General features: G+C 37.5%; 1 long non-coding RNA gene across 3 annotated transcripts; it reads left to right on the top strand.

Moving 5' to 3' along the window:
* Positions 1 to 7,259: 7,259 nt before the first annotated feature.
* On the top strand, positions 7,260 to 85,055 carry LOC146560827 (uncharacterized). Of its 3 annotated transcripts, none has more exons than XR_014894800.1 (5): positions 7,260 to 7,507; positions 31,971 to 32,017; positions 64,042 to 64,086; positions 72,298 to 72,410; positions 82,855 to 85,055. It is a non-coding gene; the product is annotated as an uncharacterized LOC146560827 (long non-coding RNA). The 3 variants fall into 3 exon arrangements; XR_014894801.1 differs by lacking the exon at positions 7,260 to 7,507 and adding an exon at positions 31,547 to 31,881; XR_014894799.1 differs by lacking the exon at positions 7,260 to 7,507 and having other exon boundaries at positions 31,552 to 32,017.
* The last annotated feature ends 29,515 nt before the right edge of the window (positions 85,056 to 114,570 follow it).

The raw sequence follows: 114,570 nt of genomic DNA, 5'->3' as shown, positions 1-114,570 counted from the left end.
CATAACCCAAGTATGTTTAAGTTTCAGGGCACAAACTGATGGACCAATGGAAGTCTTCCTCAAATGGTCTTCATTTCATTGCAGTTGCTTCTCCTTCAGGATTTCTAGTTGAGGGCAATATTTATCCTTCCATCAGCTATGGCAAGTTGTCCAGGTCCTGAGGCAGCAATGCCCCGGAACATCACGTTACCATCGCCATGTTTTACTCTTGGTTTGATGAACTCCATTTTTGCCTGATCTCTTTCTTATTGTCGGATCATGAATACTGACCTTAACTGAGGCAAGTGAGGCCCGCAGTTTTTTAGATGTTTTTCTGAGTTCCTTTGGGATCCCTTGGAATAATTTTGGTAGATTTTCGACTCTTGGGAAGGTACACAATGTTCTAGTTTTTCTCTATTTGTAGATGATGGTTCACTGGAGTCCCAAAGTTTTAGAAATGGCTTTGCAACCATTTGCATCTGTTCTGGAGTTCCTTTAGCTTGTGGCATGATGTGTTGAGTTCTGAGATCGTTTAATCTGCTTCATGTTTTCAGACAGGTTCTATTTAAGCGGTTTCTTGGTTCAGCAGGTCTGGCAGTAATCAGGCATGGGCGAGGCTAGCCACACTGAACTCTGCTTTCCCCAATATGTGGTGGTGTGGATGCTTTTTTCCCCCTTAATAAATGTAATGATCTATTTTCTTGGGTTATCTTAGTGTTATATATATTTTTTTGATTATCTGAAGCACAAAAGTCTGGCAAATATGCAAAAAATAAGTAGTCAAGAAGGGGAAAATTTTTCCTTTTTTTTTTTTTTTTTTTTTTTTTTTTTACACCCCTGTAAGTGTGGAGCTGGTAAACAACAATATAAATAGTAAAACTATTTCTAAACTGATGACAACTGTTGACTTGCTCCTTATCTGCAATAACTCCTGTAAGATTAGTGTGAAAGAACTCTGTTCTTGCATGCCAACAATGCCACCCATGTAGCATTGTGTTTGACTGGTATCTAGTAACACACAGTGTAATTTGTAAGCTAACCAGGCACCCAGTGTCTGTGCTGCATGTTTAGCTGGCTGATTATATGCATGTGGTTTCCTGGAAACGCATGCTGGTTCAGTCAACACGTCTTAACAAACATTCCAGAGAAAAGTCACATGATGTTAATCAGTAAACAGAGCCCAGGAACCGGAACTGGGATGGCCTGTGGATGTCTGTCAGATGATGACGGTCTCGTGGTTTTAATAGTCCTCAAGTCTCGACTGAAGGCTGTAAATGACTGTACTTCTTTCTTGAACTTCCTTGTATCCCTACTGTTATGATGCTGCAGGGCCACATGTGCTCTTGCAGAATAGTAGGCATCCCACATTTTCTGGGTGGGTAATGTCTCATGGTTACAGAGAAACTTTGTTTTGAACATTACAGCATGTGAATTGCTGTGGGAGTGTATTCTTTTGCAGAAAATCTGTGTTTAGATCTTATCTCACAGGTTTTCCTCTGAATTTCACACATACAATGCAGTGTATGCCTGCCTTAGATATCCAGTTCAAATTAAACAGTCACAAAGAAACTAAAGTCTTCTTTAACTGGTCTTCATGTCATTGCGGTTGCTAAATAAAAAATAACAGCAGATAATACTCAAACAGAAAGCATGTTTCAGTGTGACTCACTTCACCTGCGGCCCAAGCAACATCTTGTCACCATCTCTCTGAGATGGCGAAGAGATGTGGAAGAAAAGTAACCAGTCCAGACAAAACCAAAAATTCTGAATGTCCTGTAGTATAGATCAAAGAAAAGAGTGCAGAAGGTTGATTAAGGGTATATAACTAATCACTATTCTAACTGGATATGCATGACATTACTAATACTTGCAATACTTACTCATTTACAACAATGGAAAACCCCTTAAAATAATTAAGAAAGGGAAGCAGATTTTTGTCTTGACCTCATATTGAAAACATTATTGTGCCCCACAGAAAGTCAGCGCAACAGCCAGCCCATCTCTAGTAAACTTTTGTTAAGACATCATTCTGTAACATTGCGTGGAAGCCTGGAACAGTGCCTCTGGACTGGCAAACTCAGATAGTGGTTCCTTTTTGAAGCAGAGGGCGTGTTCCAACTTCAGAGAACACAGACCCCTCTGGGGAGGTCATTGCCAAGGTCCTCGAGAGGACAATCTGTTCATTAGTTGAAACTCCAACTCAGGAGGCGCATTGAGGTTTCTGTCCTGGTTGTGGAAACCGTAACCAGGCCCTTATCCTCTCCAGTATATTCAAGGATGTGTGGGCGTTTACTCACCTATTCTATGTTTTGTGGACCTGGAGAAGGCATTCATTGGCATCCCTTAGGGTGTCCTGTTGGGGTTGCCTCAGGAGTATGGGGTATTGGGCCTGTTGTTCCGGGCCATTCAGTCCCTGTACAACAGCAATGAGAGCTTGGCTCACAATGCCAGTTTCCAGTGGCTGTTGCCCTTTGTCACTAATTCTTTTGTGGAAAGAATTACTATGCACAGTTGAGGGGCCTAAGGTGGCAGATTTGATGGTCTTGGGATCTCATCTGCTGGCAGATGACGTGGTTTTGCTGGCTAAATCAAGTCATGACCTCCAGCTTGCACTAGAGTGGTTTGCAACCTACTTTGAAGTGGCAGGAATGAAATGGCCATGGTTCTTAGCCAGAAAAAAAATGTCTTGTTCATATGTGAAGTAAAGCGGGACTGGGAGACTGACCTATTGACTGATGTGGCGTCTTCATTGTTGTGCATGTTGGGTGTGGTAAAGAGACAGCTAAGCTTGAAAGTGATCTGGTCAAGAGCTTTTTCCAAAGGGTAGCCAAATTCACACGAAGAGAGAGGGTGGGGAGATGCTTGGAATAGAGCTGCTATTCTTCCACATTGAAAGGAGCCAGTTGTGGTTGTTCACCACACATCTGACTGGGATGCCTTCTGGCATGCCTCCTGAGTGAGGTGTTTTGTGCATGTCCAATTTGGAGGAGGGCCTGGGGCAGACTAGACTTGCTGAATAGATAAAATTTCTCAGCTTGCTTGGGGAACTCTTTGGTACCAGGGAGAAGATGATCCTGGCATCTCTTCTTAGACTGGTGCCCCTATGATCCGTACCTGAATAAAGAGCTTAGGATGGAGGATCATAATGATGAATGAATGGATAATGTTAAGGTAGTAGCGTAGGATTTTTTTAAGTTGAAAAGATAAAACGCAAACAGATCAAAAGAAATATGCATTTACAATCTTGGGAAACAGGGATGCTTGACTGAGTGCAGTGTTTGTAATACCAGTTCATTGAGCCTGTGGGAAAAGATCTGCCTCCAGAAGGCAAGGGGAAAAAATTCAGTTGTGTTTGTTTCCACAATAAGCCAATTTAAGTGTGTCATGGGTGAACACGCCCTCACACTCTGGCTTTTCTCATGTTTTAACTTTACACAGAGGCGCACATAGACTTGTATTTTGTTTTAACCCTCATACAAACACAACTTGATTGTAGACCACCAAGAAGGCAAACCAAGAATAATATTGAAATGATTAAAAGGGAATTCTGACGTTATGTTTTGACAATAGTAGATATATTTATTGTAAAATCAAGGCCAAATATTTAAAACATTAAAAATGATCACTTACTGTAAAATCTTCTAAATAGGATCAAGAAGCTTAGATACTGATATGTAATTTTTAGAACAGAATACAATGATATTATACTTTGCAGCTTTTCTGGCCAGTCCATGACATGGCAGTCCAACAGCTGCTACAACCAACGATAGACTGCGAAGGAAGGATGCACGTTCTAAATTTGAAAAGTGACACCTTTGTGTAAGTTGCTTAAACCTGCATTCTTTTCTGTGAACATCCAATGGTAACTCCCCCTTTTGGAAAAGCCCAGGTCTATAGAAGTCAATGGACGCTCAGATGTCTGTTTGGGGGATTTCTATTTTCTTTTAAAACAATATTATGTGCTATTCATGGTCCTCATTAAAAGGTGGCTTACCAATAGAGACGACTGATTCCTGTCTCCAGCTAAAGTATCCTTTGGGAAGATACTTAATTCAGTTCTCCCAGATGCATCCATGTAAGTGAGAGGCATAGATAAAGGTGATGTATGAATCTGTGTGAGATTGGGTGAATGAACCTTATAGAGTGCTCAGCTGAGCTACTGGTAAATGGGCTGGTACTTATAAAGACAGGCCCTGTCTTAGAGTGGGCCTATCTATTGACAAATAACTACTGTATAAATGTGCTGTGTCATTCAATTTATTAGATTCCCACCGTTCTTGTGACATCTGGTTTAAGCCAGTTAGCTCTACATCTTTAACTGGTTGTATCCCAATCAGAAGAAACTATAGGAAATCTTCCAGATAGGCCAAAATTATATGTCCAAGAGAAAGCAAAGTATATTGTCGTAAAAACTAAGTCTATGTACATGCACTCCATGATTCAGCAGCTTGTAAAACCACATTTAGCAGCAATAACTTGAATTGTTTTCTGTATGACTTTATTAGTTTCTCATATCCCCATAAGGAACTTCTTTTTTTTTTTTAACGGCATCAGCGCAAATGGTCACCCCTCCACCACTGCACTTGACAGTTGGTGTGAGGTGTTTGTGGTGACACATTCTTTCTGCTTTTCAGACATGCCACTCTGCATTCTGGCCAGACATCTCCATTTTAGACTCGTTTGTCCCAGAAGTCTTGTGGTTGGTTCGTATGCAACTTTGCAAACCTAAGCCATGCTGCTATATTCTTCTTTTAGAGAGAACCGCTTTCCTTCTGGCTACACTTCCTTGGGGTGAATTTATTGGGACATTCACTCCTAGGAAGATTGTGGTATTGTGTAAATATACAATGCTTCTGACCAGCTAACTGATCAAACTGCTTTTACAGAGGTGGTCACAATATACTCTACAACTTTGGAAATTTAATTTGTTGCCCAGGATTAGGTGAAAAAACAACAACAGTCGTTTAAAATGGCAACTCACATATTTGGTGTGACGGGAACTGTAGCGGTGTTTCAAAAGTGGCTAAAAGTACCAAACCTTGAATACTTGTGCCCCTGGAACAATAAAGCAAGATGGTCATCTTTTCTAGCTTAATAAACTGCCGTTTTATGACAGAATGTCAACCACTGGAACAGACACAGCTCAGTTTTAATATTAACTTCTTTATGACTGTGTTTTGAGGAAGTTATGTTTAAAAGTTAAAGTCCTCTTTATCTTTGACTGAGTGCTATCAGACCCTGTCAGCTCAGAAAGAAGCAACCATCCTTCCCTTTTCCAATTCAGGGTCTCCAGCACCCACCAGTTCCATGGACTTCAGTGCCCTCGCCAGTCACCATATATGTAGAACGTCGTTGAGATAAATGCGCATCGACCTTTTGCACCCTGTTATCACATTTCTGCTGAGTTAAGCTAATTGTGTGCTAGCCCTTCCTCCAAATTTAACAGTCACATATGACAGTTTTCAAGTTGAAGAACTGAAACCTCTTTAGAAAATGTAAGGTCACAGGGAAATACATTTAGTTTTGAGTAAAGAAAAACGGACTAATTTAGGGCTGTCCTTACTTAATGGAAGTCTTTCTATTTGTTTCTCTGAATTATGAACAGAAATTAATTCATTGGAACTTCGGTTAGTTTTCTGACACACTGGGCGAACGCTTCTTTCAGGAGATCCTGACATGACAAAACTGCACTTCCCCATCCTGTAACGTCTATTTACTTCAACACTTGATGTAACTAGTAGTTACATCAGTTCCTCTGCTTAAACAGAGTTTGCACAGACATAGAAATTATGTAAGTCTAAACAGGAAATTTCTCACTCAGCATACTAAAGATGGGCAGAGTTCATCTTGGTTCATCTTGTTAAATAGAGAACTGTTTCCACAAGAGGAAGTGATCATATTCATCCCACTGAGGCTTAAGCATTTTCACTGACATAGGCTACCACTTCCAAACATGCAGAGCAGTGAAAAGGATACCCTTTACCATCTATTAATAGAACATGGGTACTTCTGAGCAAAGCACCAAAAACCAAACGAAACATGCAACAGGGAAGTCACCCCAGCTTTCGCCCAAACTTCTGCTTTTGCTTCCTGTGTGTGTTCATGAAAATGTGCTTTATTTCCCTGTCTTTTAATGCTTGATTGCTTTTAATATATCTGCATAATGCCCCACACTGTGAAGCGTGGCAGATGAATAGCGTTTATCATGGGTTTCCTTATCACATTGCAACTTTCATTTTATGTGTACTTCTTACAGGTTAGTTCTCATGGCTCATTTATAGTGAATTTTGTTCACACCATAGAATGTAAATAAAAGATGGACCTAGTCAACATAATGTTAGCCTGTTGGCCTCTGTTTTTGCTGTTGTCATCTTGACGTTTTCTAATTGGACTTTGACTAAGAAACTGTGGATCAGTAACTAGTAACATCACAATTTAGGCCTGCTATAAAGCATACTCTGCTATATCATCCTTTTTTAATCTAGTAACAACCCTAATCTAAAACATTTACACAGTTGTATTCAGTACAACTATAAGCTAGCAGCTGAGATCATGAAAGTGTTTCCTGAGGTCACAGAGGGTCCTCAGAAAGAATGCACCGGTTTCACTTGGAAGCCACGCCCATAAACTATATTTTGTATAGTTTATGATTTTTTGTTAATAAGCGAATGTGCATTTGATGAGCGTTTACAGGTACCTGCAAGCATTTTTGTGGCTCACTAAGCTAATTACAGCCTCAGAGAGTTGCTATGGGGGTTGACGCTTTGGATGAATAAAGTAAACTTTGAAATGTGTGAAATGCCTGCATAAATCTCAAAGATGGTTTGCTGTAACATTCTCTTCTTATGCACATAAGAGCTGTGAAACTGGACTTTGTACTAAATTATTTTGTTTCTACTCCTACTTATTAGGTGTTATATAAGTGCAATCATACTGCACACATCCAACATGTTTTAATGCGTTTTTATGCACTTCCTAATCTCTGGTTCCAGGGATTCTGCTTCAACGCTTGTATTCTGCATTAAGACTCATGCACTGGGTTAACTTGAACCCATTGTTCATAACGCTAAGTGGAATTTTGTACCGTGAACCACTGTTAAGAGTGTTCAGGTAAATTTAGTCTCCATGTGATTAAATCCAGCGTTGATGACCAGAGGACTCCATTCATGAGGCTTCCCCTGGCGCGACATAGAGGGCTGGGCGAAATGAAAACAGTGGGTGTGACCAAAAATACGAAAATGTATTACACTGCAAGTCTGGCAGACACTTCAGTATGAATGGTGGAGCTAGAGCGGACAAGTTTGTTTCAGCAATTAAGAAAGCTAGTGAGAGGTGAGAGAAAGATGGAAAGCGCTCAAGTGCGTTGCTGTGTGTTAGAGGATGACTTTTGCACCGTACTGCAAAAGTCTGAAAGTGAAAGAAAATGTGTCAGGTCATATTGGTGCAAAAGCGCGCCTCGCAAATGTTGGCTGAATTTAAAAAAGAAACAGAAGTGCAACGTTTGCGCCTGACCGCCAGTGATGTGGGGGTAAGTCTGTCAGTTCATATTATTTTATGAATTACACGCATATAAATCAAATAAATTCACCACTTCACAGCTGTGCTCCCTTCAAAGCCCAAACGAGGAAGCAGATTATGACTTTGATGGAACTTTGCATTCACTAAAGCTGATTTTCTTTTTGCAGATTCACTGCAGTATTTCAGTACTTTTTGCACAGACCTAGACACATTAGAGATGCTATCCGTTTTAAGAGGTTCAGGGAGTTTTGAGGGCCGTGCAACGCTCACTCATGCGTAATGGGCGGTTTGCACAAAGATAAAAGGAAGTATGCGGTGTCAGACAGAGATAGTAACCCGGCCTTCCTCTTCCTTTTTGTATTTTTTAAAAACGTTATTGAATGACTGGACCTGAAACGGTTTTCTTGACAGGGCTGCACCCTGTCCGCATTTTTTGTGTGTTCCGTATCCAAGCGCGTCACGCGAGCTGCGCCCGGTTATTATTATCGTGCGAAACCTGCAAAGAAAGAAAAAAAAAATCCATGTGACTTATGTGAACTCCGCCGATCCTTTTTATAGCTCAGTCTTATCAGTGTGTGGTTGGCGAGCGTCACCTCCTGGAAAAAAGCAAACCAGAGCGCAGTGAGCGTCTCTTCATTATGAACCAAAACTGCCGTAGCGAAGGAAGCAACTGGGAGAGGTGCGTTCAGGTGCTGTCGGAAACGAGTAAAGCTATTCGGATTTGAAAACCTGAGAACACCCACCTTACTAGGGGTGGGGAAAAAAAATCGATACTGTGTAGTATCGTGATATTTTGTTTGCTAATAATGTATCGATACAGGGACAGCAGAATTCGATATTTTGTTACAAAAAAGGTTTTTGTGCTCTGACTTCAGAGCATGTTGATCAGCTCCTTTTTCTGAGCAAGAATCCTGACGTTCCTTCACTGTCCAAATGTGTTTAACTTTTTTTGGCAGCAATAAACATGACAGTTTACTTATTTTAATTTAAGACATGTTTTATTTTAATTAAGTTTAAAACTTTTTTATCTAATGTAAAATTATATTTTGTTTTAATTTACTTTCAAATTCTTCAGTTGCTGAATGGGCTGCATAGTTTTCATAAATTGCATAGTTCAGAATAGCTATAATTGTACCAGATGGTTGCATTCAGTTAAGTTGGACTAGACTGTAATACAAACCGTTCAGTTTGTCAACAATAAAACTGACTGAAATGAGAGAATGACTGAGTGCGAGACTTTGATATTAGATAAAATGAATATTGATAAAGTTTACCTTTATGTACAGAATCTGAATATCGCAAAATATTACAAAAAAAATTGCAATAATATCATATCGTGCGTTAAGTATTGTGATAATATCGTATCGTGGGATGTATGGTGATTCCCACCTCTACACCTTACCCCTACCAGAATGAATAAATAAATACACAGAATATAAGAAGTAATTTTGCAGTTCTAAATGATTAAAAAGACAGCTCTGACATACAAGTATTTTGTGCTTCACCATCAAAATAATTATAATAATCCGACCAATGTAGGATTTTTTCTTTTAAACAAAACTACACTTTTATTATATGCAGTTATTTATTTTACTTGTATATGCTCTCCGTGACTCTGATGGATCTTGTGTTTAGGTCATCCCAAAAATAAAAATCAAGTGGGAAAACGACCCTACTTCTCCATTTATGACCTCTGTAAACATTTTCCAATTGATTTAATGGTCTTGATTGCTGGTTTCTCATTTATTTCCTAATACAGCATGATGTTAATTTTATGGTCTACCTTAAAACAATATTGACCAAAAGAGGTACACTAACACTAAATGGTGGCTCTTTCCATTTTTTTTTCTTTTTTTATTATAGAGTTATTGAGGTTGTTTGAAATCAAATAATTACTTTATGTCATTTTTCATGCGGTTTGAACACACTTATTTCCAAAAACCTCTGGCCAGGGACCTCATAATTAATAGCTGAGCAGAAGTTATTGTATAAAAAAACAAGATCAGTCTCATATTTGTGGTTATTTTGATGCTCTTTTTTGCATCTTTGCTTTCAAATTAGGTAGGGTTAATTTGTTTTTTGCTCTTAAAGGGGGCACTCCAGTGACAGCTTAAACAAATAAGCAATTTGTTGGCTGAAATTTCACCACATGTTCTGCATTGATGTGAAATTGGAACAAATATTTTCCAAGCTTTGTTTTTCCCTTCTCTCGCTTTTCTCATATTTCCACTTGATTTTCCTTCATATTCAGCTAAAGAAACAGCACTCAGCTTTCTACTAACTTTCTTTTTCAGATTTTCTTTTGGCAGTTATCCTAGCACCCCCTCGTTTCTCTGCTTTTTGGACTCATTAAGAGTAAAGATGTAGACTAACTCTGGTGTAAAGCGTGTGTGAGTTTCATAATGAGTGACATGGGGTTTCCCTGTCCCTATTTTCTTCATTCATGTGGCTGGAGTCAGAGAAGTATAGAGTTACCATCCCGGATATGAGCTGAATATTGAGTGAGTGCGTTTGAAGGAGAGAGAGGAAGGGAAGCTGCACATTTGTGAGAGTGAGCATGAAAACGTATGTGTGTATGTGTGTGAGAGGCAGACAATAGGAGGAAGCCTATTTGAATATTTTATTTATACCTATTATGATCGGTGTGTTTGTTCAGCACTCTTTGTAACAAACACAATCATGCATTTCTTCTTTGTGTTGCCTAGTGACCTGCTGTATTGTAGAAACTTCCTCTTGTCACTTGCACCATTTTGCATCCACAGTACCTAAATTGGAAGCTTAGCAGGAGGAAGTAGCAGAGCTCAAACTTGTGCACTTTATATATTCAAGTCAAAAACTGAGACAAATGTGAAAGATTATATTTAAAACATTTAACATTTAAATGTGTTCCTGTAATAGCGATAATTTAAAGTCATGTCATTATTTATCTGCTGATGTTGTAATACTGAATGCTGAGCAAGTCAAAGGGCTGTAGGGGAAGCAGGTTTCTCAAGATGTGAAGAATAGAGCTTGTGCACCTCTCTCGCCTCTGTGTGAGAAATTCTGCAACTCAGCAAGTGGTCACGTACTTTTAATTACAATTCTCACAACAGCAGCCATACAGTGGTTTTCAATGAAGTAAAGAGTCTCTACAGTATATTTTACTGTGAATCTGTTCACAATGTGACAAAGAAAAGTGTGACTTGATGCAATAAACTTTCTTTTGCCCTCTAGGAATTACTGAATCACAGAGAAGTCACATTGTTGTGTTCATAATGACAAGAAAGGCCGCTCTTGTGTATAGCTGTGTTGTGAGTAGGTAAGCATGGAAATGAAGTCAAAGCAGGAACTGACTGATTACAGGTTGCTATGTGTGTGCTCTGCCTTCATCTAGACAAATTAGGGGAAATATAAATGCAAAGTTGCTATAGAAACACAGGCAAAAGTAGAGAAAGGCAAGAGTTGAAGTTGTGAGGGTCATTTAAGTTCAACTACATTCTTAAAGGCAGGTGAGATTCAGCTGAATTTAAAATCTGTTTGTGTGTTGAAGGAAAATACAGAACCAAGAAAGAGACGGGATCCAAATGACTGATGCAAAGTGAAACCCTACTGAAAGCCACAGGCGGGCAAATCAGTCTAACCCATGTTCATGCTGAGACTTCTTTTCAACAGCATCATAATTCATTGAGGTCAAAACCAGAAGAATTCAAAGAATCCACCACACAGTAGGTTCTAAAAAAAAAGAATGTTAAAAATAAGATTGTGTAGTGAACTGCGTGTCATTCAGTCATCCATCCTGGACATGTTGCCAGTTTATTGTTCAGTCAACACACCAAGAAAGACACACATTCACATTCATAACTGCGGCCAATTTAGAACCACCAACTAACCTAGCATACATGCTTTGGAGCATGAGATGAAACTGGAGTGCCCTGAGGCACAGGGAGAACAATCAACTGCACAGAAAGGCCTCAACTGGTGGATTCATACCCAGGACGGCAAGAAGGAAAAAACAAACAAACACAGACACTAAGTCTGTATCTGGTTGTTTTTTTTGTTTTCATTTTAATCCATGAATTCATTTTTGGTCACTTTAGGGCCGCGGAAAGAAGCTTAAATAGCAACTTTGAAACTATTGCAAGAATTCAGTAGACAAATTTACATTTCTAGCAGATACAGAATAACTTAACTCATTCACTGCCATTGACGTCTATAGCCGTCAATTGCAGTGAATGAGTCAATGGGTTTAACTCATTCACTGCCAATGGCTGGCAGTGAATGAGTTAATAAGATAAGATTTATGCTTCTGTGTCCAACTCTAAGAAGAATGTATTCACACTTGGGAAAATCGAAACAGTGAGCTGCAGCACTCTGACATACTCTGTAGAGATGAGGAGAACTGAAGAATCTGGTGACAATTTTCCTTAGATTTGGTACTAGCACCTTTATGCATTGACCAGTTTACTGAGATTAGAGCATCGTAGCATACGAGCAAAACATCCACATGTACGACTCGGTTCACTTCAGGAGCTGTTACCCTCGCCTGTACTGGGTTGCGGCTAGGTTGCTTCACTTCTTTGAGCATGCAGTCAGCAGAGGACTGTAAAGGCTACTTCTGCTCTTCATGTTGCATTGAGAGATGCAAACCACAGATGGCTCATTCAAATGAAAGTAAACCATGTGTCTATTTGTGCACCGACCAAAAGCAAATGAGTAGGCAGCTTTTACATCACACACCGCAGACATACTGAAATTTCACTCGAGTCATCTTGCTGTCACATGTGTAATTTTTACTGGCTCCTAAGTGAGCCTGAATAATTGTGTCTCATTACTCGGGTTAGAAATGAAAGGACTTTAAATTTCACATAGATTAATATTACAAAAAACAAACACTTGTTAACCTGTATTTATTAGGTATTATTTATATTAGGAGGGAAAGATTAGATTCCACACAAGTCTGTATTCTGTAATTGTCCGTGTCATTCAAAAATCTTGTACTTATACTTATTATTTTAAAGCTCTCACTTCAGCTGTAGTAGTATCTTGTTCCTCTTCTTTTACCACCTTCGGTCTTGATGAAACCTTCTCACAACCGCAGTGGATCGATTCACAGATGTAAAGCGGCTTTTCTTGACACTTTAACAGTGGATTTTCCCTCAGCAGCCACTTTCATTTCCAGCTGTAGCAGTTTCAGTGAAGAGTTTTAGGGTCTCAAAATGGTCTAAAAGGCGCAGTATGACATTTTGGATTTTTTTTTTAAACTTCCTAAAAATTACAGTGGAATATACCAGCCTCATATCTGTACATATCATAATGACTAAGTGGCGTGGAACGGCTAGGTTCCTGCTGCCCAAATTTAGTTACAGTCAAGCAGTAGAGAATCTCCAGGGTGTATTTGTCAGAAATTTAAAACCACAAAAATTACAAAGATGCAGCGTTTTGATATTAACCACCAAGATTTAGAGAGGCCTGTTACTGCGACGACCATGGTAGGTGATTATCAACCATTGCACAACTGCCTGTGCGGTCACAAAATTTGTATCTGCGATGGAATTTTGTTGGATTCATTACTAAGTACGGAGTGAGGAAGTGCTGCAGGCTTGGAAAAACCACCCGTTCTGTAGGTTTTTACTCATGTTTATTCAGAAACATGAACATTTATAAAAATCACATTTCTGTAAATACAAGGAGGGACAGTGTGGAACAAAAATGTTAACGTGACGCAAGCTGAGATGTTAGGGTGGTGGCTGAGTAGCTAATGTTACTACCATATGCAGTATAAAACATGGACGTAGCTTCTGGGTCGGAAAAATAAAGCCGATACGGCAGTTTATCTGGAGGCCACTAGTTGGCGATAGCTGTAGATCTTCTTGGCCTATAGAAGTCTACAAGAAAACAACTTTCTGATTTGACCTCTGTAAAGGCGTTCCTGTTGATGGTTATGTTTATGGGCTCATTTTGTGTCATACTGAATAACAAACAAACAAACCAAAGAAGAAACAAAAGTTAAAGTCTGTTTTGTTTCGAAATACTACATTTCAATGTGAAGGATCAACTTGTGATTGACAACTCGTTAGCCAAAGAGCGTGAGTTTTTTCATAGACACAGTAGCCTCTCTGCGACACAATTAATTTTCAGCTTTATTTATATGGCACCAATTCACAACAACAGTCAACTCAAGGTGCTTTATATTGTACGGTAAAGACGTGACAATATTAGAAAGCCCAACAGTCACACATCCCCCTATGAGCAAATACTTTGGGACAGTGGGAAGGAAAAACTCCCTTTAAACAGGAACTAACTCCATTTCAGGGTAGCCACCTATCATGACTGGTGATATTTTTTTCTTTTTTCATCCAAGATGGTGAGGGTGGACATTCTCATCTTGCTAGCTTATGCTAGTTTAATCAGAATCAGGATACTTTATTGATCCCTAGGGGAAATTATTTTTGTTACAGTGCTCCAGTATAAAAACTAACAAAGACAGACAATACACTAAGTAAGAAATAGATACAATATATACATGACTTATATACATATAAGTCACTATTGATAAATAGCTGAGTAAGAAGAAGGGCGTGTGCAAAAAGGGTGTAGCTATTACAGTATACAGTGTGTTAAGCCAAATCTTTAAGGGCCTTCTCTAAATTGGAAGTCTTTTCTCTCTTCATCTGAAAAGGGCGATTACATAATTTCCATATTGAGCTGTCATTCTATTGTAATCTCTTTGAATGCAAACAGGTACTTCCATACCTGCGGCTCACTGCCTTATCAATGAATTGGAGCTGCACCAATTGCAATCTTCCATGTGTAGTTTTTGCTGTGCTTGTGAGTGTCCTTCTTTGGCATGTGAAGATTGAAGATAGGACACCTGTAGGTGTGCTAGCTGCACCTGTTAGTCCTGGAAGAACAGCAGGCCTTGGTACATATGGAGTCTACCTGTAAACCCAACCACAAAAATCCCAAATATCATTGGATTTTCACAATCAAAAGATATCAAAAGCATTAGCTCTGGTGACAAACATAGGACTGAATCCCGCCCACCACCCCCTAACTCCCTTGTTGCAGGTACCAGGTCTATCAACTTCTTCTTCTTTAATGCTGGATGTTCTTTTTGAAATAGTAGCAAGAAAGTTAATAAAGTTAAACAAAAAAAGTTATGTCTTTACTTTTCTGTACAATAAGAAAGCTATGCAAATATGTTTGAGCACTGATGAAGTAGATGAATTTAAAGATACAGAATAACAAACATTTTTTTCTTTCAAATGAAATGAAATGTGCTAAAAGCTCTCCGAGCTGTTTGGCACCAGATTTTCAAGTCTGCAGCATTAGTGATTCTTGCTATGCTGTGAAGAGGCTGGCTGAGACGATACTTGAGTCTTCTGTGTCATTGGAGTCTCTTTTTACTTTAAGCCTTTGTACCTGGTAATTGTGTGAATTTTGTTCTTCACCACAGCCTGGTAATGCAAACACATTCGCAGTCACTCACGTAAGTCACAGCCATGGGACAGCAGCACTTCCTCTTCTGTCACCATCAAGCCTCGATTTTGAAATAATGGCCTCAGGCGGCCTAAAACACTCTTATCTCTCTCATCTCAGCTTTTCAGGAACTAAAAAAGAAGCCTTGTTTGCAGCTTGATGGGAGTTGTTTTGCACATTTCTGATTAACCAATGGGCTTTGACCATGTGAGATGTTGAAAAAGAACACCTTTTTAAACAAGGAAAACCACAAATTTTGTTTCATGGAAAATTCTCATGATGCGAACGAGATATCCTGCCTTGGAGAGCTTAAAATAAAGCTTTTCTTTATCCACTGATTCACGTGTAAAAGTGTTAAGACTTTTGTGAAGGTGTTTGTGCACACTGTGAGTGAGTGGGTGCACTGTATGTGCATACCTGTTGCTCCTGTGGCCAGATTTAACCTTTTATCCTTTCTTAGCTAAAAGTGAAAGTACAGTTGCTTTGGAGACAGCCTAACATGTGAGCAGCAGTTCTGTCTTATTCTGTCCAATCTTACAAACTCAGAACCTGAAATATATTCTTTGATAGTTGCCTTACTTTACCTCTAAGCAGGGTGGGTAGGCTGTTTTCATTCCTTTCTGTTTCTCAGAAAGTTTCAGATATGGCTGCACAGAGCTTCCCCCGTGCAGAAATCACACTGTGATTTTGTCACTGAGTGACAGCTAGAATTTCAACCAGTAGTTTATGTTTTTTATGGCTTTTTTGGGGGGGATTAGTGTCAAGCATTTCAAGATATTATATTGTATTGTATTGATTACACAGAAGAAATCTCTCGCAGAGCATTCAAAGGGCCAGGGTTGTGTTAAGTTGATGTTTCTGGAAGTATGCACAGTAGTTATAAAAGAAGGACTTTGCAGGTTTTAGTGGAAGCAGGGAAAAGAAAAAAAGAGCAGAAGGAAGCAGAATGCAATGTATGCAGATTTTTAACATTTATTAATAGTTTGATATTGACACTGAAATGTTGAGTCTGATTGTTTAACTAATTTTAGGGAAGACCGAGCAATGCGTGTGAAGGGCGCATGCTTCTAGACCTGCAGTTCTGTATAATAGCTGGACCACCTGTAACTTTTAAACTTAATGTTTTCATCCTGCCTAAGAATCTGCAGTAACTTTAGCCCTAGCAACAGAATTCATTTGCATATCTTAACAGGAAACACTCCCATGTCTGATATCAGCACTTGTACTTACAAGCAAATTCTCTTCCTCAACTAAGAATTGTTCTTGTAAGAGTGGTCTCTCAAACCCATAGTAGGCAGGTATTTTTGGTTGGCCACGCTAGTTTACAGTTACAGGGTTTCCAGTAAGCTGCTGCTCTATGAAGCTGAGAAGATGGAGAATGTGTGACAGTTCTTGGGTAGTCGGCACTGAGGGTTTAACTGTCTCACACTGTGCAACTTATTGATAACTAACCGTTGCCACAAGTGCACTGTTCACTACTACTGTGGTGTTTTTAGTCAGAGCTACTGGTTTCCAGTAAAGAACTGCACCTAGTGGCTTTACAGGAGAGGAAGTGGTAGTGGCAGAGCCTGAACGTGCATTCAGAAAAGGATGAAAACAGTCTTCACTTGTCGGTTACTTATCTTTTCATGCAAAATTTTTGCAGAATGTGCATTTACATATTTGTCTTTTATTTCATTGAGCTGATGATACTGCAGATTCCTGAAATGGGAACGGAGTGAAAAAGGGTCAAAGGTCAAAGCCATAGCACTGCAATGAAGAGGACACGTACATGTGCACTTGCTGACTTACTTCTCGTGTGTCATGCTTAAAAACTGAGGTGGTATACTGTATTTATACTGTATTTGTTTGTTGGTGGTTTGTGTTGAAGTGGTTGAAGATTGTTTTTAACAGTAAACCTGATAGTTTTACGATTTAGACACTAGGAAGTGTCTACAGCACACGACGTTTTACTTTTTGAATGGAGGTGGAGCGTTGAATCAAGAGTTATACACAGAGTTATATCGCCACCTAGTGGAAAAGCACTGACATGATACCCAACATATAAATCAGCTTACTGTCTGTACACTGTAGTTCTCGGGGTTTTCAGGATGTTAATATGCGAATATTTATATAGTTTATATAGAAATATTAAGAAAGACACATTTCCAGCATTCTGTTTAATGCCGGGAAGTGGCTGATGGAAATTAAAAATGTACACACCATCAAATTGTGAACATAATAAGTTTGCTAAAACAGAAGTGATTTTATTGTTGTACACTAGGTCATTTTTCACACCAAAATTTAAAAAAAAGAAAAAAAAACATTAAAAATAATCATCATCTTTTCTGAGCCTTCAGGGTCTGTCAAACCTTCATCTTTAGGCATACAACTACACCACCACTCTGTCTCCACCTGCTGGTAGAGTTGGAGGCAAACAGCATTCTTTAATTTATGTGTTTTACTGCTGTTTACTAACTTGCAGTCTTTTAAGGAAATATGTATTCAGCACTTCTACCTCAATATTTCACTGATTTCAACTTAATACTTAGGAATTGCCGACCTGTCCAGGGTGTACCCCGCCTCTCCCCCTGTGGTAGCTGGAATAGCCTCCAGTCCCTCTGTGACAAACAGAAGAGAATGGATGGACAGGTAGTAAGAAAACACTCAGTCTAACTGACAACAACCCTGAGACATTGCAGAATTGACCGATTTTTGGATAAGATAAGATAACCTTTATTAGTCCCACGCGTAGGAAATTTGTTGGGTTAAGGCTGCCGACCTTTGCCAGCGCCATCTTACCCTTCCGACCATACATACATTACAACATCATATGGGGAAGACTGGTCAGAGAGGTATAACAATGGAAAATGCACAACATGAGGAAAGACGAGGAGAAAAAATAACTCCCCCCAGACTGAGCTCCAACAGGGAGATCAGTTTGAGAACAGAAAAAAAACACACCTCAGCACATGAATCCGCACATCTCACTACATAGAAGACATAAGCTTCGAAGGCGTTTGGAGGGGGTGGGGGGGGTGAGTCTGTGTCAGTGCACATGCATGTGTGTGTGTGTTCCGTGTTCCGCCGAGAGAAAGTGTCCCTTCACCCGGTTAGGCAAAAGTCAACAGTCTTCGGTCGACGCGGGTAACCTTGAAGGAAGAGGGATAAAGTCACAACACAGTCTTGTTATCTAATGTAGAATTGTTATTCCCGTCAGCTTTTGCCTTGAGCATCCAGCTGGCGCCAGGGAGGCCGCATGAGATGAAGATAGTAGCTGTTTTGGTTAGTGCGAACAAACTGCATCCAGTTTTACAGTTGGTCTAATGTCCGTCACTGGTCACCAGGTTCTTATCTGATGTTGCAGGTTATTTACGAGCCGTGCAGCAAGAACAGAGAAAGCCTGGTGACCTTTAAAATTTTTTACACCAGAGGGGGCACTGTGGGCTCCAACGACAGCAAGAGTATGAAACCATGACTAACAGAAATCTTGGTTTATGACACATCTAACAACACATTGCACAACACCTTATTTCTTTGCCTTTATGACACAGTTTCATGTTTACTCCAGAACCCGCTTGTAAAGGCCCACTTCATTAGTTACACCTTCCTAATGCTACGTTGGAAACCATTTACCTGAAATCTTCGTGGCATGGATTCATCAAAATGTTGGAAATATTCCTCTGAGATTTTGGTTTATATTAACATGATGAAATTACACACTTGCTGCAGATTTGTCATCTGTACATCTATAATGCAGATCTCTTGTGCCACCACATCCCAGAGGTGAGTTTAAGGTGATTTGAGTTTTGTGTCATGGTATGTTATCCTGCTGGAGTCAGCTGTCAGGAGAGGGTACACTGTGATTACTTAAGAGATGGACATGGTCAGCAATGTTACTCAAGTAGGCTGTGGTGTTTAAATGATGCCCAATTGGTACTAAGGGGGTCCAATTTTTCCAAAATTCCAAATTCTTAACCTGCAATCTAAATGCCACAGTACAAACCAAGACTCATCAGGTCAGGTAACATTTTTCCAGTCTCCTATTGTCCAATTTTGGTGAGACTATGTGAATTGTAGCATCGGTTTTCAGTTCTTAGCTAACAGGAGAATCACCTGCAGTGGTGTTCTGCTTCTGACGAGTATCTGCTTCAAGGTACTGTTGTCTTCTTTTTGACTCAAAGCAGTCAGGCCATTCTCTTCTGAACTCTGCCATCAACTGTGCATTTTCACCCAGAGAACTGCTGCACTCTGGATACTTTCAGGATGCCTCTTTCAGACTATTCACTGTAAACCCAGAGATGGTTGTGTGGGAAAATGAGTTTCTGAAACCAGCCTGTCTCGCATCAACAACTGTGTGACTTTTAAAGTCACTTAAATCACATTTCTTCCCCATTCTGATATTTCATTTGAACTTCAGCAGGTCATCTTGACCATGTCTACATGGCTAGATGCACAGCGTGGCTGCTATATGTTTGACTGATTAGAATTTTTTGTTAATGAGCAATTTAATAGGTGTACATAATGAAGTGGCTGGTGAGTGTATATATCCATGCCATATTGAAGCTGCTATTAATTTCTTTTTAATAATTCTATATTTAATATCTGCAAAGAGGCATTGTCAGTTTGTAATTACTGTTAATTGTGAATATCTCACAAACAACTACAGTTTACACACATGAAATACCAGAGACAGAAATGACTTGTAGATCCTAGTTAATGTGGGGTTAGTATCAGCAGAGGGCAGTGTTTTCCACATCATCCCAATCAACTGAGCATCTGTGTGTTGGACTTCAGGCGGGGTGGATTTGTGCCCTCCAGCACAGCAACCCTGCGTTCTTTGAAGCTCTGGTATCTCCAGAGATCACACACTGAAACCACACCCCCTGGGGGATGAAGAGACTGAGTGGTTGGCGAGTGTCAGCTGGAGGTATTGATTGGCATACTTAAAGGCAACAATAGAGGAGAGCAGTGAGAAACAGTCGTGTTCTGGTTCACAGAGTGGATCGGGTCAATTGAGGGAGCTGTGACGATGTGTTAGACTAATTCCATGTGTGTGTGGATATGTGTGGATCCTTTTTAATGAATATTGATTGGGCTGCAGTTGAAGTTTGCATTGGACAAAGAGGCAACTGCACATCTTTAGTTCTTCATTCATTTCTTAATCCACTCTGTAAAGGAAACCGACCTCTACCTAAACAAAAAAGTGACAAACTCTCCTTATATGCAGGACTATAATCTATATGTAACTTCCATTCACATGAAATCGATTCCCACAGTACTACACTTCACACAGAAATAGAATAAACAATAGTAAATAGTAAACTGGGATGCCTTGACTTGTTCTCCTAAATCTTCTGGGATGTTTTTGTCTCGACCGCTCTGAATGTACCATAAATTGTGTATAACACTTTTGAATACCCAGGCCTCAATTCTTTCAGTATCTGCAAACTACTGTAGCTTACAAACTCCCAAAACTAGACTGAAATGCTATTATTGCTGCAATTTTTTCTAACTAGCAAAGACCATTAAGCATGTGTGTGTTGTTTTTATAATTAGACTTACAACCAGACTTTCAAGAAGACACGGGAAAGTGATTTTAAGCCTGACATGGGATGAAAAGACTGTGACAGATATGTAGGAACATGTAAAACAATATCAAAGGCAACCTACTCAACTTTTTATGGTCCTGTGACAACACTCAGGACTTCTGGACTGCCTGGAATATTTGAAAAACCAAAAAGCAGTTTCAGAATAGGATGAACTGTTTCACAAAGGTTATGCATTTAGACATATTTCCATTGAAAACAGCATTATACTAGGCATAGCCTTTAGCAAAAAGGAGTCACTCGATAACCTTTTCACATTTTTTATAGATGGATAAAAATAGGGCTGTCTATAATAAACAACAAAAAAACAACACAGTTAACATTACAAATGCCACAGGCACCTTATATGATGAGGTAGTAACAGTGACAAAAAAACTGTAAAAGTAAGACTGACAGCGCATAAGAGAGAAATGTAAATTACATTAACAAATAACAAGTATGCTATAAATCCTAGAAAAGCAGCTGCATGAAGATCCCAAACACAAAAATATGTTTGGGATCTTATCCCTGGCGGGTGTGCATCACCTATCACAGTATGAAGAGCATAGAGAACAGTAGGAAGGGTTTCCTGAAGCGTTCTTTGTGGGGTTGAGTCTGAGGGAGAGGAAGTGGTGTGGAAGTGTGGAGTGGAGAGGGTGTGATGATGTTGTCCACGATGGAGAGCAGTTTGTTCATTGACCTCATGTACCTCACTGACTCAAAATGCCATCAAATTCTGAGTAATGATGCTTCCGGGCTTCTCTGGAAGTTGATGATGCCCACCCCCAGCAGACAACAGCAAAATAAATGACACTGGCAACCACAGACTGGCAGAAGATCTTATGTTTCTATGCAGCACTTGGGTGGAGCCATTATATTCTTGGGTTTTATATCTGATAGCCTCTAGTGACCACAATAACGTTTTCACATCTGATACAATTTGTCTCTTTTTTTTTTCTTCTTCTTTGGCACGTACATTAACTCGCTTCTTCACTGTGATCTTGCCAAAGCTCTTTTTGGCTCTTTTCATAGACTAAATTTGACCAAATTTCACACAGATACATCAAAATGAAAAAAAAAAAAGAGTGAATTTTTTATGTCCAAATTGTCAAAAGTCAAATGTTGAAACTGCACCGGAAGGCACTTTCAAACTGTGCGAAACTCTCATTGGAAATAACATGAACTGAAGCAGACAGCAGCTGTGGCTGTTCTTAGAAAGCAGGAATTTAAAAAATCGTGTTAAGTCTGCAGACACAAAATGCTTAATGGTCCTAAATTTTAAAATTAAGTCTAAACTAACTATAATTTTTGGCACTTACCTAAGGAGAAGAATACAGTAGGGATTTGGGGGCAAATGCTACAACAAAGTGACTAGTTGAATTACAGGTGGCAGAAGTTATAAGTACATTCATCATGGGGGTGCATGTCATGGTAACTTTGGACTAAGTGTGTCTAATCTTCTTAACAGTGTTAATTTTGACAGCAAATTTAGATCTAGTTTAAAAAAAGTTTGTTCTGTAAAAGTTTGTGTTTTTAACGGTGAAAGTTGTGCCACGCAGTTTTCAAAGTGTTTTTTTTTTTTTTTTACGTCAAATCCAAAATGTGTGCGTATGTCCCAGGCGTTGATATTTGAAACGTGAAAACGCATCACGAGATGCAGGGATACTGGGAGCAGGTTGAAGCCCTCCCACCCCATCACCATACTGTTTGTCAGGGGCAGCTGATATGTGTGCATCTAGGGTCTGATTGGATCTGACACATTAAATTGTCAGTACATTTCATCCTCGTTATTGTCCTTGTGCATTAAATTTGATTTCGTTATCATCTTGTTTTCATCAGGGCGAAAATGACGTTCAGTGACGAAAACATAACAAAAATCATTGGTCACCAAAATGAACCAATTCTGACCACACCTGTACTTTAAAACATTTCCATTTTTGACTCCATGTCACTAGTTTTCATTGTCATGTGTCTATTGCATACAGTAAAGTAGTCTAAGATCAGAGGTGGCACATTTTCTTCACATGCATGCTATTGTATCTAATTTTAACATTTCAAAACAAATTACGTTTTAATTGCCATTAATTAGAAAGATATCACTTTATATAAAGGAGCAGCTTCTGTTTACGTATAACTTTCCACACTGTGGCAGGCGGAGGAGTCTGGATTTAGTTTATGTTTTGGTTTGACTGGGCGGTGATTTGGAGACACAGCCTGTCTTAGTCTTATTTTGGAGACAAATGTGAAAGTCAGACACAGAGTGACCTGGAAACTTTGGCTTTCATTTGTTTCCAGTCAGAAAATGGAACGTAGATGACGCCTCCAGTGTTGTCTGGATGGCTTGTACTCATACCTTTGAGTGAGAACAGAAAGTGAATAGGCCTATAGCCAGATGTTGATGAAACATTATAGTGTGGTCTTTTGCTTCTTTCCTTTGACATGGGCTACCTTTAATAACCAATAATTGTCCACAATTTTAACTGAAGAGTTACACTTGGTAAGTCCCAGTTCCTAAATAACTTACCTAATTTGTAATTGTTATTTGTTTATGATTTTTTTTCTTGCTAAACTGATAAAATCTGTAAGTTTATAGTAGTACATACATTAATCAGCTGCCAAATGTTAAACGTCTGGGACATGTCAAGTATTAGATAAATGTGTTTAAATGAGTTTTTATGGGACTGAGTCACTAATGGACCTGTGATATAGACACAGACATAGCCTTGGTGGTCTCACTCAGAGCAGACACATATTCTTTGTCTCACTGCCACAGATGCTCAATCCATTGGACCACACACACACACACACACACACACACACGCACACAACATCCAGGGATATGCACATTACTTCCCACAATCACATGCAAAATCTTAGGATGCAGACATTGGGACTCCACATTGACTCCCTTACAGACAAATAGTCTGCAGTGTTTGTGAGGGAATTGTGCCTCCTAACACTTCTATGCCTGTTCATATGTCTTTGAATGCTAATCAGGAGCACAATGGGATCTAAGACCACCTGGAAACTAATAGTGGGGTTGAGTCATAGCCCTGTTCCCTCTGAGTCATAACCCTGGACTGGCCCAGTCTGAATAAGCAGGAGATGAGACCAAAGGCTGGCGGTGAGATTGTGGGAATTGTATAAGGAGAGAAAATTAAAGGGAGACAGGGAATTAATTTATTTATTATTTTAAATTAAACATAAATCCAAGGCAATCACATGTTTTTGTCTTGGTGGTCATTTTTGAGGCTCTCGTGGGTCTGTGTTGCTAAATTCACATATTCTTAAATTGCTGAGATCATTGTCATACTGGAGGTTTGGTCCACTTACAACAGTGAATTGTTGCTGCGCTTTTAGCAGTCAGTCTGGCAGTAAGTATTTTGCTTGCACAAGGAACATCCGTCCATAAATCCATCCGTCCATAAATCCATCCGTCCATAAATCCATCCATTAAAACTGGAGTTCTGTGATGTGCAAGCTTTTTTCCTTATATGATAAGATTTCTACTTGACATAATGCACGTTTAACTTCATGTGACTAATGTGCGTAGGTGTAACAGTGATTTACTGTATTTCGTAGTGATGGTGAAAGCTAAAAGAATCGGTATGCCTTACCCAAGGAGTCCCATAAAATCTGAATTTTAAACAAACAAAACAAGTGACTACCATACTGATACATAGTGTTTATTTGATTCTGTTCATACTTATGATAAATGAACGCAGCGTGACAGTAACAGAAAAAGTGAGATACAGTAAATGGCTGTGTGGGTGCTGGATTATTCCCACTTGTAAAATCTCTGAGTCCTTCTGCCTAACAGTGTTTCCATGCAAAACATTACCAGACAAATTGTTCCACTTACGTCAGCGCTGCCACTGCAGCGACCAATAATGGCAAATTCATGGTTTAGAGGACAGAGGAGGGAGTGTTTTTTTTGACAAGATGGAAAAGTATTGGCAGAGAGATAACATGATAGAAATCCTAAGGTGAGATCAAATATCTTTTTTTCACATAGTTTAAGTAAGTGCAACAACATTTCAACTTTTATTGGCTCTTAAAGGCCAAGTCAAATAGAAAGTGCCATTAAAGGGATCCCATTAGGTTTTTCTGTTAAGGAAAGCCATTGTTACAGTAGTGGATGGTCGTATTACACACAGCCACATGAATATTAATGTATGTGCAAAGCTCAGGCTCTAAACACTCCTTTTTTTCTATTCTTTACTCTCTGTGATGTCACAGAAAGTGGATATCTTTTATTTGGCCATCTCACGCACACAGCTCTGGCTGTTGGCACAGAAGCACCACCAACTTGTGGTTCAAACCTCAAGTGCCAGGAGCATCCAGTCAGAAGAAATCTGACTTCACCAACTTCATCTTCAGCCTCATGAGCAGGTCTCACTGTTGGTTATTGCTCCACGTACCACTGAGCATTAAACGCATCCCCAATATTCAACAGATTTTTTTTCACATGCTACCTGCACTCCTTAAAGTTAAGCTGTCGTGTGAATTTTTAAATACTTTATACAAACATACTTCAGTTTGTTGTGTTAGTGGTTGTTTTAGCAACATTAAAAAAGCTGACTAGGTGGAAAAAAACTGGAGTATAAGTGCGTGGCACCAGTTTAAAGGTTGTTTACTAACATTTAAGATATACTATTAAGGTTTTTTTAGATTAAAAAATGTGTTAGGATAGCAACCTTTCATTTAAATAGGAGTTGGTGACACAGTTAATGTACTGCTGTCAAGAGAACACAGAGAATGACATCCTGCCTTTTTTTTAGATCAATTAATTGTTCTTATACGGTTAAGGCAGCTAAATATTTATACATATAGGGTTAAAGCAACTAAACACTTGGTCAGTAAACCGCTAACAATCAAGATTTCATCCTGCTTTAGATTTATGAGAAGGCAAGTAATGCAACAGCCATCAAAACTGAAAATTACGGTGTTACACAGTCATGTTTGCACAAGATGCAATCTGCAATACTGGTTTCATGCATTTCAGGCCCACCAAGCCACTGATAAAAATGAAGATAAAATGCCTTGAACATTCAGAAATACTACAACAGCAACGCAGTCAAAAAGCCCATCTGAGCATATAAACAGCATAGGTCATAATTTGGTTGTAAATTTCACTATGGGCTATTTGAAAGGCACAACACTGGTGCCTTTTAAAGGAAAGAAAATGGGAAAAGATGGATTTGTGTTCTATTTCACTGTCTCAGATTTGTTTAGGAAAGTCATGGGACATTTCAACTGATCAAGCCAGAGATTGGGAGCTTTTCAGGTACTGGAAAACAGGCCTATTCACTGGTGGATTGGAAGAGTTTGTTTGCTAATTACTCCAAATCAGCAAAGTATAATAATGTTAAAGGTGTCAGTACACAGCTACAACATAAACTGTAGACAAAGATGACAGTACCATACTACATGTCTTCAGGTGATAATTCATAAAGACTTGCTTTTTTTTTAACTATAACATTCAAAGAGTAGCAGGAAATGTGAAAAACTCCCATTGTCTTTATGGTATGGTAGAATGTTTAGTGCCATATCCCAGCTGTACAACACATATTTGATTCCCACACGGACACTAAAGATAGACTGCCATGCTATTCATTCTGATAATATGTGTAATGGCTCCTTGACTCATCTATAGACTCAATCTCCCACAATCCTCCCACAATGAGCACTCTGCTGAGCCAGCATTTCTCAACGTCTTACTTTCTCTCTTGATTTCTGTGCATGTACTCAGCAGAGCTACGTGGCAGTCAAGTAAACAGGCTTGTTTTTCTGTTTTGGAACACCTAAGCTAATTTCTTGGTAACTGTTTTATTAAAACTGTTGAAAACAACCTAATTAAAAAAAAAAAAAAAAAAAAAAAAAAAATATATATATATATATATATATATATATATATATATATATATATATATATATATATATATATATATATAAAATTTATTTTTAATCCTTATTCTCTGTGTACGTGTGTTTGTGTGCTGTACTGTGACGTCTTGAACTTTCTTGATAAAGCAGATAAAGTTTCAGTTTCTGTGGATTTTTGTTTTCTTTGCATGTTTATCTGTGGCAGCTGTTCATATTGACTGCCTGGTTATTTCTTTTTTTTAAATCCACCATTTTCAGGGTGAATTTTACCCCAGAGACAGTTGGCACGTAGGGAAAGTCTTTCTCTGTAAGTTTAATGATGATCACATTATTTGGAGTTTGTTAGAAAGTCATAGCTCATTGCACGTCTTTGTTAACTGAGAGGAGTCTGTAGATTTTTACAGGGTAATAGCTTCCCAGCTTCTTCTGGGTTGTGAGATTATTTGGTATGGCAAGGTTTAAGAGTGGTTCCCAATTAGTTGATCTACTTTTATTCATACTAGAATGCCTTGGCAATTTGAAATGGCTTGAATTCTTGGTCAAGTTTATTTGTAAAGCACTTTTACCAAGGCTGACCAAAGTGCTTCACAGGCAGCCAGTATAAAATGATATTAATATTAATGACAAGAATGATAACTATACGATATCAAGGCTTAGCTTAGCTTAGCTTAGCTTGAATTAAAGGCCAGAGGCAGAATGGAGTCTTGAGCAAAGACTTAAAAATAGAAACAGTTCTATTATCAAATGGTAAGGTATTCCAACGACACGGGGCAACAACTTAAAAAGCTCGGACACCTCGGTTTTTAAGTCTAGATCTTAGAATATTGAGGATCAGCTGATTACCATACCTCATGGCTCTTACAGGAGTGTGTTCATTAATAAGCCAATCAAGAGAAACGATCAATAAACCTTAATATTAATCCTAAAATTAGCAAGGAGCTAATGAGTGCAGCTAAAACTAGCGTAATATGTTCATGTTTTCCCGTCCCAGTTAAACGTCAAAGAGCGTTTTCTACTAGCTGAAGCTAACGAAGTGATGACTGTGGTAAACCTACATAGAAAGGATTACAATAATCTAGTCATGTCATGATAAGAGCATGTATAACTCTAAGTCATTATAAGAAAGGTGATACTTTGATTTTCTGTTGGGCTCCACATGGTTTCTGTTTGGACAGCTTACATTATGTATTTTGCTGACTTCTCAAATGAAACAATAGCCAGTCAGGTAGCAACTGGTGGGCTTATTTTACTTTAACTCACAAAAATGATGACTGATTTCCACTTATGCTGACACACACTGCCCATTTAACCTCACATGACTCATTTCTTCAGCTGCCTTTGTAAATGTGATTTACAGTGGCATGGCAGAAAGTCAAGGGGTTGGCAATTTGGGGAAATCTGTAGGGTGCTTACTCGGGTTACGGCTTTCCCAGTTCATATATTTGAAATGTTATTTGATGACCAATCCTTAAAGTGCTATAAACATGGTTTTAACACTTTATTGTTCTTCTAGTAAGCCTAACTTCAAAAACCAGTTCATGCCCCCACATTTATAGGTATGGACACAAAATAAACAGATCTAAACACAGAGCAGCACGAGCATAAGCATATTCTTTTTTCTTCGTCTATTTTCCACATAAAAATGATATTATTTCAGTTTACGTTCACTCTTTTATTTTCCCTGGTCATTCACACCCCACTTGCAGTGGCTTTATTCCCCACTAATTGGACGTGATATACACTTTTACACACACTGTCTTAATTTAAGATTATTAGCATTGTACATACACCAGCACTGTTGTATTAAGCACTAACAAGATGAAGTTGACATGTAGCCTAGCTTTTAGCTAAATGCTACATGGCTATATGGTCTTAGGCCTTACGACTGTAGCACGTTTCGCTCATCAATTGAAATGGGAGTACTGAGACGATATGGTTCTGTTGCTTCATTTGTAATAAACAGAAAACGATTCAAGTTTCACAGAGCAGCTAAGTTTCCTATCTCCCTTTTAATAAACTGCCGTAACTGAAGCATGTGCTAATGCATGCCGAATGGTCTTCTACCAGAGATTACCATATAGAGCCTGCATTGTAGCGGTAATGCTGCAAAACTGTCATATCCTGTTCATCAGCAATATACAGTAATTAACCAGCCTGAACTACAGTAGCATCCGGTGTAATCTTCTGCTACTGCCAGTATGACTATGCACAATTTGCATGAGACATCATGCCCAAGTCTATACTTGTCTCTGTCTATGGGTATATAATAGGGGTATGTGTGAGTGTGTGTGTGTGTGTGTGTAAGTGTGTAAGTGTGTTGGGAAAAGTGTGGGAACTGCAGAGGAGGAAACGTGTATTTACGAAGTTGGCTCAAAGTTCCCATGAATTCCTCTGGATAGGAGATGGAGCTGGACGTGGGGGGTTGTATTACAATAACCCCAGAGGCAAACTGATTCATAATGTCAGTGCAAACTGTAATGGAGTATGTCAGGTGAAAAGTTACTGTAGATGCGTATGGATATAAAAAACAAAGAATTAGCAATAGGGTGATACACTTTCAGAATGATCCAGTAATTTTTTCCCACTTTATATGTTGTATTAATGCTCTGTTAATATGTATTAATGCCAGGCAAGGTGACAAGTTTCTAAATGTCACCAAAAGTGCTGGTCAAGATAAAAATGCAAATGCTTAAGGGCTCTGATAAATAAAACACATTCACGTGAAATAAAGCCATTTCCTTAAAAGCAATGATGGAGGATTTAAAAGAAATCACACCAAGTGGCTTAAAGCTTGTGCCCAGCCTTGTTTGTTTCCTCTGAGGTTATTGCTATTGTGATTCATCGGTCATTACAGTTCATCAGACTTATTGTCCTAAAGTTGCACTTTCACCATCAGTCTTATTCCCAGTTTTGACCTCAGAGATCTACCGAGTTTCACTTGTGCAATTATATATAGCTTGTACATTGATGCTGCACTTGCAGACACTTCCTAAATCACAAGTGGTAACTGGGCATTTAAGGATTAAACATTTTTGAGAAATGCTCTAATCTTGTCACTTTGTCGAACCTGAAGAAAAAGCCTATAAATAACTTTGAAGTTAACAAGTTTTACATGTTTATAAGACATAAAAATATGGTTGTTGGTGACTACATACACTCACCGGCCACTTAATTAGTTACACATTGCTACTACTGAATTTGATCACTTTTTGCCTTCAGGATTACCTTAATTCTTCCTGGCATAGATTTAAAAAGGTGCTGGAGACATTGATCTGAGATTTTAGATCCATATTGACTTCATACCCTCACACAGTTTCTGCAGATTGTTCAGCTTCACATGCATGATGCAGATCTTCTTTTCTGCCACAGTCCAAATATGCTCTATCAGAATGAGATCTGGAGACTGTGGAGGCCATTTGAGTCTAGTGAACTCATGATCATACTCAGGAAACCAGTTTGAGATGATTGGTATACCCTTTATGATCGCAGCTTAACCACAGATGGGTATGCTGTGATCATAAAGGAACAGACATTTTCAGCAGCAATACTCATGTTGGTTGTGGCATTTAATGATGTTCAGTTTGTACTAAAGAGGCCAAAGTGTGCCAGTAAAATATCCCTACACCATTACCCCATCGCCATCAGCCCAAACCACTGATACAGGCACAATGGAGCCATGCTTTCATGCAAATTGTACCCCCAGTGTTCTGTTTTTAGCTGACAGTTGTGGCACCAGGTGGTGTCTTCTGTTGCTGTATACTGCATACTTTTGTAATGAGTGGTTATTTGAGTTACTGTTGCCTTCCTGTCAGTTCAAAGCAGTCTGGCCATTCTCCTCTGACCTCTGACATCAACAAGACATATTTGCTCAGAGAACTGTGGGAACTGGATATTTTTTCCTTTTCAGACACTTCTCTCTAAATCCTAGAGATGGTTGTTCAGGAAAATCTCGGTAGACCAGTTTTCTAGAAATACAAACGTTTAAAAAAAGTGTAGGGTTGAAAATTGGAATTTTCAAGTATTTCAGTTAGTGTCCTATAAAGGGTTAACAGTGTTCTAAACCAAAAGTAAAAATTATAGCATGTTAGGCAACCTGTTGTGCATAAGATAATTATCTAGTGTAATCAGGAAATTGTTCCTTTGTAGAACAATTTGGTAGAACTTTGTTTACTAGAGACCCAATTAGTTACTTTTTTACAATTCTCCTTAAGAACACAGCAAGATTCTTTGTGGTTAATAAGTGAGGTTTAGAGTTGTCAGTGGGCTTTTGTCCTGCTACAGTACTTTCAGTACAGTTCAGCTACACTAAACATGTGCTCAGTCTAGTGCTACCTTTAAAGCTAGCCTGTGTAGTAAAGCCTGCTGGTCAGAACAAGTAATGGTGTACAATCTACTGAAGTTGGGAAGATTGTCTTTTATTGCCAGCAAATCTGTCAGTTCATTTAAAAAATGTCATTCTTTTATGAAAAAAGTTATAGACCTAGTTTTGAACTGGTGGATATCAGACCAATAAGCTTCAAACATGCAACTGTTGAGCTATTTCTTTAACCAAGGCACTTAGCCTGGTTTCTCCAGCCCTTTAGCTTGTGGGTGTGAAGGAAAGCAACTCCCCCAACACATGAAAGCTAAGAGACCATGCCCCTGGGAATTCTGGGAAAAGGGAAAACTGTCTGGTTGTTGTGCCATTTTCTCATGACACACACTGTGGGGTCGGCTCATGACATGCCTTCTCAGGCTTTTTCCTAAATACACATACACATGTTTGCACTTTAAGGCTTGTGAGGACTCTCAGTGAGAAAAGGAATTACAAAGCACATTGGAGAAACTTCAATTATAACAACTAAATTCCTAACCCCCACCTGAACCCTTGGACAGCACACTGAAGGTCTGTCTCAGTGTGCTGTCTCAGAGTTAGGACAAGCGTAAACAGCCTCAGTTTCAGTGGTTTTTTGTTTTTGATTTAAATTAGTTCTCACAAAGATGGACAGACACACTCTTTTCCTGCTTTAAAGGAAAAGAGTTTGAAGTGGAAAGTAGATAGATGGCAGGTTAAGTGTGTGTGTGTGTGTGTGTGTGTGTGTGTGTGTGTGTGTGTGTGCACTCAGAAGTTGGCCAGTCATTAGTAGAGCTCTGTGCGTTGGAGGAAGTGGTGGTTACTGATGACTCAGCCGAGCCATGCATTTCATTCTTTCTCTCTCCAGTCTCTCTGTGCTCTCTCCTCCCTCTGTCATTTGCTTTGCTCTTTACATTCTATTCATTCTTCTTTTCTATTCTGGATCTTTATTTTCTATTTTACTCTCACCCTTTCTGTCTCTGTCCACCACCTTTTCTCTCTTCCCCCTGATTCATCTTGACCTTTGGAGACATCTCTGAGTGTGTATTTTTGTGTGTATGTGTGTGTGTGTGTGTGTGTGTGTGTGTATGAGAGAGTGTGCATGTGCTGTGTGTCTGCCTTACTAGGATATTCAGCAATGTGAGTGGGAAGATAACTGGCTTCCTTCAGAGTGATTAAAACATTCCTTCTTCTTTATCCTCTCTCTCTTTCTTTCTCTACCCTTTTAGTTCTCATTGACTTTCTGATGAAGATGAGGATGAGGAGAGACAAACTGGTAAGTAAACCTCAAGCTGGACTTTAGCTTTGTTTTTTAGCACTGACTGATGTTTATCAGACTTAGAAGAAACACAGTTCTAGGAAACTCTCTTCTTTCATATTTTAATCTGTGTGCCGCTCGGTAGTAATTTCTGCAGATGTTGTAGAAAAGCTTTGCTTCTTTAAGACATTTGGTAAAATAGATCAAAGTAAAGGAAAGATCACACATTGTGTATTTATAAAAGTAGAGAAAATACAATCTTATAGAGCAGGAAGGAATCAGGTACTAGCCTGAAGATGTTACAAATGTTTCGGAACCTTGTGAATTTGATTGCGGGGCCATTTGAGTTCGTTTTATCCCTCTTAAGTAAAGAAAAAGACGTTAATAAGCTGCTTTTTTAAAAATGGAGCACACAATATTTTCCTACAGCACAAAATAGCACAGCATGCAAAACACAGGTTCGCCTTTTGCTGAGATGGGTTAAAAATAGGAAACGTAATGAACAATCGGACAGTGGAGAATGAAAGAGATGGTAAATAGCACTGTGAAGAAAAATGTTTTGAGTTAGTTGGCAGTCGGACAGGTTGTGGCAGATATTGGCTATATTCAGCACTTGGCATGTACAATAACTCTAAACTTAGTCATTTAATCATAGTGTGACGCACTGACCGCACCTCTAAAGGGCTAAAGTGAAAGTGGCGGTATTATATCTCCTGGTGATATTGAAGCAGCTGTCTGCAGATGGAACAAGGGGATCAAAGAGTTCCAGATCAGGAGCACGTTAATCACTTTGATCAGTCTGTGTACAAGAATGAGTATTTTAGTGACGTTAGTGGGAGTTTCACAGCCTGCACTGACGCAAAGATCTGTAAGCTGTGTAAAGTCATGCTTATGAGGAGGAAAATCAAAAACACAAACATTATGCTGCGCTCCAGATTCACATTTTGAATGAACAGAAAGGCCTTTTTGAGTAGGCTAGCTAGAAGTGAGGGCTTTATTGCCTCACAGGTTGCAGCGTTATTATAACGTGCCAGACATATAGTGAGGCATAGATTGCAAAAGTAAATAAATAAATAAAAGTAATTAGACTATCACTTGGTAAATAAAGGCTGGAAGATTACTAGAAGGTTATTTTCATCAAGCGCTAACTGAGCATTGCTTTGCTGTTTGATCTGCAGTGACAGAAACAACAAACATATACACACCAAATGTTGAATTGTATCTGTTTATCTGACCAAAATCACAAAATCGAGCTATATCAGCTGTAGTTCATGTTAATGCTGCATTCAGTGGCAAATGGAAACTTGCATATTTAAATTCTTGAGTGAGAAAAATGGACGAATATAAAACTAAACTGGGTAAGCTACTGGAGAACTAGCTACTGGGATTCTAGCTGGTACTCTGTGTGGTACATTGCTTCCAAAAAAGTGAGAGATTTGTTCATGATCTAATTCAACTTTGCACCACACAGCCTTTACCCCAGTTTGCCATTTTCGTGACAGGTGACGTTTAATTTATTTATCTAGCAGGTATAGCAAATGGAGCTCAGCTCTTTGGTGTAGATTAAGTCGGCTATAAAAATGTAGAGATTCATATTGTACTTTGTCTATTAAATCTATTAGCAGCAGTGATATTTTTAGCCACTTCTTTGTTTGAGTCACCAACTTAATGGTTCTAACCCACTAAGACACCTAAAATCATGTTTTCACACGGAGGAGCATTTTTGCAATGAAAGTTGAATAAATAAGGAAGGTTTTAGACAAAATGGCTCAAACTGCATCAGTAAAAAGGGTCATTTTATCCAGTTGCATTTATCATTGTAGCTGCGGGCACAGTCTTGCATGTCGTGAAAAACGTGATAGCTGGACAGTGAGCATTTCTAGCTTTGTGCTTGCTAAAAATCTTTCAGCTCTGGAACGTGAAGCCAGTGTGCAAGTGCCTTAAACTTTCATGGTTTCCAATGATCAGCAAAGGGCAACTCTTCCTTTTGCAAGTAGAGGCCCAGTTTAATAGATTTTAACGGGAAGATAACCCTCAGCTCCCTCAATCTATGATGCCAGTAAACACTAGCCTTATGAGTTTAGGGTTTCAGTTGTTAATTCCAAGGTGTAATTGAGACAACATGATGTTCATTTTGTAAATGATGGCTTTCATTTGTCCAAAGGACGTTAAAGTACAGTATGCTTTAGGGTGGGCTTCGCTTGTAATCGATGGATCGCTTCAGTATGAGTTTCCCTCAGTTTCTTAGTCAGATTCACTGCTTTTGTCACATACAAATAACAAAATAGCAACAACAAAAATGCTCAGCTTAAAGTTTCTTACTGCATTTTTCATTAACCAATGATTGATGTGATAGTGTCAAAGTCAATATTTTACATAACGTTCTACAAAAGCCTTTTTTTTAAACTTATTAACTACATAGATGTGTATTTTTGTACAAAGTTGTCACTTGGACAAATGCAGACAGTTGCTCTATGTTTCTGTCCAGTAATATGCTGAGACAGAAACACAGGAGATATGCTGAGTCTTGTTCGCGTATACAGCCTGTGGATGTCGTGACATGGCTCAAAACCTCTGAGATATGCAGCTGGAGAATTTATTGCCAGTGTTCAGTTCCTTGTGGCTCATTGGACATGGAAAGTATAATTTGGGCTCAAGAAGTTACAAACCTGTCATTTATGTCCTATGCACAAAAACATTCATGCTGAAAACAGGAGTCGAACGACTAATTAAAACATGATAAAGTGAACAGCTGTGCAAGCTAAACAAAATGCCCGGAGGTAGTTAGGTCACATGGGGTTATTTAATCAGACAAATATTATGGGAGTGTGTTAATGTGGACTTCTGGGAAGCCTTACATCTGCCTCATGTTTAGGCTTAAATCATCATTTAAGATGAAAGATTTCCCTTTTTACATGTAAATCCCTTTTAAACTGTTAACATGCCAAAAATGCATCAGCAGTGCCATTTCTCTACTCACACTGGAATGATGTATTTGACCTTGAGCTTCATTAAGTTCTAACTGTTAGGCCATGCTTGGTCTGCGCAATACTAATCATGCTTTATGAAGCACTTTGGGCTGTATGAAATTAAGGTCAAAATATGTACATAGAAACACAACTCTTTCACTCTCTTTCTTGCTCTCTGCTCTTTCAAACACTCCTTTCGGTCCACGCACTTTTCGTAATGTTTGATAAGTGGTATCAGTTTCCATGTATTGTCAGATGGCACACTCACTCACACACGACACATACACACAATGCACTCACACCCACCTATGCCAGCCCTGTTCCGCCAAGGCTCCCCCCGTTTACGGTAAATGTATGTTTTTGTCACCTGTGGGCCAGAATGAAGTGATGCAGTTAGTTTTGGTATCGTGTCCGTGGCCATGCATCTCCACCGCCAAGAGAGACTGAGAGCAGTGCAGCGTGGGTAGGCGTGGGAGTGCTGTGACAGAGATGACTCAGCTCTCTGTTGCCGGGTAGAGAAACGCCAAACACACTCCCACTCCCATACATTTAAAATTTACTGTTTTTAAGGTAGTTGTCATTCATGCCTCATCCTTTGGTAAACACCCATCTAAACCGTTCATCAGTCATGTGAAGGAGTCCTCTGAAATACATTGTTCACTTCACATTAATTAATTAGCTGCCTTGCATATTTCTATTGGTGGAAACAGCCTCTTGCGCAGCTAGCGCTTAATATTTCTAGACATCCACCAACAATCTAATCCTAACTTAAAAAATACAAATAGTAACAGATGGTGAGAGCAGACTGCGCTGAGAGCGGTAAGCTTTTTATATAAAGTTAATTATATGACAGGTTATTTGGAGAATATAGTTGGGATAAGGTTGAGATCACTTTTTTTCTCCATACCTCTGTTTTTTTTTCTGAACGTGCACCCTAACTCTGAAGTGTGGTATAATAAATGCAGTCCTTAATCCGTTCAGAGCATAATTCAGCCTGTGATTTGGTTAGACAGCTCATAACATGCATTTGAAAAAAGTTTGGTGAATCTTATAGAGGGATTACATTTTTTACGGCACGCTGTGAAGTGTTTTTGAAGTGTTTTTGTCTAAGTCTAACTTAGTAGACAAGGATGTGTGCTGATACAATTTACTTTATCAGAAAATTCCCACTCTGAACATTAGCCGTGAAGCACTTAGCATATCTTCTTCTTTTTTGAATTTTGTTGATTTAATTACTGCAGCTTAAGTGACACTCACAGTGATTATTAAAATGGTAAAGGTACAGTTAGGGATAAGCTCAAATTTAGCTTCACCCACTAAAAATACGAGTTTTAAGCGTTTTCAGTTGGGCTTAAAATGTTACACATCAAAGCACCTTGAGATGCATACATAGGGACTTCATAAGGACAGCTGCAGATATTTTTTTTCAACTTACTTGACAGGGTTACAATTATTTATTTAAAGGTTTGCCTTTGACAGATAAGAGCAGCTATAGAAGAAGTGAGAACCTGCTATGTGTCATCCAGAAAATTAAAGTAGAAACCGAAGAACAGAAAATGACTCTGCATCACGTCTCCCTCGACAGTGATCCGCTGTGTTCTCAGTCTGAGAATACGCCGTATTTAAATGTTTGATAGTATTTCACTCACATGCCCATGAATACATATATTAAAACTGATTTGTCAATATACTGCAAGTTAGATAAAGGACTGTTAATACTGTCCTGATGTAACCGATTAATGAATTGGGTTCCCAACTTGGTCTGTGCCCAGTAATATTTTCCCATAAAAAAAATAAAAATTTTCAGTTTACTTCTCTTTCCTTAAAAATTAAGAGAATTTGTTTGAAAGTAGAAGACGACAGAACAAGTGACTTTTTTAAAAATTGGCTCCAACGATCAGGAATAACTTTAGTACGTGAGCTGCACAATAAATCCTAATTCTACTATTTACAGTATGCTTAGGGTTTATTTACTATTCAAAATGTTTTATCTAGTTTAAATATTTCAGCCATGCTGTTTTTACTCTGATAGGCATGAAAAGGCCCAAAGCTGCAGAAGACTGTATATGAAATCAGAGTAGTTTTGACTCAGGTTCACTAGAAACTAGTGAGTCGAATATATTTTTATCTCGTACGTGCTTTACAGTAAATCCAGAAAATGAGAACAGACCAAAACAAGTGACTATATAAAGATGATGAAAAAACAACATAAGCAAGAACTAGCAAAATGCTTTTGTATGCATGTGAGCAAGTGTGTGCACGTAAGTTTAGTATTGGTTTGAATCAAACAGGTTTTGTTTTGTCTTAACATGAAACTATGACATTGTCCTTAAAAAACCTTTCATTGTAGAAATTCATGAGTCAGTATTGTACACTTTTCCAGTCATGGGGTCAAGGTGCCACATGACTTGTGGACTTAGTAGAAATAAGTATTGTGTTACAGTTAAAATAGTGCGACAATAGATTGATGATTTTCTGTAGAACTGAGCCTCCCACATGTTTGTTTTTATTTCACATGAAAATCTAACTGCTGAGCTCCAGAAAGTCTCCTCCTAAAAAAAAGTCAAGTGACTTTTGATGTGTGTGTGTGTGTGTGTGTGTGTGTGTGTGTGTGTGTGTGTGTGTGTGTGTGTGTGTGTGTGTGTGTGTGTGTGTGTGTGTGCACGTGGTATCGCATGGGCGTGTGCGCTGTAGGCCAGGTTCTGAGTGAGATTTCTGTGTCCCTAAATGACGATAAACCCTTCACAACAGTCAGGATAAGGGTGTGTGAGTCAGATGTCAGGCTTGAGATCAATAAATGTTAAAACTGAATATCCTGTCAAGGTGAAAACAGTAGTAGGTCACTAGTTCGTGGGCGTGTGTGTTCTGTTGCACCTTTACTCATCATGAATTACGCTTCAAGATACAGTAAATGACTAAGAACGGCACAAACATCACTCTGCTCATTACTCAGGGTTGTAAGAGACAAATGACAAAGAAGTTTTCAGAAGCTCATATTCTACGGTTAGCTGTCTCATTTGTAGGCTTTTATTCTTGGTAACTCTCAGAGAAAAATGACTGTCCTGTTAGAAACAGCACTTGGTGAAATATGGAGGTTACAGGGTTCAAATGATCCTTTAAAATGAACTCGCCTCAGTTTGAAATTGCTTTGTGTTACCTTTTGATGCTATACTATGGCCACATTCAGTTAAAGAAGTCAGGACAGTTACTGTAAATAAAGTACAAGTGCTGTCAGCCTCTAGTGGTGTTTCTTGTCTGTGCTTCATTTTTCCATTTTAACAACAGTGCATTTCTCGTTTATAAGTTCATGTTTTTTTAAAGTCATCTGCCTTCTGTATAGAAAGAAAAATGCAAAGCTATGAAAAAAATTGATCATGCTTTCAACCAAATGTAAAATAAAAGATATTGAATACTATAGCTGCAAGGATTGATGTACTAATTTTTTCTCAATCTGCCGTTTTAATAGGATCAAATCTCCGTTTTGTCAGAACTATCAAACATTATGCAGGTTTAGGTTCTGTGTAGCAATTTGTCATAGATGATGGTAAACTAACTAAAATACTTTTACATAAAATGTAATGGGACAGAATTATTTAGAAAAAGAGCTTATGCTCAAGAACTGAGAGGCAAACCAAAGTGTTTAATATATCTTTAATGCTCCGAGGTTGTGCAAAACATTACAGATGGCTTCCTTTCAAATAAAAATGATGATTAGTTAATGAAAATCATTGTATATCAGGAGGGATTAACCTTAATAAATATATGCAAGTTGCATTGGAAAATTAGGGCATAATGACATCATATAGGACATTGTAATAACAAGCAGAATAGGAACGCTTTATTGGTCGTTATAAAGTGGTAATTAATAAGTTATTCTGTATGATTGTTTTCTGCAATGACAAGATTATTAACTATAAGGGATTTGTGTCAATAACCTCTTAATTAGAGATGCAAAAGAGATACTTTTGTTTTTGTTACATATATCAATACAATAATACATTATTTTTGTAGTAAAATCACCTTATGACATTCATACTGAGCAAAGTATATTAAGATTGTAATTCACAAACAAAATCGTATTTGTTAACTATCAGTAATGAATGGGTTATTCAGGGAAAACTATTAGTATACTTAAAAAATACTTGGAGAATATTGTCATGCAGTTTAAGTTATTAGTTACTGCTTTATAATCATGAATAAAGAGCCTGTAAAATGACAATAGCTGGTTAACAGTGCATTTGTATGCCTATAAAGAGTTTGCAGTATTTTACTTGAATTCAGAAGGTGTGCGTATCTGTTTCGTTTTTTGGTACCAAACTAAAGAAACTATAACTTTGCCGCCTCCAAAGTCACCCTCTCATTCCCCAGTTAAACCACACGGTTTCGACTTCGTGTCAGGTTACCTGGTTTAAATGTTAGATGACTGTTTTTGGCTCTTTCTATTCTTCTTCGTGATCTGTAAACCAAACAGAGTTATGCCAGGGCGAAGAACAGGACATGTAGAGAGAACAGCCGTGTGGGAAACAAATTTCCCCTTGTGGGACTAATAAAGGTATAAAGGTATATCATTGTTAAGTCTTTGTTCTGGGAATCAATATCAGAAACAATTGTACCAGTTATAGGATACAAATCATCTCCCCCCATGGAAACAGTTGTTTATAAAAGCTATATATAGAGGGATCAACAGCATAGTCAGTGTTTTATGGTGCAACATGGCTAATGTTTCTGAATGCACCTGACTCCACAGCAGCCTGCAGGTCTTCACTTTGCAAAAAATGCATATAAAATAATACATTTTTTATATTTGTTTATAGCCTCATGAGAACTGGGGAAAAGAGGATCTTCCCCTTGAACTTTTTTTGTGATTTCCTTCCTCTTTGAAGATAAAAGAGGCCACCCAAACAAATGAGATATCAATAGAAAGCCCAGGTTGTTCTATTATTTGTACATCTGTACTTAATAGGGGAGCTCAAATAAGTCAAAAGAGATATACATATATTTATATATGTATATTTACTTTCATTGCTACATGATCAATGAATATTTTCTCAGTTCAGCAGCACACCTTAAAGGTAAACACTTGCCACTGTGATGGACTTGCGACCTGTCCTCTCACCCTGTGACAGATGACATAGGCTCCAGCCCCCCTGCAGCCTTGAAACGGATACGTTGAAGAGGACGGATCCATGGATGGATGGACTTTTGTATTTCCTTCTTCTTCTAATATTCTAATAATAATGATAATAATAATAATAAGTAGTAGTGGTGGTGGTGGTGTGAGTGTTAGCATTATTACAACCTTTCCAGGTAGACAAAGAAAAGTAAAGAAGCAGAGGAGATCTTAGACTAGAGGCCAGAGTTGACCTGTTTTATTTTCTGCTAAATCTCCTTCTGTTTAAATAAAGAATAAAACATAAAAAATAAAAACAGGACTACTTTGCAAAACAAACGCCAACACAAATCTTAAACAGAAACTTGGATTGTCAAGTTAATCCCAGATCTGAACATAGTAGGCAGGACTGGGGCTCAGTGCAAGCTTTAATGCTGATTGCACTGGCAATAAACATAAATCCCAAATCCAAAAAGCCAGTGGAGAAGAAATTCAAAAATCAGAGAATACTAAGAATTTTAAAGGACTAACAAAGACAGAGGGGGACTTGATTCTAGGTGATTGACAACTAAGGACAACTCCACAAATGACAAGAGGAGACTGAGACAATAAATACAAGAGATAATGAGGGAAGAGGAAAGGGATAGAGAAGACAGATGAAACTAATCATGGAAGACAAAACAAGAGACTAAACATAAAAGACTACCAAAATAAAACAGGAAATGACTCAGTAACTCAACGCCTTGACAAAGACTCTTAACATACAACTTCACATAGTAAGATATGAGGGGAAGGCTAAGAAAATGAAACTATACCAAATAAACTTAAAGCAGAAAACTAATTGGACACCATTAACTTAGACAACAAACTAAGTTCACACTTGCTTGCAGCAAGAAGGGTTTTGACCCAGTGGCTGGGTTTTGTGTACCTGTGTGAGTCCTCTCCACACACTCCAGCTTTAGTCTAAAGACATGCATGTTGGGTTACTTGATAATTCTAAATTGTCCTTAGGTGTAAATTTGAACATGAGTGGTTGTCTGTTTCTGTGTGGCTCTGTAATAAACTGGCAGCTTGTCCACAGTATTCCCTGCCTTTCACTCTGATGTCTAGGATGGGCTACTATACTTCTGCAAACCTCAAGTGGAAAAGTGGGGAAAAAATGAATGCATGAATGAATTCCTCATTGAATAAGTTAGCTTCCATCCATCCATTCTCTTTCACTTATCCAAATTGGGGGGGGGGGGCTGGAGCCTGGAGCCTATCACAGCTGTCTTAGGTCAAGAGCAGGGTACACCGTGGACAGGCTGCCAGTCACACAAGCATTCATAAAAGTTCTGGAAAGCTAATATAGTTTATTTTCTTTGCATGTCTTTAAAAACATTTTTAACTCATTTGACAGGTTATAGCATAACTGCACATTGCAGTTATGTTTAGTTAAATTTGTTTCAATATATAAGCTTGTTAAGTATCCATTTAAATCTAGAGAGTATTTTAATATTCCATTTGCTCTGGTCAAACTTCATCAGTGCATTAGATTTGTTGTGGTTTTAGCCTGTGCTCATCAGCTTTTCAGGAAACACTGTTTCCCCCCTTCGTCACTGCCTCAGTAAGTCACCATATGCGGACTTTACCTGGTCGGAGTAGATCTCACTGCAGGGGTGTTTCAGAAACTGAAACCTAGGTGACTGTCAGTAAGATGAGGTCATGCTACACTCGCTAAATGTCAATGTGAAAGCCAGAAAAAGGGAAGAGGCGATAAATTGGTGTAGTTTATTTTTTTAACCACTAGAGGGAGACTCCTTCCCACTGAAAAAAGCCAAGTCTCTCTTCTTTGTTTTTCTTCTTCTGCAGTTCTCTCATATGTATTCGCCTAAAATACATTTCAGGCAAATTAAAACACTGTTTTCGACGCTTTAAAAAAAAAATATATATATATGAAAAATTCGATTAAATATCAGCCTAACATCCGACCAGGGGCTGTTTCACAACATTAATACCAAATTTGCGTGACAGATGGTCCAGGCTATTGTCACATCTTAGAAAAAAGTTTATCCACCTTTTCTCGGACAGTATGTCGTAGTTTTCATCCAGTTTTTCCCGATTAACTTCTGGGTAGTTGTGGCGGTCAGTGGTGAGTTTAAACTTGGGGGGAAAATAGATATATATGAGTTTTATTCTATGTTTCTTTCCTGTTGTTATATTTTCTAAAGGAAACAACCCTGTGTTGCTTTTGACATCTTTCATTCCTCCTATAATTGTGTTTAATCAAAATCACATAGTCGACATCACCTGTTAATATTGAGCAGTTCTGCTGTGAAATTATTTACAACAGACTTCCTCTTGTGTCCGGTCTTAGCCCACAGAATTCGCATTAAAATGCGGTCATTTTGTACTTTTTTCCTTCCAAGATTTCAACACCAGCAAATGTCAAAAATCAAATTTGCCAAAATAAAATACTGCGATTCTTCCCCGTGACCTATGGGGGAGAACCACACACACCCTGGTTTTAAATTTATCGTCGTAATGAAATTTTCTGCATGTTACCTTTGCGTGCCTTTTCCCCTCCAAGAAAAATGTGTGTACCACGATGAAACTTTAAATAATAAAAGAATGACTTCGTTATAAGTCCTAATGTAAGAGTCTCGAAGATTTTATGAAAGACAGGAGCAGAGTACGCAGTTAAATGTTTAATGATAAGTAGGCGCATGAAGAGTCGATTCAGTTTCAGTAAGCTGCATTTGCAGGAATGGATTTTATTCCTTGGTGTGATAAATAATTCGACATGGAAATGTGATTTTTCTTTGAACGTGTGCATGTGTAACTCAGCCTTATTTTCTTGATTGATTACTTGAGATGCCTCGATCGTCTCTGGGCTCTTCGGACTTTGGTTTCTGCGGAGAGAGTCGATGGCCTGGAAAACTCAAAACATGTCCGGTGTGCTTCTGCTTTGAGGCGCAGAACATTTATTCACCTAAAGGGAAATAAAGGGACAAAGGCGTGGACGAAATGAAATGTTAATGTGACCACCGTTTGGTCACTTCACGTCTTGTCTTACTTCTCTTTGATTCGTAAAGGAAGACATAGTGGGTGTCTGAGGTTTCGACGCGTCCCTGCTTTTAACACCATATTTTCCACCGACTCTATGAACGTGTTATGTTATCAGGCTGCTTAGTGTTTTCTCACAACAGCCCATTACTGAACTTGGAATATTAAAATGACGCATAAAAAGATCGACCGAAGCTGATGTTATACGTCTATAAAATACAAAGGAGTTCCGGTGATCTGCCACTGCGTTCATATTGTCCGTGCTCGAAATAAAAACGGCACTCAAGACATCTTTCATAATCAAAAATGGCTTCATAGTGACGAAAAAATCAAGATCGTCACGTGAATATAATGTAACAATACATTGAGGTATATTTCTCTTTGCAAATATGCACTAAAATTCCCACGTCAGTTTAGTGTACCGGCATACATTCACCCTGTAAACAACAAAAACAACAAGAACCAATTATCAAAAGGTCACAGCCTGATAAGCTTCCTGTGTGATGTGAAGGCAGACATTTGACATTTTGGGTTTGTTTTTCCTTCTCTCACTTTCTTACACACAGAAGGAAATTAAGTTACATTCAGATGCGTAGGAATTCACGATGAATCTGTTTTAAAAACATAGAGGCTACATGCAAAATACAAAAGGGGTGTAAATAAAAGTTGCTTTAAATATTTAGCTTTTGCAATGGATATTTTATTCAATTTCTTGGAATGTGTAGCATTTATAGCTAGTAACTGTAGTCTTTCATCTTCATTTAATTTTAAACCTGACAAAAGCACTAAAAATAAGTGAAATAGTTTTTGTCTTGCAGCATAAATACTTAGAAAAAATATCAATCTTTTGTACAATTTATCTCGATTAATTATGAAATTCTGTGCAAAGCACACAGACATGAATCCTTGCATTTTTTTTTCTGTAAGCTTAATTTTGAGCTTTGAAAGACAAAATTCATGAAAGGAAAGAAATGGACAAGACTAAAGACAAAAGAGCTTTAAGTAAATTTCAGTTATTTAACATCCGAGTCATGCTTCTGCACAGAATCAGAAAAATACGACAGGAAAATTCAAAACCAGATTTGAAGCAGCTTAAACAAGCACCCAACTGTGAAATCAACTTCAGAGTTTGAATTTCATTTTCTTTGAACTTTGAATATATAAAGTTTCAGATCTTTATTCTCGCGTGAGTGTGTTTGTGTGTTTCTGAGTCACCTGCGGTTGTGAGGAAGATAATATTCACCCCACTGATGTCTCTCACTTTAAGTCAGCGTAAAATGGATATTAGAAATGTTAAAGGTTGAATGGTAGCTCTGTGCAGGGCATACGTTTGAGGCGTTTCACGTGGGTGTAGGATTTGGACCGTGTTTACTTGTATTTCACGTTGTAGCTTTGCTTTTGCTTAGGAAACCGAGCTTTAAGCTGCTATAACTGTGAACCACACAAAATAATAGTAAAGGGTGTACTGAAAAATAGAAAATAATTGAACTACCCCAGGAAACAAACTGATAGTTTGGCAATAATTTTAGGGGAACATTATTTTATGCCTTGCTCCTGCAAAAGATATTTCCATTTTGTCCCCTTGCACTGCTTTAAAATGAGAACACTTACAGTTTAAAGATTAACACCCCAGTCAGTACAATTTAAATGGATAAAAACATGTATGTTATATGAAATGTATAAATTGCTATTGCTGTTATGTTGAAATTAGATTTTATTCAGACTTGGATACGCTGGATTTTTGGTATAAAATGTGTTCAATATTTTGCTCATTGTAAATTGCTGTCACTGCTTTACTGCCCTTGCTAATTTTACTTTTAAAATAAAATATTTCTTCTTACTTGTTTACATTGAATTTTCACCACTTTTTACCCGAACACTCGTCTGGTTTCTCAATGTGAATTTACGGTTTTCTGAGTATGGACAGTTCTGCACCAGCAAGTGCAAGAACCAAGACTGTTAATGTTTAAGTCCAGATCTAGCAGTCTTGATCCTCATTTCACTTATCTTGTACTTAGACGCCGATTGTTGTGGATTTGTGGTTTCCAGTGTTTGTGTGTTAAAACAGGCCAGCATGGCTGAGACTGCTGAAGTGACTAGTGCGACTTTGTTAGTCAAATGTTAATTAAAGCAGTGTTCCTGTTGCTGTGAGGATGCAATAACAAAAATGAGACATATCACATCACTTATTTCTTTATGTAAGATCTAAGAACTCTGAATAATTTTCTGAGTTGGCTTATATGTATTAATTTTTTAATAGAATTATTCAAATTAAGTAAAATGTACTTGCTTTAGTACATTTAATTAAATTCATGTGACTTTTTTATGTTGTTTTACATCGTGATTTAGGGAAAGCACACTGACAGTAAACTAGTTAATAAATGTTTCCTTCTTAGGTTTAATTTGGTTTTCGCTGAAACTACAATTGAGGCAATGTTGCTTTAAAGGTCTCAATTTTTGTAGTGGAAAAAAGATCAACTAAAAATTGCAGCTATAGTTGTTTCTCCTCCTTCGTTGTGCAAGACGTTCTCTGTGACTTTGATATTTGTAGTAACCACCTTAACACTTGACTAAGCTGCATTTTAGACCAAAGAATAGCTTTTTCAAGGTTGTGTGTGGCAGAAGCACTCTTGTGCAAACACATTCAAGGTGATCACCGAAGTGCTTCCTCCTTCATCAGATGACTGTATCGACAGACTGCAGGCTTTTTATCTCTGCACAGTGAAGATTTTTTTAAAAAAAATCTTTGACTCAGAGGACTTTTTATTTACAAAAGTGCTCTGAGTGAATTAATTGCATGCTTTTTTTTTTTTTGGTTTGGTTGGGTTTTTTTGTTCTATTTTTTCCACCCTCTCTCTCCTTGAACACAATTGTCTTGAGCGGATGCTTCCATAGATGTAGGGAGGAAAGGACTCGAATTCCCACATGTATCAAATAAAACTGCACAATGGTGCATTTTTTCAAATCGTATTCATCTGATCTGGGGCGATACCTTCTGCAAAATATGTGGGCATCAAAGCACCATGTGTTGTACTCTTCTGGTTTCGAGCTGCTGTGCGTTAATGATAATACAACTGCCTGTTTTTGTCAAAGCGATTGTTGACTTTCAAGCATTTCCTAATAACTTAATGAAATAATTTAAAGGAGGACTTCTAGCTTTGAGGTTATTTTACTGTCCATTTTCAATTAAGAAGTGATAGTTTTGTAGTTTAAAAAAAAAAAGAAATTGTATTTTATTGTTTTTTGTTTGTTTGTTTACCCCTGTTGTACCCCGTTTAGTTATACATTGCCTGTCTATACAGGGATAGAGGACTCAACTGTCTGCATCCCTGATTTTGCTTTGATAACTGTTTTCCTGTTGTTGAACAGAAACACATTCTCTGTAGTTTCATTAAAATTGTACTGATATGAAATTAAATGCACCACTTCACTCTGCAGGTGCTGACCCTCCATCTGATTTATACTTAGCAAAAGATGTAATTGCTGTTCCTATTTAGGAAGTGAAAGTCTTTAGGATCTATTTACTTTAATTGGAAAGATTTGCAGCAGTTTCTGTCACAGAAAATATGAGAAATTATTCATTTTAATTAAAAAGTTTACAATCAGAAAAGAAGAAAAACCAAAAAGTGAATAGTTTGAACTAAGGTTCTCCTAGTCAGCTTTTCATTTAATACACATATATTTGATTTAATACAATAAAACAGCATGCATGCAGTCTTAGGGACCAAACAAATACAAACAAGCTATTAAGCCCCTGACTGTTTTACACTACTGATGCAGCAAAGAAAAAGGCAGAGAATTTATTTCCTCATGCGTTTGGTTGAGTTGGATAAAGGCATGTTGCAAAGCAAATATTGTTTCTCAGTCACAGAACTCTAAGCAAATCCTGTTTATTAATCTTTCCAGTGCTTGGAAACTTGAATATGGCTGTGTTTGTAGTTTAGCATTTCAATATACAGCTTCAGTTTTTAAAACATATATATTTGAGAGGACAATTTAAGGTAAAATCATGAATCAAAATTAAACTAAATGCTATTAGTTTGGCTATATTGAAGAGAAGATTGGAGCTGAAGTAATGTTTGTCCAGTGTACATGCTCAGGTTATGTAAGGCCAATGTTGAATCAATAACAGCATTAAAAACACATCACTGATCCAGTATTTGCCTCTGTCAGAGATGTCCTAAAATAACTGGATCACCTAGTGTTGTTGATTGCCAAAGGACAGTTTAATGTAAAGGTCTTATTTAAATTAGAGCCTATTGTAATAAAACTTTTAGCACAATTTCTATTTTTATAGAAGGACTCATTGTTTTTTTTTTGGTTTTTGTTTTTTTTAGTGTGCAGCAGTCGGTGTGCACTAAAACCTAATGTTTGTGTCCACCTAAGCTTCATAAGGAAATCAGACAGGGATCCTGCAGTGAGGCAAGGCGAGCTAGGGAAATGAGAGATCATTATCATTTAAGTCATCCCGTCCCTCATACACCTACACAACCAGAGCTGCTAACACCCTCGCACATCGCATGCAGGTTCACAAAAATCTCACAAACTTACATTCTCACTTTGTCTCTTTCACATTTAGCACTGAATCCATCATCATGGCTTTCTCCATTGACATTTTATCGTAATGTTTGCGAAGACTATAAAAGTCTTTGGCACAGTGAAAACCTCATGAGTCACCTTGATATATTATGAACCTGCTGTGTGTCCATAAGAGTTTTTTTGTTTTTGGCACTTGTATAAAATGATAGTCTCTGCTTCCAGGTGTCCGTGGATCATATAATTCTTAACTCCAAATTAATTACTGCAAAATGTCCGTCTTAAAGTCACTATTAAATCCTTCAATTAATTTAAATGTTACAGATAGCACAGATTTTTTGGGGGAGTCTTGGGAAAGAATAGGACAGGGATTAGGGTGTTGATGACACATGGGTCTTTTTCGAGGTTTCCATTAAGTGCTACTGATTTAGGCGAGATAACCTCAGGTAACGCCCCTTCTGCTGGTTGCAGCCTGCCATTGGGGGGTAAAAATGACACCTTTTAGATATTTAGACAGCTAACAGTCAACTATTGTTCCAGAAAGGAAAGTGAAACTTTCCTTTTTGTGTTATGTCCCAACATGTTCCTTTCAATTCAGAAAGTATTATCTTAACTATCAGTGACTCTCTGATTTTGGGATCTTGGTGATAAAACTAGTTACCAAAGGCCATGGATTTCATGTCTAGTTGCTTTGACCAACCTGGTCAACCAAACTGAACCGTCCACCGCTGGCTAAGGAAACCGGCCAGATTGACCAGTTTGACTGTTATTCCCAAAACAGGGTTACTGACTTTGGTGGTCTCTGCACTGTGAGCACACGTAGATCATTCATTATTGACTTTACCGTAGAACTAGCCTACTTCTGTGCAGTAACATATACAATAATTGTGGTAGTACACTCAATATGTTTAAGTCTGACAGATTTTTGTCTCAAGAAATGTTAGATTTAATGAATAAATATGGGGTTCTGTTTCTCCCTGCCATAACTGTAAAGAGAAACCTCTGAAAGAGCATGCAGACTTTAACCTTGGGGCATAAAATTGTAATCCTTAATTTTATGGTCTTGTAAATTTTATTGTAAACCTGTAATTTGGCTCCAATTGCATAGAAAATGGATATATATATATAATAGATTAAGACTTTTATTGGTGATTTTCAGGGGAATTTCCCTTACAAAGAGGCCTCATTTAAATAGAATAGAAAAAAAAATAGCTTACTTAAATTTCGGTTGACACCCACCAGAAATGAGCCAACAAGGCAACAACAACGATCCACTAATTGGCGAGGGTGGTTCTTCACAGAGTTTTCTTCAGCTGTAACCACATGCAGTAGTGGATGTTTTCCTTTTTTGTGCAGTATATTCAGTAAAATTAACCACCTGGCTCAAAATGTCACTTTTCTCTCTGCAATTTGATGCATTTCCTGATGTTCCACACATTGTTAGCATGGCATTTAGAGCAGATGAGCGTGACCTTTGAACGTTAACATCGAGAGAAAAACTCATTTGAATCTTGCACACAGCTGTAAATAGCAGGTACATCATCCTGTTATATATCTAAAAATATGCAGAATTCTGCAGGAGTGTGTGTGACTTCACATTATATATTAATCATTGTGCACACAATGATGGAACAAATGATGAGAAATCTGTTGTACCTGATGCACTCCAAGTGAATGAGGTAGATTATTTCTTTTAACTTTTAATTTTACTATTTTGTTTCTTTGATTTGTTGAAATCTAAAAAAAAAAAAATTATCCAGATGCTACTGTGTGCCGTTGCATACTAGTTCTATATACTGGCTTGTCAATCTATTGGCTCAATATTTGGAACCAGAGCTGAAGCCTAGTTTTAGTAGTTTTGTTTAAAAACGCTTTTACAGTTAAGAAGCGATTAGGGGTAATTGTGTAATGTTCTTTAAAGTGATTAATTACAACTGGTATAAAAATCCACAGAAAAAGAGATGTGGGGAAAGATGAAAGAAACTGAAAAAAAATAAGCCAGATGAAGTGTGGAGAGTTCAGGTGAGGGGAGTGCGTGGGCTTTATTTGGTGCCACAGATGGTACACACATATACAGAAAATGTTAAATGTCATCATGACATCTCCTTGAATAGTAAAGCCTTGTCTGAAACCCACAAACCTTTTCTCAGTTTTGTTTTTCAGAAGTTGTCAAAAAAATAAAAAAAAGCCTTGGTTCACCTTGACACTGACTAAAATGTTTTGCGCCAAGAATTGTTCACATTCCTGGAACACATGAAGAATCATTGCCACAACTCACCTGTTTATTTATCAGAAACAGTTGGTTTGTGATGGATTCCCCTTTCACAGCCTGCTTGTTCCTGTCTACCAGTCACACTGCGCGGTGCAAGGAAATGATCTGCTAATTTGAGGTAGAGAGAAATCATGTGCCGAGCGATCACAGGCGACCTGCTTACTGTCTGCCCTTATCTGATCGGCCTCTCACTGATCTAAAGCTGTGTCATCATTAAAGCAGAACTCTGCCTCATCTGCCTGAACTGGACTTTCCCAGTATTTTCAATCCTTTATCACATCTGACTAGAGATGGCACGATACCACTTTTTTATGTCCGATACCGATATCATAAATTTGGATATCTGCCGATACCGATATGAATCCGATATAGTGTTTTTTAATCAACAAAACTGTTTTTTAAAATATCTTGCTGCATTTTGCAAGTCTGCAAGTTCATACTCAAGTTTAAAACAACAACTACACTAAAGCTATTCTGTTATACCTGTATACAAAAAAAATATTTCATAGTTCAGCAATACTGATCAATCTAATAAACTTAAACCTACACCATCCTCCCTATTCTGGTATTTTAAAGAGTACTTAGCGTAAATATTAAGCAACCTAACTAATAGGGTTCCAACTCCCAGCAACAACAAAAATAAATAAATAAAAAATAGGGAACCACCCCTCACGCGCCACCTCATGATGCTTAATCGACGTAATCAACCTTAATTTGATGCAGTGTGAAAAAAAATGCACAGAAATCAATTATTTTTCAAGAAATATTAAATAGATTCAACATCTTTCTTCAACAAAATTGCAGACTGCACAGATGGTACCTTCCCAAAGGAAAAAGTACTATAGCTTACTAGGGTATATATATTAGACTTAATAGTCACTATATACAGTAATTGACTTCTATTCATTTTACATCAAATTAAAACTTTGTGTGTCAGATAATTATTTATTAAAAGCTCGACATTTTAAATGAGAATAAGAAAGAAAAGTATGTCTTTGTGCCCCCTTTTCCCAGTTAATGCCCTATCGGCCCCCCTGGCTAAACTTTGCTAGATCCGCCCCTGCACAGTTACCAGCGTCAGCTAGTAGAAAAAGATCCTGGTGTAGAAAGTAATATTAAATAAATTCTAACAACAGCTTATCAAGCTTAAACGTGCTGCTGTTGTTCAGCCGCTGGTTTCCTCTTTCTGGTGCAAAGTGGGCCAAAAACAAAGACGGACTCGCGACAGAAAAGCCGATCAGCTGATCATTTAAGCAGTTTCACGATTGAAGTAGCAGCCGGAGAGCCAGAGGCAGTCGCTCGTTAAGCTTAACGCAGGAATGCTTTACAAACATTCAGAGATGGACTTACACACTTGCTTTACTTCTCTCGGGGATAACTTTGTCGGAGATGAAATGCCAGGTTGCTAGCGAAGCTCCAAATGCTATCCAGACCACAGGTCCCGCATGCCACAGCCCGTTCTGAGGTGAGTTACGGCGTGTTGCAAGTTTTGTGAGGTGCTTTCGTGATATTTAATGGATCGGATTACATTTTTTATTTTTCTCCGATATCCGATCCAGTCATTTAGGTCAGTATCGGACCGATACCGATACGTAATATCGGATCGGTCCATCTCTACATCTGACTACAACCGTTTCAGATGCAAGGAAACTGCATATTTCTTCTCTGGTGACGTGCTGACCTGGCTGGGTGTAGCTCTACAGCAAGGTGTCAAAAAAGCATCTAAGCATCTGTGTTTTAAGTATTTATGCAACCTAAGAAAATTTTTTTCTTGTTCTTGTTTTCTGGAAGGGAATTTTTTTAATGTATTGGAGGTTTTTGGAAAAACACTATTTCATAGTGTGCAAGTTGGCTGCTAGTGCAATGGACCTGTAGTGCACAACTGGCAAATATTGACCATGGCATTACTTCAAGCAGGCCACAAAGTAGAGTTCTTACGATTGGAGCTTACTTACATACGATCTCACAAAGTGTGTAAGTAAGCTGCAATCCCAGCAGATATGCTGATCTGGCCCACGTCAGCTTAAGATTTGCCAATAGGTAACTGGGAGTGTGTAGCCAGTTGTCTCATATATAGTGTGCCATTTTAGCAACCCACAGTTTCTGTGCTTGTGCAAGTCACTTTGCAACCCACCCCCACCCAAACTCCTTTTCTTTCTGTGTTTAATTTAATCAGTGTCATGTGTGTTGCCACCATTCTGAGCAGTGCTGAATCTAGTTGCTCTCCACCTCCAGCTTTCATGCATGCGTACGAAAGGGTGGGAAGGTAGAAAATAGCACAGGTAGAAATAAGACATTTTCTTTTGGGTATAGAAATACCCTTTTGGGTGCGTCAAGAAATGGTGATACCATGACATGAGAGTAAAAGCAACTTCAAACATGTATTAAAAAAGGTTCAAGTGGATGTTAAAATGTGATTGCATCACACTTGTAGCGAAAAGCATGTAAGTGAGACAGTAGCACAGATGATGCTGTTAGCAGTAGCACAAGTCCATAAAATGATATTAATTTTCTCAAACTTTGCCAACCATTAATTTCTTACTGCAGCCAAAAGGGACTGTTCTTCTGTCTTCTGTAAAGACAGACGAGGGTGTCATCGGAAAAAAACAAAATACGTCTACCTCTCTCTCTCTCTACATATATATGTATATATATATATATATATATATGTGTGTGTGTGTATATATATATATATACATATATATAAATATATATATATATCTTCGATTCATTAAAGATGCTGAACAAACCGTGTGTAAGAAGCTTTAACAAACCTGCTTGCACCTGTGGCCTATAAATCACAGAAAAACTTGATGGTGGCCTATAGCCTCAGAGCAAAATAGAAAGGCAGTCTCTCAGAAGATTAAAGCCAGGCAGCAGGTATTACTTGGCTGACTCAATAGTGTGTTGATGAATGAAGCCAAACGTGCAGCTCGGGAGTGTGTTGAAGCCGCGGTAAAAAAGGTGGGGAAAAAAAGAAGAGACTATAAAATTCACCACAGGATCAAAACATAATGTAATGTTAATTGTACCCACCACTTACAATAGCAAAATACGGTAAAGATCTAATCAACAAGTCTAGAAAGCTATGACTGGATTATTTTTTAAATGATTTAACGTAATGTAAATCTCGTGTAAAGATTCTAATGGAGGGCTACAGTCTGGCAGAGAAGACACTTACTATACAATAAATCAGTCTTTTTCTTACTAAGTCAGCCAATTATTCATGTCTGAAAGTTACTACAAAGCCACCACTGTTTGCTTTTTAGGTTGGTTGTCAAGTAAGGCTAGAATGAGCAAACTCCCCTGCCTTTAAGGCTGAAGAAACTCTTTCAAAAGCCTACTGATTAAAGCCAGACCTGCCTAGCGCTCAGCAGTTTTCATCTGAATAAACTGGTTTGTTGGACAAGGGTCCAACATATCATTATACTGTCATTAGATAAATTGACATTCACTTAGTGATCTCAAAGCTTTAGTAAGAAACACTTTGCAAAGTTGGTTGTGTCAATTTTAAGCCTGCAAGAAAGATGAAAGGTGAAAGATGGCCACAAAAAAGTCCATGCTCCTGACAAGGAGCTTTTGTCCAAGAAAACATTCTCATTATTTTTTGATGCCATCCACATTCACTTTTGCATGTTTGCACAATGAAGCATTATATTCACAAAATGCTTCAGGCTGGTTTGGCATCATTTCACAATCATTAGTTTATCTACATTTACTAGTCAGATAAGTTTTCCTCAAAAAAGGATGTTGTGAAACGATGACTCAACATGTCATAGCGAGGGTGGGTTTACTGCTGACAGGAAAACTATCTGTCTATTAATAAATGTCTCACAATGACTTGTCTTGTACATAACGTCTGAGTAGTCATTGTCTTACTTTTCCTCCACATCTGAGTTAATTGCTCCTCATAGCGTTAAGTGGATCATTTTATTTTAATGGTCAGATTAAAAGCTAGCAAAGTTTTTGATGTGACAGCTGACAGGCTGACCTATGTGAAAAGTAGCTTGTTAGTATTTCCCAACTACTATAAGCTGTGAATTGGGAAATCACTGGGGTACACCCGCACTACTCAAATGGGAAAAAACAGAGTGTGTTTGATACAAAAGTGCAAAATCATGCAGCTGATTGTGACAAATTTTCATGGTTCTCATTTTGCATGAGTACGACAAACATTTGCATTTGTTTTAGTTGATTCATTTGTTGCTAATGTCTAATTGTAATTCCCTGGTGAGTAACTCCACTACTAAGATGCTGGCTGTTTTTGCTTTATGCACTTGCTCTTGAAACCATAATTGCAGGTGACATTTTTTGGCTCTGTTACAGTAACTGGTTTTCTATCTGCTTTACCTTAGATAATGTATCACCCAGAAGATAAGACAGGTGGAATTTAAGCATGGATGCACGAAAAACCTGAGCTATCTATAAATGTTTGAGTCCAATTTTAGCCGTGCTATCTTACTTAAAGCTGATGTTGCTGTTACCCAACACCATGTTGACAAAAAAAAGTTTTAAGGCTTGCACTGAAAGGTTGAGAAGCTCTTCTGTAGGAATATCAAAACCTCTAAAGTGCACTGATGTGTCAGTATCGCTTTGAACTCATTCTCAGTTGTCAGATAAAATGAAGCAAATGTAAGATTGTTTTTTCAGTTCTGACAGCTCGACTACGTTTCTTGGACTGCCGCAGTTGTATTACAACCACAGAAAACTGTCAATGGGCTATGTCATATTTGCAAATTGTAGGAAACCAGCAAATCACACAAAATCTGACTAAATATGTATTAACACATAAACATGCAACAAAAATAAGCTTAACACGGTGTTTTTTTGTTTTGTTTGCTTTTGTCCTTAAATACTATTTGACAAAATCTTCATTGTAGTCAGATTTTCACCTCAAGCTTTTAGATTAACTTTAAATTATTCTTAGAACTCAACTTAAATGTTTGGCCTGTTAAATAACATTGTTATGGTGACAAAGTCTGTCACTTGTTTTACTGTATGGGCTTCATACTGAATAGAGACAGATAAGCAAAACATTTTTAAAAGACTAGTCACTGTCTTATCAACATTAGGTCCCAACCATTGTTTGTTTGTGTGTGACTCTGTGTGCGTGAGACCTTTCCCACTTGTGGTTGCCTTCTCTCCTAGACCGTAGGAGGCCTGCAGTCTTTCACATCAGGACAGCTAGACGTCTGCATGCCACCAACACACAGAGACACACTTGTGTACACACACACACACACACACACACACACACACACACACACACACACACACACACACACACACACACACACACACACACTGTTCTGTGATGTACAGTCTGATAAACAGACAAGAGGAGAAAAAAAAGTTGATGTAAGGGCACACTATAAGTCAAATAGTCAGTTTACCTCCCACCTGCCCAGATAAAATCAGCTTGTTGTTGTTAAAAGATGCAGCAACATGTTTAAAGTGTAAATACTGAAGGGATGTTTGAGGGGGGAAACCTGCTGTGCACAGATTTAATGTTTCTGCAGTAGCAGTTTTGTAGATGATGTAGCATTTTGCATTTTTATACATAAATTTGCTTAAAGTCCTAATGTGGTGTACAGAGAGGCAGGTAGACTACCATAAAGGAGACACATGCAAGTTATATATGTTTTAAAAAGCCCCCACACACTCAAACAAAACAATAATACATAAACCCACATAAAGTGTCACTGGTTTGATTCTTGCAAAGGCTTTAAACTACATTGCCTGGGCTCCGTACTAGCTTTGATCTAAACACTTTATTATTTATTACTATAATTATCAGGATGCTGGCTTGTTGTTTTTAGTTGTTTTTTTTAAGCATGGTTCCATTTCTATCCCTGTGTGGAAGAGTAGTTAAATATGAAGCAAAGGTGGGAAAATTATTATAATTTATCTTGTACAATGTACTGATCAAAATTCTTGGCAAGCCATCAAATAGATTGAGAGAAAATCTGTACTTGATCTTTTTACATTAAATGTAGATTGCTTCCACTTTCTGGCTTGTCAGATTTGTTGCTGACCATGTTTTGTAACTTCTATAATAGAAAACATCTGGTTGTTTGGTTTTTGTCCTTAAAAATACAAATATAGCTTAGTTAAAAGTAGACAGAGGGTTCTGGAGATGGGAGAGACCTGAGTGTAGTTAATCAGTTCCTGATTGTTTGTGAGCGCTGAGTCAGAGAATTTCTTGAGATGAAGTTCTGCACTTTGAGCAAAGAGTTCTTGGCAATGATGTTGTGGGAGATTTAATAGAGTTGGGTATATTAGGCTCTCGCACCTTATGAAATTTGTTATAACTCTAAATAAACGAAGGAGAATTAAACAGACCGGCCTCATTGTTTCAGAACATTTAAACTTTGCATTTAGGAAGAGAGTGGGAGTCAGTGGTGCACAAGACTTTAGGCTTCATTGCACTTGGAAACAGCAGGTAGTTTTGTTTTCTCTTGGATTTTTTTTAATTTTTTGCATTTTAATGAAATACAAGTGAATTTTAGGTTTCACTAAGGATTGTATCGCTTGTCATATGTCAAAACTAAGTTTGTACTCGTAAGAAAGAACATAAAGTTTTGTTATAAAACACATTTTAACCATTTGTTTGATTGACCAACCATCCTAAACCGCTGATTAGTCAATTTTCATATTCTTAAGACAAAGCAAAGAAGCACATTTACACAGCATCTAATGTTAGATGCTCGGATAATTCTTTTTTCCCCCGTCACTGTCATATGATTGATTAAATGTGATAGGAAGTTAGATTTCTCAAATTCTTGCTAGGATGGAGTATGCCTCAGCTGATAGTGGCAGACGTGACCTATGTTTGACGTCAGCCTTACGTGCCAGTCAGACAGGTGGGTTTGGTTACTCCAGACGGCTACTGGTTTATCTACTCCGGCAGTCTGCAGACAGGCAGTTGTTGGTTTATCTACTCAAAAGACCAAAGCTTAAAGTGCAGATTGTTTTGCATCACTAAAACTACCAGAAAGATGTTTAATTGCTCTACTGAAAGACACGAGACATTGTTTTGTTTCCTGCAGTGGTCAGAGTTCATTACTGAACAATAATTTGTGAGTCTTTCTGATTACATATGAGTCCTTACATGCTAACTAAACACTTCAGTTAGACTGAGTTTAAACTGAGGTTAAACTGAGTTTTAATGCATGAATCTACACAAAGCTGATTTAAAACCAATGAATAGATATGAAGTCTTAAAAAATCCAGTCAACTATGCATGTGATCCATTTAATGGACGTGTGTCTTTTACATCATTTCTCTAAAGGTGTCCGTTTCAGCTTTCTCTCATGAACTGGCAACAGCGTAGAACAAAACAGGATATTACTTATTGTGCCGATCACATGGTCAGCAGACATTTGAATGGAGTTTTGCTATGCTTGTTATGTCCCATTGTTGCTTGTTGCTGGGGAGCACTTCCCAGTAGAATGACCAGTGACGTGTTAAACTGCTCGTTCAGAGTTCAGCAAGCAGGTGCTTAAACGTACAGGTTGTCATGCATTTCTTGTGTGGCCCGTTCAAAGGTTGCTGCATCACACTGAAAGTTCAGCATCCTTGAAAACCCCAGTATGCTATGTAAAATTCTTTATTCATATTTGCACACATGATAGTGGTTTAATAAACTTGCGTCGACTTCCCCTGATTCACTTCCCCTCAATGTGGGATACTTAAGAGACCTTCCATAACTCAAACAGATATCTGTGTTAGTCATCAGCATGATAGTAAGAGACTGAATGTTAAGGGAGACACAGTCCATTGTAATCACTCATCATTTTGTCGGCACAGTCAAAATTAATAAAAAAAAACCCAGAAAAGAAGTCTTCAGCTTCGTGGGTTTCTTTCTTGTGAATTATTTTAAGTAGTCAATCATCATGCTCAGTGGAGCAGAGGACCCTAAACACAGCATATGGGCTCTTAAAGTGCAAGGGAAGGGCGTTTAATTCTGAATCTTCTGCTGCCAGCAGACCACCTGGTTGCTAGTTACTCGATTATAGAGTGTAGTGGGGAATTATTAGTCAGCACAGCTGCAGCACAAAGCAAATAAATGCAATGTGTTTCCCTTGATTCGTACATTTATTCTTACATTATGCACTCACTATATACTGTGTCTGAAATTAATCTGGCTTATTTTATAAATCCATTTAACTGCTTTATGTGGTGTTGTTCATGCTAGCTCTAGCGTGGCTCATGGGAACCGTTCAAAAGAACAGAGACATTATTAATGTTATTAACAACTGTGCTAAAGTAAAACATGAATAATTATCTAAATATGTCCCGCTGCTGCTATGTTTTCCCTGCAGGAGAGGTTACAGATGTTGGCAAATGCTTTAATATAAAATATGCAATTGTGCCTGCAATTATATTATTGTTTTATAAACCATTTTACACTTGAATACTATTGGAGAATGCTAATGGAGACTTACAGGAGGCCTGAGGTGTTGCTAAAATCGGGGGGGTCACAAGTTTTGTTGTCACTTCTGTGTGGAACAGTTCAGCGAATAATTTTAGGTACGTCACATTTTGACAGTCATTCATACATTTATTCAGTCATTGGTAGTTGCCCAGGTCAACCTCAGACCATCTGTGTTTAAACATACAGAGCACACACGCTCATAGTGGTAGTTTTTGAGCCGGGGGAGAGTTTTACTCATTCACTTTCTCCACATAGTTTTTCCGAGCTTGACTTTCTCTACGTCGTATTTTACGCCAGCTGCAGGCAGGCAGGTTGTGTTATTAGTCACAGTGAGTAAAATTCAAACCGCTTGATTTAATCCCTTAATACCAAGCTTCACTGCGAGCGAATTTAAAGAATGAATTGGTATCGTTCAAAACGAACAGGGTAACAAACGCAGTTTATTAATATAGAAATAATGTAGCCTATATGTTCATGCAGCAGGATGTTTGTTCTTGAAACAGTTAGTGTGGAGGTGTGTGAGGCCTAGTCATAGGGTTTTTCTCCTCACCACTTCACAGTACTTTCAGCAGATGGCGGTGTGTCGTTTTGACATCTCATTTCAAAATGGAGATGGCTGTTTTGAGGCCATAGCTCTCCCAGGCTCTGTTCTGTGTGCAACCTCCCACATCCCTGCTCTGTCAACTGAGAGATAGGTATACACGCACCACAATGTAACCCACGTGTCTTTCTGTGTTACTTTTTTCTTGTTTTTTTTCCCTCTTTCATACCGTTTTATTTTCTTTCACTTTTCTCATGTTTCTGGTTTAAAGAAACATGATGTGTGCAAACACTCTTTGCGCACCAAAGGGTGAAAAGTAGATTTTTCTCTTTTCCTCCGCCTGCAGTGAAACTGAATCAAAAAGAGAACTACTTTGATCGGTGAGGCATTAAAGGTGACATGATTCAGACTGAACCCACGTTTTAGAAACTAATGCTTCATAGTGAAATGTAAAGTATGACTAGTAAATGTGTTGCAGAATTTATGACAAACCTTTTTTTTTTCTTTAATAGATAGATCAAAAGCTTCCCACATTTCTTTTGAATATAATTTTACCTGTTTCAAATTGTTAAGTCACCAGTCTTTTTTACTTTCGTTTTTGTTTCTCTTTTTTTTCTGTGTATCATGGCAGGCTAAAATATCAGTGACACTCGAATGTAGGGAAGTAAAGTTCCTAGAGGCAAAAATGCATTTTTGCTAAATTTAATTTTTTTATTTAAAGGCAGAAATTATTAGATTGCTCTTATTTATGGAAGCTCTTTATTTTGGTCACAACTCCCTTTCTGCTTCTTTTTTGTATTTTTTTTCTCGTATACTTTTCCCCTCTTTCAAAACATCTGCGACAGAGAGAGAGAGGAAAAGCAGATTTCAGCGACTGTTGTCTCATCCTCGCAGCTTCCTTTTGAGTTTTTGAAACACACACCGCGCCTGATCGCTTCAAAGCTTAGCCTCAACGTCTTCTCTTTTGCTCTCTGACTAATTTTGATAGTAAATGATGCAGCGTAAAGCTGGTCTGTCTCTCCTTTATATTTTTAGGCGACGTAGTCATGCTGGATTATGTCATGTTTATCAGGTGTCTTTTGTGAAATAGGTCGGGGGGATGATCGTCTCCAGCAATAGCTATTTACATCGCACGAAGGCAAACTTGGTCTCTGTTGTCTGGGGAAAAATTGTCCACCTCAAATCTGATTTGACTGTGTGTTCACGGTTTTAGTCTGACGCTAGAAAATTGTAGTCGAAGGCTGGCTGCTCTTTTTGTCATAGGCCCCTGAATGCTACTCCGTGTCCCTGAGTGTGAAAAGCAAGTTAAATTGTCAATGTTGTTGTACAAGAGTATGCTAAGTAATTATAGAAATCTGGACGTGAGCACAGCGTGTGGTTTATTTGCTTCATGTTTGTGTTTTTTAATAAATAAAACGACCAGTAATAGTGAAACTCTGAATCAGAATGAGATTACTTTGATCGATGATTCTTTAAAGGTGACATATAAACTCTTGAACTGTGGGTGGAGTGGTGTTAAATGTTGGCAAACGGTTCTTTTTTTTTGTTAGGTCCAAACTACATTTATGAAAGTGTGCCTCCACTGAGGGATGTTTCATCTGTCACTAGGAAACAAAGGGTTCATGTGCTGAAACAGTCAGTATTTTATCGAGTGTTTATGTAACTATTAAATTCCAGTTTTGACATTTAAATCATTGGTTATGAACAAATTGAACAATATAAATTATACAATATGAGCACTGCCACACTCGTATCTCTAAAATGATAGGTCATATTGAAAGTGAAGCAGATATTGAGACACTAACGTGACCTTTTATTTATGTCGAATATGTTTTTCGAGTATATCTATGTCAGTTTCAAAATGGTCAAAACTAACATGTGAGCCGTAACCTGTGACTGATTGTGAGTTAATTGGTGTCACACTTGTTTTCTTCTTATAAATAAATCCATAAGTCATTCTGAAACTATGATGCTTTGGAGTGATAATATTACCAGAGCATCAGGGGAAATTTGCCTTGTGAATGTTCGGTTCGCTGCCTGCCCACTCAGTTTCGACTGGAAACAAAAAAAAAATCTTTTAACCTTTTCAGCAACAACAAATGCATGCTTAAAAAAAGAAGAGAAAAAGAAAAAAAAGAGTGAAAATGAGGGAGGCTGAATATTGTCAGTTGTGTTTAGCTTCTTCTTTTTTTTTTTTGGACTGTTGACAATCAGATCAGTAAAAATCCTGCTGGTGATGATCCAGCAGAATTATGACTCGTGCCAGAGTCAGTTTGACTCACTATTTTTCACCTTTCTCTTTGTGTTTTTCCCCATTTTTAAATATATTTTTTATTACACGTCTCATGTCACCCATGTCTGATTATTTCTTTCTGGTTTATGACTGAGACAAGTAGTTTCAAAATGAGACCGTTTTATGGCACGTTCTGTACATACAATTTTGATCATATTTAATTTTACTAGCGACCCAGTTGTTAACTGCAGTTTCATTGGAACAACAATTCAGAATTTCTTTGTCCCTCTAGAGTAGTTTAAGTTTGAATTGACTGCTCGTGCTGGTTATATTTGCCTGTGCTGATTACTCAAATGCAGAAAAAAACATTTTAATCGTTTTATGAAAATTTGTTTTATATTTATCATAAATATCCACCTTTTCCATATAACCCTTTTGTGCTTAAATTGTATCCTTCAGTATTGTGATGTAGTTTTTAAGATGAAAAAAAAAAATTTGACAACTGTCAGGTTGTTGATTACTTCTGACAGCTGGTGAGTTAGTTGTTCCTTTTGCTGACTTTAATCTCTTATCTTAATTATAACCTTAATCATTTGCTGCAGAGTTTGCTGCTGGGAGTTTTCTTATAGTGCTCCCACACAGTGGTTAGTTTAAGATATTAAATGTCAGAGTCTGTATGAAAAGTTTCTCTGGTCTAAAATGAGACAATAAGTAAATATAAACATGTTTATGGTTTCAGACAAGCAGTGTTGCATGCTCAGTGTCCGTGGGTGGCATCACTTTGTTGCCATCAGTAACTGTTTGACTAATCAGTCGCTAATTTGTTCCGTGTATGTGTTGTGTGTGTGAGTGTGTGTGTCTGTTTGCACAGCTACCATATGTATTGATCTCTGTGCACACATGATCGGTAGACATACACCGATTAGTGCATATCTGAGGTCGTATACATTAGCAGTGAATATTTACGTGTATGTGCACAGTACACTCCTCCTTTGTTAATATATCTGCAGATCTGTGTTTATACTGTTTGTGCGTTTGTGGCTGGTTTTTTCTTTTTTGTTTGTTTTTTTGTTTTTTTGTGGAGGGTGGGGGATGGGACTGGGGTCTCTGAATTAGTGTACACCAGCTCTCTGGTATTTATTATGACTTTTTAAATACAGTGTGTGTGTTTTGTTTTGTATACACAGTAATTTCTCTAATTCTTTTGTCTTTTTATGTCTCTTAGTATCTGTCCTTGCCAAGATTAATATACATTTGCATCTGTGTGTGAAGTAATTGTTGTAATTGAATGCACTTAAAGTCTGTGCTAATTATTTCTAACTACATATTGTATAAAACTACATATTTGCACCGTGACTGGGCAAATATGTAGTTTTATTTCTGACAGCATGTGTAGTTGTTTTTGTTTATGTCAACATAGTGTGTGCATAGCTGTGTGCATATATTTTTTTTCTATTTTCTGCATGTTTGTCTGTTTTCATTGCTCAGTGCACATATAATACTGAAGGGTGTGTGAGTGCATCCACACATTTTTGTTTTGTGCCATTGTAAAGCTACGTGCAGTATTTGTGCATATTTGTTGTACGACATACTTAGAAGCACATACATCTATATGTGTTTCTAAGTATGCATGTGCCTTCATATAAAGGCAGTTATCTATGTTAATATGCCACTGTGTGTTGCTCTAAGCATGTGCTTCAGATTTTTTCAGTGTTTATATTTTTAGCCTACACATATGGTGTGCGCATATTATCATGTCTGTCTATATGTGCACTACATGTGCGTACATTACAACTTATGTAAAATTAGTACTCCTGCTATACCTAAGACATTGATGTGCTGTTGCAAGTGTGTGTGTGTGTGTGTGTGTGTGTGTGTGTGTGTGTGTGTGTGTGTGTGTGTACTTTTTACAAACTGTCATTATAAAAATGAAAATCATAACAGCAACAACAGCAGACAATAGTAGGCTTTCTGTGTATATGCATTTGTGAATGTGTATGTTGGCTGATTGTAGAGCAGCTGTGTTTGTGTTAATTTAACAGGTTTTGTAGCTTTCTCAATATGTTTGCATGTACAGTATAGTAAGCAAGTATACTAATAATAATTATACTGTGGTCTATGTGGACATACGACAGTTTCTTTTTGTTATGTTAGGTGCCCATGTTTTTGTCCGTGTGTGTTTATATGTGGCACTTGCTATCATCCATAAGTTTCTAGAGTACATGATTTTAGGAAAATATAATGATAACATGTGTTACTTCTGGCTTTTTGCAGATAAGGATTAATAATATTTTAATAGAAAAGCCTGCAGAAAGTAATGGAGACAACAAACACACTAAAATCAGTGGATTTGGACACAGTTCTTAACATTACAAACTGTGTCAGTACACCTGGCAACAAAATAATATTTTTATTAGACTTTCAATGCTGTTAAAGGATTATCAGTCTGTAACACGTGTCAAATGAAGATTCTTATATATCTATCGATATATCGATAGATATATAGATATAGTGTCAAAAATGCTGTGAACCACATTACTCCCTCTACAGTCAGATTTAAAGCTGCTGTATTGCACAGCCCTATCAACTGAAATTATCAAAGCCTGATGGGTGCGATCTTTCCCATTATACTCCAACTCATAGGCCTCTAGGGGGTCACTGAATGGTTTCAGCAATAGATTTGAATCATATGGTTTGGCCTTCATTTGAACAACTGGGTAAGATTTTCGGACTGAACAACATCATAAAAACATCAAATAAGGCAATAGGTTGGAAAAATGATGTTCAGCCCTCCAGTAGAGTTCCAAATAGTTGGTAAATCCATTGAAGCTCTTGTAGCAGGATCTGGTGGTTCAACATTACTTCCTGACTAATTTTAATTTGTCTCTTTGTCATGCAGGACTGTCCATGAGGTCTGGGGTCAGCTTACTTACACATCTTTTAGGTCAGTTGATCCTTTACTCTGTGTGAGTATTAATGCATGTGTGAGTATTAGCAGTTTCAATGTGTACAGTGGCCTGCGTGTGTGGGCTGCAGAGTGCACGTATATATTTGCATGCACGTGGACGTGTGAAAGGGTTTGTTCCCTCTTCTCGCTGCTCATCATTTGGCCCAGCTGACATTTAAACATTCAAATCAGAGACTGTTTATCGTTGTTTGAGGGCCATGAGAAGATTTCATGTTTTGTTTTAGATAATCACTAGAGTCGCTTTATGTAAAGACTCGGTCTCTTACTGTAAGATCTACTTAAGAGATGCTGACGTCAAACAAAGGCTTCACATCTGCCAGAACTTTTCAGGAACTAAGAGAGAATTGTTTTTAGCTTCACCACCATGTTGTTGAGTCTTTTTTTTTTAACTATCAAACTCGTGTTTTTTATAGCTCTTTAAAGTTACTTCATGTTGTGTATGTGTGGTTTTTATTATGATTTTTTATTTCTTTTTGTTCTATTTGGGTCCTGCAGAGGCAAGGTCCTCTTAACTGCACATGCAAGACTATCTCGCAAATACCTTTGAATTAGAAACGTATTTCAGATTTCTGCCTTTACTTTTCATATACATTTTGTTGCAAGAGGAGGGATTTGATGAGGCTGATGAGGAGGAAATTGTATCTGTGTCAACAAAACACAAGACTTACACAATATTTTGAAAATGGCATTTTCAACACTTTTTTGATATTGTATTTCCTATAATATGCAAGGATGCTGGCTGTCAGCATTTTATATGAAGACCTTGTTTAGATGCTCTTTGTGAGGGCTTTGAAAGTTTTGTGTGTGATAAAATAAAGATTTTTATTTTTATATCAACATTTTATGACCAAAATATGCCGCAGATCGCTGAGTCTTAAGGCATCAACACTTCACATCCTGAGGTAAACACTATGACAAAGGCCTGTGTTGATATATTAAACAATGATATCTATTCAGCTATTGCCAATTTCAGCTGGCTGAAATTGACTTTGCCAGTTATTATGAATAAGTCAAATGTTCTTTCACTTTGATGAAGTAGTCTGCACAACTGCCACTTGTTTTTAAAAAATGACTATATGAAGGATATAAAAAATTCACATACAATATTATCTGTTTCCAAGCCTTTATTGTGTAATCTGTATAGGTGTGTCTTTGGACAAGTTCAGCCTCTTGAAACTGAAATTCAAATGACACTCTCAGATAGTTATCTTTTCATGTCTGGATTTTAACTCCTGTTCACAATATAACAAACATCTACATGACACTCTTGCAGTTTCAAGTTTTCAGTGGTATACTTCAGGCTGGCTGTACTGATACTGATTATAGCAGCATGATCTAGTTTTGTTTGTCAGAGTACCATAGTACCATTTTCACTACGGCTGTGTTTACGTTGGGTTCATTCGGTTGTAGCACTATGATATCTGTATCATTTGAATAGTGGGTGTCAACGTTTTTTAGTATTTCAAAGCCCTTACACCGTCCTAACTGATACACGGCACCTGTATGACCCACTTGTCTATAAGTGCAGACCATTAAACCTAAAAGAAATCTTGGGACCCAGCAATGATGTAGGAACTGCAGAGTTTGTTTTTTTAATCAAATTGCATCCTATTCAGCTAACACTATAAATGTAGGAACAATTACCTGCACCTTCATTCTGGTAAAGTAAATAGCTGTCATAGTAAAATCAATACTTATTTCACTTCTATTTTCCTTAACCTCCTAAGACCCGAACTCTTCCATGGCATGCACTTTTAATTTCTCTTTGATATTTGGGCATATTGGGACCCGATGAATGTAAAAACAAAGAATTACCAGTTTTTTGTTTCTGAGAAAAATGAGATCCACATATGAAGTTATTTGTTTAAAATTTTGATAGAGCAGTGGCAGTATAATGTCCTCGTGAGTGGATATCAGACCATTGTAGAGCAAAAGTTAGTATTTTGGTCTTGACAATCCAAAATGGGATGTCCACATATGTGGACGCCAGGTCCTAGGAGGTTAAATAAGTGTTTTATGTGTGTATCACTAACAGCTAAATGCAAACCACCAGTAACTACCTCAGTGTTCATTACCCATCACCATAGTATCATTTTTATTAAGGAATTCATTATATTAGTTACTAGCTGACGTACTGATCATTTCTCTACAGTAATATGAATCAAAGGGTATTTGCTGACGTACCATATATTGAGCTATAAAAATAGATCAGCATTCACTATCACTTCTACTCTCGGCTTCAGTCCTCTGTAACTCTAAACCAGCTCTCTGAGTCCACAGTTCCGTGAAGATAATGTTGGCAGCAAATCTGCAGGTAGGGAGCTAAGGTGCAAACAAAAACATTAGCAGCAGAAAGTTTGGAACCACTGCACTCTTTGAAGTTTTGTTGTGGAAAGTTAAAGATTCCCTTGAATATTAGTCCTAACTTTTGCTTATTCTCAGTGGCTCATCATTGCGTGCTGTTATCGCCATGAAAGGCTTTAGTTCTAGGAACCACTTTGCTATTGTCAACATAGTCGGTGACCTGCATAGGAACCTCAGATAAATGTAAATATGCCACAGTACAGCATATACTGAGAACTGAAACGTATTGATTCTGGATTTTCCCTGTGCTCCGCTGCCTGAGTCACTCACTGATATTAAACCTCTCACTTCCTTTTTGAAGCCGCTTTGTTTACCAGCCAACATGCTATTTTTACAGGAGGCCTCTGTTTGCTCACAGAATCGGTTTACTATTGAAAACAATGTGTTCTCTTAAGTGCGTATTTTGTTTAGAACAGCACAAATATCATTGTAACCTCTCATCTTATACTAGAAGTGGATCTGCGGAAAGATGTACTTGAAGCAGTAATTAAGGCTGAAAACTCTACTTAATCCCGGGCCACTCTGTTAGCACAAAAACAACCAACCAAACAAAATTGAGGCGGGTATTGCTCACAAAAAAATTCAGTTTGGCTATATTGCTTCAGAATCTATAGAAAATGAGAAAAACAAAACAATAATAATCAGTCGGTAATTAATTAACATTTAATTCAACACGTGAGTGAACAAGAAAAGTTAGTTGCCATAACTATTTGAAAGTAGGTCAATAGAAGCATTACTGAAGTAATTATGATTTTATGTGTGTTTATAAAGTTATCAGTAACTCATTTAGAGGTAAAATGATTATTCACAATACAATCATTTGTTAGCAACACCCTTAGTAGTGAGGTGCAATTTATTTGTCCACTATGTACATATGCCAGGAATGTTATTCCAATTAGTAAATAGAAAATATATGGGACTGACTGGAAGGTATTTATGGGTGTATTTGTCCTGTGGATACTGTGGCAAGAGCACAGAGTTTATCTCGGTGTGTTCTGAGACTCATTCCTGCTTGTTTTATTACCGCTGTTCACAGCGGGACAAAATGACCGTCGAGCTACGGGGAAATGTCCCAGTAGGCAGTCAGCCACTGCTTGTTACCATCTACAACTAACAGTTTTCTGAGTAAATAGTTCTAAATGCAAGTGAAACCAGACATTACATATTTTTTCAGATGCTGATGGCTATACCCAAGTACCATCATGCACTGTGTGTCATTTTAAAAGTCAAACTTCCAGAAAAAAAGGATGTGCTGCATTTTTGGTCAAGACAGAGGTCACTGGTAACATGAATCATTCAGCAGTTCTCTCTTCATGGAAAGGAAGCATTAGTATTAGATACACTTTAAAAACACTGTCTTAAAAATATTTTTTAATTATTAGATTTCAGTTCAGTTAGATTTATTTAGTGCGAAATTCACAACTATAGTCACCTCAAGCCTAAAGATTGAGGAGAATCCCCAGGAATCAGGTGATTCCCATATGCGCAAGCACTTGCCCACAATGGGAAAAAAAGAGCTCTTTTAACGGGAAGAGGCCTCTTGCAGAACCAAGCTCAGGGAGTGGCGGCCATCTGCTGTAACTTGTTGGGGGGTGAAGGGGAAAGAAGAGAGAAGAAGGAGGGCATAGAGAGATCACAAAAACACTCTGGGGAAAAACACAAACAAGGATTAACAAACGGTGTGATAAATGTTAAATGATAGAGTCGATAAATGTTAGTGCTACCTTGACAAACTAAAAAAAGGAATGATGAGATAATGCTAACTACTGCACTTTTGAACATTTTAATGAAGCTAATTAAATTTAAGGAGAAACTCTGAGGCCTTTTTCAAATTTATTCATTTTGCCTACATGTTTATTTCACCTCTGACTCAACTATGGACCAAGAAATTATTACAAACCACTGGTAGCTTTCTGTAGTGAAATATTAGAAGGGCCTTCTGCATTTGATTAGATATTTTCACAATACTCGACCTGTACTGGTTCAAAAATGAGCTCTCATCTTCTTCTTTCAGCTATTCTTTTTAGGGGTCTTTGATTTGGCAAAGATTTGATCCTGGATGCCCTTCCTGACAAAACTCTCCCCATTTGTCCAGGCTTGGGATCGATACTAGGAATACACTGACTTGAGGTCCCCCTGTGGCTAGCTTATTTTAACAGCAAAAATATTATATTTAAATTTGGCCTGGGAGCTAAAAGTGAAATATTGTTGATACGTTTACTGTAAGTCTTGTGATTACAAAGCAAAGCAATGGAAAGGATCATGTCTGATGCCTCTCATTCACTTCTGTGAAATCAGGATGAATTCCCACCTTTCTGCTTTTTGGCTTAAAATAGCTGTTATTATGTACATTCGATTTGCTCAGCATTTCACTGATATCTGCTTTGGATCCACCATTCTACACTATAGTGGAAGGTGTTTGTGCCGTTGACAAAAAAACACCTCCGGCCAACTCTGGTCGAGTTCACAAATTTCTTGGAGACCGGGTTAGATCTCCGTGATGGTATTATCCACCAAAACAGGTTTGACAAGATGAGCATTACTGTTATGCTTGCAAAAAATTTGTTTGTGAAAGGTCAGTGAAAGACTTTGATCGTACAGATCTGTAGATTGTGCTTAGTGACTCATTTAGCTGCATAGTGAATGCCACCAACTTTGGTTCATTATCTTGGATAACATTTTTACTGATGGATGACTAAGTGTGTTTTTGATGTGGGGGAGTTAAAACTTAAAATTCAGAAGTTTATAATCAGCTAATGTGTCGATTATTTATCCTATCCTTTATTTTTCATTCCATAAAGCATCAGATAATATTTGGAAAGACTTTCATGAGCTGGTATCTTGTAGTTATAACTATTTTCACCTCTGTTTATTATTGTAATTGCAGCTTCAGATCAATGGGAGTTGGTTTATTGTTTTAAAGAGATACTGGTGGAGGTATAGCATACAAATGTGGAGCAGCTGAACTCGCCAAGCTCAGAGCCTTTTGGAAATTTGAAGTTTTTATATTTGTTGAGTGTTCCAATCTGTTGTGCTAACTTTAGCTACTGCTTTGCCTGCATATAAAAATGATCTGCTCATGTTAGAGTAGGAGGGCATGAGAACTCTTCACATTTGGTGTGAGGGCTGGACAGGAGTCCTCTTGGGTGCAGTTGATATCGTTAAACCACAATGTGTTGTTTTTCTGTTACTTTCGGTGTTAAATGTGGACTATTTAAGCTGTGGGTGTGGACGATTTGAAGGGCTGAAAGGGGTCTCAGTATGTAAGCTAATAAGTAATGGAATATTTTTTCTGCATCATGAGTTACATTTTTTACAATGTGTGCTGGTGATGAGTAAAGCACACATTGTAAAAAGTTTATTCCTCTATTGACTTCATTTTTTTAAATTTAGCACCAAATAACAACAACAGTCGCCTCAAGGCACTTTATATTGTAAGTTAGACCCTACAATAATACATACAGAGAAAAACCCAATAATCATATGAGCCCCTATGAGCAAGCACTTTGGCGATCGTGGGAAGGAAAAACTCCCTTTTAACAGGAAGAAACCTCCGGCAGAACCAGGCTCAGTGTTAAAATGTATATAGAACACTATTAGCAGCGATTCAGCTGATGATATTGAAAGGAAACTAATAATGCAGATTAGATATTTAAAGCTTTATTTTGGGGCATTTAGCCTTTATTTTGGACAGGGCAGACAGGAAAAAGTGGGAGAAGGAGAGCAGAGGAATGTAACGCAAGAAATAGTCCAGGGCAGAATTGAATCCAGGCCCCTGCATTAGTCTTTGAGCATATGGGTTACCTGCTCAAACCTCTCTGCTATCCCATTACCCCATAGATTACATTTTATTCATTTAGGTTTTGTCAATTGTCATCTGTAAATAGACAGCTTAGCTTTGTAAATAATAGCATGCTTGTTTCTACAGTCATGGCCTTCCAGCACTGAAAACACAGATGTTTCATCCCTGTAAATATGATTTAGTCCAACTTTTTTGGGTCAGATTTTCTGCAAAAGCATCAAATAAAAACCTCAGTGGTCCTGTGAATTCAGAATAAGGAGTCAGATTTGCTGGGGGTGTACTGCTGCAGTGTAGCTAGAGGAGCTCTGGTGTGTGTGAGTGTGTGTAAAAAAACAAATTAAAAAAATCCTAACAACCACTCATCATCTAGTGTTCTGCATATTCTGCAACTGGTCATTTTAAATCTCTAAGTACAAAAAGAATTCATCAGTGATTCAGTGCAGTATTTCTGCTATGAATTCTCGAGGGAAAACTGTGTCCTACTGTTGAAAATTTCAACACGTAAGGCCAAAACAAAGGAGGAACAGGATACAAAAGGATATAAATAGCGCTCCAAAGTTTTTAAATAATTCCTTTATAAATGAAAGATAGGAAGATATGACTATTAAAAGTTGACCGCCCACATCTGAGCTTCTTTCACCTTCTCTTTGTCTCTCACACATAAGCAGGCTTCATGTTTAGTTAAAACACACCCACACAAAAAGGGCTTTTTGCATCTGTCTGCTGTGTGTGGGATGACTTTTCAGACATGGTCTCATGTGTCAAACAATGCACTGACATGTGAATGGTGAGAAACTAAGTCAGAAGACTGTTGGCACAAAATGTTAAACCCGGGTTCCTATCACTTTCTCTCTGACCCATGTAGGAAGGTTAAGTGGTTAGAGATTGTTGTTTGTTTTAAATGAAAAAAACCTTTGTGTGATTTGGTGTGTGAGTTACTGGAATATCTCTAAAACCTGTGTACTATTTTCAGAGAAAGTCAGATAGTCGGATCCAAGTGTACGTGGTTTTCTGGAAATTATTTTTTAGAAAGATTTTATACGTATATTTTTTTCGGTACTCTGTCATCAGTTACTGCACCCATCACCCATGTACAGTGTTATTGGAACATGCATACTTCACCTAATTATGAAACGATGTGTACTCATCCGGCATCTTTCAGTGGTTAAAATGTGAGAGACGATAAATTCCAGCAGTGAAGGCATCCTGGCGTCACTCCAGAAAATTTTTAATTGCGCGTAGCAATGAAGACAGCGTCATTTCAGTTTTCCGTGAGAAATTTGCGCGTAAATAATGGGTGCTTTGCACATGACAAATGCACGCGGCTCTTTCTGTACGGAAACTGTGTTTCTGAATTAAAACTGTGCCGTGTGTGTGCGTATACCTCCGCATAAACTTTGCACCATTCATACAGAGACGTTTATGAGTCAGCTGAAAGGACTGTGATATCATATTGCACCCTACAAAACGATAACATCAAAGAATTTGGGCAACATATTATTTAAGCTTTAACAGACATTTTTATAGTAATATTTTAAATGTTGCAAAATAAATCACGTTGTAAACACGTAACAGACTAGATATTTTTTATAACAATTCTGTTAGTATGATTGTATAATTGTGCATAATGGTGGTATATTGGCTTCTTGGATGGTTTAGTGTTGCTATGGTATATTACCGATGCTAGATTAAGGACAAAACTGACCTAATTTTTGTCCAGACAATTATATTCGGTGTATTTACATTAAAAAGCATATGTGTCACAGCAAATGCACACTTTAGAAGAAAACCTAGCGGCACCGAGATTCCAGAATTCCTAAGAACTTGGAAAAAACAAATGAGAAAACTAAATTAAGAGATTTGTTTTTTATTTAAACATCATTAAAAATGAAACATACTGATGTCTTTGTCTTACAGTTTGAGACTCTTTAGATAATATATCTGCTTGTTTTGAAAGCCGTGTTTCCAGGACTCAATTCTTTGAGGTGATATGCTAAAGTGGGGATTTTTTTATTTTGCAGGTCTAAGACGCAGGATTGAGAAACAGTTTCACCACAGGACTATCAGACTGGTTTCCACCACATTCACCCATCCTGACAAGCGGTGGGGAAACCACCCCAGCAAAGCTCATCTGGTAGGAGTGCACACATTTGTAAACTACTGTACTTGGCAGTCTGATTAGTGCCTTGTTGAAGATATCAAATATGTTTATCTGATTTTAATCCTTCGCTATTCCTACTGTGTGTCGGCAGTGCATATTACACACATGGATTATATAGTTGCGAGTGTAGTCAAGATCAAACATGGGAAACCCCTGACCCGAAGTTAAAGTGATTTATACACCTACCTGACATTACCCTATTTTGTCGAAGTCTGCTCATCTCCAGCTCGCAGTTGCAGACAATGTGAGCACTAGAGCTAGGAGTAATTTCATTTCATCTCACCAGTTCTGTGATATTGTTATATTTTGCCTAAATTAGTAAAAGCTGTAGTTCATTAGTCATTTAGGGTATCAAAAGTCCTCCAACAATGTCTCTCAGTTTCTGTATGCAGATTACAGCAGGGCAATGCAGTGATTCCTTCTGTGTGTGCTTTTGAGCAACACCAAACCTTATCTCTAGTGCCTGCTGATATTCTATTTCAACAAACTCCTGCATAGAGTTTAAAATAGTGCAAATACAGTGTGGAGCCTGTGCGCCTTCTTCAAGACTGGCTGAAAAAAATTATAGTACGACCAACATAAATCTGCTTTCTTCACACTAAGCAAAGGGACAAAACACATCCAGTACTGTGTATAATAGGAAAAATTAAATGTATGGAGAAACATTAAAGAAATGATGTTACTCCATCTGTATTTTAGTCAATTCTACGTTGCTGGTGGACTGTTAGTGGGACTGCAGCAGCTCAGATTAATTAACTAAAGTGGACTCTGTTCATTCATCAGCGTGTTAATGGTCAATATTGTAAACGTCAAGGTGTCAGATGGAGGGACAAAAAAAATGCAACTCTCACGAGGTGAAGCTCATACTGTAAAGTATGTGTGTAAAATACATCTAAATGTGTGTTTTCATAGAGACTATCTGGAAACCGAGGCAGTCTCTGTGACATATAAACAGAATAAATATGAAACTGGTAATAATTTTAGGAATATTTCCAAAAAAGGTGAAGGTTGAATCAAAAAAAAAGAGCAGCAAGTAAGAAAAACTACAAATTTATTTGAGATCGTATGACACGTTTCTTTGTAGTGCCAAATGTAAGTAAACCTATTTGTCAAAGAAAGGGAAAAAATGTCTTTCTGGAACTCCCACAAACACAACTGATTATAAAACTGTGATTATTTGTGCTGGATTACTGCGATTTGACCCACCAGCCACAACATGTTTGCACCTTTATCACAGTAATTTTAAGTGTGATTAAGTGGGGAGTGTGTGACAATAGCAGCTCATTTTTTCCTGACAGTTTGTTGGAAGGATTGCAAGCATAACATATCAAGTATAAGAGGCTTGCTTGTAGATTTTAATCTCATGTCTCTTACAAAGACTGTTGGCAAAACTGCTAAATCGGTTACTGCAGTCAAAAACAAATGGAAAAATAGATAATCACATCTGAAAATGAATAAAGGGCCCTTTACATATTAAGGTAAAGATCTAGAGAGAAGTCCAGTTTTGTGACCACGAGATAAATGTCCTTAGTTTTGCAAACCATTCCATGATAGCCGGATAACTTTCTGTTGGATGGAGACCCTGCCTTGTGCTCACTTCACTCACCTTGGATCATAAAGACAGAAATACAAGACAAGGAAGGAAATATAAACAAGATTGCTTTGCAACTACGTCAAGTAGTAATTAGGCTGTCGCATTTGGGGGAACAGTGTTATTGTGTCCAAAGTTATAGTATAACATAAGTTTAACTGTACTGTTAATCGGAGGTCTAACAATGGAAAACAGGTGCCAGAAATGGTGCAGCTGTACAATAATTGTCTTCCCTGAATATTTATGTGAAATAGCCTGTAAATGATGTTACATTCTGTTAACATAATTTGCATTATTTTAACAGATTTGATTCAACTGCACAGTTGTAGTGAGATCAGCATTAAGTTAGAAGTGTTGCTTTAGTCCCAATAGTTAGAATAAAGTACACTACACAGAGACCAGTCCCTGGGGTTTGGTCAGTAGTGTGTTTTTAATTCTTTTAAATGAAAAGTGAAAATTGAATGCAGACCTGCAAAGCCTTATTCTGACAGCCACATAATTTAATTAGCCAACTCTCTTCAGGGTGAGTGCGTGAGAGCAAGTGTAGTATGATGGTTTCCAGTCTTCACTCTTCCACACGCACAGATGTGCAAACATGGCTGTGTTTGCATCACTTAAGAGGACACTGGCACACTTCCTGGAGACTCGCCCCAACCATAACCACTACTTACCTTAAACCGAGCCTTCTCCCCGAAATTAATTTACATCTACAGGAGACTTATTTTTCCTTACTAATAGTTAGCGGACTCCCTACATTGTGATAAACTGATTTTATGACTCTACAAAATGACTAATGCAAGTATACATGCACCCAATAAGCAAAAAAGTAGCAGATGTTATAGATTTTCCCTCTTGTGCAAAACAACTTCTATTCCTTCACTTGTTTTGACAGCTGCGTGCATGTGTGTGTGTGTGCATGACCATATCACAATTTGTGGTAAATGTCCCAACTCTCTCGTTCTGGTCTCTGGCTGAGCCATTTATCTCCACATCCATCTCTCGAGTCAGCAAGTGAACTCCTTTTTCTGTAAAAATGTAAGCGGAAAGCAAGTCCAGTGGAAAATAAATCACTCACTCCTGCTCTATTAGCAGAGTACTTATAGACTCACATAGACATACAGTAATTAAGCAATTGTATTATTTTTGTAGTTTCAACTGGAAAATTATGAAATAGGACATTTACAGTCACCATGCACAAGTGCACAGTGTCATTGCAGTATCTCACTAGCCCTTTGTGTAGATATTAAAATACACTTATTAACTCAAACAAAATGTAACTGACTCTCAGCACTGAAGAAACATATTGTGAAATAAAACCAGGACTAGTTTAATGCAAATAAAATCATAGAAATTATGTTTTTTTGTTATGTTTTCAATCAATACAAAATAAAAGTGAACATCAAGGACTGTGCTCATGTGTGTGTTGTAAATCAACCAAGCAAACAGGCTTTTTTTGACAGGATTGTTGTTTTCAAAGCTTTGAGCTGTGTTAAATGTTATGTGGTTTCTCTGCACTGTTGTAGGCGGCTTTTGCTTCATTTGATCACAAGGGATCAGTAAGCCAACTTAAAATGTTGATTTGTTTTGCTGCATGCTCTATGACGATGGGCATCTCTGAGCTCTGAAAGCTTGCCTCATTGCTAGTTTGAATATTAATAGTAGTTTTTCTTCATGTGCTTTCCAGTGTTTGCATATATATACCTTACTTTATTAACTGCCTATGGTGTGTGTTCTTAGCCAAATTAGACACATTTATTGGGAAGTAAAATTGAGAGATACAGACAAAAAAGGAAAACAATTTGCCAGAGAGGACTGACAGGAGGATAACTTATCCACTGCACAAGTTCCTTGTTTTCACCTTTGATCTCCAGCCAATTCATACATCTGGTGCTAAGTACTCTGAAACCTGCTTATCGCTGATGCAGGTTTCCAATTTATCAAAAGTGACAATAAGAGAATAAATCCATTCATCCATCAAGCTGCTTCATCTCCTTCCACCGATAATGAATAGAGTGATTTAACTGAGAAATCCCATGGTATAACCTTTGATCTTTAACCAGTAAGCAATTTGTGTTAACACTCACAGGCTGCACATAATAAATTAAAAGTGAACATCAGTTAGCTTCAGTTGCCCAACCTTCAATCCAAATCTGAAAGTGCAAGAAAATCCCTTCTTCCTTTAGTGTGTCAGCCCTCACAGAAAAAACACAGTATATTTGTTACACTGTAAACACCTAGCTGCCATAGCAGTACTGCAGATGGTGCTGCATATTGGAAAATTATGTGGACTCCTCTTTGCAACATTATGTCCTTGCATCATTTTGTTTTTTGTTTTTTGTTTTTTGTTTACAGTTTTTGGACCCTGACTCTTTCTGACTTTAACAAAAAAAAAAGTCTAAAAAGAACTTATCATTTACATTGACAGTATGCAGCCAGTTATGGCCACCAGTGAATGTCGGCCGTGTCTTGGGAGGCAGATGGGACTGTATGCTAATGAGAAGGTTAGCGCTGAAGTGTCCTTGGGCAAAATACTGAACCCCAAAATTGCCCCCTACATCTGTCTGAGTGTAGGTAAGCATGATAGTTAGAAAGTGCTTAAAGGAAACCACTCCCTATATTGAGAGATACAACGGATGTTACTTTTCTTTCATGAAATATATCAAAACCTAATGAGGTTAGAATTAGAACAATTACGCATGTGTGTCTGGAACAGCTCTTTTAAAAAACAGCCCCAGAAATGGAATCGCTCAGGAGCTCTCATGACACATTTTTTTTATTTTGCATTTCTGGATTTAGAGCATGTGTCCCTAGATTTCTGTTCTCATCTTGTATTTGATCTGTTTTTGGGGCCAGTGATTTTTTTTCTTCCTTTCACAGGATTTATTTATTTATTTTTGTTATTTCTTTGCAGTTTACTTCTCTTTGGCTATCTTGGTTTAAAAGCAAAGACTAAATTAGTACAGATACATTTCTTTTTATCTTCCAAGATCATGACTAATAGGCAGAGAAAAGCTGTTGCACTTCAGTTCTCACTGTAAATGGAACTTAGTCTTCATATGCAACAAAACTGCACAAATTTCCTGCTCTTTTTGTCTTTACAAAAACACAAAAAAAAGCTTTAAGCTTTGCTAAAATTCATCTTCCTTGAAAGAGAAAGAGCTACAGCTCCATACAAGGTGCATGGAAAAGAGCACAAAGTCTGAAGAGGTTAAAGCTCCAGCAGTGCTTTTAATATAAAGAACAGCTTCAGTGCATTTCGGCTTAATCGAGCACTGACATTGTTCTTTAAAAGCAAAATAACTTGTATCCTAAGAAAATTCTGTCATGGCTCCTGGGTCATTGACTCAGTATTTTGAGATTGTTCTCTTATTTCAGTTAAGATTTTTCTTATCTATGATATCCAGTGTGCTTATAATTATGTTTGGATTTTGTGCTTCAGTTCTAGTTTCCTGAATAGAATAGAACAGAATAGAATAGAATAGAATAGAATAGAATAATCCTTTAATTGTCCCACAAGAGGAAATTTGGTGTATCAGCAGCAAAAACACACATATACAAACAGAACAGGACACAGAATAGAAACACAATGTTTACATATTCACATCATGGACAATAGTTACCAAAATTTGAGGTGATGTTTTTTTTTATTAGCATTCTGCTTTGGGTAATTTGGTATAGTGTCTTGTTATTTTTCGTAGCCTTCCCTCAGTGTAGGAGTTCTAATGTTTCATTGTTTCCTTATTTTGCCAGTCCCTCATCTTCAGTTTTGTGGTTTCTTGTCTTGTTAGTTAGATTCTCTTCACCTGTGCCTCATTTTCCACAGCCGTGTCCTCTCCTCAGATACTTTGTGTGTTTTTAAGCCTTCAGTTTTCCTCAGTTCCTTGTCGTGTTCTCCTACATGCTCTGTGCGCCTTCCTTCTGTGGTTTCCCTTTTGACTCCAAGATTGCACTTCTAGCTCCAGCTTAGTTTTGTTTTGCATTTCCTTGAGTCCCAGTCTCATGAGTTTACCTTTACTCTGCATACTGGGTACTAAATCTGCCTAACGCATATCGTGATAAATTCAATCTGCTGTCACAAACACACAAACGGCATCAATTTAAAGATACAAATTCTTAATTTAAAAGGAGTGCCTTTGGTTGTTATCGCATCAAAAAAAAGTGTCAAGATGAATACTAAACTTAATTTTCTTAATGATTCATTTGGCAATCTGTCAAAACCGAAACCTTTCATATTTAAAAGTTAGAAAGCACAGCGATGATGCCATTAAATGAACTGATTAATATTTATTTATTTATTCATACAGAGATGCGATAATGTTAAATATCTTAACACATTCAGTTTTATTTTGATAAATGCACTCGGTAGGAGCTAAATGCAGATCCACTAAAGCAAACAGGGAAGACAAAGCACCCACTCATCCATCAGACTGGTTAATCTAGTCCTGTACCTTCAGTAAATTATTCATCAAACTTGTGTTTTTGTCCTGAGAGAAAATAATCACTGGAGTGAACGGGCACTCCCGTTGTATACCGCTTTCTTCAAAAAGTTGTTTACTTTTGAGGAGAAGCAGATTGTGGTAAAAGTGCTGCGAGTGTGAGCAGTTTGAGCTCTGGGGCTATTGTACAAATTAGTAAGGGTATTTATATAACGGATATAAAACACTATGTTTTTTCTCAGTGTCCTGAGATCCGACCTTATGCAGCTATGCTTTTGACAATAATCTCAAACCCTAAAAATGTAGCTTAAGCTGCATGCTGAAATGTCTTTCACAGCAATACCGAGTCTGAAACTAAGTGGGCCTCCACTTTAAAAGGGCAACAGACTAATTTATCTCCTTAGCTCTTAGCAGAATGATTAACAGCATCACCAAAGCAAAAAAATTTCTAGCCGTCCGGCCTGTAATAGGTGCAGTGTGAGGAGAAAGGGTGGGTTATAAATGGAAGACTGTAATTTATCTTGTTGCACGTCTTACAAAGTCTTTAATCACAGTGTTCACCTATGGTACTTTAAGATGGCTAAAGACATTCATCCTCAGGAGGAGATCCTGTCAGTTAGGGGACAACTGTAGAAATTTGTCTTAATAATGTGGTTGTGTACACTTTGTATACTGTGTCTGTTTTATATTGTGCAAACTTACATAAGAGAGCTCAGTTTCCGGGGATTTTAGCTGTGTCGTTTCTCCCAAAACTAATTTTAAATAAAAGCCAAGAGCAGAACATTTATAGTTGTGTAAAATGCTAGTGGCAGCTGCTCTTTAAACATAGTGTGCAGAGACGAGCAGGAAATACAAATTATTACATTATTTGTGAAAAAAAAACCCAGGTGATTTTAGAAATTCCTTGCTGCAAGTGGATCTGTATTAGAAAACATGTATTTCTTGCTGAAATAAGACATAAATTAACAAAAATAGTAAAAATAATAAATGAACTGGAGACTGGAAACATGAATGACGAGTCTTAATGATCAGCATGTTGTGTTAAAAAGTAACCTCAATCAAACGGAAAACATATGGTTCATCCTCAGTTAAAACACTTGCAACTAAGCATAAGGTTTCCAAAAAATTCATCTGCTAAAGGCCTTAAGCGTAAATATCTGCTAACAGCTTTCATCTTTTTCCATCTTTTCCACCGATCCACAAAGCTAGGGTTTCTATTGTCTGTTGTGTAGCCAAAACTGTAAGGCTCTTTCTTCAGACAGAGCCACAGAAACACTTTGTTTTAGTCTGTTTAGACTGTGCAGACAGGGTCCATTGTGACTTAGCACAGCAACCGTCATCCTAATAATTAGCCTTAAAACTAAATCTCATATGGTAAATTCTGTTTAAGCAAGTACAAGTTTCAAAAACTTTAACCTTGACCCCACATGCATTAAACTTTGTTTTTAATTATGAAAAAGTACTCATTATTTTAACAACTCCAAAGTTAGAGTGTGACATTCAATGGAAAGTAAATAATATCAGGCCTGTAATATTTTACTGACTATAATTTAACTGTATTTCTTGGCAGAGATTATACTTGTATGCTCTATGGGGTGTTATAAGATTGTGTAACAGAAGAAATAACCACCAATTTATAATTGGTTAATGCCTTTAACTTAGAAGCTCACAGAATCTCACCTGCTTCAGAGCTGGTAATGCTTGTGAGAAGTCTCAGATAAATTAAGGATGAACAAGCTAATCTGTTAGATTAAATGGTCAGGGTAAAGGTAGCTATCCAAACTTTTCTCCAGGTTCCAATTATTAGTGGAATACACACACGCACAAGCTACTGTAGCATGGTACATATTCACCTATAAACAGATTGCCAACGTATTATGCCTAGTAGTCTGGACAAACTGGTGTAAACAAGAAAATGAATAGATGATGGGAGGATATCTTTGAAAAGTGAGTGTCTTTTTAATTATTTTCATGTCCAAACCTAACTTACTTCTCTAATTGCTGTGGCTTTGTCTGTGGAAAAAGGAAGGGAAAAGAAACGACATACACCAATAAGTTTAATAAGAGTGGAGAATCATCTCTGGATTGTGAATTACATTGTATTTTTAGTCATGATCACAGCCCAATTTTTCCTTTGTTTTGATGATCGTTGCCGTGTGTGTGTGTGTGTGTGTGTGTGTGTGTGTGTGTGTGTGTGTGTGTGTGTGTGTGTGTGTGTGTGTGTGTGTGTGTGTGTGTGTGTGTGTGTGTGTGTGTGTGTGTGTGTGTGTGTGTGGAGCCAAAGTGGGAAGCTACAGAGATGTTGGACAATTTGACACAGATGTTTCGGTGAATTTATAAACACTAGGTTGTAGTAAAGAAATAACATCCACTACATTTGCAGTCCAGTTGTTTTTTTTGTCTAGACTTGTGTTTGTGTTTGCAAAGGGGGTACTTATCTACTCTAAGTGCACAGAAGCTCACTTTTCCTAAAGTTTGAAAAAGTTAAGTCTCCTAACTTTGCTAATGACTACATATGAACAGTTGAGAACCGAAACATTTTAGAGATCAAATTGTGCGGTAGCCTACGTTTCAGTGGCATAATTTAGCTTTATACATAGCTCATAAAATGATACATTTCATAAACTTTTGTGAACTCTACAGACATGTCTAAAGATTAAAAACCTACAAACTTTAAACTGTAGCTGTATACTTTCTGATAAAGAACTTTGCATGTCTTTATGCTGTTCAGTTCTAGTATCTAAAAAGGAAATATGAGCAGAGCGTCACTCCCAACGTTTCAGATACAGTCACAGTTTACTGCACTGGGCTTGGAATCAATTTTTAGCATGCAGGGCAGGAGAAGTTGCTTTCAAGTATATTTTTGGGTGAAAAATTTTGAATAGGTGTATATTAGATCTTTTTATAGTTTTGTAATTGAAATTAATTTTGGCATTATAGTAGGTTAATATGCTAAAACAACAGTCTACAGAATATTGCCAAAGGATATGTGTCATAAAGCGCAGACTGAACAGAATCAGAAACGGAGCAGCCCTGGGTTCCTCGGCGGCAGATATTCAGATACCTTCCAGTTCTCTCCCTTACTTCCTACTACTACTTCCTTATGTGGCTCAAACACTGATAAGTCTCCTTATGAGGCCTCGCGATGCTATGCGTCAATAGCCCATGAGGAAAGCCTGAGGGTGCAGGTGCTCTGTCTGCCACTGTGTTCAGAGCTGTATGTGGATTACTCTTGTGTAATATCATCACACGCACACACAAGCACACCGTTCGCCTGAGACGGATTCTATTCGCTCGAATTTGAAACGCTCCGTGTGAGATAAATGCAACATTTCTAAAATAGCAATCGCTGTGACCAAGATTCTTGTGCTTGACACAATGAGATACCTTCCTTTCGTGTTTTATTTACACCTTTTAACAAAATACACTGATTAACTAAAGAATATGGAGTAAACATACTCATAAAATATTCAACATAAATCTAACTAGTTCTAATGATTAAATGTGGCCAGAAAACAAAATGAAATGGCAAGTAAAACTTAAACTGGTTAGTAATATTCCTCCTGCTGTTGAGTCGCAAATTGAAGAGATGATTCAGCCGCCACTCTGGTTAAAAGGGAGTAGGCTTCTGCGTTCAGATGTTGGAGACACTTACAGCTTTGATATGAATTTGATTTGAATGTCAGCCTGATACATACATTACTATGCACCAACCTTCATCAGTAATGCAGTGTGTAGTAGCCCGAGAAAGAGCTCAGAGTTATAAAAAAAGATGCTGCTATTTAAGCAGTCCTGTGAATTGTTTGATGAAGTTCTTTTCACAACAACAGTTGTGAAGTGGTAGTAAATAAATCTAGTAGCGCTTTATAAATAGATTGATTTTTGATGAGTTTAGAAATGTTGTCAGTGTGGTATCAGTTGAGAGGGAGACATGCCCTCATCTCCTAGGAGTGTAAGTCTAACTAAGACATTTGATCCTTCAAAGGAAAATTTCCAAAGGCTTTTAGAAAATAATCAGACGTTGAGCATGAACATAACTGAAAATGTGTAATTGTAATTGAACTCAGCAAATGCAGCTCAGGTTGTGCTGCATATAACGAGAATGCACGCGTGGTGCCAACTACAACAAGTGCTGTAGCTAACTTATAAGGGTTTATTCTAAAACATTTATTTTTGATGTTGGAAAACGTATTGTGATTGTGATTGTGTTGCATTGTGTGCTTTTCTAACTACAGTACTAATGATGCCTAATAATATCAGATGACCGCTTAATGCAGCGTCTCCTTATGTTTTAACAGTTTCTTTATGTCTTTTCCTACACTTCATCATTTCCATGTTTTCCATGTCTTGCCCTGCATCCTAACAATATTTTTCTCTGGGTTTGTTCCAGTTGAGATGTTGCTGAGGCACTTTGTGGTTATGACCTCATCATCATGAGATGGAAAGGCTGGTGACTGCAGGCAGCTACAGAAGAGGTGGTGCTGTGTTGTGGTTTGCAGCTGCTGGTTCTTGGCAAAATAAATTGCACTGTGGAGATGCCTCAGGGAATTATTTGCTCAAAGGTTGAAAGGATGAACAAAAAAAGGAATTCAAGAGGTATTTGTGATTCAGACTGTGTTTGTCTGTAGTTGTGACTTAGATGTATCTCAGATCAAATTTCGTAATCGATGGAGAAACTGTTTTTAAAAAAATATTTATTTATTCTTTTTAATCAGAAATATCTTTTTACATCAGCGATTAATTTCCACAGTTTAAGGACTAACTGGTCTGGTTGACTGACACTGCTGAGTAACACTACAGTGTTTTAAAACCATTAACAGGCTGCCATTCATGGGGCGAGTGGGCTTCATGGCTATTGTCACACATTACAACCACGTAGTAAAATTTTAAAAAGTCGTTATTGCTGAGAACATGTCATTCATCAGAAATGTGCACACATTTTACATGATAGGAACTGTTTTTTCCCCACTTCTGAAATATACTACATCAGGAAAAAATGGTTTTTACCCTAAAATTCGCATGTTTTGAGCAGGGTTTTGAAAAATTTTCCACTAATCCGTCCTGAGTCATAGGTATGACTTCAGCAATGTTAGGGAACTTCTTTAGATGGTGTTAAAGAGCTTAACAGGCACCTCCTTGTAGGAATGTAATGACTCCGCTTCTGTTTGGAGAAACCCCAGATCTAAAGAGCTCCTCTTTTCTGTGTTTTAAGAGAAAGACATACTCCTCTCTTTTCTACTTTTTAAATGTATCCATACTCTGGCATTCATAGGAATTGGCATTAACACGAGTGGATAGAAACTACGTGAAAAATGAGTCATGCCTAGAAAACCCTGACCTTAGAAAATGTTGATATACACTAATTTATGTGCTTTGGGGTCCTTAGGGACTAGAAAAGCGCTATACAAATGCAGGCCATTTACCATTTACCATTTATTCCCTTAACTATATAAAGATTGGTGCCTGAATTTTTTTTTCTGTATGTGTAAGATTTGTAACATGTAACATTTCCATTCTACAACATGCAGTGGGAAGACTACATGTAGTCTTGTACCTACAATCTTGAATTTCAAGGCCTGATGTGGATGCTTGTCTCACCTACTTTTTCCCTGTACTTGTTTTGCTCTAACATTACCATTAATTAATAAACTAATTATCTAGCCTATGGAATTGATACATTTGGCTGTTAATTATTAAAAAAGAAGCATACACTATTCTTATGGGCCAATCAATAATCTAAAAGAAGCTTTGACAAATCAACACTTTTAATAGTCAATTAATAGTCAATATATGACCCCACACCCCTGCACACACACACACACACACACACACACACACACACACGCGCACACACACACACATAGAAAAAAAACATGAAAACATGACTTGGTTTAGTTTGACCTCTGTTACATTGAGGCAGTGATATTTGAGTGCTGAGCAGGAAGCAGGTTCTCATAGCCCTGTCTTTTTCCCCATGTTGAAAATGGTGGCACAGAATGTAAGATTGTAATGTATGAAGTACCAAGGAAATTTTGCTATGAAATAAAAAAATGTAATAAAATGCAGTTTTTCTTAAGAGTCATGGAGTTTTCAGGTATCATGTTTAGGAAATGCTTCAGTGAAGTGACACTTTTTAAAGCAAGTGGGTGATTGATCGGTGAACTGAGGAGTTTAATGTGGCATGGACATTCAGGTTCAGGTGTAATTTCTCGCACAATATGCCGATCAGTATGGTACATACAAGAGAGTGGACAGGAAAAGAGCTCAGTTTGTTCATATGGGTAATGCAGACGAAAAAAATACATTTGCAGTGTGTGTGTGTGTGTGTGTGTGTGTGTGTGTGTGTGTGTGTGTGTGTGTGTGTGTGTGTGTGTTTGTGTATTGTAAAAGGAACCGTGTAAACTTAAAAGAGGGACAAAGACCAAAGAAGGAAGAGTGCATGTGAAAAAGAGAAAGACAAAGTGGTGAGAGAGGGCGTATATCTTTAGCTGCCTATAAAGCTCTGCGTGCTTCTCATTTTAGGCAGAAGTGAATCCTGGCTGTAAGAAATGATGACAATACACTAATAAAGCATCTCAAACTGAGGAACTTGTCTGTTGTGTTTGTTGGTACACTTTAAGGAGCCACAGTTCACATTTCAATAAAAGATGTTCACATTCTGTACATTTGGTTTAGTTCATTCAGTTCACATTCCTTTTTCAGTTTGTTTTAACTGGACTGGCAAGTATAACTGGAAAGGAAAGAATAACTGAGATGTTTACTACAAATTGGGTATCTCTTTCCTGATCTATTAAAATATTTATGATGACAAAGCTTCAAATGGATAGGTGAATATCAGTGTTATTCAGGGAGTGTTGCTTCCTCTTGGCTAGGACATAGAGTGCAATTGTTGATAGCTTCAAATGTAAACTGTGTTCTCACACTTTTAGATGGACACTTTGGCTCCCAAATATAGACCTTTTTTTTTTTTACAGCATTGGCACTTAGATCAATTGAACTACAAGTGACATGATTATCTCAATTCTTTTCCTGGACCATGAACTGACTTGTGAAAATAAACAAATAAAGTGTTGTTTTTGTTTTTGTACAGATTATTTTAGAGATAGATTGTGACGATCATTTTCGTTATTATTATTATTAGCTATTTTTGTCATCACCACCTCCTGTGCTGACTTTTAAAGTATTTAATAAAAACTATAAAAATGAGGTGGGACGTCGGACATGCCAAAACAATCACACAACAGTTTTACCATTACCAGTGAACTGCAAGTGAGGCTAATATGATTAGTTTGAGCCAAATATGCATCCATAAACTTTCGAAATCTCAGTATAAAGCATTATTTCCTGAAAAATCTTTCAGCTATCTCCTCTGGAGTCCTGGAAAAACTCACACCTGAGTGCCCCTTTATTCTATAGTGTTCATTTGCTCTTCAGTGTTCTTCAAAGCTGTTGAGATCATACAAAACTGCTTAAAAGGTCAGATCACTAAATGGTTTGAAGGTACTTCACCTCAGTAGCTCAAAGGTCATTTAGCTCAGTGATGTGTAGCTAACATCTGCCTGCTACTTATTTCACTTCAAGTTTTTACAAGGTGCTAATTGTGTGCAACCAGTACTATTCTAAATGCATGAGAATGGCATCATGTCATTTCCGTAGCTACAGCTACACCAGAGGCAACAGCAGCTGTGACACATACACACTGACGTTTAGGTACATTAAGCAGTCATGATACATGTAATTTTAGATTCAACGCAACTTCTACTTAATATGCATACATAAAATCTATATTGGACAAATGACCACAGATACTTATTTAGAAAATACAAATTAAATTAAGCTCTGTATAACATGAGAACTTTCTTAAGAACAAAAGTAATCCAGTGATAGTTGTCAGTTGGTGGTGATGATGGTTTGTCAGCAGTTTACACTATTGGTGTGGGGGGAAAAGGCAGTGGAGATTTCTTGAATAAGTTTAGTCTGAAACAGATACACCTCTTATGAGTAAAAGTTTCAATTTGAATCTATCATTAATCAAATTCACTGGTTTCACAAATGGGAGGTTCATTTTTTTAAGCTGAGGTTGGATAAGGTCACAGATATGCATAAACAGGCACTGGTTGCTGATTCTACACATGTCAGAGGGTGTCTTCTGTGTTTCTTTGAAACTGTTCTTTTGATTTCAACAAAGTTACTAATTTGTCAATTCCAATAACAGTTTCAGTAATCATCACATTCAACCTCTTAGCTTGCAGACTCTAAGAAAATGCAGTGTTGTAAAGTACTTTGTTCCCAGTAAACTAAGATTGAAAATAAAAAATGTTAATAAATGAGTCCACAAATTGGACAGCTTATTGTTATGCATCCTTGCAGAGCAAAGAGCAGACTGGAAAGTTTGGTGTGTCTGTGGCTTTGGTTTGATCAGTTGAAATAAACAGAGATTAGATGTGACAGACAACAATAGAAACTAAAAAGGACTGGCTGTAATACTGACATTTTGATCAGGTCATGTGCAGTGATGCACACAAGATACACCAACAGATGGATGAATGCCAGTACACAGTGTCAGTTTATCCCATTCATCTGCCTATAAATGCTTTATCTTGACTGGGAGACAATTATCGGGAATAAATGGGAGATGAAACAAGGCTGGTGTATCTAAAGGAAATGTGGCTGCATGGTTACAAATGTTATTGACTGTAAAATCATTTTATTTGGACAAGGGAGTGAAAACTAGTGAAAGCTCTAGCATTGTTTTTAAGGCTCCAAGTAAGTATAGAAACCCAGTCTTTCAGATTTTGAGGCAGATTTTTTTCTCTACTTCAAAATTTCTCTCTCTAGTATTTCATAAGGTTGTTAATTTTGTCCCTACATGTTTTATGCTTGGATGTAACTTTGAGCTGCCAGTGAGCTGACCAGTTTTGACGTTAATGTGTCAAGATGACAAAGATTTCATCACATTACACTGAACCCGACTACAGTGTTGATCACAAGGACAGTGTTACATAAATAAAGAAAACGAATAATCTGTCAAGTTGTTTTACACACAGTCATGACAACAAACTAAAGAAACACACACAAAATTATAAAACGTGGCTAAAGACTGAAAACCGCATAGTAAAGGGAAGGATTTGTATTTGTGTACTTTTTTGGGGTTCCTTTTACTAAGGTGTGTTTAGTGTGTTTTCTTTTGGCTTAGATTAGATTTGGATAAGATTTCCATGTACTGAATGTTAAAAAACTATATGACAGCTCATCTGTCTGTGTGTACCTCACTCATTGTACTGCCTTAGGCCTCTGTGCGGCACTTACTGAGAATACGCCCAGACATGTCCAAGAACAAAATTACCACAGGCACACGCACACATGCGCACACTGCAGAGATACAAGCACGCGCGTGCGTACACACACACACACACACACACACACTTAGGTGCAACACATACGCACACAGAGCCATGGACTGTGGTTAAACCAGCTGCTCAGCTGGTTTACAGCCCAGATAAGGCAGTCCAATCCCACTCTCACACCATGGATTCACTTACTAGTAAACTCAACAACAACCGCTGACCTCAAACAGCCAGTTAGAAAAATCCTAAATGTACAAGCTGCCCTCTTTAATGTGCTGTTCTATCCAAAGTACAAATGAAATGGCAATGACACATTTGTAGTCATATCTAATTATACTCCTGGTTTGGGAACTGTTTACTGAAGACAGGAAATATTCACGAGACCCATTTGTACTTGGCTGCTTTATTATTACATTTTTTTGAGACAATTTTGCAATATTGATGACAAAGAAAAAAATGTTTCCCTGTAAATCCATCTACATATCATCTTTACCATCAGGAAATTGAAAAGATAAAATAAGAAAGATCAGGGGAATCAGGTACAGTTCTTTGATCTGATGTTAATTCAACAAAATGCAGCAAACTAACACTCCTTCATAAACTCAGATACTGAATATGGAGTACATCCCCTTATTGTTTCCTCCGCCCTTGACAGTGGGGTTTTCCATGGTAGCAAATATTCTTATCTATGAAGAAATAGTCATCCTCAGCAGGATATAGGACAACCTCCAGAATTTATGGGCTTGTTATGAACCGCCTTCACAACACGTAATAAATTAGGTAATCATGTAACTGCATATGTAGGCCAGTATATTAATGAAGCAAACAGCTTAACACAGTAATTTGTGATACTAGAGTTATCAGTGTCATCATGAATGTGAAAACAGTCTCAGCCAATAATATAAATGCAGTCACTTTTTCATTAGGTCTTTTCGCCATATATATGAATATAATTATTTGCAGTATAGCCTAAAACTGCATAAATTAATCATCTTATGTAGCACTAATGACCTCTCTGCCCTTCTGCATGTGTTAAGAATGCATCAGGCATGAAAAGCAGCAGCAAGACATCTGTAACAACAGATAGCAGAACATAAGAGAACATTAAACATGCAGTTACTAGCTCATCTGTACTGTCAAAAGAAAAAAAAATCTGTACTCTGGTTAGAGCTGCCAGCTACATGTAACTCTAGATAAATCATGTAAAAGGGAAGTACCATAATAAGAAAAGGAGAAATAACTTTAAAAAGTGGAACGTATATATTAATATATATATATACATATACCTATAAGCTAATGGGGTTTTTTTTGACAATAAGAAAGAGAAAGCAAGCAAAGCCCAAGGGTGCTTCCACAGAAATCTTTTTATAGAATATTGTTAAATTTACCCACATTAAATATGAGGAAATGTTGCTTGGGAAAAATAAATATGGTGTGTTTTATTATGTTATATATGCTTATATTTTACTGATAAATGACCTCTAAATGACGGTCAACATTGTTAATTTTGTGTTTGTGGTGCAGTTTCTCTTAGGTTTACTTCTGTTCTGGAAGTAGTTGGCAAGTGTTTGCAGACAAATCAGTATCTTCTTTGCAGCCAATTTTATTTAGCAACAGTTAGCAGCCTCCAGCATGCCATGGTGTTCATAAAACAAACCAGCAGACACTGTGCTTGGCAAACAGTATTGATGATTCGGGTAAGTTTCAGTCATTTACTAAATGACAAGGTTCTGATGCATTCATGGTCATCTTTCCGAAGAAGCATATTTGCAATGTGATGCTTTTCTTTTTGTTCTTTTTTTTAAGCACCTAGGACATGAGTAAAACCAGCCAGTCAGAGTCAGCTGAAGGAAGGAGTAATGCCAAAGAAGGGTTTACTCACAATCATGGGTATATAAAATGAGATCTACAACATGATGTGAAAGGAACCTTAAACTATGTTTTGAACGGTTCAGAATTAGATTTATACTCTGATATAAGTTTACGCTGTGACAAAAATGTATACAGTTAAAATTTATACAGAAAAATTATATTTAAAAGACACATATTTGGACTAATTGACATTCTATCACATTCTACAAACTGACTTTGGGGTGGTGCATGTTATTTCAAAACAAATCTGCAACTGTAACTCTGTGAGGTCTGGTTTTCTATAATTTGGCTAAAATGTTTGCCAGTATTTGACCTATTATTACCAAAGTAGTACTCTTTTTGTTGTTGTTGGTGGTGGTGGGTTTTTTTTTTTTTGGTTTTTTTTACATAATTTGTCTGTCTAAAACAAAATATTTGCATTAGGGTTGAAGTATGATGAAGACCTTTCAGGCTTAAATGTCATCAGCTAAGACACAAAAGACAGAAGGAGGAAGAAGACAGGAAGGAAGGAAGGTGTTTTTGCAGACTTTAAGACAGGGATGGAAAGATTCATGTGAGAAATATTTTTGATTTAGTTTCTCTTTCTGTTTGACTCAGTTTTCTGAAACTCCTGCCTAGCTGACACATCGTCTGGTCTCGATCCCACAGCTCAAGGAAGGCAACACAGCAGATGAATTTGTTCTGAGCAATCATTTCAAGTGCTGTCACACTTAACAGTACAGTAAATAAAGACTCATGATTTCATTCAGCAACAACATTTAATGGAAAAACCAAGGGCTTTCAGGTGCTTCATTTGTGGTTGCACAGTTAAGTATATTTAAGGGTAAATGGAGTGGAGTTAGTTTAGCTTAGGACACTACTTTATTCTACAATGTAATCCTCTCGAAGTTCTCCTTTCTGTAGAAAAGCCAGACTAAGGATCAGGAGTATGTTATATCAAACATCCACTTCCACTGTCACAAGACAAACTTGTGCCATTTTCTACAACTTCCTTATGCAAATAAATTGCAACAGCAAATGTGTTTCAAGAGAAGCATAGTGCAATCAGTTTCTGATTAATAAGATAAAAATTACAATATTTGGCAAGTCCACCACCAAAAACTTTCCATTTGCAGTGATTACAGCTTTATTAAACCTTTTTAAGCACGCACAGCATTTCATTTTAAATTTAGGTAAAGATTGTGACTCCCGACATGACACAAGTTTTTGCTTATTACTAGCCACAAATGGGACTGAGTCACACACTTTGTACACCCTATCATCCAGCCTAACCTTATGCAAACTCTACTATGGTTCAAAAATGTAGTGTTTCAATTATTGACAAGTTTATTCTGAATAGCAATGTAATTTCTCAAGTCATTTTCCCACATGCACTGTAGTCCTGAAGTCTTCTCAACACTTTTGTGATGCATCTGCATTTGACAAGGATCTGACACAATCATCAGATACAACCAGGGCTAGCCCATGTGGCATCTAATTGGCATCTCTTAGCAAAAACAGCAGTCTGAAGAATTTGCATTATTATGCACATTATGTGTCCTGCCTACTGCACACTATCCAGCTAGCACTCTTATCAAAACCAAATGTAATATTTCCAGAAGAGAGACCATCTCTCACCATGTGCTCCAGTACATGTGAAAGAGAACAACTCTGGACAATATCCCAATGTCCTTTTATGCATGAAAATAATGCTAACATGAGATTAGAAAATACAAAACTTTTCCTAACCTTCATACTTAATCATGCTTAGAAACTATGTAGAGTACAGTTCAACTATGAGTAGATATTGCATTGAAACAGTAGACATTATAAGGCAACATGTTAATATTTTTGCAATACATATATTTCAGATACATTTAGGATTAACATGTTATGACCCGTCAATAACAACATGTTCTCATCATGATCAGTAATAAACACAATCAAAGCAAAATAATGTTGCAAAAGGGACTTTTTACTTTGAACACCACAAAGAGAAATACATGCAAGTTGTAACAAATTAGAACTTCCATTTAAAGGTGAATTACTGTGTAATGTGTCAGAAACAAGTCATTCGTTTTATAAAGTAGTTGTCAACTAATCAAGCCTTATCTCTGAAGACATTCTTTTTTTCCCTTGTCATTGTTGACGCTAGTAGTTCAGTGAAATATGTTTATCAAAGAGGAAGAGCTGAGGCATAGATCTAACCACTGGCACTCCATATGGCATCTTTGCCTGAAAGGAAAACTGGATTTGGTCAGAAGGGTTTGTAATGGTGCCCACAGTTTACAGTTTTACTTAAACATTTTATTTTATTTTTCCTCTGGAATGAAGTTACAGCTCCAAATAATAGCTGGTTTACAAGCAAAAGTGGCTGCTGAATCACAAGGGAAAGCTTTTGAAATGTGTTCAGAGAGCTCACTCAGCATAAACAGAAATGCATCTCATGCATCTGTGACTAATAAAGAGTTCATATTTCATATTTCGTGACCACTTTCGTTAACTGTCAAGGTTAAAATGTGTAAAGTTGGAACTCTTCGTAGCACTCAATGGTCACACTAATTTGAAACAAAGTGAGAATCCAGTCCTGACATGTGAAACCACACACAGATACACACATACAAATGTGACACAATGTGCTATTTTGAAAGTTGTTGAGTAGATAAGATTTGCATCAGTGGTGTGGGGCATATGGTGTGGCCATTGCAAACGTTAAATGTCAGATCTATGTTTGTTAGTTTGTTGCTTTGCACTCTGTGTTTTTGTGATATCAAAGTCAAATGAGAAAAGATGAAAACGTGTCTACATTTACAACATCTAAATTTAAAAAAAGGAATTTAGTGAATTATGATCTGTCTAAAAATTGTTTACTCACTTGGAACAAAACGAGACACAAACTAGTGCTTTCCTGTCATGAAAAAGACATGCGGTCACTGGTTTTCTTCTGTTCAGAGTAAAGAAAATGTTTTTTCCCTTGCATTTTGCAAAAAATAACCATTGGCATAAAAAGTCTTTTGCAACCCACATACACATGAAAATGAAGACTCTGGTTAAAATGGTGTAGAGGAGGAGGCATGAAGACACACACGTATACATCCCCCAATATGGTGTAGTAAGGCTGCTGGTGAGTTTATGGAAGGTGCTGACTTTCTTTTCTTTTTGTTTTTTAACAAACCGGACATCAGGCGGACATGTTGAAATCTGAAACTGCACAGTCATACTCACACTGACGTAGTCATGTGTGATGTCATCCGGAAGTGTAGCAATTCCTTTTTCGTGTCAGGGATATAAGATGAGAAGTGCTTTCTGTACCTGTCCTTATTTATTTAGTGGCTATTACATGTATTTACATTCCAAACCATGCCCTGCAGTTAAAAACTTCAGCAAGGACTAGATAAATTTTGTTTGTTAAAGGGCTGTGTCAAAAGTCCATATTGAAATAGTTTATTGTTTTCAGTCTGATTTTGTATTTTGTAGTAGCCTTCAGTAATTAAGATTTAACAAATCAGCTTTGGGCATTTGGAGAATTTTGCACATATGAAAACCACTTAGGGCACCCATGAAGAAGTTTCAAGTCAAATAAAAAATCCGAACCAAGAAAACTAACATGCAAGAATGAGCTATAAAAAGAGCCCAAAGTGTGATATATAACAACAGATGTGCTTTTGAAAACTTCAAGTACACAGTCAGAAGAGCTATGACTGGGCAAGAGGTGCTCATTATAGAGGGGGCATATGCAGGTTTCTTGAATTTATGGGCTCCTGCAATGACTATGCACTGCAAAGCTGGCAAGGATAGAGAAATGAGAGAGAGCAGGTGGCATGGAGCACTTTACCCCTGGATCATATGTTATAGTAAAGGATAGTAAACTATACTCAGGATAGTAAACTGAGTAAACTGAGTATAGTAAACTCACTGCATTTGCAAAAACAGACACTTGCTAGATGAGCCATGAATTCAACAAGACCTCTAAAGCTGGGCACCAAAACATTAGCAGGAAATCCTTTGTAACCTAGAAGTATTTATGTGCTCTATAAGCTAAATAAAATTAAAATTGGTAAGCTAGGAGATTTGCCCTCATACTAATTTTTTTTAGCAAAACACAGATTGATCTGAGATCTTCTGCCATCTTTTTGCCAGTTAAAAGATGCATCAGGATTTAGCATTCATTTGTTTGAGTACATAGGGCACATAGGGAGACTCAAAAGGTGGTTTTAGAGTCAGGGTTACAATTTAGTTATGTTAGGGTTATGCTTTCATTTTTGGTGGTTAGGGTAGGCAGCTAGGGAAAGCATTATGTCAGTTAGATGTCCCCACAAGGATATGGAAACACGACAGTGTGTGTGTTTGTGTTTATAATTTAATGATGTTTTATATTCCTCTGTAACCTGGAGTAGTTTAGAGCAGGGGTGGTCAATTAATTTTCCCAAAGGGCCACATGAAAAAACTTGGACTGTTGTTGGAGACCACACCAATAAACTTATAAAGAGCTAAAATTAATATTGAGCAGAATTTAGTGAACTTGTTGGTCTAGGCCTCTACAAAAGTCCCAGTTTCTCATTTATCCCCATGGTAAAATTCATTGCCCACCCCTGGTTTATAGGCTGAATGTGGGAACAATGGCTATCATTAGAAAATTTACAAGATTTTCTCTTTAGCAAATCTGAATTTAAAAAAGCCTCTCTCTGCCCTGCTCTCTTTCTGTAAATAAATCTGCAAAATCTCTGCTGTGTTTGTATATCTGTACAAGAATTGCTATTCAGTGTGTAGAAGATGAACTGCTGGGTTGGCAGTGTGAGAAGGATGAGTCATTGTGACTAAATAGAATGAACACCTCCAGGTCAAAACGCCTACCTCAAAGGCAGGATGCTCCTGCTGAAAGAGGCCATAGTGCCATCAGGGAATACCACTGCCATTCAAGGCTGTGGAACAGTGTTTAGATAGGTGGTACATTACAAATGAACATTCACATGAATGCCAAGACCATTATCAACCTTTCAGTGGACAATACAATCCACCATGACATAATTTCAAAGAGCATGGCATAAATATATCGCTACTTGTTGAGCTGCTTTTCAAAAGGAAAAAATAAGGTTAAACAGGGATGAAGCGAATGTGTTGTTAAAAACAGTTTTATGGTAGGTATATTATTTTATTAATACAATTTTTTCTTTATTATAATTTTATTACTATATTATGACATATACCTATAGGCATAATCTGATTCTAATGTGTTTTCAGATTCAGGTGCCTACTTTAGATGCTTTCAGCGATGGCAACATCAAGCTTCAGAGTGCAAATGCACAGTGCTGTGAAAAGTATTTACCCCCTTATGGATTTCTTTAAAAAAATAAATAAATAAAATTAACAAGGGAGATGAAGCAAACGTGGGGATGATGCTACAATGAGCAGAGAAAAACAGGGGGCTTAAATATACACAGGTTAATGACAGGATAGGAAACAGGACCTGGAACTAATACAGACTAACAGGACAGGGAAAGCAAAACTGAACATGCTGAACACAGGCAACTCTCAAAATAAAACAGGAAGTACAAATAACCACGGAGACAAAGACTATGACGGGCTTGACAATGGGACCGGAGGAACAATGCTGACTGGGGAGATAGAAAGGGAACAACAAAGGTGGAGACAAGACTCAAACAAACATGATGACAAGGCTGACAAAACAAGGACCGTGGAACACAGAGGAAACAGAACCAAAGGACCAGATGACAAAACCAAGACCAGAAACTAAAAATATTAGACAAAGCAGAAAAACAACTAAAAGAGCCAGAACCAAGAATATACACTAAATCTCAAATAAACTAGAATCCAAAGACAAACACTGGGTACTGTAACAAAGATAACCTCAGTAAATACAACATGCATTTTTTTTAATACGGAGCCTGGCAAGGGACATGGGAGAAAAAAAAATTAAGACGGACTTTTGCGAGATCTCGCAAAACAAGATCTCGCAAAACAAACTCGGGATCTCGCAAAACTTTTAGCCGCATTCTTCGGAGGCCGCCAGCTCAAAGCCAACCGGGAGGTCGATGCACGATGTGCCGGGAGAGCGGTGTTCCTCCCGGCTGTAGTAGGTCTCAACCTCCCGTTAGCTTCGAGATAGTGGGTGTCAGATCTCCGAAAACGTCGGAGCACTTTTGCAAATATGTGATGTCTTGTAAACCGAGCAGATATTTGACGTTTACACAACTACATTCACGCCTCAAAATATCTTAAAAGTTTATTTTGTGACCCAGAAAGAGTAATATTATACGGAGCCCCGCAGGGGACACGGGAGAAAAAAAAATTAAGACGGACTTTTGCGAGATCGCGCAAAAGTTCATCCGTATTTTAATGATGATTCATTAAGGGAAAAATCTATCAAACTTACAGGTGTGAACAGCCTGATTGGATATGAGTCTGGTCTTTGACTAGGCCACTCCATTATTTATTTATTTATTTCTGAGCCATTCAGAGGTGGACTTGCTGGTGTATTTTCTTATCATTGTCCTGCTGCATAAGCCAAGTATGGTTGAGCTTCAAGGCATGAACTGATGATTGGACATTCTCCTTTAGGATTTTCAGGTAGAGAGCAGAATTCATGGTTCCATCAGTTACAGCAAGTCATCCAGGTCATAAAGCAGCAAAGCATTATACTATCACCACCATATTTGACTGTTGGTACGATATTCTTTTTGTGAAATGCTGTTAGTTTTACGTCAGATATAATGCAACTCCAAGTGTCTCATTTGTCCACAGAAAAACTTCCCAAAAATCTTGAGACTCATCAAGGTATCTTTTAGCAAATGTTAAATTAATTCTTTTGTTTCTTTTGGTCAGCAGTGGTTTCACCTTTTAACTTTCTCATGGATACACTGACCTTAACTAAGGCAAGTAAGACCTACTGCTCTTTAGATGCTGTTTAGAATTCTTTAGTGACCTATTAGATGAGATGTGCTCTTGGAGTAATGTTGGTAAGCCAGCCACTCTTGGGAAAGTTCACCAATTCCAGCTTTTTGCCATTTATGGATAATGGCTCTTACTGCCATTTACTGGTGTCCCAAAACCTTAGATAGTAACCCTTTCCAGACTAATAGATGTTAATGACATGTTGTCCAGCTGTTTCATTAGATCGTAGCATGCTACATTGTTTTTTGAGATCTTTTAGCCTGTGGATAGTGAAACTGAAATCAGCTTCTCAAAAAAACATATGATGACTCAAAGTTAAATCATGTTTTAACAAAGGGTAAATTAGTTTTTCACACTTGGCCAGACAGGTTTGGATACGTTTTTCCTCTTAATATAATAAATCTTAATTTAAAAACTGATTTTTTTGTTTTGTTTGTTTTTTTGTTTGATCATGTAATTGTGACAAATATGCAAAAATAAAAAGTGACAGAGAGCTTCTATAGGACTGGGCCACAATGACCGTATTGTGTCCACAAGCATAATTTTGGGTGCTCATAAAATTGGGCAAGGCTGGCTTTTAGACTTTATATTATGAACTTTATTTCATCTGCAACTTAAACTTTGTCAAGAAATGTATTCAGGTGACTATGTGTGTATGAAGCCATTAAGAAATAAAAAAATTTCCCTTAATTTGGGTGTCTTTATGTTTCTTTTTAAGCAGGTTTACCTCCCTCTAAAAACTAGTAAGCTTAATTTGGGAGTAGTTTTTTTTTTTTTTTTCTGGATGGATAAAACATTATCTAATTATCAGAATGGAAATCAAGATGTGACTATATGTGCCAAAGAATCACTTTCCAATCTCTTCACTTTTATTCAGCTTGCACATGCAGTGGGTATGCTTACTTCACTCTGAGCATGGTCACAAAATCTCAGCTCTGTTTATATAGCTCTACAAGAATAGCCCAACCAATCACAAACAGAGACAGGTATTTTGAATCCCCCAATCAGCAGCCACATTAATGCTAGGGAGATGAGTCACAGTGAATAAATAAAAGTAGACAGCTGACTGGTGAGAAGTATCTGAATCACCAGGCAACAGTGTCTCATTGGTGGACATGACAACCAATGACAAGTGTGAATGTTTATGTTCCTGAGAAACACCATAGAAAAGAAGAAAATGAATGACTGTGTCATAGTTAATGAAAGTAGAGCAGTTTTAACTTTAGCTATTAACTAATAAGCTGTATACTGACTATTTTCAAGAGTCTTACAGTTGTTACAGTCTGAATACAGAAATGAAATATGATTTGTAATTTCATCCAGTGACAAAGGATTACTTTTGTACATTATAATAAAGCTGTCTTACCATTCCTGTTTATTGTAATGTTTTAAATGTTTTTCCTGTTTTCTTCACATTTCTTCTTACGTGTTCTGTCACCTTAACTGAATGTTAACTTAGAGAAAAAACTACTAGATGCAGTTCAAACTTCAAAATAGTCAATGCAAATCAAACAGTAGCTTTAGCTTTGTCAGACAACCACAATATCAACCAAAGTGTTTTCCATCAATGCTCGCACATTTTTGTAAGAGCAGCTTTCTGCACTCCCTTCATCCCCAACCAGTCATAGTGGATGGCTGCGTCTCACTTAGCCTGGTTCAGCTAAAGGTTTCTTCCGGTAAAAGGGAGTTTTATCTTCCCACTGTCACCAACTACTTGCTCACAGAGAGTTGTGTGATTGTTGGGGTTTCTTTCTAACATTGTAGGATCTTTAACTTAGAATATAAAGTGCTGCAGGCTTTCCTCTCTCTCCCTGTGTGCCACTAGAGGAACACAGATTGAAAGTCCAAATAAATGTCCAATAAAAAAGAGTAGGTATATTGAAGTTTACCAATTGTTAAATATCGTGCTACACTGACTATTTTGATACAAAAACAGTGCAGATAAAAAGTAAGCAAAACAAATTTCAGCTGCTGCCTGAACACAATATATTGTGAGTTTATAGGAACTCGCAGTGCAGGAATACAGTATATGGGTAAGACATTAAATATTGGACCACTACATGATACCAGGAAAATATGGTACAAAAATGATACAATGAAGCATCCACTTCATCTTTGTTATCTTAAGCATTCTTGCCTCATATATTAAAGTTGTTCGGGCAAATTTTGACATGAATCTGCCTTTGTTGACGACTCTATGAGCATCATGTCAATAAATAACAAAATCACTGAGAAGTAAAATGTACACAAAGACTGGAAACAGCTGGAAGGGAGCAGCTGTAAAATTGACTGAACAATGACAACAATCTTATTTATTTTGGTTCATAATCTACCATAAAATGTCCACCATTAACCAGTGATAAACAGTTTATCTGGTTCTAAATATTCTGCGGCTTCATACAGGGATTCCCCTGCACCCACACACACAGCTGCAAGTGTAAGGATCTATGCGAACCTCGTGTTTTGTTTTAAACTACTTGATGGGTATAGTTTATTTTACTCGAGACTCGTCATTTATCACTTGTGGAGGAATTTATTTATCTAAAAATAAATAATAGAAAATATTGTTCCATGGTGTTTTGTTAAGAGGATTTTTATTAGGCAGCAGAAACGGCGTAAGGGCGTGCTTCTGTCAGTTCTTTGTGTTTGAGGTCTCGCCTTGGTGGAACAAAAGATAACATCTATACTCACTCCAGAGTCAGTGGAAAATGCTACAAAATGCTCAGCAGGAATGTTCTGTGTTAATATCTCGGGAATTTTCAGCTCTAAACATATCCTGATAAACATTTCACTATAGAGTGTTTACAGACAAAACAAATAACCAAGACAAAGTAGAGTGTAGGCATGCATCACATTAGTTTGCTTACCTTTGTGACAAAACCACAAAAATTACTGCTTCATGTATTTGTTGAAGTGATATTTTTAATTTTTTAAACACTGGTGTAGCTTTATATGATTTGTAGTTCAATAATATTATTTTTTTAACTAGTCCTTTGTGCAGCTCCTCAACTCAAGCCCTTGGATCACAGGAATAACCTCATAATTTGAATCATTGGCCCTGCCTGATATAAGCATTCCCCATTGTAACATAGAAGTCGTTTTGCTCCCCCCACATTCCTACTGTAAAATTGTCATAATGATATCTAATGCTATCTATTGTGTCTTAAAGGCTCTTTTGGTTTTTGTTTGTTTTGCAGAGGTTATGGGTTGGGTAAATGAAACTGAAAGTCTTCACAACTGTCTGTCATTCAATAGTAGGAAGCTCAGTGACAACATCCATTGGCATTACGATTCAGTTTTCATTTCTGTTCAATTCCATTTATATAGCACCAAATGACAACAACAGCTGCCTCAAGGCACATTATATGTAAGATAAAAGACCCTACAATAATAATAAAAAAAAGCTTTTCCAATTAAACCTGGTGTTGTTATTTTAACCAGCTCATGCATAAGTAATTTTGTTCAGTGATAGTATGAAGCTCTCCATTTAGAATGTGAAAGAAGCCACGATTTTGTCAGATTTCAAAGTTTAGCCCAGTCTTTGGATTGGCAGTTTCTATTCTCACTATAAGTAGAAAAGTAAGCAAGGAAAATCATGTGATGTGTCATAGACAGTATCACATTCAATACAGTAATGTGATTATGAGGAGAAATTTTAGGGGAAACTCAGTGCAGAGGGCAGAGAAAGTAAGAGGTTCTTTTTTTGTTTTGTTTTTTACTTTAAGGTACATTCAGTTGAGTGCATACAGGTTTATGCATGCTTCTGTGCAGGTGGGTTTTTTATTGTTGTTTGAATGAGAATCAGAGCTAGCTTTGCTGCCAGGTACTTTCATATGGGACAAGAGTTCACCTTGGTAAAAAAAAATAATGAAGCACAATGCTTTCCTTCATTAGGCATCAGTGATAACAACTTCGGGAAAGCTTGATATTTACTTTCTTTGCAGAGATATTTTTCTCTGCCAGATACTTTCAGCTCAAGAACCATTCACCTCTACAAATAAAAAATACTTAATTTGTGCTTTTCTAAAAAAAATCATCATCCCTCTGTGTGTCTTGGTATTAAACCTTTGACTAAGCTCTGCTTTATAAGAGGGTGACTGCATTCATGAAACTCGGATGTCAAGTTCAGATTGCACCCAATTAAATTAATAGACTTCTAATGTAAGTCAGGCTAATGACTACTATAAAATTACCATTCTGAGTCATCATTTCTCCAAGGAGGCTGCTGCTGTAAGTGCTGGTATTTTTGGTAGTCTAGTTGAGAGAAAGCCATTTTACAGAATGCAATGCTAAGTATCTAAAAGGAATCTTGTACACTAACCGGACACTTCATTAGGTACACTAGTTCAACTACTTGCAAATGTCTAATTGACCAATCGCGTGGCAGCAGCTCTATGCACACAGACATGGGCTAGATGGCTGTTTAGACTGAGGATCAGAAGGGGACAGAAAGACATTTAAGTGACTTTTACTATAGCATGGTTTTTAGCTGCTCCGAGTTATGAGCTTTGTGCTAATAGGAAGGCAATAGTAAGGACATCTCTGAATGTACAGCAAGTGAAACCTTGAAGCAGATGGGCTCAAGGAGCAGAAGACAACACTGGGTACCACTCCTGCCAACTAAAAACAGGAAACTGAGGATATAATTCACACAGGCTCATCAAAATTGGACAACAGACGACTGAAAACTAATAAGATAAGATAAGATGACCTTTATTTGTCCCACAGGTGGGAAATTGGTTTTGTTACAGCAAAAGTGCAAAGTTATGTAGCAGAAATTAGAAAACACTGGAATGCAATAAAATAAAATAAAATACTATATACAATAGAATAAAATAGAATAGAATAATATATACAATAGAATAAAATAGAGATACAAATGCTATATACAACTGAGTAAGAAAATACAAAAGTACAACTTCGTCAGAAGAAGAACTGTACAAGAATTGCACATATAGCAGTCTTATTGCACGTGTGAGGGTTTGATCAGCTGCAAAAGTCTTTGTTGTGGATTGCCTGGTCTAAAGGATCCAATCTAAATTCTAGAAGAATTTTTCCTGTGACATTTGGATGGTAAGGTCAGAATTTGGTATAAACAATATTAAAGCATGGAACCATTCTGCCTTGTATCAACTGCTCAGGCTGCAGGCTGATCCTTCAACGTTTGGCTAATTCCAATAGAATAACCAACATTGTCACTAAGGTCAACATGATGGTGAGTTCAGAGTACTCCAAAGTCCTCCACAGTCACTGAATCTCAATCCTACAGAGCATCTTTGGAATGTAGTGGAACTGGAGATTCCCATCATGGGGGTGGGAGCTGACAAACCTGCAGAAATTGCATGATGCTGTCATGTCAGTATGGACCAAAATCTCAAAAATATTTCTAGCGCCTTGTTGAATCTATGCCACAAATAAGTAAAGCAGTCCCGAAGGCAGAAGGGGGTCCATCCTCAAACTAACAAAGTATTCTTGATGAATTGTCTGGTGTTTATTTTATGACTCTATATTTTTAAAGCCAGACTGTGAAGACACAGTACACACTGTGTCAAATTAAACTCCTCTAAAATCCTAAAAATGGTGTTAACTGCACACAAGAAGTGAAGTGAAAATTCCCATGAAAGAATGCACTACAGAAGAAGTATGAGTCATAGCTTTATACACTCTGATGCTAGCATGAGCCATTGAGCTTAGCAGAAGGAAAAAGTTAAGAATTTAAAATCAGATATTTGTATTTAAAGTCATATAACTCCATAACTCTGAGGCAGGCTCTATGCTATGCTATGGTGGCAAATCTGGGTCAACTGTGTATGCTGGTGAGATAATAAGTCTTCCCACATGCTACCTCATACAGCTAATTTCTCATTTTCATTACATTGCCATGCCTCTGTAATGTGCTCTGGAATGCAGGTGCAGGTCTCTATATATACAATTATTTTTTGTTTTGTTTTACTTTGTCATATAACATTTGTCTGAATATTGTGAGTTAGATCTTACTCAAAGACCTTGTGAAAGTCAGAGAAGGGAAGTTTTTCAAGAACCAGCTACACCAGCTTGCACTCTCAGAAGAGATCAGATTAACCTCAGGCTGTGAGACACAATCCTCTCTGATTGGTTCCTTGAGAACAAAAAAGGCGGAGCTTTCTGTGTGGTGTGATTACCAGTAAGTGAGGACCCATCCATATGGAAAGTACCTGGAGATTTCAGACAGGACAGGAGTAAACACGGGGTCAAGTGTAGTCAACTCTGTGTTTCTACATGCATTACTGATGTTGTGAGGACATAAATTTGTCAGGCTTATGTTTTGTCACTGACTTCCTTTGTGGGACAAAATGCAAGTCATTTTTTGTTTGTTTTGTTTGTTTATTTTTAACCATATAAATCATTGTATTTCAGGCTAATTTCTTGGGTTAAGATTAGGTTAAGGGTTAAGGGTTTTTTATATTAATGTCCTCTGAAGTGAGGGGACCATCACTATTAAAATAAATCTCACTGATTTGAACAGAAGATAGCAGGATTCAAATTGACTAATATTCATACTCAAGCCATTCTGAATATTTGTTTTTTATTGTGAATAGAGTCTAACAAAAATCAACAGATGTGCATTTTGCATGACACACTATGTAAATCCCCAGCACACACACAGAAATGCCACCCCAAATACAGTTACACACAATTATTATTTTTAGTACACAAGGAAGTTGAGAGCTTTTTTCATCATAAGTTCATAGACCTATTCGGGGAAATAGGGCAATGGACAGACACAAACAAATAAGCTGCCCTCATGTTAGTGCAGCTATACATTGTTTGTTTTACCTCACTGACATCCTCTCTTCTGTCACCATCCAGTAGGCACTTAAAGTGAAATGTTTTCATTTCACTTTACAAAGTAAAACAATGCAGCTAAAGTTTATATATAATATTGGCTGCTGCACATAAAAGTCATAGCGTTAAAAAAAATAAGACAGGAGCACAAGATCAACTCCACCTCAACAACTAAAAGTTAAAAATGGGGATATAATTAATCCAGTTCAAAAATAATGCAGAAATTATTAATCTGATAAATAATAGTGACATTAGAACATGCAGTGAAAACTAAATGTACCTGCTGTATAAATATTTAAACAGTATAAGTGTGCTTTAACTATATTTACATGTACATTTATGACATATTTTAGTTTTAACTTGTTGAAATAGTAGCCACCTCATAAACAAGGAGCCTTAACATTAAGTTTTGTTCTCGGGAGCTGTCATCCTAAATATAAACACTTTCATAGGAGTGTCTAGACAATGACGCTACGTTCAAGCACTGAATTTACTAAAGGAAATCGGAGACTGGCGAAATATCAATAAGAAAATATTTCTAGGAAAAGATATGCTGTAGTTAGATTAAAAATTATCTGTTCGTTTTTACAGCTACCGAAGCTGCGACGGTTCAGCTGTCAGTGAATATGAGGCAATTATAGGGACGTGCACATTCCTGGACTGTAACAACATACTTCACTTTTCTGCATCGCAACCACCATGGTATAGAAATATAGAACAGGAAAAACTCTGGTTGCCAGCACTATTATGTTACAGATGTTTCTCTCTATTGTTTGTATGTCACCTTTTTTTTTCTCCGACAAGTATCCACACGTTTACAGTAGCCTAATTACATTTTACCAGTTTGTAGCTGACTGTAAGTCATGAGCAAAATTCTGATGTATGAGTTTACTGCACTTTACAGTGTGATAAACGTCACTTCCTCTTTTGGAATATCTTAGTTTCCATTTCTGGGAAACCAAGGTATCTTTTTGGGCACAGTCAGGCATCAGGAAATACACAATATGCTTTTTCACTATAGAGTTTAAATTTCAGATGTCAGTTCAGTGTGCATTTTATACAATTTATAAATATTATCACCCACGACAGACATTTAGTAAAGTAGAAAACATATTTATTTGAGGTGGTTAGAATCAGACACTCAAATGACTTGATGAAGAATGTTCTGGCCTGTGCTTAAATCTTTATTCTATGGCGCCTTCATTTGTAGCAACTTTGAATTAAAAAAAAAATCACTGACTGTATTAGATTTTTTTTTTTTAAGAAAAAATAGGAAGCAAATAGTGGTCTCATTGTACAATGTTCTACAACCAACCACCAAGACCTTGTCCCTCTGTGGATTGCAGTGCTGTACAACATCATTTCCTCTTTTGCTTTCAAAGTTGTACCTACACTTGCAAATTACTTCAAAATGTTTCTCATACGCAGGAAACTAATCTCTGAGCATCTGATTTCCAATAACTTTGAGAGGGAACTTTCCAGAGGTTCATATTAGTGCTGACTCATATCAAACAGTATGCAGGATTATCCTGCATATACTGTTTGATATGAGTCAGCATATTTATAAAAGTATTTCCAATCTAAGTGAACTATCTGAGCCACTTATTCTGTTCTAACGAGAATTTATTATTTCACTTCCACAAAGTAGGATATTTCATCACATTTAGTAATAGCTGGGTTTTACCAGCACTCCATTTTATCACTAACGGTATTTGATGACTCTAACTCTTCCGACACACAGCAGAGTTGTGACAAGTGCACCAAACCCTGTTTAGAGAACCATTGGCATCTCTTTAATTTGCAGAGATTTTCAGGTAAATTTTCAGCTCACTTTTGTGCATTTTTAAAAACAGCAGAAAACAATATAACGCAACAGAGAGCAACCTGACACGATGCAAAAACACAAAACCAAAACAACACAACAACAATGACATGCAACACAATGCAACACAGAACCTCAAAGAAGCACCGCATATCTAAAATAAAAATAAAAAGGCCCTAAATGAACACCTTAACAAGAACGTTGCACAAGCCTTTCAACTTTTCACTTTAGTCAGGTGAAGCTCCTCACGTTATTTTCCCCGGAGTTCAGCCATTCCAGGATTGTGAGGCTGTTTAGTTGCCTGGGGTAATGTACTAGCTTTGATACCTTTGTTTTTGAAGATGTGAAACCTTTTGATTCTGAAACCTGTGGTAGAGTTTCTGCAACAGGCAGCACCTGAGTTTTTATCCCTAAGTGGGGTTTAAAGGGTTTTTTGCCAGCTTCACAGAGATTAGATGTGTTTGTGTTTGCTTTAGAGGTATACACTGAGTCAAATGGCTGATGAAATATTACAGTGTGGTGTAATGAGGCACATGACAGGAGGGGAGGAAATCCTGTGATGGAAAACCAGAACATGTGTTGCAGTTAAACTAGAGCTTCACACATGCATGTAGACTGTTAATCTTTCCCACTGTTTACATTTCAAAGTGCTCAGTAAAGCATCCCTATATGCTCATTTACCCAGAACACTCCATATCACAATGACTTTTACAGAACCCTGATGGGTTTTATTTCATTTTACATAGTTAAATTTTAATAATTACATTTTAAAAGCAGTTTCATATAAACTGCTAAGTGCACGTTAGCTGGATATGATTGTGCAGCTCTCCTTCATTAAATGGTAAATAACTAACTCTGCATACTTTAGCTTTTTTGGATTAATGGAGTTGGTCCCTAGGCATTGCACAGTGGCCGTCCATTGTATGATACCAATCCTTGGAATAGATTAACTGCAGAGAATGAGTTCCTCCTCCCAAAATAAGCCAAAAATGTGGAAGTTTTGCAGGATCATTGTCAAAATCACCAAACTCTAATGGAAAAATCCTGGAATTTACCTCTCTATTAGGGTTAACTTAAAAAAGCATCACTACCTTGGCTACATTCAGTATCATGTTTTTATGAAATATGCAGCTCTTACTCTATCAGTTACTGCGCAGCCTGACATTATTTCCATGTAAGTAATTGAATCCATCTTTTAGCCAAGTTTAATTCTCTGTCTAGATCTTAAAACATAATAAAATTTGAAACAAAATCTGATACAGTAACGATGTAAAGTTGTGTAGTTTTTCTTAAACTACAGGGTTGTTACAGCTCTTTTGTTAGTGTGATATCAGGAGACAGAGAAACACTGAATTCTGCTGTGAGTCACTGAATGACGTGTTTGCTCTGCTAACTGCCAGCGATTATATGTTGTGTGAGACAAACCTGTCATTAACCTCAGGGCACAGCAGCATGGGCTGAGCAACAAACTCCTCCTGAGCAAAGTTAAAATGGTTAAAAACAGGCACGTTGTTTTCTCAGGATTTGGTGAGAAAACTGAATGACTTCTTGACATTTTGCAAATTCACACATTCACATTTGTCACACTTACATGTCACATCAGAGACAAAAGCTTACTACCCAAAATACTACACACAAAAAGTAAAAAAAAAAAGAACATTGGAGTCCAAGGTGTAGCTGGAAATCCAACCTTATAGCTATGATTCTTTTGTGCATATAAATGTGTGAAAACTGTACATGTCAGTCATTAGTCCAAGTCCCCTGCACAGGAAGCATTTGTAATGCTTCCCATTGGCAAGTAAAAGCAGTTTTGCACAGACTGATATGGCGTGAGAGCAAATAGTGATGCAAAACAATTATAGTGGTAAGTAAAACTATAATCTTACCAAAGTGCAAATTTCCTGTTTGTTTCTGTCAAAAAAGAAGGATTCCACATTCACAAAAGTATTCCTCTTTCATAAAAAGTAAGGGAAGTGGGGACCTTTTTGGCAGTAATAAGATCCAAATCAAGGACCCCATACAAGTACAAAGGAGACTAAAAGTGCAACAAATGGAAGATAAATAGTGTTGTTTCTTCTTCCAAAAAGTGTTATATGAGAATGGTGCTGCACCGACAGTAGTTTTTAGCAAAATATTGCAAATACTGAACTACAGACATGCAAGTATACCTATTGTTGGCCTTTTAAACCCACTCGCGTGCGTCACAAAGTTCACAGTAAAGCAGAAATGAAATTACAATAATCTCTAAATGGCTTAGTCACACTCAGGTAGCTGCAGACTTTGGGCCTGTGTGAGGGCCTCTGTCTAGCATTTCCTATATTAGAGGAGCAGGGGTTTGTGGGATGTTGGAGCTGTAAACAGGAAGTTAAAAATGAGCAAGAGAGCCAGTACAGGAAGTGCATCTGTCAGAAAGAATTTATCATTTCCAATAACTCACTTCAGTTTGTTACCTGTTACAGTAAGTAACAAATATAGCGATATAAACAATACCTACTATTAGACTGTGAAGAAAATGTCCTTTCTCTTGTGCCTTGTCACACAGGTCTCTGTGTTTGTCACGCATAGAGGGCAAATCTGATAAATGCAGATTTAGTCTCCCAGCCACAACTAATGATAGAATTTTTGTAATTCTTTATTTATCCATATAAAGTGTCAGTGACACTCCCTAAACCTATCTTATCATTTATAGATAGATAGATAGATAGATAGATAGATAGATAGATGTGTGTGTGTGTGTGTGTGTGTGTGTGTGTGTGTGTGTGTGTGTGTGTGTGTGTGTGTGTGTGCCTCTGTGTTATGCAAACAAATATAGTAGTCAACTTGCGTATATTTCAGTGGATATATAAATGGTATGATGAGTGCTTTGAGTCATTTCTAGTTAGTGTTTGTTTTTCCTGTAAACGTTACCCTTGAAAACATCAAATTCACAACATGAGTTCATCATTCCCATCATTCAATATTTTCATATAAGTCCAAAGTCCACAGAATTTTCTTTAATATGCACAGACATTTATATCAGCCTTGCAGGTTTTAGTAGACATAGATAGATTACCATAATAGCTATTACACAATATACTGTACTTGGCACTGAATACAAACAAGCTGCAGTAATCATGGTTGTTATATATAGAACAGCATGAAATTGTCTCTGCCATGGTCTTTTTTTATTCACTTTTTAATTTTCTTCTTTTTCTGTACAAAGTGGTATATTACTTATTCGCTTCACCTTTAAGTTCAACTGAAATGTACAGCTGCAGGACAATTCAAATGTCTTCTGGAGAAAAATTTATGGTTAGTAAAGGCAAAGATTGAGCTCCGTGGCCACAATGACAAGTGGTATGTTTGGAGGGGTAAAGGTTACCAATCTAAGCACAGCAGAAAAGGATCCATACAGGTGAAAACACTGCATGCAAATGTAGCAAAACAAAGCACAAAGGACTAAGTGTCTCTACCACAGTAATTAACACAACCATATGAAAGTTGAGAATATGAGAATGGCGAGCAGGAATGGATATTCTGCTGGTAATGAGGCGATAAGCCACAGGTGTTTGTGCTGACAGGCACTCAGACGGAGAAGGGCGTGGCTCTCCCGTGACTCACACATGAAACAAAAAGAAAACAAGTGACAAAAGGAAAGGGAAAATGGGGGAAATAGGGGGAGAGGTTATGACTAGAGGCATGCTATTTATTAGTCCAAAATGGATTAATAAAATGTTGGTCATATTTGTACATCTGTACATCTCTTTTCATTTGGAAGCCTTATATTTGCTTTATTCTATTGAATTTACCATACATCTATGAATTATGCTTGACTCTTTATTTATTTTGATTTGTATTTATATATTTATGTATTTTCATGTATTTGGGGTTTTTTTTTTAAAGTTTGAGTGCTGCAGAAGTCCTGAAGAGATTTCCTGCTGCACATCATTAACCTAAGCAGGAAGAACCGTGAACTCTACACTGAAAGACCGTGCATGGAATCAAACCCAGAACCTGCTTGATAGGAAGCAACAGTGGAAACCATTAATCTTTCTGTTGTTGAGCTCCCAGCAGGCCATGATCTAAATACTGAAAATCAATTCACTTTGTAGGCCAGATATTTGTTTTATTAAGTATTTGTTGTCATGTCTGTGAAGATTCTCAGTGATCCAGGTCATCGTAGTCTAAGGTGCTTGGAATGAAAAGCGTCTGGACTTCTTTAAGTTGCTTGAACAACTGCTTGTACAAGCTGCCAGTTGCTGCCAGTTGCACAGGTAGTAATGTACCCCATACCATCATATATGAAGGTTCTTAAACTGAGGCCTGATAATAAGCTGGATTGACCCTCTCCTCTTAAGTTTGATGATGATGTCTATGCTTTCCAAAAAGAATTTCAAATTTGATTAATCTGACCAGTTATCCATTTTGCTGTATTATGCTGCTGAGAAGACTGCACAGTTTCTGGATCATGTCAACATATAGCCCTTTCTTTGCATGACGGAGCTTTAACCTATATTTGTGGACACAAACTGTGTTCACAGACACTCATTTCTGGAAGTGTTCCTAAACCCATGTACTGAATCCATGACAGAATCACGCCTAGTCTTAATGCAGTGGCGCCCGAGGGCCCGAAGATAATGGATATGCATTACTGAATTTTGGTCTCATCCCTTGTGCACAGAGATTTTTCCGAGCTCAAGGGCTCTTTTGATGATATTATGTGCTGCAGATGATGAGATATTCAAATTCAGCTTTTCACTGAGAAACATTAGTCTGTAATTGTTACACTGCAACTGCAATTTGTAGTTTACTTCTGAGAACCTTTGCCAGTCTAAGTTGCTCTGTCATGCTGCTGACCTGCTGTGAGTTAAACAAATTGGTAGAGCAAAGATTTGTCTAGCTGTTACTTTTCCAACCTTTTGTTGCCTCCTTCCCAACTTTTTTGAGGTGTATTGCTGCCAGGACAATTGAAGATGAGCTAATCTTTGCCATTAAATAGTAGGAATTCTTTCTATGCTTTATTGTGGAAAAAATGTGGGTTAATCTGATTTGTGATTTTTTTTTTTTCTAAAAATGTGATTTTAGTTACATTTTTGACTTTTTTTGGAAAAGAATACAATCATGGGCTCTGCACAACTTTGATACAAGGTCAACATTTTCTGAACAGTAAAATTGTTGTTAAATTGTTTGTTGCCAACAGGAAAAAAGTCAAGTAATAAAATTGTCATACTTATCAGGGAAACACAAAGACTTTAGATACTATTGAAAAACCTTGTAGGATCCAGCTATTCATGCACAGAAGTCTGAGGAATCTTCCAGGAGTGGCAATGCTCTTTTCCATAGAACTGGATAGTAGGAATGGATTTAAATCTGGAATCTAATCGCCTGAGCAGGTTGGGTTTGCAACAGAAGTTACTCTGGCGACTTACCCCAATATAAAGTGAACCAACAAAAAGCACTCAGTTAACTCTGAAGCAACCTGGATACGGTGAAAGCCTGCTTTATAATGCAGGCCTGAGAACAAAAAATGATTGTTTGTCTGGTCTGAAGCAGGCTAACTCTCAATTTCCATGTCTGCCAGAATAGTACGAATATCCTCACTTAATCTACTTTAAGCTTTGTACTGTTTTTACTAGTCCCAAGAATGCACAACGGGCACAGCAGAAGGGTAAACAATAAGAAACTCAAGGGAGTTGTTACAAAATAAAAACAGGAAACAAAGCACAGCAGAAAATCTAAACCATTACAGTGTTTTGGCTGATTGGCTAGCTAGCTGCAGGCTAGTTGATTTGGTAACTGATATGATCTATTTGGTCTGCCTGTATTTCCATGGGGTTTTTTGTGTCCAGGTTGTGTAGCCTTTGTTTGATTTGGGTGTTTTGATCTGGATCCTGTTTGTGGACTCGCCGGGGCTGCTTTTGGTTTGATTTACTCTGACATGTTTTGTCCTGGGCTGGAGTATGTCAGACTCTTGTAATTAGTCTCATTACCCAGCATTATCACTCATGCGTACCAACTGCATGTTTCTGTTTGCCCTCTTACATGTCACTGTTCTTCTTTGCTGTGGGTTGTTTAAGTTGGTTTTATTTCCTTCACTTGGGTTCACTTGTGGTTTGTCCCCTCTTTAGCTTGGATTTGTGAGTTTGACTCTGGAGTGGCTAGCTTGATTTGCCTCAGTGAATCTGGTGGTACATGCTGGCTTGGACTATTCTAGAGTGGCATATCTGCCTGAGTGAAGCTGATGTAACACTGAGCCAAATAGCTGCAACAGTGTGCCTGACACTGCGCTGCTCACATGTAAAGATGCTTTGATACATGACTAAAACAGCTCATATGCTGTATGTGCGTAGACATACACTGAGACAGCAAGAGATTCTCTTAGAAAGCCACATCCTTCTGAAGAGCAAAGTCTTTTTTTTCTGCAGTCATCAAAGGGAGAGCTTGTATAATAGGAAGCACTCTACATTTTAATGAGGAAACATGAATATGATGTTAAAAAGTAAAACTCTGCACAAGGAAACATGCCATGAATAGAATATAACAGGAAACAACAGCTTCCCTACAACTCACTGTTTTTAGCCACATTCTTCTCTTGAATGTTGTACACACTGTGGGGTATTTCCACTGATACCGTGTGTATATTGGGGCCCAAGAGAACAACTTCCTTAAAGTGGACTTGCCCTCACTCACCCTTACAGAGATGAAAAAAAATCTTCCTTTTGTTCTCTCTGAATTTCTGTCCTGATGCTAGATATGACTAACCAGTGTAGCAGTGTATTCTTCTTATATTTCTTTTTCCCATATGGCAATTGCACTCATCATATATTTTGCTGCGATTCTTCAAAACCATTCAGGCAAAGATAAACTTAAGTTTAAAATAAATTATTTCAAGCACACAAAACAAAACATGCTATGCTAGTAGGCACCATAGGAATATTCATTGGAATTTGCTAAACAAAACAGCAGTCATATAGGCCTAGTGACTTCCCAGGAACCCTAATCCCTTACCACTTCCAGCAATTATTGAAAAACTAAAATGAAAATATTGATTTGATAGGTGGTTGTTGTCGGGGAATACACATTTTTCTCTTGTGACCAATAGTTGCCAGGAGGTCACCGACTGCTCTCTAGGCCTGTGTGAATAGGGCTTAACCAAACTCACATCTGCAGTTCTCTTCCCTAGCTCTGTTGGAGAACAGCAGCTTTACTGTTCTCCTTCAGACAGAAAAGGCTTTGATGAAACCTTTATGCTAATGCTGCCAAGCAACAAGGAATACTTAACCACTGAACAGCAGAAGCTTTAGCAGATAGATAACTAGATATTTCCTTCCAGAGATGATGGAAAGCAAAACCAGACCGAACATAAAAATTAATGTTTAATGTTACTGCATTCATCAGCTGGCTAGAGTTCAGGTTGTTGGAAATCTTGCTCACTGACATCGTGTATTGCAAGCAGGACTGAGTCATTTACTTTATTTTTTTCAACTGCAGTTACTAAAGTGTGTAGATGCATCACAAAAAAATGAAGATTATTGCATTAAGCAGCAGCATCGCAGTCTAATGCTAACTAAAATTAACGTTGTTATGAGAATAAATATCCAGGTATATCTATTAAATAGTCTAGTAAACGTGCATACATTCTCGGCATTGTCTGTGGAAATATTTTTACACAGCATATTTACATTGTTTTATCATAAAATGTATCAAAAGCATTCCAGAGTCAAAGCTGAGCACATATTGTGTCATTGTTGCTTATCTCTTTTAAGTACTGAACATTAAGATAAGACATTAGATGTATAATGCTCTAAGCATTACGTACGTAGTTTCTCTGCAGCTGTCTGAAGCTGGGACTAGCAAGGCCATTGTGTTTCCTTTTCCCAAGAGCACTGTTGTACCCACTTCTGCTTTGAGGACTCAGCAGTTTATGACAAACTGAGACTACCACACATAAACAAACCTCTTCATCATGTTTTCTGCTCTGTTTTGACCTCAAGTAACAGAAGATTACAGGAGACATCGTTAAAATTGAAGACCTAACTTACAATCACCCATGCTCATCTTCAGTTTTACCATGCTTGTCATGCTCTTTTCATGCCTATATTGTTTATTAGACTAATATATAAAGTATGTGTAAGTATAATTATATGTACGCAGTATTTTTTGTGCTGCTGGCACTGAATTCAAATTTAACACATAAGAAGTATTTTTCACTCATCAATATTTGGTTCATGACTATTTGTAGCTGGGTCTGAAATTTTAAAAATGCTGCATTTTGTTTTTATCTCAACTCGACGTGTTGCATCGCATGTCTCTCTAGTTTGAGGTGTGCTGCAAGTACAAATGAGTGGTTTGCTGTAAATACCTATAAAGCTAGCATTTTCTCAAAATTCAAAGGTGTAAAAAAAGAATCAAAGCCTGATAACATTTTGATGATGGAAGTGAAAAAAAAAATAGAAGTTATTGTCGTGCTAGAAAACCCAACAGTAAAGACTAAGAAGAATCTCTTTATAGCCAAAGGTTTGTTGTATTTAGAGGAAAGCTGGCCATATCCTTTAAAGGTTTTGCATGCAAAGTATTTGCCCCTGAAGCTATATGTGTGTGTGTGGTGTGTGTGTGTGTGTGTGTGTGTGTGTGTGTGTGTGTGTGTGTGTGTGTAATATATTAGTGACATTACATTACAACAACAAGTACTTTAATACTTATTCCACTTTCATCAGCAGTATCATCAGTCAGAATCAGGCAGATTTTCATGAAGTTAAATTCTGCCACAAGCATGAATCGGTTTTTGCATTTTACTCTTCCTACATGCACATGGTTGTGTGCGTCAGCAGTCAAAACTAGGAAACAGATGTGTTCTGATATCTCTGTGATCCTCACTCATTTAGAGGGTTAGCTGCCACTGACTAATCCTGACTGAACCCACAAGCTTTGTGTACAGCTATCTTATGTAAAAAGAGAATATCCACTAGGAGATACTGATTATGAGTTCTGTTATGAAAAGATGGCTAATCTGTTTGTCCCTATAGCTGTACTGTGCATTGTGAGGCACACGGAAGTCAGAGTCTTTGTGGGGAAATTTGTTATTGTGACATATCGCCTTTTACAGAAAGCTTTCTTGTATGTAATGTTTTAACCATCCATGTATGGTGTCTGTGTGTGTCTGTGTGTGTGACAACACACAATAAATGAATAGAGAAACACCAGAAAATGCTTTTCTTATTTTGTTTTTGTTGTTTTTTTCTTATTAAGTACTTATGCTTAAAAAGGTTTTCCAGATGTACTTTGCAATTTGTGAGTACAATGTGGTGAAACAAAAAGAAAAAGTTATCATATATTTGAACATAATACAGTTTCTGAAAGATCTGTATAG

Source organism: Mchenga conophoros, linkage group LG13 (genome assembly GCF_057382185.1).
Source record: "Mchenga conophoros isolate Kocher_MC1m ecotype Shallow Benthic linkage group LG13, M_conophoros_male_GT1.1, whole genome shotgun sequence".
Lineage (NCBI taxonomy): Eukaryota > Metazoa > Chordata > Actinopteri > Cichliformes > Cichlidae > Mchenga > Mchenga conophoros.
Note: the sequence above shows the minus strand (reverse complement) of the source record. Positions and strands in the feature narration are given on the sequence as shown.